At 37.3% G+C, this 143439-nt stretch overlaps 10 protein-coding genes, 4 long non-coding RNA genes, 1 other non-coding gene and 4 pseudogenes across 27 annotated transcripts; 13 read left to right on the top strand and 6 right to left on the bottom strand.

Moving 5' to 3' along the window:
• Nucleotides 1-27637: 27637 nt before the first annotated feature.
• On the top strand, nucleotides 27638-34277 carry LOC113329436. Of its 10 annotated transcripts, none has more exons than XR_003349884.1 (10): nucleotides 27638-27770; nucleotides 27943-28013; nucleotides 29355-29477; nucleotides 29579-29647; nucleotides 31546-31623; nucleotides 32110-32373; nucleotides 32455-32658; nucleotides 32736-32800; nucleotides 32874-33423; nucleotides 33999-34277. It is a non-coding gene; the product is annotated as an uncharacterized LOC113329436 (long non-coding RNA). The 10 variants fall into 10 exon arrangements; XR_003349886.1 differs by having other exon boundaries at nucleotides 32736-33277; nucleotides 33369-33423; nucleotides 33999-34271; XR_003349885.1 differs by lacking the exon at nucleotides 32736-32800.
• Nucleotides 31044-31135, top strand: LOC113330295. Its single transcript, XR_003350161.1, has one exon. It is a non-coding gene; the product is annotated as a small nucleolar RNA SNORD96 family (small nucleolar RNA).
• Nucleotides 31271-31350, top strand: LOC113330290 (annotated as a pseudogene).
• LOC113330275 lies at nucleotides 31422-31532 on the top strand (annotated as a pseudogene).
• A 9354-nt stretch (nucleotides 34278-43631) lies between the features above and the next one.
• On the top strand, nucleotides 43632-45264 carry LOC113329461 (annotated as a pseudogene).
• Nucleotides 45265-45865: 601 nt separating this feature from the next.
• Nucleotides 45866-47812, bottom strand: LOC113329423. 3 transcript variants are annotated; one of them, XR_003349873.1, is made up of 5 exons: nucleotides 47676-47812; nucleotides 46697-46813; nucleotides 46513-46616; nucleotides 46275-46312; nucleotides 45866-46160 (listed from the first exon to the last, which is right to left on the bottom strand). It is a non-coding gene; the product is annotated as an uncharacterized LOC113329423 (long non-coding RNA). The 3 variants fall into 3 exon arrangements; XR_003349874.1 differs by lacking the exon at nucleotides 46275-46312; XR_003349872.1 differs by having other exon boundaries at nucleotides 45866-46616.
• Nucleotides 47813-58035: 10223 nt separating this feature from the next.
• Nucleotides 58036-58674, bottom strand: LOC113329854. Its single transcript, XM_026576677.1, has one exon. The coding sequence runs from the start codon at nucleotides 58672-58674 to the stop codon at nucleotides 58036-58038; it is 639 nt and encodes a 212-aa protein (XP_026432462.1).
• Nucleotides 58675-65196: 6522 nt separating this feature from the next.
• On the top strand, nucleotides 65197-69173 carry LOC113329989 (annotated as a pseudogene).
• Nucleotides 69174-69920: 747 nt separating this feature from the next.
• On the top strand, nucleotides 69921-71248 carry LOC113329853. The gene is made up of 3 exons (XM_026576676.1): nucleotides 69921-70657; nucleotides 70740-70802; nucleotides 70874-71248. Exons 1-3 carry the CDS (start codon nucleotides 70388-70390, stop codon nucleotides 71246-71248), a joined length of 708 nt encoding a protein of 235 aa, XP_026432461.1. The 5' UTR covers nucleotides 69921-70387.
• Nucleotides 71249-71308: 60 nt separating this feature from the next.
• LOC113329947 lies at nucleotides 71309-72798 on the top strand. The gene is made up of 3 exons (XR_003350033.1): nucleotides 71309-71440; nucleotides 72159-72533; nucleotides 72667-72798. It is a non-coding gene; the product is annotated as an uncharacterized LOC113329947 (long non-coding RNA).
• Nucleotides 72799-80666: 7868 nt separating this feature from the next.
• LOC113329851 lies at nucleotides 80667-82299 on the top strand. The gene is made up of 5 exons (XM_026576675.1): nucleotides 80667-80993; nucleotides 81080-81196; nucleotides 81287-81687; nucleotides 81888-81972; nucleotides 82132-82299. Exons 1-5 carry the CDS (start codon nucleotides 80667-80669, stop codon nucleotides 82297-82299), a joined length of 1098 nt encoding a protein of 365 aa, XP_026432460.1.
• Nucleotides 82300-86623: 4324 nt separating this feature from the next.
• Nucleotides 86624-87517, bottom strand: LOC113330227 (S-norcoclaurine synthase 2-like). The gene is made up of 2 exons (XM_026577090.1): nucleotides 87217-87517; nucleotides 86624-87131 (listed from the first exon to the last, which is right to left on the bottom strand). Exons 1-2 carry the CDS (start codon nucleotides 87401-87403, stop codon nucleotides 86827-86829), a joined length of 492 nt encoding a protein of 163 aa, XP_026432875.1. The 5' UTR covers nucleotides 87404-87517; the 3' UTR covers nucleotides 86624-86826.
• Nucleotides 87518-88121: 604 nt separating this feature from the next.
• LOC113330170 (3-hydroxyisobutyryl-CoA hydrolase 1-like) lies at nucleotides 88122-100031 on the top strand. Its single transcript, XM_026577016.1, has 14 exons — nucleotides 88122-88474; nucleotides 88633-88713; nucleotides 88812-88880; nucleotides 97450-97513; nucleotides 97680-97762; nucleotides 97840-97923; nucleotides 98058-98142; nucleotides 98266-98351; nucleotides 98449-98570; nucleotides 98731-98791; nucleotides 98907-99005; nucleotides 99131-99226; nucleotides 99307-99348; nucleotides 99464-100031. Exons 1-14 carry the CDS (start codon nucleotides 88445-88447, stop codon nucleotides 99599-99601), a joined length of 1140 nt encoding a protein of 379 aa, XP_026432801.1. The 5' UTR covers nucleotides 88122-88444; the 3' UTR covers nucleotides 99602-100031.
• On the bottom strand, nucleotides 92799-97390 carry LOC113330171. Of its 2 annotated transcripts, none has more exons than XR_003350098.1 (4): nucleotides 96934-97390; nucleotides 96681-96842; nucleotides 95466-95513; nucleotides 92799-95364 (listed from the first exon to the last, which is right to left on the bottom strand). XR_003350098.1 is itself a non-coding variant. In XM_026577017.1 (4 exons), the coding sequence occupies exons 2-4, from the start codon at nucleotides 95459-95461 to the stop codon at nucleotides 93163-93165; spliced, it is 309 nt and encodes a 102-aa protein (XP_026432802.1). In that variant the 5' UTR covers nucleotides 95462-95513; nucleotides 96681-97390; the 3' UTR covers nucleotides 92799-93162. The 2 variants fall into 2 exon arrangements, 1 of the variants encoding a protein (XP_026432802.1); XM_026577017.1 differs by having other exon boundaries at nucleotides 92799-93345; nucleotides 95263-95364; nucleotides 95438-95513; nucleotides 96681-97390.
• A 234-nt stretch (nucleotides 100032-100265) lies between the features above and the next one.
• LOC113329850 (serpin-Z1B-like) lies at nucleotides 100266-102823 on the bottom strand. Its single transcript, XM_026576674.1, has 3 exons — nucleotides 102707-102823; nucleotides 102388-102618; nucleotides 100266-101087 (listed from the first exon to the last, which is right to left on the bottom strand). The coding sequence occupies exons 1-3, from the start codon at nucleotides 102821-102823 to the stop codon at nucleotides 100266-100268; spliced, it is 1170 nt and encodes a 389-aa protein (XP_026432459.1).
• Nucleotides 102824-103393: 570 nt separating this feature from the next.
• On the top strand, nucleotides 103394-108956 carry LOC113329541 (vacuolar protein-sorting-associated protein 11 homolog). Its single transcript, XM_026576400.1, has 5 exons — nucleotides 103394-103762; nucleotides 104719-104892; nucleotides 105044-105361; nucleotides 105485-107260; nucleotides 108146-108956. The coding sequence occupies exons 1-5, from the start codon at nucleotides 103541-103543 to the stop codon at nucleotides 108527-108529; spliced, it is 2874 nt and encodes a 957-aa protein (XP_026432185.1). The 5' UTR covers nucleotides 103394-103540; the 3' UTR covers nucleotides 108530-108956.
• A 4835-nt stretch (nucleotides 108957-113791) lies between these two features.
• On the top strand, nucleotides 113792-114718 carry LOC113329540 (S-norcoclaurine synthase 2-like). The gene is made up of 2 exons (XM_026576399.1): nucleotides 113792-114053; nucleotides 114167-114718. The coding sequence occupies exons 1-2, from the start codon at nucleotides 113864-113866 to the stop codon at nucleotides 114469-114471; spliced, it is 495 nt and encodes a 164-aa protein (XP_026432184.1). The 5' UTR covers nucleotides 113792-113863; the 3' UTR covers nucleotides 114472-114718.
• Nucleotides 114719-129490: 14772 nt separating this feature from the next.
• LOC113330160 lies at nucleotides 129491-131116 on the bottom strand. The gene is made up of 2 exons (XR_003350096.1): nucleotides 130636-131116; nucleotides 129491-130441 (listed from the first exon to the last, which is right to left on the bottom strand). It is a non-coding gene; the product is annotated as an uncharacterized LOC113330160 (long non-coding RNA).
• Nucleotides 131117-139519: 8403 nt separating this feature from the next.
• Nucleotides 139520-141217, top strand: LOC113329527 (UDP-glycosyltransferase 74E1-like). Its single transcript, XM_026576385.1, has 2 exons — nucleotides 139520-140260; nucleotides 140443-141217. The coding sequence occupies exons 1-2, from the start codon at nucleotides 139610-139612 to the stop codon at nucleotides 141178-141180; spliced, it is 1389 nt and encodes a 462-aa protein (XP_026432170.1). The 5' UTR covers nucleotides 139520-139609; the 3' UTR covers nucleotides 141181-141217.
• The last annotated feature ends 2222 nt before the right edge of the window (nucleotides 141218-143439 follow it).

The raw sequence follows: 143439 nt of genomic DNA, 5'->3' as shown, positions 1-143439 counted from the left end.
CTGTGCCCGGATTTGGCAGATGGAGGCTATATGTGAATGAAGAGATGATTGTGTTGGGTCAGGCTTAGGAGCAGCAAAACAAGGTGATGATTGGCGTTGGTCGATGGCTGGCTCAGTTTGGTTGGTTCGAGAAGATGCTGTTTCGGAACAGGAAGTGGTGTTTCATTTGCAGCAGGCAGTGAACGTACAAAGAAGGTATATATACGTACGCTGAGAAGATGGGTTTGCATGGGATTCATTGGTTGAGTCTCTTCTGGTGACGACCAGATGCCTGCGAAGTAGAGAAGCAGTGGTGTATACGGCAACAGATGAAGGGATCGTGTTTGCATGAATGGAGCAGTCGATCTGGTGTTGCTGTCATTGATTCATGACTGTAAACGACAGATTGGAAGTTCTGTAGAAGATTAAAAACGAAGAACAGTGGATGAATAGGCAGTGTTTCGGGCATGAATGACAGTAGTGGATTTGCAGAGGAGTATGGGGATGGAATCGAGCTTCAAATCTTATTGGTGGTGGATCGAATCTGCTGGGAAAATAATGGCAGTGCTGGTATTAAATGATGGTGAAGATTGATTGCAGCGCCAGCGTGTGGAATTTGGGGTCTCTGACTTTCGACTCTTAACGTGGAGATGTTGGACCTGAGGCTATATGGACCATGATGGATTGGGCTTAGGTAATTATACTAGGTCTTAGTCGGACTTGTTTGCAGCACTAATTATAAAGGAATGAGAAGAAACAAAATTAGAGAGGGGGAAGAGGCTGCGGTGAAAAGGCCGATACAGGAAGAAGAAAAACGGCCAGAGGGCGCGGAGGAGAGTACTTCTCTGTTAGTGACAGACGAGAGGGAGAAGTGCGGCCGCCTTGGAAGTTTTTAGAGTACAAGAACCAGAGGCGACAAAGTCGATATCGGTTTAATCCTTCCTCTTTTGTTAATATTTTTATGGCTTTTGAGAAAGCCATGGCTAGCTAGAACCATGTTAGGGTTTAGGTAGAACCCAATTTTATTATGAAAACTCTACATTTATATGCTTAAATAATGATTTGAATGACTAGTAATTTATCTTCACAAAAGCTTGGTATCTAATTGTTTATGTGATTTTGTTGATTATTTATGCTTTTCAATTGATATTTCGTACTTTGGTTAAATCCCTTGACGTGATATGCTTTAGGATTGATAGGTAATGCTTTAGAATCACTACCCATGAAGTGAAGAAGATTACAGCGGAGAAACAGTATTTGAAAAAGCATGAAATATATTTTTAACGATTAGTAGAGCTTGCATAATTAATTGGTGGAAACCGAAAATCCTAACAACCCATTTCCATTTTATTCATTGTTAGACTTGTTATTATTTCATTTTGTTCCTAATTTCCGAAAACTCTTTAAAACATCATCTTGTTAATTAGTTATTCTTGGTATTAGTTGGTAGAATATTTCACACTCCTCGTGGGAACGACCTGTACTTGTCATTGTCTACTAGTTAGACGTTGTGCACTTGCAGTATTTTATTGTAGGTTTCCCAACCTATCAAGTTTTTGGCGCCGTTGCCGGGGAGTGGTTGCATAATACACTCTGATTGATATCAATTTTTGTATATAGTTTATTTTCATTTTTTGTACATTTTTTTTTTCTCTTTTAGATTTTTTTTTTTTTTTTAGTTCCTTTTTACGCAGTTTATTTGATTTTTTTTAGGTACCTTAGAAAGTGCTGCGGGTGAAAAGAAAGTATGGATTCACAAAGCTTTTACAAGAGCAACTTGGAAGATCCATTAGAGGTTTGCTTAGCTCATTTTGGGTATGATTTTGATGATGATAGTGTTATTTGTGAAGTCAATGCCTTATTAGACTCCACACCGCTGCTAGACACTAATAAATGGAAGCCCAAACTAGAACCTCTAGTTTTGCCCGAGCTTCGACTAGTTCCATCAGTCGAGGAAGCTCCGACTTTGACCCTTAATCTATTAAGTTATGATTGTTTTCATCTTGGAGATATTAATACTGAAACTGTTGTTTCTGAGAATGGGTCAATTAGTCATGATATTATTGCGCCATTGAGCCTTTGTTCCACGGATGAATTTGAGCCAATATCTGTTTGTGTGTCTGATTTTGTTGAATTTGAACCAATATCCGTCGAAGTTATTACCGCTGATTTAGAGCCTGATTTAGGGCATGCACCTCAGCGAGAAGCTATTAAACAATTTATATCTCATTGTGTGAATGATTTACATTTCCCGACAATACATGACTTGATTACCAAAGATTATTTTATAAGGGGAGTGGATTCACATGTATTTTTGGATGAATATAGTGTTTGCAGGTGCATATTTTCAGCCGACCGGACTAGTTGGGATGATCCTCAACTTTTCAGACTCTATATATATGATTGGATGTCTACTTTGGGTACCAGCCCCACCTTGTTTGAGGATATTTTACTGACAGCAAGGAAACAAATACATTTCACTTCTTGGGAGGTATCCATATTCATGCGACACGGTAATATCTTTCCTTATCTCTTTTGCTTCATTGGTAGCAGTTTCTCCTTGTTCATGCTTTTAATTTCATCTTTAGAACATTGAGGACAATGTTAGATTTAAGTTTGGGGGTATGGGAGAAACTTTTTAGTTGCAATATGAATAAATAAACTCCCGAGCTTAGAAATTTATGCCTATTGAGGATTGCACTAACTAATCTAAGTGGATGGAAGCATTTTGGTTATAGGAGTTTGAGGAACCAATCTGATTAGATGGAAACATCTAAAGAGTCTATTCATAAAAGCACAGAGCTCAGGTGTTAGAAATAACATGATAGTTTCACCATATCTCGTTGAGTCCTTTTCACTTCTATTTTTATTTTATTTTGTTTTTAAACTATGTTTCTCTAAGTGATAGGTGGGGCCCACGATTCAAGTTGTTACCAATGCTAGGGTGAATTAGAGTGATTGAGATACCATGAAAAAAAAAGAGTTGAAAAAAAAAGTTGAAAAAAGAAAAGAGTTGAAAAAAAAAAGAAAAAGAAAAAGAAGAAGAGATGAAAAAAAAGAGAAAAGAAATGGTAGTTACCAAAAAGTAGAAAAAAAAAAAAAAAAGAAGAAAGGAAGAAAAAGAAAATATTGAGACCAGACCATTTGACCAAAAGGAATAAATTCAATAAAGTCGACCACTGGTACCCTTGTATATGCCAGTTGTGTTGACCTAGAGTTAGGTTATCGACCACTGGTACCCTTGTATATGCCAGTGTGTTGATATTAGTCAGACTGATATCTCAATCCATTAGGATAGGTTCATTTTGGCGGAGGCCTTCAGACAGATATGGGAAACGTCGTTCACTTAGTAAACTTCAAAACCATCTATGTTTTCTATATCCATCTTCTTGATCTATCCATGTGATTAGTTTTGACTCCGAATATGATGTCCATAGTGCAACTATCTGAGTAGAGCTCTGTCACTTTATATGAATTTTAGTATGCTTGAGTGCAAACTCGTGTACAGCAATTGGAATTTCGCATCAGGGTACTTCTTCCTGTAGTCAATAAGTATGCCAACCAAGGAGATTCTTTAGTGCCTTCCAAGGTTCTGCGTAGATAGCTAAGGTCTGGAGTACAGGTTTTGTGGGTGTATCTCTGGTAAGCCCTCCCGAAACTATAACCCGGCCACTAGGGCCACCTAGGGGTTTAAAAGGCTTATTGCATACGCTAAATGCAATCGACGATGCCTGCGACAGTGAGTTAGGATCTTATTTTCTAAATTTGATTTGCTCGGGACTAGCAAATAATAAGTTTGGGGGTGTTGATAAGTACGTAAGTGATACATTTTATACCCATATTTATATTAGATATGACTCGATATTTGGCTAATAACACTATTTTAGTGCTTTTGTAGAAAGTACAGGAAAATTAGAACATCCGAAGAATAAACGCATAAAGTTGGAGCTAAAATGGAGTTTGTGACTACACTGGCATTGGCATCCCTGCGAACTATCAAGTTGCTGCACTCACTTAGTTCACGTACAGTCCAGAGTAGTGGGGACGAGAGCAGCCTTCACTTGTTTAACCCAAGCACGGCCCACTAATGGCTAAGATGAAAAGGGGGACGTGGCTTATTCTGTAGTATTTTCTACCACATCTCTTTTTGGTCGAAACAGAAGAAGAAATTTGCATTTCTCAAGCTAGCAGCTGCCGAACATATTGGTTTTCTGTGCATACAACAACATCAATGAGATCTTGGATCTGAATGGAGATGGCAGTGGAAGGAGGATGCAGTTGGCGATGCTTGGTGGTGGCTTGCCGGTCATGAAAAGAAGATTGTCCTCATGGTGGTTAGAAGTTCACAAAAGAGATGCCTGAAAGGGGATTCAGCAAGATGTATTTGCAGGCTCGGATAATTGCAGGCAGTGGTGCGCTGTTGATAGCTTGCTGGTGATTTGGAGGAGTTCTCAGTCGAGAAAACCAAGCATGAGAAAAGAAATGGACGTTGCTGCCTTTGGTGCTCTGAACGGATTTAGATTGTGTAGCTTGACTCGGGCATAGAATGGGGATGATTTGAACTGACTGGAAATGGAGTGGAGTTTCGTTTCAGCTGAGTAATGATGGTTTTGGCGGAACAGTTGCTGGTGGATTTGGTATAAACGGAGATCAAATTATTATTCTCATACTGGTGTTGACTTGGTGGCGATGACGCTGGGTGATCTGGGGTTTATTGGCAGCATCGGGTCTGGAAGGTTATACTGTGCCCGGATTTGGCAGATGGAGGCTATATGTGAATGAAGAGATGATTGTGTTGGGTCAGGCTTAGGAGCAGCAAAACAAGGTGATGATTGGCGTTGGTCGATGGCTGGCTCAGTTTGGTTGGTTCGAGAAGATGCTGTTTCGGAACAGGAAGTGGTGTTTCATTTGCAGCAGGCAGTGAACGTACAGAGAAGGTATATATACGTACGCTGAGAAGATGGGTTTGCATGGGATTCATTGGTTGAGTCTCTGCTGGTGACGACCAGATGCCTGCGAAGTAGAGAAGCAGTGGTGTATACGGCAACAGATGAAGGGATCGTGTTTGCATGAATGGAGCAGTCGATCTGGTGTTGCTGTCATTGACTCATGACTGTAAACGACAGATTGGAAGTTCTGTAGAAGATTAAAAACGAAGAACAGTGGCTGAATAGGCAGTGTTTCGGGCATGAATGACAGTAGTGGATTTGCAGAGGAGTATGGGGATGGAATCGAGCTTCAAATCTTATTGGTGGTGGATCGAATCTGCTGGGAAAATAATGGCAGTGCTGGTATTAAATGATGGTGAAGATTGATTGCAGCGCCAGCGTGTGGAATTTGGGGTCTCTGACTTTCGACTCTTAACGTGGAGATGTTGGACCTGAGGCTATATGGACCATGATGGATTGGGCTTAGGTAATTATACTAGGTCTTAGTCGGACTTGTTTGCAGCACTAATTATAAAGGAATGAGAAGAAACAAAATTAAAGAGGGGGAAGAGGCTGCGGTGAAAAGGCCGATACAGGAAGAAGAAAAACGGCCAGAGGGCGCGGAGGAGAGTACTTCTCTGTTAGTGACAGACGAGAGGGAGAAGTGCGGCCGCCTTGGAAGTTTTTAGAGTACAAGAACCAGAGGCGACAAAGTCGATATCGGTTTAATCCTTCCTCTTTTGTTAATCTTTTTATGGCTTTTGAGAAAGCCATGGCTAGCTAGAACCATGTTAGGGTTTAGGTAGAACCCAATTTTATTATGAAAACTCTACATTTATATGCTTAAATAATGATTTGAATGACTAGTAATTTATCTTCACAAAATCTTGGTATCTAATTGTTTATGTGATTTTGTTGATTATTTATGTTTTTCAATTGATATTTCGTACTTTGGTTAAATTCCTTGACGTGATATGCTTTAGGATTGATAGGTAATGCTTTAGAATCACTACCCATGAAGTGAAGAAGATTACAGCGGAGAAACAGTATTTGAAAAAGCATGAAATATATTTTTAACGATTAGTAGAGCTTGCATAATTAATTGGTGGAAACCGAAAATCCTAACAACCCATTTCCATTTTATTCATTGTTAGACTTGTTATTATTTCATTTTGTTCCTAATTTCCGAAAACTCTTTAAAACATCATCTTGTTAATTAGTTATTCTTGGTATTAGTTGGTAGAATATTTCACACTCCTCGTGGGAACGACCTGTACTGGATGAGATTTGCATCTCAGGAGGAAGGACAACCGTTGATTGTTGCAACCTTCCGTTTGGCAACCTGCGACATGGAGGCATGGCCGGCATGGCTTTGGCATGGTTAAAGCGCGACCAAGCTAGGATTTTGGTATAGTTTTAGGCGCGAACAAAATTAGGGTTTTGACATAGTTTAGGCGCGGCCAAAATTAGGGCTTGGCATTGGGCCAAAAGTTTCCACGCGTTTGGTGGTGAACGTGGATGGATGAGATGTGCATCTCAGAGGGAAGGGTGGCCCTTGATTGTTGCAATCCATCATTTGGCATCCAGCGGCATGAAGGCATGGTCGGCATGGCTTTGGTGCGGAGGTGTGACTGGCATGGCATGCCATTGTCACGATGGTGCGGCCGACATGGTTGGCATCCCTTTGGCACGGAGATGTGGTTGGCATGGCATGCCATTGGCACGGTGGTACAACTGGCATGCCTTTGGCGCGGAGATGTGGCTGGCATGGAATACCATTGGCACGGTTGGCATGCCTTTGGCGCGGTGGTGCGGCTGACATGGTTGGAATGCCTTTGGCGCGGAGATGTGGCTGGCATGGCATGCCATTGGCACGGTGGTGCGGATGGCATTGTTGGCATGCCTTTGGTACGGAGACGTGGATGGCATGGCATGCCGTCGGCACGGTGGTACGGCTGGCATGGTTGGAATGCCTTTGGCACGGAGTTGTGGCCGGCATGGCATGCCATTGGAACGGTGGTGCGGCTGGCATGGCATGCCATTGGCACGGTGGTGCGGCTGGCATGGTTGGCATGCCTTTGGCGCGAAGACGTGGCTGGCATGGCGTGCCATTGGCACGGTGGTGCGGCTGGCATGGTTGGCATTCCTTTGGCGCGGAGTTGTGGCTGGCATGGCATGCCATTGGAATGGTGGTACGTCTTTCATGGTTGGCATGCCTTTGGCGCGGAGTTGTGGCTGGCATGGCATGCCATTGGCACGGAGTTGTGGCTGGCATGGCATGCCATTGGCACGGTGGTGCAGCTGGCATGGTTGGCATGCCTTTGGCGTAGGGATATGGTTATTATGGTTTAACGTGTCGAAAACCTAATTTAAAATATGTGGCACGCGTGATTGACATATTTGGCTAACATGCGCTGCTGGTATGTGCAGAGATGATACCAGTCAGTACCTAAGGCTCTGCCGTGGAGCATGGCATATACGTAAAAAAAGGTACCCCGGTAATTTTACGCAGACATGTTGAATGGTTCAATAAATGTGCTAGTAATGAAATTATTACTCAAGTGTGACGTCACTGTTTGACTAAGGTTTTACGATTTTAACCCTAAGCTAAAAACCACCATCAACACCTCCACAAGCCCAATATACTTTCCTTTTGGAAACGTTAGCTAACGCGGCCCACATGTCTAGAGTTGCCCAGTATCTTCAATTCCAAAATCATACAACTGTTCCCAAGATTGATAGAAGAGGTGGACTCTGTCTTATGTGGAAGAATAATTTAAATGTTCGAGTTATACTTCAATCCCAAAGCTACATTCACGTCATCGTCACACTGTCAAATCAAGGTAAAGCATGGCTATGCACCGGAATCTACGACCCACCTCACCCGGACGTAAGAAAAGACTTTTGGCAGGATTTCCCCATAATATTCCTTGAAATAAACAACACAACGTCATGAGTATTAATAGGAGATTTCAACGAAGTGATGAACCAATAATAAAAGAAAGGAGGAAGGCAAGTAACTTATGCCCAGACACCTTTTCTCACAATAATAGATCAAATGGGATTTGTGGATTTAGGACTCCATGGAGATCCATACACATGGACGAACAACCAACAGGGAGACGATAACATCATGGAAAGACTAGATTGAGCTAACGATACGCAACAATGGTGTACGTCCAATCCACATGTGGGCATTACTCATCTTCCAAGAATAACGTCTGATCATACTAAAATTTTGCTTCACACATAGGAAATTGACTGGCAAGGGAAAAAAAATTACCAGTTCGAACATCTTTGGCTAATGCATCCACAAATCAAGCAGATAGTGGAGACAACTTGGAATCATCAGAACGACTTGGAACCTGCCTTAAACTTTCAATTAAAGTTAATTTCAACTGGTGAAGTCCTTATGGAATGGAACAAGGAAACTTTTGGAAACCTTCCAAATCTAATCAAGAAATCTACGACTCAAATTAAAATGGAAGAACATCAATGTGCTACAAGAACGGGTGTTGATCTTGACTATTGAATAAACCAGGAAAAGCATCTTCGAACGTATCACCTAAATTTGCTACAATGTCATGCAACATATTGGAAACAAAGATCCAGAATCCAATAACTTCAATCAGGGGACGCCAATACAACCTTCTTCCACACAAAAGCCACCATACACCGAAGTTGCAATAACATCCAGCAATTGCAAATTAATAAAACAATTGGGTCAGAGATAAAGATCAGTTATTCGAATAATTCTTGACCATTTTACTGACCAATATACAGGCACAAGTACTACAATATAAGAGGAGATTTTTGCAAAGACCACACCTAGATTATCTTCAAGATGATTCTCTCAACTCACATAAAAAGTTTCTATAGAGGAAATCAAACAGGCTCTCTTCTACATTAATTCAGAAAGTGCTCTAGGATCTAATAGACATGGTATGCATGTTCTTTAACAACCTAAACATTCATCCTCTCATGAACCATACCAATATGACATTCATCCCAAAAATAGAGCACCCATCAAAACCTTCCCAATTCAGACCAATCATTTTATGTAATGTGGTCTATGAAGTTATTTAAAAAATATTAGTAAATCGCATTCGCCTGCTCCTCCCATTTTTAATAAGTCCATATCAGAGTGCTTTTGCCCCGCAACGATCAGTTCATGACAACATAGCAATTGCCGGAGAACTTTTCCATCACATTAAATCTTTTTCTCTCACCAAAGATCAAAAAATTTCTCTCAAGCTAGATATGAAGAAAGCTTCTGATAGCTTAGATTGGGGATTCATCAAAACAAATTTTACAAAGATGGGATTTCCAACCATTTTTGTAGATTATATCATATTATGTATCACTTCGATCACTTATTCAATCAATGTAAATGGTACCCCACACGGATACATCACCCCTACCATAGGCATCAGACATGGAGATCTTTTATCCTCTTATGTTTTCATAATTTGTGTAGAAACCCTTTCAACAAATCTGGGAAATCTGGAAGCACAAAATCTGGTGAGAGGGTTAAGCATTTCTCAGAAAGCTCCACGTATCCTGCATTTGATGTATGCGGACGACCTGCTAATTACTTATAAGGCATCGCGAGAAAGCAATAACCATCTTCAGAGACTACTTCAAGCCTACATCTCTTCAGCAGGTCAAGAAATCAACACAAAAAAATCCACAATAATTCATTAACCAAGATTGCAATAACATCAGCTGACGAGATCAAACAATTCTTCGACATGCCAATATCGACAACACCTCAAATATATCTGGGAGTCCAATTCATTTCAAACACGAAGAACCTCCATTCACATCTCCTTCAACGGTTAGCACGAAAATCTCAGGGATGGATGAATAAATGCCTTAATCAAATGGGGAGGTCACTACTCATCAAAACCTCCTTATTACCTACTTCTAGCCACCTAATGCAAACAAAATTACTCCATATCCACAAACAGAAACAAATATATAGAATATCTAGAAATATTTTCTAGGGACATGACTCTTCAGTTAGAAAACTACACCCATTATGATGGTCCAAACTAAACAAACCAATTTCCATATGAGGTCTCGGCATCAGGAAAAGTAGTCATCACAATAAAGCCTTATTTATGAAGAGAATTTGGAATATCCACAATCATCCCAACTCCATTTTCTCTAGATTATACAATGAGAAATATCTGCATAATAAACTGATTTCCGTAGTGGAAACAAATGGCCTTAATAATTCCATCAATTTCCACAATTCATATTCCATCAAATCGGAAACGGTTTGGACACTCCTATCCAAGCAAATTGGGTCCCTCATGTACAAACCCTTGATCCCGTCCAATGTTACCCAATCCAAACAGTGGCTGATCTCATCGACCCTATCACCCGTACATGGAATCACGATCAACTAAGCCAGCTATACCACCAGATGCACTCCAACACATTATCAATATCCATATTATCATTTGGACACATTCAAAAAATGGAAAATACACAACCGCCAGTGGTTACAATTTTCTAACTCAACAAGACATCCATCACAACCTAAATCCCCTCCCACCAACCAAATTTATATGGAAATTACCTTGTCCACCAAAAATTTAGCTTTTCTTGTGAAAAGCAATAAATGAAGGTCTGCCGACCTATTCTATTTTACACCGCGGTTTGGTATGCTTCATATTGTTCATCGAATTTGGCGCGCATAGAGTTCCTGTTCGCTGCCCTCTGATCCCGAAGTGCCTCAATCTTAGATTTCACTAGAAATAATCGTGCCAGTTCATGACGCTTAAACACTGCTGAAACTAGCGTAGGGACGAGTACCAAGATTAACATATACCCATGAAGAGAGCGAACCATTCAGACGAGATATCAACAGGAGGGGATGAGAGCTAAAAGACAAAGCTAAAGTTGAAACTGGTGACCAAATCAGGAAACAGAAACCACATATATATATAGAAAGGGCAGTGCCATAAACGACATGGTAACCGCCCATATCCCCCGTTGCATGTTATGATACATACGGCTCATAGCAGGGAGTGATATGACTACCAGGAAATTTAACAATCGACGCAATAGTCAGGGGACTAATGATGATACATGAAAATTACTACCCCTTAGTGGAGCTAGGGAGCCCCCAAAGGAGAGGTAAATCCAACATGAAACATGGGAACTTAGGGACTAAAGCCCATATCCACCATGAAAGTATCCGTAAGATGTAAACGACAAGGAGCAATTAATGCGAAAGAATTGCTAATTCAGTGGATTTTTGGATAACATTGAAACTTGTTTTAATTTTAATTTTAGGGGTTTGTTATAACAATTGTTAATTCAGTGGCTTACTCAAGTATGAGAGCTATTGCAATGATTCAAACTTCTCTAGGTAGTGAAGCGTGATTAATGGGAGTCTTGGAACTGCTACGGTAGTGCTTTGCAGGCAGTTCTCGTTTTTAGATTTGTTGTACTCACAGTTTAACTTTTGACACCAGTATCACAGTTTTTTTTCCTGCAGTGTATTGCAGTTTACTTGCAATGGTGATTTTCTATTTTTTCCTATCTCTGTAACGTGTTTAGACTGTTGCAGGCTTTGTACATCCAGTGCAAACTGTCGTCGTCGCTATTTTTAGGTCTGCGGTCAAAGAAGGATATGAGTTGCGAATTTTTGCTTTGATTATGCACCTGCAGTGTATTACACTCTTTTTCTGCATTGGTTGACAGTGCAGTTTATACCTCTACAGACTTTGTTTTTGTTATGTGTTTATACATGAAAATTACTACCCTTTAGCGGAGCTGGGGATCCCCTAAAAGGGAGACAAATCCAACATGAAACATGGGAATTAAAGCCCAAGTCCACCAGGTAAATATCCATAAGGTGGAAGGGACAAGGGAGGAATTAATGGCAAAGAAGGAGGTTGTATTAGAGAAGAAATGTCATTAGTTGTAATTAAGGAGGTTTAGGACATGTGGCAAGATGTCATGAAAAGAGGGGCGTTTGGAAAATCTATATAATAAGGACAAGGTACAATGGAAAACAAGTTTTCTCTCTTACCCGTTAATTCCTAGAAAGTGTTGTCATTAGGTGTGACTAGGACGAGTAGAACAAAAATCATATTCCACACTCAACATTACGCAGTTACAACCCTTGTCTGTTGAGACCTGGATTTTCTCTTACGATAACTTCGTATATGGCTTGTCTTTCTTTTTACTACTCCCTCCGTCCCACTATTAATTGACCTAGTTTAAGTTTGCACAATTTTTAAGGCAAGCAAGGAAAAGAGTACTTTTAAGCAATTTTTACAATTGTACCTTTATGGATAATAACTCGTGAAATTTAGAAATGATTTATATCTCAAACTATTCCACGGATGTTCGCAAACTTCATACCATTGAAAATATTTAAAACACCTACGCAACGAATATAAACATGCTTATCAAATTATGCATATTTTTTATATTTTTTATAATTAACTAAAAGGATAAGTTTAGAAATATCTCCTTGTTTAGTGATATAGGTCACTTATTAGTGAGACAAAATCTAAAATCAAACATGTCATTTTATAGTGGGACGGAGGGAGGATAACATTTCAAAAACTGAAATTAGTGGTAGTGATCACACAGGTATGAATATCAGATTTATTTGGTTTATTCTTTGATTTGTTTGGCACAAGATCTTTGTAACCCCCCATTTAGAAATCCAGGTTCCGCCAACGGATACAAAACGGGTCCAATGATTTTCAAATCTTACTATAATAAAGAAAAGGTCGACTTTCGACCTTTTTCTTTTTCTTTTTTTAGAAAAAAAAAACTTAGGCAATGCCTAAGGAAGGTGATACATAGTTGTGCAAGTTGTGTCATTGTTTGGACAAACATCAGACCCACTGCTAAGATTCTTATAGACGATAGCTATATTTAAAGCTTGCAAATTTTGGGTTCTATGAAGAAGTTTAAGACCCGTTAAGACAAAAATTACAAGTTTAATGTATAAGGTGATTTCTTCATTCAAAAGCTTCCTTTCCCTGTGGAAGTTCCTGTTGAATCTTCCTTTGATGGCTTTGATGTAAAGAGCATTGAAGTGTTCCAGGATTTCATTTGTTTCAGCATGTATCTCGATATTCATGTGCTGCTTTTCCTCCACCCAACCAAAGGCTAGTTCTGCTCCTCTTGTGGCTCCTTGTCCTCCCCACTGGCTTGTGTGTCCTCTGCTATCAATATAGTTTCCTGCAAAATCATTAACAGTTAGGGCTGAAAAAAACTGATAACTGTTAGGATCCTGTATAGTGCATATTTTGATTATGTAACCATAATACTGCTTTTGTTGAGGGATCCCAACATGACTACCAGTTTCTGCTCTTTGGGAACCGATATCGGAGAGAAACCCCTGAGTATTCAGGGCATGGTTAGGCAAATTTTGAATTCTGTTAAAGTCACATAGATGTTGTTGAATTCTAAGGGAGGTTTTTTTTAGCATTGGGTATGATGTTTTGAAAAACTAGATCACATCTAGCCTTCCAAATAAACCAGCAAGTAGTTGCATAGATGCTGATGTTTTCACAAGTACTGATATATTGAAACCAAGTATTGAACCAGTCCATGAAAGGTGTTTGATGGTTAAACTGACCATGACTTTCACCTAGCATGTGCTTCCAAACATCAGTAGCAGTTGGGCAGTTAAGAAACAAATGTGTTATTGTCTCCTTCCCACTTTTGCATATTTTGCATATGGGATCAATATAGTGAAGAATACTTGCATCTTTTGCATTAGTAGGGAGGATTTCATGAGTACATTTCCAGAGAAAGATTTTGATAGCAGGTGCAACTTCCAAATTCCATATAGCTCCCCAGTCTCTTGTAGTTTGGTCATTTCTGTAAAGATTCTCTATTTTGGCTTTGTACAAAGCTTTAACAGAGAATTTTCCTGTGTTGTTGAGGCTCCATTGAATACTATCCTCTTCCATGGGGTGTATAGCAAGGTCAAAGATAATTTGAGCAATATCAGGAGTAAATATTTGTTGAATAAGTTGAATGTTCCATTCCTTTTGATCTGTCACCAAGTGACCTAAAATTTGAATATCATTGGAGCAGTTGGAAGGTTTTGTGAGCTTGACAGTTGAATTTGGTATCCATATATATTCCCAGATTCTTATTTTGTTTCCATTTCCTATTCTCCAGGAACAGTGTTGCTGAATGTTCTGAATCCCTTCAATAACCCCTTTCCATATCCAAGATTCTCCATCTTTAGCTTCGGTATTCATGTCAAGCACATTTATTCCTATTAAGTATTTAGCATCCATCAATTGGAACCATAGAGAATCTTTATCCTGTTCCAATCTCCACCCTATTTTTGTTAACATGGAGCTATTGAATAGTTACATATTCATGAATCCCAGACCACCAAGCTCCTTAGGTTTGCGAACAACTGTCCAAGCTTTAGGGTAGTAACCTGTGGGATTTTCCAGGTTCCCCCCCCCCCCAGAAGAAATCTCTTTGTAACTTGTTCATATCTTGACAAGTTTTCTTTGCTATTCTGAAACAGTTCATTTGGTAAATACTGGCTGTTGAAGTAACAGGTTTTATTAACACTTCTCTTCCAGCTGGGTTTAGAGGAGAGTTCTTCCAACTTGAGGGCCTTATCTTCATCTTATCCACTCCTGGTCTGAAATATTGAATCTTGCTTCTATTAGTGAAGATAGGAGAGCTTAAATATTTTTCATTTAAGGGTAGAACTTGAACTCTTAACAGATTGCATATAGAGGGTATTAGAGCTGGATCTGTGTCTTTGCTGAAGAAGGCACCAGATTTGTTGAAGTTGATAAGTTGACCAGAGGTTTCTCCAAAAATATTAAGGATATCCTTAAGATTTTGGGCTTCGGTAGTGTTGGCTTTGCAGAAGACCATACAATCATCAGCAAAAAGAAGATGATTTATTGATGGGGCATTTTTGCATATTTTTATTCCAGAGATAAAGCTCATGTCTTCAGCATGAGATAAAGTTCTAGAAAGAGCTTCCATACAGAAAATGAATAGGTATGGGGATAGAGGATCCTCTTTTCTGAGCCCTCTTGAGGGTTTGAAGAAATTATCTGGAGAGTCATTTATAAGAACAGCTGCAAAAGTGGTGGAGATGCATTGCATAATCTTGTTGCACCAACCAGAGTTGAAGCCTATTTTTGTCATAATGGAATTGAGAAATTTCCGGTCAACTCTATCAAAGGCTTTTTCCATATCAATCTTGATCCCCATACTTCCTTTATTACCTTTGATACCTCTTCTGGTTCTCATGGAGTGAATAATTTCATGGTAAATGGTTATGTTTTCAGCAATTTGTCTTCTAGGTATAAAAGCATACTGGTAAGGTGAAATGATTTTATTTAGATATAGTGTCATTCTTTGGGCTAAGAGTTTGGATATGATTTTGTAGGTGGTGTTGCAGAGGCTAATGGGTCTGAAGTGACTAGGACAAGATGGGTTGTCAATTTCGGGTATTCATTTCTTTGAGAAGATGCCCAGACATGAAGAAATGTTGTATCATTTTAACCAAGTCTTCTCCCACAATATCCCAGTTGGCTTGAAAGAAGTTTGGTGGGAAACCATCTGGACCTGGAGCTTTATCTTTAGCATACTTAAAATAATTGCCTTGACCTCCTGTATGTCTGGAATTCTGTTGAGATTGTTGTTGTCAGAGTTGGTTATGGAGGTTAGGATGAGATTGATAATTTCATGGTTCAAAGCAGGAGATTCAACAGTGGCCATCTTGGTGAAATGGTTGGTGCTTTATTTCTTGGTAGTCCTCAGTCCAGTTTCCAGCACTATCTTGTATAAAGTCAATTCTATTTCTTCTTATTCTGCATTTTGTAGCTTTGTGGAAATAATTAGTATTCTTGTCCCCCAACTTGATGAATTGATCTCTGCTTTTGGTTTTCCAGAATTTTTCTTTTATGTCTTTCCAATCTCTGAGAACTTGCATTGCAGCTTTTATAGCTTCACTTCTGTCGTGTTTGAAGTAGTTTCCTTGTAGCCAGTGAAGATGTTGTTCACTTTATTCAATATTAGGCTTGATGTTGCCATAAAATTCTTTATTCCATACTTTTAGTCTCATCTTAATGTCTATAAGCTTTCTGGATATAAGAAAAGCACTAGAACCAGATAAATTTCTCTGCCAGCATTCAACAATGAGGTCCTTACAATCCTTATGATCCAGCCAAGGACCAAAGAATTTGAAATGTATTTTACCAGTGGACCAAGTAGGATTAGTGTTAATAAGAATAGGGTGATGGTCAGAGCCAATAGCTAGAAGATTAGTGATAGTGGAATTTGGATACATGAGCAGCCAGGATTCAGTGGCAAGTCCTCTATCCAGTCTCTGCTCAGTAAGAGCATGACCACTTCTCTTATTATACCAAGTGAAAGGGAAGCCTGTACTGCCTAAATCATTCAGATCCAAATCAATGATTTTGTTACTAAAGAGATTTGCTTCAAAACTGTCAAGAGGTTGGGTACTGTACTTTTCATTATCATGCAAAATGAAGTTGAAATCTCCAATGACCAACCAAGGTAAAGAATGTTTAGCAGATGTGTACTCCATAGTATTCCAAGATTGAATTTTATCCTTAGTCTCATAAGGATTTCCATAGTAACCAGTAAATAACCAAGAAGGGCCACTAGTAGGATTGATTATAACATTGATATGGTTGATGGAGTAATCCAGAATTTCAACATCTAGATTGTTGTTCCATATCATTACTAGGCCTCCAGCTGTACCACTAGCCCCTCCAGGGTTAACATGCCAATAGTTCTAAATATTAAGTTGTTGCATAGTTTTTATAAGTTTTCCATGTTCTTTTTAGTTTGAGAGATGAAACAGATGTCGGGATTGAATTTGTTCAGCATGTCATTAAGGTATTTCTTGGTATGTTTTTTTCCTAACCCTTGGCAGTTCTAAGCTATTGAAATGAAGAACTGCCATAAATAGGAAACTGAGGGATATTTAGAGAGAATCCTTCTAGCTAGGGGGTCAAAGTAAGCTATCATGCAACAATATGAAGAATTATGGTAGCAGTGCTTATAATACTGTTTACTATGAGAGATGGTAATGATATATACCTCAGGATTAAATGTGTAGGTGCCAGAGTCCCCATTAGCTTTTTGGGGAGTGCTTGAGTCCAGAGGTTCAGTATAGTTGTCAGGGGAATCCTTGAATATTTTGGTGTTATCAGCTACATTAGTTTCCATAGTGCCTTCAGCAGGATTTGATTTTTTTCCTCTTAGGCATAGAATTAATCTTGCCAGTTCCATAAGAAGAATCAGGGTCAGTGGTTGTGGTTTTTTCAGCAAAGACATGAATTTTCTTCCTAGCTTTCCAAGCCTTATTTTTGAGCTTGGATGTTTCAACCTCCACCTTTTCTTTGATTTGAGGCAAAGTTGGTAAAGCTTGAGGTGGAACAGCTGGGAAGAAGCTAGTTGGATCTAGATCTTGGGGGGGGGGGGTGATAGTGTTAGGTGGATGAGAGTGTTTGGTTATGGATGCTTCCTTGAGCTTTATCTTGGATTGATGATTCTTGTAATTGATGGATATTTTCTTCGAGTGTTCAAGTTTCCTGTTCCTTATTTGACAAGCAATGACATCAGGGTGGGGTGAGTCAGGGTCAACTCTAGAAGAAGCTCCAAAAGTGAGATGTTTGGAGGATGAGGGAGCAAACTTTGCAATAGCCTTCTCTAGATCTTTCTTCTTAGCATTTCTCATTTTGGTTTCAAAGATTGTTGCAGCATCAGCACCAGTGTAGCCTCTATGGATGACATTTCTCCATTCTTGAACAACTTTTTGATAGGCAGTTCGGGGTGGTGGTAGTGGTTGTGGAGTTGGTAGGTTTTTGTAGTGAGATTTTGAGGGTATAGGTGGGATGGGACAAGGAGGAGAAGGGTGATCTAGTATTCTACAGACTTTGCAGAATCTAATACCATTGAGAGGATAAGCAAATTCAATCCAATGAGTGATAGTTGGTATTTCAAAGGCTTCAATGCCAAACTTTAAAGGTCTAGTAACATCAATTGTGATCTCGACTTCTAGGTTTTTCTCAAATCCGTCTCTCCCATATGGTCTCTTAGCAGTTTGATATACTCCAACAGGTGAAGGATATTTTGGATATCTGGTATAATATGGTTTGGGATTCTTTTGATGAGGAGCCATATCATAACCTTGGTGAATTGTTCTTCATGAATTAAATCTGGACCTACATCTTGAACTCCAACCAACACCATAAGCTTATCAAACACTCCTCTAGTTCCTCCATTTCTAAGTGTTGAATAGTCTTCTTCATGGGTGAGTCTGAGAATGTAATAATTCCTTCTCCTAATCCAAATATCCAGCTCAAATCTGCCATTGAATTCCCAGTTGTTGTTGATGAATTTGCTAACTCTGGATGTTTCAAAACAAATATTGCCGCAAAGCTTCCCAATGAAGCACCATTTCCAGTCTAGAGATTGTTTTGTTCTGACATTTTCAGGATTTAAGAAAACCTTGGGGTAAAGATCTTCTTCAGGCATATTGAGGGTTTTGTCATCTGAGCAACAAGGTTTTCAATGGATGGAGTTGAAGAGTTTGAAGAGGAATCCATTAGTGTAGATATTATGAGAGAGTTAAGAAGTATCCTCTAGTAGATATACTGACCACTGTGTAATTTGGTGAGACAAAGCTAGCAATAATGATGGGAGGAATCAGACCAGGCTTTAATTTGAAAAAGATTCTTCATCATGTCAGCAAGACAAAAGTTTGGTAGGTATCTGGTTAATTTGTGGGTTGTCCTCATGCCAATTCTAAATGGTTTAGATGAGTAGTGGTCAATGGGTGGGGTTAGACCATTGCAGTGATTTGATTTTTCCTGGTTGGCTTGATGTTTCTCCTCTGTGTACTGGTGACTGTGACTTAACTTGTGGAAACTGTTGTTGGTGTTGATGTCTAATTGAGTCTGGCTCAGATTCATTAAAAAAAAATTGAGTTATAATGCAAATTAGTTTGTTGAGATTATTACCTTGTCTTTCCCATTGGGGGTAGCAGATAGTAATTCCATAGCCTTCATAGTGTCTGGTATCCGTATCAGTGCTCCAACAAGAGTTATTGTAATCCAAGCATGTGATGGTGATATGACTATCTTTATTTTGAAAGTTTTTCACGGGAATGATATAGTTTTTTGTCGTAATGGTATAAGCTGATTTTAACAGAGTCCTTGTACTTGCGGATGGGGCTGACTGAGATAGAAATGTTTACTTTGGCCAGCAGGACTAGCAGAAGAATTTGCCAAAACCTGGTCAAATCAAGCCAAAACAGAAGGGCCTTACTCAGCCTAAAGAAGTTAGTATGGCTTGAGCGAGGAAAGCTTGAGTTTTCTAGGCTTACTTTGTTTTTTGGCTTGAGCTTGAAAACAGAATTCAAGATGAGTGTAATAGTTTTTACCTTTACCTTGTGCTGCACAATTACCTTGTTACTGAATGTGATTTGAGTCGTGCCTAGGGTATAAAATTTTGACATCCACCATACCTCAAGCCGAGTTGGCCCCTTAGCTGTCCCCTTCGAATGTGATCTTTACTAACTGGCCCAACCCTGGCTGATAGTGATCTTTACTCGGGTCGGACATCATGGGTTTGCTCCATGGACTTTTACTCATGATCAGACCCGCTGGAGTAGTCAAGGTTTTCTTGCCAAGTGTTAGTTGTCGTTTCGCATGGGACAATGGGGAATCTTTGCTTGTAATAGGCCAAATTATGATGCTAGATGCTTGATTATGCGCATCAAGTTTCAAGGACAATCTTTAGAGATGGGAATCAGGGTGCCACATTGGGAATCTGGCGGTTGATATTGAATAATTGTTGCTCTTCCCAACCCAAATAAAACCGCAGAGAGGGTAGTTCCTTTCAGTTTCTCATTCAGTTTTTCATGAAAACAACCAGTTAACACTACCATTTCCTCCTGTCCTAGAGATATCCCAGCAGAATACTCTCTTTGAATCTTCAAGCTATGTAATGTGATCAGATACCCCAAGATGTTAACCAGGGAGAACAAAAACGAGCCCGAGTAAGTCAGCCTTTGCATCAGGTTTGTTTTTCTGAGATTCAATCTAGTTTTGAGTATGATTTGTGTTCTAATGTTTAGGAGGCTAGAATGAGTGTTCAATTTGATAAAATTTTGAGAATTGGTATGAAATTTTTGTAGGATGGTACTGCAAGGGTTTGTGAAGGTTTTACTGGTATAAATGAGAATCAGTTGTACTATAATTCTGTTGCAAGTCTTGTCAGTGCAAGAACTAGAGATGAGAGAGATGTGCATGCATTTGCTGAGACTGGTAACCAACAGCAGAGGATCGAGCGAGGGCGTATCTAGAGTGGGCAGATTGTGGGCGTTAAGGATGGCTGGGTTCTATTTTCACTTCATCCCACTCAAGGCCGACGAGTGGTGAAGGAAGGTATTGTGTTGGTGGGTGATGAGAGGATTATATGTGGGGGTTCTCGACAGGGGTTCTTTGGTGCCCCAATTCCTGATGACGTCAAATATCAAATTCACATTAATGATATTCGTCCTCCCACTCCTGACAAGGTACTCTTCCCTAACCTGTTCATGCTTGCTCCAGCATTTAGGCATATGACTAAGGATGTGGCCGAAGTATCCCAGGCAGGAATTGGTGAAGTAACTCATCCGCATGAAATACCAAAAGAGGAACTTTTGACACCAGGGGTTGATTCTAGAATTGTGGGTCAGGTATATAGGTCTGCTAGAGCCAGTGCAATGCGTGGAGAGATACCTCAGCCTCCTGAAGTGCCAACTGACGAAACCTTGCCACCTGGAGCTGATGCAAGGGTTGTAGTGAAGGTGTATCAAGCTGTTGTGGCTAGATCTGTCAAGGATGCAGCCAGTGGATCTGGAGATGCAAGAAAAATCTAGCCAGGTAGGCTTCAAAGAGATGCACAGAGTGATGTGAGCAGTAATATACAAACAAATGGATTTATTTTTTTGGGTTGTACCATGCTACACAAATGCAGAACAAAGTGATGTAGGGTTTTAGAATTGTTTTTTTTTTTGTTAAGTCAGTGAGCATGTTAACATTTACGGTGTTTGAAACAATTATGCAATGCATCTCAACCATAGCTAGATTGGAGATATGGGAGGGACAGTAAGAATACAAGGGTAGGGGCTCCTGAGGATTAACTTGTTTCAGATTACATAAAGTACTAGATATAGGTGCAGATTTATAATGATTTGAGTTGAATAAGCTTTGGGTAGAATAGTACATTAAAAAAGGGAGAGAGAGTCAGATACTTACCCCTAGACTGTGAGACTAAGATTGTAGACTAATATATACCAGGATGATGGTTTGCAAGAATCCAGAAGATGACCCAAGAATCATAGCAGCCTAGATATCTCAGAGCTAGAGATTGAAATTGTTGTAGCAAAAGGCGAGGAGAAACCTTGTAGTCCAATTTTGAATCTGTATCTATACCATAGAAGTACCCAATGTAGCAGCCACTGTGAGAGAAATAAGAAGGTCTGAGATTGAATAGAGTTGTAATAGATTTGATGTTTTTCTTCACATCCTCGAGAATGAGAGTAGTGAGTGTCGTGAAAACATCAGAGATCTGGGTATTTTTGATGATAGAGTGATTTTGGTGCTTTTGGTAAATTTTGTGATGAGAAAAAATCTTTTGAAGGAAAATCCCAAAAGGTTGGGTTTGTGTTTGAGTTTGTAGGATTTTGTAGTGCAGATGAGCGAAGTACTTTTGTTCCTTGAAATTGAACGATTTGTTGCTTCTAATGCTAATTGAGGACTCTTCTGTGTAATGTAACTTGGTAACAAAATTGGGTTCAGAGTTTTCCATGGAAGGGGGAAACCCAGCTTCCTGGTTAGGGTGACTAGTGATTCGGTAATGTTCTGAGTGGTTTGCGCCGATTGTGATGCTAGTGATGTTAGTAATTCTTGTGATTTTGGTAATTGCTTTGATTTTGGTGACCTTCTTCATCTGTTATGTTGTTGGGAGGGGTGTTTGTGTGTGATTTGAGTGGTTTGAGAAGTTTATGCAGTTGCAGTAACAATGAATCGAGAGATTAGAGGTAGCCATAGGACACAGGTGAAGAGAAAATCAGGATTGGTTGAGAAATTACACCATCAGAGAGCAGAAAGAGATTGGAGAAAGAGTGAAATTTGAAAAACCGGTAACAGTTCCGGTAGTAACTAGCCGTTGTAGAAGACCGTTGGAGGAAAAGGACACAGAAAAAACGATTAAATCTAGCCTTTGGAACTGCCGGCGGGGTCGACTTTCGACCGTCGCACATTTTGGTGAAGCCTTCCGTAATATTACCTATATACCCTTAAATATTACCTATCTTACCTATATACCCTTAAATATGATCTATATACCCTTTAATATTACATATATACCCTTAAATATTACCTATATACCCTTTATGTGTTTGTAGGTATTTTTGGAAAATTCGGCTCGAAAAGTTGGTATAGGCACCCGGAGGACACATGTTATTCGGACTCTCAATTTTGGATAAGGGGCACCCCAGGGATCCAGCTGCTAATCGCACCCCATCACTGGTTAAGGGGACTCCATCTTCTTCCTTGATTTGAAAAGAAAAATTGGCGGGAATTTGGTGTCAACGGTAAAGGATTTATTATCTTTAAGATAAGAATATCTTCTTGCCTTATAAACATGAAGTTTTGAAGAAAAAGGAAGTTATCTTGTATTAAACAAGAAAGATATCCTTAGAAGATTTTATCTTGGATTTTATTCTGCGAATTAAAGAAGATATGGGTTTAGTAAAGAAATATATAGAATAAAGAGAAGGAAAAATTCTGAAGATATTTTTAATAAAAAAGAAGAAGATTTTGGAGTTATTCAAGAATATATTTGAGTAATGTGTATTTGTGTGCATAAATAGAGAGCTAGAGAGCACATTTGGGGAGGCGGTTAATCCGGAGCCAAGAGCGTTATTTCATTTGGAGTTTAATATTTTCAATTCTATTTTCTACTGTTTCTGATTATTATTATTTTAGAAAAAGGAATGTAGGTTTATTGTGAGAACTCCAATGGTGATTAATAAAATAAATTTATTTAATCATATTATTTTTTCTGGTATTATCATGAGGAGCTAGACCCCATTTCTGGGACGACGGAGGAAACCAAATCTCATGAATGTGGCAATTATATTAATTTTATTATGACTATTTGCACTGTTATTTAATTGATTTATGATTTTCATTGAATGGTTGTCATCTCAATTGATGGGTTATGCTTTCTTAAATGTTTTGATATCCCATGCTTTAGATTTAGATCCATTATTTTCGAAATCTACTTTAGGCAATGAATTAGAGTTAATGAATTTTTATGAGCTATTACTGTTTAGAATTGATATTTGAACCGCATAAAATTGTCGTTTGGTGAAATCCTGAGTCCTAGTGTCCCTCCATCTTGTTACTCATATTTTTTATATTTTTGCTAGTTTTATTATTTTATTTAATTCAACCTTAAAAATCAATCTCATCAAGTTCGAGTGAACGACAACTCTATTTACCACTACATAAAAATACGATCAGTATGCATGTTCTTTAACAACCTAAACATTCATCCTCTCATGAACCATACCAATATGACACTCATCCCAAAAATAGAGCACCCATCAAAACCTTCCCAATTCAGACCAATCATTTTATGTAATGTGGTCTATAAAGTTATTTAAAAAATATTAGTAAATCGCATTCGCCCGCTCCTCCCATTTTTAATAAGTCCATATCAGAGTGCTTTTGCCCCGCAACGATCAATTCATGATTACATAGCAATTGCCGGAGAACTTTTCCATCACATTAAATCTTTTGCTCTCACCAAAGATCCAAAAATTTCTCTCAAGCTAGATATCAAGAAAGCTTATGATAGCTTAGATTGGGGATTCATCAAAACAAATTTTACAAAGATAAGATTTCCAAGCATTTTTGTATATTATATCATGTTATGTATCACTTTGATCACTTATTAAATCAATATAAATGGTAGCCCACACGGATACATCACCCCTACCATAGGCATCAGACATGGAGACCTTTTATCCTCTTATGTTTTCATAATTTGTGTAGAAATCCTTTCAACAAACCTGGGAAATATGGAAGCACAAAATCTGGTGAGAAGGTTAAGCATTTCTCAGAAAGCTCCATGTATCCTGCATTTGATGTATGTGGACGACCTGTTAATTACTTATAAGGCATCCGAGAAAGCAATAACCATCTTCAGAGACTATTTCAAGCTTACATCTCTTCAGCAGGTCAAGAAATCAACACAACAAAATTCACAATAATTTATTACCTAAGATTGCAACAACATCAGCTAGACGAGATCAAACAATTCTTCGACATGCCAACATCGACAACACCTCAAATATATCTGGGAGTCCAATTCATTTCAAACACGAACAACCTCCATTCACATTTTAGAACCTCTCCTTCAACGGTTAGCACGAAAATCTCAGGGATGGATGAATAAATGCCTTAATCAAATGGGGAGGTTAGTACTCATCAAAACCTCCTTATTACCTACTTCTCGCCACCTAATGCAAACACAATTACTCCCTATCCACAAACACAAACAAATATATCGAATAGCTAGAAATGTTTTCTAGGGACATGACTCTTCAGTTAGAAAACTACACCCATTAGGATGGTCCAAACTAAACAAACCAATTTCGATATGAGGTCTCGGCATCAGGAAAAGTAGTCATCACAATAAAGCCTTATTTATGAAGAGAATTTGGAATATACACAACCATCCCAACTCCATTTGCTCTAGATTATACAATGAGAAATATCTGCATAATAAACTGATTTTTCAAGGAAATACTCCAATTCCTTCAACATCTAGTCTGCAGTGGAAACAAATGGCCTTAATAATTCCAACAATTTCCACAATTCATATTCCATCAAAAGGAAACGGTTTGGACACTCCTATCCAAGAAAATTGGATCCCTCATGTACAAAACCTTGATCCCGTCCAATGTAACCCGATCCAAACAGTGGCTGATCTCATCGAACCTATCACCTGTACATGGAATCACGATCAACTAACCCATCTATACCACCAGATGCAGTCCAACACATTATCAATATCCATATTATCATTTGGCAACATTCAAAATCTGAAAAGTACACAACCGCCAGTGGTTACAATTTTCTAACTCCATAAGACATCCATCACAACCTAAATCCCGTCCCACCAACCAAATTTATATGGAAATTACCTTGTCCACCAAAAATTTAGATTTTCTTGTGGGAAGCAATAAATGAAGGTTTGCCGACCTATTCTATTTTACACGCGGTTTGGTATGCTTCATATTGTTCATCGAATTTTGCGCGCATAGAGTTCCTGTTCGCTGCCCTCTGATCCCGAAGTGCCTCAATCTTAGCTTTTATTAGTAATAATCGCGCCAGTTCATGACGCTTAAACACTGCTGAAACTAGCGCAGGGACGAGTACCAAGATTAACACATACCCATGAAGAAAGCGAACCATTCAGACGAGATATCAACAGGAGGGGATGAGAGATAAAAGACAAAGCTAAAGTTGAAACTGGTGACTAAATCAGGAAACACAAACCACATATATATAGGAAGGGCAGTACCATAAATGACACAGTAACCGCCCATATCCCCCGGTGCATGTTATGATACGTGACGGCTCGTAACAGGGAGTGATATGATTACGGGGAAATTTAATAATCGACGCAATAGTCAGGGGACTAATGTTGATACATGAAAATTACCACTACAAAATTAAAGACTTTTAGTCACGGCCCAATTGCCACGGATTTGAATATCCGTGGCTATTTGTTTCATTTTGCCACGCTGAATAGGTTACCGTGGCAAATAGGTCCCTCATTTTCCACGACATGATATCAACTTGCCACGGGCCAAGCTTTACACATTATAAAGAACGATTTTTTGGGGACCATGGTTTTTTTGCGGGGACCCTGGTTTTATTTTTGGTAAAGGCATTAGAAGTAATTCTGGGTCACCCCATATCTAGTTATTTATTTAATACCTAATCTACCCTCTTAATTAATTTTAGGTTATGATTAGTGAATGATTAGTTAAAAACAATTAGTGAGATTAAATTAAAAGATGGATTTATTATTAGTTGAGTAGAATTATTGAGAGAGTAGAGTTAGACAAGATGAAGGAGAAAAACATGGAAAATAATTTTTTTTCCAATTCACTAAGTTTGAGTATTCAAATGATGAAAACTCATCTGATTCTTCATCTCCATCCTTTCCTAGAATATTTGTTAATCTTCAAAATGATCCGGATTTGAACTGGAGTTTGAATAGTTCGGTTACTTTATATGAAGAACAAGTAACGAACTCATCTGAAGCTGTAGTTCGGTTGCCCCGTGAGATGAACAAGTAACCGAACTCATCTGAAAGTATAGTTCGGTTACTTGTTCCAAACACGCAGGTTACCGAACTATCTAATAATTTCTAGGAATTTCAGCATTATGTTCGGTTGGTTCTCAACTAACCGAACTTTGGTGTACAAAGTTCGGTTGGTTCGCAAACTGCATGCACTTTTGATCTAACCGAACTTTACGTAATATAAGAGTATATAATTCTACAAAGTTCGGTTCTTTCGCAAACTTGAACCTAACAGCTAACCAAACGAACTCTGAGTTCGGTTTTTGCGATAAAATTGTGAAGTTACCGAACTTAACAAACAAAAAAAATGTGAAGTTCCAGCATCTATTGGATAAGTTCGGTTACTTTGTAGTTTTAAGATTTTTTGCGAACAAACCGAACTCTATTGGCTAAGTTCGGTTATTTTGGAACTCAACATAGTGGCCACAACAACACAGTTCGGTTAGACTGAATTTGTTTTTTTTTTTTTCGGTTCTAAGGTGGAGTTCGGTTACTTGGTAATTTTAATTTTTTTTTGAGAAACAACCGAACAGAGAGTTCGGTGAATTAGTTTTAAATCCAATAGAACCGAACTGTTCTTCGTGTTCTTCATTTTCAAGAAGTTCGGTTAGTAAACTAGGGTTTTTTGGAAAATCGACCTAACCGAACATGGCTCTGTAACTCCTATTAAAACCCTATTTTGATGATTTCTATTCGATTGAAGCAATCAAAATCAAATTAAAGCGAAGGGTTTGTTGGAAAATACCTCCGGAGTGGTCCCATGGCAGAATCAGGTTGCAGCTGGCGTCTTTTATACTCGATAAAATTATTATGTAACTGAACTTAATTGTGATTGCATTGATGTTGTTAGATTTCTTAAATAGGCGGCGGTGGTGGTGGTGGGAGGAGGTGGTGGTAATCGGTGGTTGGTGGTGGTGATAATCGGAGGTGGTGGTGGTGGTGGTGGTAATCGGCGGTGGTGGTGGGAGGAGGTGGTGGTTATATATATATAGGTGGTTATTAGGTTGGTTTTAAATTAAATTAGGTTAAAGATAGGTTAGTCATTTCAACGTTTTAGGACACCTCTTATCACTATAAGGAAAGTGTCCTAATAATATCATGATTCCCTCAAAAAAAACCATGGTCCCTAAAAAATCATTCATTATAAACCTGCCGGATGAGTTCTACTCACGGCAGAGTGGGCCGTGGGTATAGCGGGCCTTTTGCTTCGGGTCAGCAAATAGTGCCGTAGCAATTGTTTCCCGTGGAATTCTCTTAAAACCCAAAGTCGTGGCTAGTAAACCAGTAGAAGACCACGATCCCCATCTAATGAGACAACTCCCCAGTTCCTCCCACCTTCCTCAACTCTCCTCTTTCTTCGATTATGGATGCTATAAAAAAAATCGATTTTTTGAAACCGTATACACAGAGAAGATTATACTTCAGGTAAGTTGGGATTTGTAAAATTAGGTCTTCTTGTTTTGATTTTCTGAAACTAGGGCTTTAAGTAGTAATTATTTATGTAGGAATCAACCTAATTGCATGTCGATTTCAATTATTTCGCACTGATTTAGAATTTATCTTCTTTAATTTGGATTGTTTTATGATATTGGGTCAGATTTGGAAAAAGGAAATTCATCAATTTCATTATTCTCTGCAGGACATCATCGATTTTATCTGCACAAGCTGGTAAGAGATTTAATTTCTTGTTCCTTGATTTCCTGCTGCGATTGTCATACGTTTTGAGTTTCTTTTAGATGAAACTTCAATTTTTGTCTTGAAATTCCAGCTAATGTTCTTCCTTTATAACATCAAGTATACTAGGTTTACACTAGGTTTTTGTTTAGCACTCTATTTCTAATTCAAGTGTAATTGCAAAACCCGGTATGCATGTATTTCTAGGTTAGTCAAATACTATTTTTTGTTATTTTCTCAGAGAATGTTGTTTTTTCAGTAAGAGATGTGCATCTGGATTTGTACTAAGTTTCCATTCTTATGAACCCAGTTGTTTGAGGGTAGGTTGTTGGCTTAAGTATCAGGAGTTTATGAAAATTGCTTTACTGTTTGGTATTCTCACTCTAGAAAGAAAGAAAAACCATGGACAAGTGCACTATTTGCTGGGCTTCAAGGTGGAAGATAGTGAGACCTAATACTCCTTCTAAGATACTGCACCACTTCCCGTTAAAGCCTAGGCTTCAACGTTTGTTTATGTCTTCCAAAAATGCCGAAGACATGAGATGGCATGATGAACGACGAATTGATACTTATGATCCAAGTAGTCCAGTGAACCATATTGATGTGTACTTGAGACCTTTGATTGAAGAACTTAAAGATGTATGGGAAGGAGGGGTTGATACTTAAAGAGATTCTTTTAGATCCAAATTTAGATTTTTGTTTTAAAATTCCAGTCATTGTTTCCTTGTTCATGTGATAAGTCATCGTTGCATTCTATGAATCACAGAATAGTTTTCATGGTGAATGTATATTTGGTGAAAAAATGTCAGATTTGGTCACTAAGTATATCTATTGTTGTTTGGTTCTCGAGGGTGTGAGATATCACAACTTTATTCTTATAGCACAAAGTTAATTTTCTTCACTTCTATTTCTTCTTGGCCGTTAAGTTTTGATATACTGGTGCAAGTTTCAGCATACTAAGATGTGATCACCTGGTATGGAAATTTCGCACGTTTAAAATGAAAATGCCACTCTTCGTAGGTGAGATGATTACACATAACAGTGGTATTATGCACAATGTTAAACCTGAAATTATAAGTCTGTAACTATGCCCTGTTGTGTTGTTGACCACAATTTCTCAAGCTAATGTGAAATTAACTCTGTGTTATTGACTTGTTGCCTTGTTGATGTGATAAGTCATTGTGTTGTCTTGTTATGTGATAAGTCATTTTTATTGACCTGTTGCCTTGTTACTTATTCACTATATTGAAGGGGAGGAGACCATGTTAGTCCAAATACAAGATCGCTTAGAATTTTTTTTCAAATTTGACCCATTCTGCTCATCTTCCCTAGCAGGAAAAAAAACTTTATGTTTTCTGTCTCTACTGGTGGTAAATCTCTGTCTCTCTGCAAGTGAAGTTTGGCCAAGTAGAAGAGGCACTCGTTGATAATTAGGGTGCTCAAGTTGGTTCGTACTTGGTAAGTTCTCTTTCACGATCTCAGTAGTATTACTTTTTATTTGTGCATTTGTTATAAAAATTACTCCATATATGTTTTTGAGTTTCAGCTGCAAATTTCAGATCTTCTTGGATTCTCATTCTTCCAAGTGGTTTTGGTTGTTGCTGCTACTTTGCTGTTGCACATTCAAGGTAAATGTTACATGACAATAGAATCTGTTTTGCGTTGTATGAGCTCGAAAACTAGTACTCCGCCGCTTCCCGATAAAGTCTAGGCTTCAGCGTCTGTTTATGTCTTCCAAAACTGCGGAGGATATGAGATGGCATAAAGAAGGGCGAACTGATGCTTATGATCCAAGTAGTCCAGGGAACCGCATTAATGTGTTCTTGAGACCTATAAATTTCTCCAGTAGTTATAATGATATTCTCAAGAATAAAATTGTTCAAGAAAACTCTTTTGACCAATAAATAGTTCTTCTCGGCCCATGTGCTGGCCTTGTCGTATGATGCTTTGAGAAGGTAAAGTATTAAGATTGATAGATTTTTTTATGCACCATAGTGTTTCTCTTTGGAGAAGGATATTTGTCTCACAAATAGGACCACTCAACCAAAACGTGGAGCAGGGTGGCACTACAAACTCATGTACAATTTAGTAACTTACATTTATAACTTATATTTCGGATAGCTTGTTGCTGTTAAAATGCTGTTGGAGTATTATATTAAACTCACTTACAGGGATGATTCCTGAAATTGGGAATTTGATGAGAAATGAAATGGCTTAGAAATGTCACTAAGGATTTTAGTGTTTCAATGGGAATAATATCGTCATTGTTGGCTTTGCTTTCTGTCAATGTTCTAATATCATGATAAATTGATTATGTCAGCATCTGACTCCGAAACAAGCTAACTTTACCTTAGCGTATCTGGATTACTTTAATACCATACCAATTATCTCAATAACCTGATCCCACTTCTAGTATGCATTCTAGTCTTGGGTTTCTTTGTGTTTTGGATTGGTTTGTGCTTGGTTGACTCAAATTTTTCAGTTTTCATGTTGTGCTATATTGGTTGTTATTCTTTTGTTTTTGTGTATTTGATAAGCTATGGGAAGGAGTTGATACTTATGATACTTAAAAGAGTTTATTTTAGATCCAAAGTTTGATTTAAAAAAAAAAAATATTTTCCAGTTTGTTTTTGTTTCCTTGTTGATGTGATAAGTCATTATTGCCTTGTGTACGTTACTGACCTGTTGCCGATGTTCCTCCCATCTTAATGTGTATTTTTCTGGTGTATCTGATATTTATTGATCTGTTTAGGGACTTGTATGATATCGGCAGGGGAGATTTTGGCGAAAAATTCTCTCTTTCATAGATTGGAGCAAACCTGTTATGTTTGTAAAACCCATTTGTAAACGTCGTACAAAAAACTTGAGATGTTGATGGTCGAAAGATCTCCATTTCAAGTGGTCTCATATTCCATTGCCTTGGGGAGCTGCGTTGTGGCCATTACCTCTTGGGACGGGCCATGAGACATACATTTATTCAATAATTTATTCTCATAATTACATGGTTACTTGGTTTGGTATATATAGCCTATGAGGATATCGAATTATAAAGAACACCATCTTTCGGGACTGTATGGCTTAACGCCTTGGTGACATATTCTGCAATTCTGAGGCTTGTAGGTTTGAATTTTATGGGCAACCAGTTGCAAATTGCTTGGTATTCTACCATCCTTCTGGCTTGTTCAACTATTGAATCTGAATTTGTGTTAGATTATGAGTACATGTTTTATGTTTTAGTCTTTGATCATAAATGGCTATGGTTACCTGCGCTTCTGAGAGTTATCTATGAAGCTAAAAAGTTAAAAATGGTTGAATTTCTTGATACGAGCCATATTTTATAGACTAAATAAATGATTTAGGATATCCCGTTCGATTATGTTATTGAATTGAATTAATGGTGAAATTGGGCTGTGATGATCATTACACAGCTTTATGCCAGTTCTGCTTCAGAAAATTCTTGATAGAGAGAGCTGAAATGCGAATTCCTTAGAAAATTTTCAAATTTGACCCATTCTGCAAATTTTAGGTCTTCTTGGAGTTCCCTCAATCTTCTAAGTGGTTGTTGCTGCTGCTGCTGCTGTTACTTTGCTGCTGTACGTTCAAGGTAAACGTTACATGAAAGTGGAATTTGTTTTCCGATTGTAATTTTTTGTATGAGCTGGAAAACTAGTGCAGGACAGCTTCATTGGTAGTTTGATACTTTTGAACAAGTTGAATTTTGGTTTTACAGAATTCGTCAGTATTTTCTGGTAGAATGAAGGTTTTAGGGTAATTTGATTAACCACTTTATATGCGATGTGGTCTTGATGCTCTATTATAATACATGTGATGTGGTCTTGATGCTCTATTATAAACTTGCAATACACAGAACTGATAAGGTTTTCAGAGTTTATTTCTCATATAGATTAGCTTTCATTTTACTTAGAGATGGAAGGTTCACCATTTAGCTTCATCATCAGTAACTAGTAAGCATGTTACGAATCAACTCTTTTTCGATTGTGTAAGCGTATTATGTGTTTTTTTATCCACACGTTGTGTCATCTTTTTGTTTTGTCATGATGTGCTTACTTGTTGTTTGTGGTTCTTGCAGGAAATATGGATGAAAACCCACAACCTCCGGCAGCAAAGAAAGTAAGAGGAGGGGCTAAGTTGAACTTCCTTAATAAGCTGAAAAAGGGTGAGAAAGTATCACTGGAATTTCGCCGGGGTGCACCAGTTGGACCGAACGCAAATAAGATCTTGGCTTATTGTGGAAAGCTGGCTAAATGGAGAAAACTTCCCGTTTGACATTCCAGACTGGTCTGATATGCCCCATAAGGAAGAAAAGCTTGAAGAAGCCATTGAAGAGCTGAAGGTTAAGAAAATTACTTTAACCAATATATTAAATTATTTTATTGATTGAAGATTGCTAAATTTTAACTGATGAATATTGTAGAATATTTTTCATTATTCTGGTGAGATCAACTTTTGGGTGGAGGAGAGAATCCATGAAAAATGGAAGGCAAACAAACGTAACATGAGGTTGGAACATTTTGATGAGAAGAAGACTGATGAACAAAACCGAGCTAGTTGTCCAAACGAAGTTATTGACACTCAGTGGGCAAATATGTTGATATATTGGCGTTCACCTGAATTCAAGGTGAGAATGTTTACAGATTTATCGTTTATGAGTTTATATGTTAAATTATGACTTCTAACTTCTGAACCTTGAAAAAGAGTGAGAATGGTTGGTTGTGCCTCATCATGGTGGTACTAAGTCATTCGTGAACCACGCGATAGAGGTAACGACTAATATGAATCGGTATTGATAGTTAATGTTATGTAGATCTTGACATACTATATATGAACATATAGAAGAGACAACGCAAAAGAAAGCAAGTCGAGCGGCTGTGTATCAGAAAACCTATAGAGCCAAAGAAGGGAAAGGAGACCAGTATTCTAAAATCATGGGAGCTGAGAAACCAGGTCGGATTCGTGGTGTTGGTTCAACAATTAAAGTAACCAAGCTTACGGGAGAATCTTCTTCAAATGTTGTCCAAAACAACGAGGAAAATGCTGCATTAAGAGATGAAATAAAAAAACTGAAGGAGGATCAGGTTCATATGCAGAACGACATGGAAGAAGAACGTCTTGAGATGAAGAAAACTGTAGATGATATGAAAAAGGCTAACGAGGAATCACAGAAAAAAGTAGATGCCCTTTTGCTGCTGTTTGCTGATCGGTTGTGTATTAGCATATCCACAAATATTTTTGGCAGTGTATTCTCTAGATTCTTAAAGCTTTCTCGGGCATGTATGAGTATATCCGCAAATATTTTACAAGCTTTCCTAATTGCATTTTGTTTTGTAGAGGGACCTCCCACATCCAGAGCCATAGAGTTGTGATCTTATTACACGAATCTGAGGTAATGTTTTCTGCTTTATTAGTCTATTCATATGATTACAGTTGCTTATAAACCTCTAAACATGTTCCCCTTGCTGCAACATATTAGAAAGACGATGGCATAATTGTTAAGTTAGACTCTGGATTAACGTCATGGACTATAGTGATTTTTGCAGAACATTCTTTATTTTAGCTGTCACGACACACATTAGCATTATCGTTAGCCAACAGCTTGCCAACCATCTAATTAGTATTTGCGTACACCAGTGGATGATATACATTCATATTGAATTATTAGGAAATTTGGAAATGGGTGTACTGGTTCGGTACTACTCTGAATTTTTTGTTCTTTTTTCTTCCATGGATTGATTTATGGGTAACTAGGTATATCGGCTTAAATGTTTGATGGATATTTGTACTTGTTTGAATCCATAGGTGTATATGAGAGATCATATGTTCTTCTCTATCTTCTTAATGGTTTAGACCACATGTTATATTTGAAGGGATAAGAAATTAAGCCTCTGTAAATGTTGTATACATGGATATTTTCTACTGTTATTTGTCGTTGATATCAGATTTGATGTCTACATTTTGCAGGTTAATTTCATTGAAAGAACATGTTCAAGGTGTTGGAAGATATATGACAATTAACTTTGGAAGTAAGAAATCCATCTGTGATAGTTTAAGTATTTTATTTTCGTTCACTTTAAGTATTTTGTGTATCAAACTTAAAATGGTTTAGTATTAAGTATTTATTTGCTTCCTGTATCAGACTCAGAATGGTTTAGTATTGAGTTTTTATTTGCTTCTGAATGTAATCAATCGGACAAACATGTAGTACTTGTGTTTTTTAATGAATAAATTGTTTTTCTGAAATTGTTGTAAAGTAAATATTGTCTTGTTATTTTAGTGGCTAGCAGTGTAATCCAACTACGTAAAATGACCTTGGAGCACCCACGCGTGAAAAAGGTGGCTAATAGTCCCACACATGTGCCATCCAACTAATTATTACCCACTATAATATCCGTGGTAAAATGATCATAAATTATTAGCCACGTATAAAACACCGTGGCAACTTCGGTGGCAAATAGTTTTAGCCACCGGGGTATTTGTCACGAGGAGGCTGCCGTGGCAAGTTATTTTTTGCCACGGAATTTTGGTCAACTGCCACGGTTCTTTGATGTGGCTGAAACTTAGTATTTTTGTAGTGTACTATCCCTTAGCGGAGCTAGGGAGCCTCTAAAGAAGAGGCAAATCCAACATAAAACATGGGGACTTGGGGACTAAAGCCCAATTCCACCAAGAAAGTATCTGTAAGATATAAACGACAAGGAGGAATTAATGCGAAAGAACTTCTAGTTCAGTGGATTTCTGGATGACATTGAAACTTGTTTTAATTTTAATTTTAGGGGTTTGTTATAACAATTGTTAATTCAGTGGCTTACTCTATGGGAGCTATTGCAATGATTCAGACTTCTCTAGGTAGTGAAGCGTGATTAATGGGAGTCTTGGAACTAAGGGTGCACACGGTACGGTTCGGCTCGGTTCTTGCCGAGACCGAGTACCTGTACCTTCCTAGCCTCGATTCCTATTTTTTGGACCGGTACCTGTACCCTGTACCTCGGTTCCGGTATTATTCGGGACCGGTACTGTACCAGATACGGTTCCGGTACTGTACCAGATACGGTTCCGGTACCAGTCTCGGTTCCAGACAAATTTTTTCAAGCAGTGAGTTATACTGCCAGACTTCCTTTCTTGTCCTGGCCTATATGACCAGTGGAGCTCATGAAGGATGATGTACTCAGGACAAAAGCAATACCACCCGTACGGTAGCACAGGAAGGTTGTTCATGAATAGGGTGAACTACCCTGCAACAATTACATGGACAAACATACAGCTTAGCCAATTAAGTTGTTTGGATTGTAAATAAAAAATAGTAAAAAAAGTTTTAACATTACTAAGGTCACCTTACAACTGAAGAATAATAGGCGATTGGTGGAACGGGCAACTTCAGAGCAACATTAAAGCATGTTTGATGCTTTTCCTGATGTCGTCTCGTGATGAAGTGTACCACCGCACCATACTTTCAGTATTCTTCAGCTACATCAAGAAAATATGATTTGATATCAATGACAAGCGCAAGCAAAACGACCATTATACTAAGGTCTACATTAAAACTGACATATAAAACAAATGTAGTTACTTGATTTTGAGAGAAAGAGTGGTTATGACAAAATGGAATCACCTGTAACCAGTAATAGTAAGTAATTAGTACCATTTGGTGATATTTGTGGCGCATAACAGCAGGATGGATCAACTCACCAGCAAAGTGATCTTTGAGTTTAAAATGTCCTAATATCCAAAGTTGCTCTGCTAGACACCAATTAATCGAATCTTGAATCAAAGCCTTCATATTCACAACACCCAGAGTCAGAAACACTGAAAAAAGAAAGGTATATGACTGCTAAACTGTTTAAATCTAATGGCTATTACTACTCGGTACATTCGGTCCGGGACGGTACGGGACTTGGATAGGACTGTGTACCTGTATCTCCGTAGCCTCGGTTCCTATTTTTTGGACCGGTATATGTACCCCCTTCCTCGGTTCGGTACAAAAACAGGTACGGTTCCACCGGTTCCGGGACGGTCCATCGATCCGGCTCGGTTCCTGTGCACCCTAACTGCTACGGCGGTGCTTTGCAGGCAGTTATCGTTTTTAGATTTGTTGTAGTCACAGTTTAACTGTTGACACCAGTATCACAGTTTTTGTTCCTGGAGTGTATTGCAGTTTACTTGCAGTGGTGATTTTCTATTTTTTCCTGTCTCTGTAACGTGTTTAGACTGTTGCAAGCTTGGTACATCCATTGCAAACTGCCGCCGTCCCTGTTTTTGGGTCTGCGGTCAAAGAAGGATATGAGTTGTGAATTTTTGCTTTGATTATGCACCTGCAGTGTATTACACTCTTTCTTCATTGGTTGACAGTGCAGTTTATACCTCTACAGACTTTGTTTTTGTTATGTGTTTATACATGAAAATTACTACCCTTTAGCGGGACTAGGGAGCCCCTAAAGAGGAGGCAAATCCAACATGAAACATGGGGACTAAAGCCCAAGTCCACCAAGTAAGTATCCATAAGGTGGAAATGACAAGGGAGGAATTAATGGAAAAGAAGGAGGTTGCATTAGAGAAGAAATGTCATTAATTGCAATTAAGGAGGTTTAGGACATGTGACATGATGTCATATAAAGAGGGGCTTTTGAAAAATCTATATAAATAAGGACAAGGTACAGTGGAAAGCTCTCTTACCATTAATTCCTAGAAAGTTTTGTCATTAGGTGTGACTAGGACGGGTAGAACAAAAATCATATTCCATACTCAACATTACGCAGTTACAACCCTTGTCTGTTGAGACCTGGATTTGCTCTTACGGTAACTTCGTATATGGCTTGTCTTTCTTTTTACTACTCCCTCCGTCCCACTATTAAGTGACCTAGTTTAAGTTTGCACAATTTTTAAGGCAAGCAAGGAAAAGAGTCTTTTTAAGCATTTTTTACAATTATACCCTTATGGATAATAATTAGTGAAATTTAGAAATGATTTATCTCTCAAACTACTCCACGGATGTTCGCAAACTTCATACCATTGAAAAGCTTTAAAACACCTGCGTAACGAATATAAATATGCCCATCAAATTATGCATATTTTTTATAATTAACAAAACGGATAACTTTAGAAATATCTCATTGTTTAGTGATATATGTCACTTATTAGTGGGACAAAATCTAAAATCAAATAGGTCATTTATTAGTGGGACGGAGGGAGTATAACATTTCAAAAATAGAAATTAGTGGTAGTGATCACACAGGTATGAATATCAGATTTATTTGGTTTATTCTTTGATTTGTTTGGCAGAAGATCTTTCTAACCCCCATTTAGAAATCCAGGCTCCAACAACAGATACATAATGGGTCCAATGATTTTCAAATCTTACTATAATAAAGAAAAGGAGGACTTTCGTCCGTCCCACATTTTGGTGAAGCCTTCCGTAATATTACTTATATACTCTTAAATATTACCTATATATCCTTAAATGTTACTAATGTACCTTACGTAACAGTTCTAAGAAAAATGGATATTTCTGTAAAATGCGCACACAAAGGTTTCGACATGGAATTTCCATAAACATATTCTGCACATGTTTACTTGCTCTTCTTCGTTTTTTTCTTCGGAACAAAAACTAAACCGCAGAAACGATTTCATCTTCTTCGTTTCCTCACGAATCCCTAAATCATATTCCATACTCAACATTACGCAGTTACAACCCTTGTCTGTTGAGACCTGGATTTTCTCTTACGGTAACTTCGTATATGGCTTGTCTTTCTTTTTACTACTCCCTCCGTCCCACTATTAAGTGACCTAGTTTAAGTTTGTACAATTTTTAAGGCAAGCAAGGAAAAGAGTACTTTTAAGCATTTTTTACAATTATACCCTTATGGATAATAACTAGTGAAATTTAGAAATAATTTATCTCTCAAACTACTCCATGGATGTTCGCAAACTTCATACCATTGAAAAACTTTAAAACACCTGCGCAACGAATATAAACATGCCTATCAAATTATGCATATTTTTTATAATTAACTAAAAGGATAACTTTAGAAATATCTCCTTGTTTAGTGATAAAGGTCACTTATTAGTGGGACAAAATCTAAAATCAAATAGGTCATTTATTAGTGGGACGGAGGGAGTATAACATTTCAAAAACAGAAATTAGTGGTAGTGATCACACAGGTATGAATATCATATTTATTTGGTTTATTCTTTGATTTGTTTGGCACAAGATCTTTCCAACCCCATTTATAAATCCAGGCTCCACCAACCGATACATAATGGATCCAATGATTTTCAAATCTTACTATAATAAAGAAAAGGTGGACTTTCGACCGTCCCACATTTTGGTGAAGCCTTCCGTAATATTACTTATATACTCTTAAATATTACCTATATACCCTTAAATGTTACTAATGTACCTTAGGTAACAGTTCTAAGAAAACTGGATATTTCTGTAAAATGCACACACAAAGGTTTCGACATGGAATTGCCATAAACGTAATTCTGCACATTTTTACTTGCTCTTCTTCGTTTTTTTCTTCGGAACAAAAACTAAACCGCAGAAACGGTTTCATCTTCTTCGTTTCCTCTCGAATCCCTAAATCATATTCCATACTCAACGTTACGCAGTTACAACCCTTGTCTGTTGAGACCTGGATTTGCTCTTACGGTAACTTCGTATATGGCTTGTCTTTCTATTTAATACTCCCTCCGTCCCACTATTAAGTGACCTAGTTTAAGTTTGCAAAATTTTTAAGGCAAGCAAGGAAAAGAGTACTTTTAAGCATTTTTTTTTACAATTATACCCTTATGGATAATAACTAGTGAAATTTAGAAATGATTTATCTCTCAAACTACTCCACGGATGTTCGCAAACTTCATACCATTGAAAAGCTTTAAAACACCTGCGCAACGAATATAAACATGTCTATCAAATTATGCATATTTTTTATAATTAACTAAAAGGATAACTTTAAAAATATCTCCTTGTTTAGTGATATAGGTCACTTATTAGTGGGACAAAGTCTAAAATCAAATAGGTCATTTATTAGTGGGACGGAGGGAGTATAACATTTCAAAAATAGAAATTAGTGGTAGTGATCACACGGGTATGAATATCAGATTTATTTGGTTTATTCTTTGATTTGTTTGGCACAAGATCTTTCTAACCCCCATTTAGAAATCCAGGCTACACCAACAGATACATAATGGGTCCAATGATTTTCAAATCTTACTATAATAAAGAAAAGACGGATTTTTGACCGTCCCACATTTTGGTGAAGCCTTTCGTAATATTACTTATATACTCTTAAATATTACCTATATACCCTTAAATGTTACTAATGTACCTTACGTAACAGTTCTAAGAAAAATGGATATTTCTGTAAAATGCGCACACAAAGGTTTCGACATGGAATTGCCATAAACGTAATTCTGCACATTTTTAATTACTTGCTCTTTTTTTTTTTTTTTCTTCGGAACAAAAACTAAACCGCAGAAACGATTTCATCTTCTTCGTTTCCTCTCGAATCCCTAAATCATATTCCATACTCAACATTACGCAGTTACAACCCTTGTCTGTTGAGACCTGGATTTGCTCTTACGGTAACTTCGTATATGGCTTGTCTTTCTTTTTACTACTCCCTCCGTCCCATTATTAAGTGACTTAGTTTAAGTTTGCACAATTTTTAAGGCAAGCAAGGAATAGAGTACTTTTAAGCATTTTTTTACAATTATACCCTTATGGATAATAACTAGTGAAATTTAGAAATGATTTATCTCTCAAACAACTCCACGGATGTTCGCAAACTTCATACCATTGAAAAGCTTTAAAACACCTGCGCAACGAATATAAACTATCCTATCAAATTATGCATATTTTTTATGATTAACTAAAAGGATAACTTTAGAAATATCTCCTTATTTAGTGATATAGGTCACTTATTAGTGGGACAAAAATCTAAAATCAAATAGGTCATTTGTTAGTGGGACGGAGGGAGTATAACATTTCAAAAAAAGAAATTAGTGGTAGTGATCACACAGGTATGAATATCAGATTTATTTGGTTTATTCTTTGATTTGTTTGGCACAAGATCTTTCTAACCCCCATTTAGAAATCCAGGCTCCACCAACAGATACATAATGGGTCCAATCATTTTCAAATCTTACTATAATAAAGAAAAGGTGGACTTTCGACCGTCCCATATTTTGGTGAAGCCTTCCGTAATATTACTTATATACTCTTAAATATTATTTATATACCCTTAACTGTTACTAATGTACCTTACGTAACAGTTCTAAGAAAAATGGATATTTCTGTAAAATGCGCACACAAAGGTTTCGACATGGAATTGCCATAAACGTAATTCTGCACATTTTTACTTGCTCTTGTTCGGAACAAAAACTAAACCGCAGAAACGATTTCATTTTCTTCGTTTCCTCTCGAATCCCTAAATCTCTGTTTTCATTTTCAGTTTTCTATGTATTTCATCCCCTCCTCAAACAAAAACGAAGCGAAACAAAGAACTAGGGATTCTGATTTTTGATTTTCAATTTTTCTTTTTCTCCAATTGGGGATTTTTGAGTCATCCATGAAAACGGTGGGATCAGATGAACTAGATAACTCCAACAAACTTGGGCGAAACCTCTCTAGTAAGTATAAGAATCAGAATTCATTAGGGCTCTGCTGTAAGTGTTGTCAACTCCTGAGTTATGATGTTTGATTTCCTTTGCTTTTTTTTGGGACAATTGCAAACCAAAATTAGTTGTGAAAATGTTTTCTATTTTGATGCATGTCTCCATAGCAAATTTCATCTAAAACTTCACCAACATTGATCATACACAACGTCTAAAAACTATGCATAGACTGATTAGAATCTTTATTTAGTGGCCAGCAATAAAAAAAATCTCTTGATTAGTCCATTTTTCTGTTGATAAACACTGTTTAGTCTGATGGGATTTTTCAATAGACTGATTCTTCGTTTAGATTGGAATCAGTATTGACAACAAAACGAATTCAGATGACCCGTGACCTTACTGAACATACGGCACTGTATATGCATACAGCTACATGTCATGAGTCGGCATTGTGTTGAAACCCGCGTTCAGGGGAAAAAATTCAGAGTAGAAAATGCATTTGTATCGTTATAGCCAAAAAAATTCACTTGGTTTTCAATGCTTGATCTGTCTGTGAACGATGGTTCAATGAAAGGGAAACGATCAAATAAGCTATATGGCAACTCAATGGATAAGGAAGTTCAGGTTCATCAGAATTTTAAATCCCCAGAAGAATGTTTCTAAATGTCCTCCAAAAATTCGTTCTACAACTCATTCTCTAATGGTTGTTCAGTGTCATCTGAGTACATAAACCATTAAATTCAGAAGTTTGCTATATATGTCTACCTCATATTTTATTATAAGTGCCATAGTTGTTCACTATCTTAATGGTTTATAATAGGTCAGCTAGATTGTTGACATTTAGATATGCTACTTACATATCTTAAGATGGTGTTTGAAATGATCATCTTTGCAATAGTATCCAAATCTGAAGTGGGCTCATTTGTATAGTTATAGCAGATTTAATATTTTGTACGAAGAATAGTTTCCAGGAATTGTAACATGAAGCAGAGAAATAGAACCAGAGAAAAAATATGTCATGTTTTCACGTTAACGTATTGTTTGATACTAATTCTGTTATGTGCATCTTCGGTGTTAAATGTTTGCCTAACCCTAATGAGCAAAAAATGTTTGCTTGCTATAGGGGTTTACTGTCTCGGTGCATCTAATTATTACTTTGCTTGGTGATTTTTTCTCTTATGCAGCAAACGGACAATCTACTGGCATTAATCCTCAATGTAACACAGTAGTTAGCCTTTTCAGTTGTTTATCGATGTAATCACGTTGATCAGAGTTTGACATTATTGATGCAATCAAATATCCTCATATTTATTAGCTTTCTAGCATTGTGTTTCTTTTCTGACATTAATCAGAGGTTATTTTGACAGAGCATTCGCGAAGAAATACTTGAGAATCCTATGAGGCCGTCGTTCAAGGATAGGATCTAAAGCTTTGCAGAACCTTGGTTTTTTTTTTTTTTTAAAGTGCGAAACTTTCCCCTGCTGTTGAGCTCGAGAAGCCGCTACAGGTAGCGCAAGTAGCAATTGCAATTGTCTTTTTCTGTAATTTTTCAAATATTTAGTTTGAGCTCCCTCAAATAGAATTCGGTTTTGCTAGAAATGGAAAGGTTAGTGAATCTCAGTTAGCAAGTTCAAATTTCTGTATTATACAGTATTCCGATTATCAACCTGGACTTGGAAGTTAGGAATAAAAAGTAAAGTTTCAAATTTCATCCTAGACTTTGAAGTTATGAATAAAAAGTAAAGTTACCTTGACGAATTTATGGGTCCTAAACATAGTTGTTTGAGGTATTCTACATAAAAGGGATAAAAATTCAAGGATTTGGCAATGATGGTTGTACTTGATATTGCTGCTGCTGCAATACTCGATGGTGGCTATGTAAAGGCTAGCTGAACTGAAACGATCATCTTCAGGAAGCGTCAGTTTATATTCTTGCAGACTTTTGGAAGATATTGAATGCTAGCTCATGTAAAGCATGTTTCGAGGAAGCATTAACATTAACAGTTGGGTGTTTGCCGTGGTTAGAGGGATTATCCCGCAAGACAGGATGCTTCATGAAGTACTCAGACACATTTCCTTAATAAGGAAAAAACATCTAAAAGCTTTAAAGGTACCACGTAAGCGATCTATTAGTTAAGGAGATATGATGTCATAAAACCAAATTGAACTCTTGACATGGTTTTGGATATTTATTGATGACTTTGCAGTAAGCCCAGGACTGTTGATGATCTCAATTTCCGGTCAGTTGTTTCTGGAGTCGGCGTAGTTGCCGGAATCCTCTAGCTTAAAAAGAAGACTCGGAATGGCACTCAGTGTCGGTACTTGGAACGGAAAGGAATGGCATCGCGCGTGCGTCTTTGCTAGTACCAATAAATTAAACATTACATTTTTGTGCATATCTTGTAACCCCTTTAGCGGTCGATGCATTTGTCACCGACTCACAAAAGTTTAAGAAATTTTAAAATGAAAATGCCATGAGGCTCCAAGGAATGCACTCACAGTCAAGGAGTTGCAATCCAATTCCAATCCTTTGCAAGAGCCAAAAATGTTGATTAAGATATGTGGAGTGGACCCTTTTTTTTTCACTGCTGTTGAATTCACCGATACTCACAGTCCCGGCAATCCCACCAGAAGAAGAGTGGGTGATTTTTTTTTTTCAGTGGGCCCCACCATTTTTTTTTGTATGGATCCGTGTGCCCTATGTTAGAACACCAGAAAAGCATACTTTGAGTGCACGTGTTTTAATATTCCATTCGATTCCTACTATAGTCAGAAGTAAAACAAACCAGAAACTTCTTGTGTAATGACATCAAAACTTGCACTGCTAATAATGCCAAACACTTTACCATTGATTTTTTTTAAGATTGTTTAATGGTGAAAAACGTCTCCTAACCATCATCATTTTTGGCTTCTAATATTATGAAGTATCTTATCTTCAAGAATGCTTGAATAAAATCAAGATAAAAAAGATTGGTAAAGATTTTCAGATCAAGAGAAAATGATGAGCGATCAGCTAGATCAGGAGGCAGGTAGTAAAAATGGAGGTCACATACTAGTTGTACCTTACCCAAGTCAAGGCCACATCAATCCCATGCTCCAATTCTCAAAGAGATTAATCTCGAAAGGTCTCAAAATCACCTTAGCAATCACAGTCCAAGTTTCAAAAACGATGGAAACTAAGATCAACGGCCCCATAGCAATCGAGACGATATCAGATGGTTTCGATGAAGGTGGTTCCAAGGAAGCTGGTGGTCCGAGTGTGTTTGTCCAACGATTCAAAACGGTCGGTACAGAAACGTTAACCCAACTCATCGAGAAATTGCAAACTTCCGGTAATCCAGTAAGTTGTGTTGTGTATGATCCGTTTATACTATGGGTTTTAGATGTAACCAAAAAGCTAGGCATCATTGGGGCTGCGTTCTTCACTCAGTCTTGTATTGTTGGTGCAATTTACTATAGTGTGCAAAAGGGTTTAGTGAAAGCACCAGTCCCGGCTGACCAAGCTTTTTCAGTTCCTGGGTTGCCACCGTTGAGTGCTTCTGATCTGCCGTCTTTTGTTGCTGGCATCGGACCGTATCCCTTTTTGTTAGATTATCTTGCGAGCCAATTTGCTAACATACACAAGGCAGACTGGGTTCTATTCAGCACATTTGACAAGTTAGAGTCCGAGGTGAGTAATGACACGCCAATATATGGTGCTCGTTTTTTTTTTTTTTGGTTTTGGGTCCGGGAACATTGTCCTTAGCCGGAGACCGGCCACGCAAAACTAACATTTCCATGGTTTTTAATTTTAATTTTCATTGTTTGTTGGTTATGAACTGTAGGTTCTAAGTTGGATGGCAAAATTTTGGCGAGTAAGGGGTATTGGTCCAACTCTTCCATCAATGCACTTGGAGAAAGGGATTGAAGATGATAAAGATTACGGGTTGCATATATTTGAGCCCAAACGAGCTGAATGCATAAATTGGCTAAACACGAAGAAGAACAGTTCAGTAATTTATGTTTCATTTGGGAGCATTTCAATTGTAAAACAACAGCAAATCGAAGAAATTGCAATGGCGTTATCGGAATGCAAACACAACTTCCTATGGGTAGTTAGAGAAGCAGAGGAGTGCAAAATACCATCCAAATTTCTCGAGGAGATAACGCCGGAGAAAGGACTGATAATTAGATGGTGCCCTCAGTTGGAAGTTCTGTCTCACCCCGCAGTAGGTTGTTTTGTAACTCATTGTGGGTTCAACTCTACATTGGAGGGATTGAGCTTGGGTGTGCCGATGATTGCTTTGCCACAGTGGACGGATCAACCGAATGAACGCAAAATGCATTGAGGATTTGTGGGGAGTAGGAATGAGACCAAAAGTTGACAAAGAGGGGATATTTAGAAAGAAGGAGATTGAGTTGTGTATGAGTGAAATTATGGAAGGAGAGAAAGGGAAGGAGATTAAAGAAAATGCAAGTAAATGGAAGGAATTGGCTAAAGAAGCAGTGGATGAAGGTGGAAGTTCTGATAGAAATATTGAGGAATTTGTAGATCAAGTGATGTCTTTTGCAACTCACTAGCTTATTTTTAAGACACTTGCAGTTTAGTTTGAATCATCTTTTTTTTTTTTTTTTTTTTTTTACGGTGCATGTAAACTAGCTCTACCAATTATATCTAATGGCTTTACCACTCAAGGTAGTCAATTTCGGATTGTCTCGGTCGACACCGAGATACTGGTACAACTTTGTTTCGGGAAAATTCCGTTTTAAAATCTCGGTTTCATATTTTATATCCTCGTATCGATAACCACTTAAAAGAAATATAGTATTAGTAAATCTGGTTGTTCACCTTCCTCATCATCAACACCAAATAATAATTTTAGCTCAAGAAATTCAAACACAGCAACAAGCAATAATACTAGTGAGTGAATTAATCTTTTTAATTTTTGTATGTGAGATTAGTACCCTCAATTTAAAAAGAAAAAAAAATCCGGCCAAGAAAAATCAATTCCGACCGAAAAACACGTTTCCGGCCGAAATTTTCGCAAAGATTTCGTCCGACCGAAATTAACAAAATCGTGTCTTCTTAGACCGAAATCCGAAATTTCGCCGAAATTTCGGCCGAAATCGACAATGTAGTTACCACTACAAGTAAAGTCCACGTGCTTTGCACGTCACGAACCATACTTCTTTTCACAATTATCTTTCATTTTGCAGAAAATATGACACTGCATTCCTGTTAGGAAATAATGTTTCTCTTCCTTCTGTTAATTTAGGATTCTCTGATTGATGTAGATAAATAAATCACAATATTTTCACGTTACAAAGATATAGATGAGGATTCCCCACTAAATAACTGAACTAGAAACCAAGTAAATACATTTTTTCACTTTAATAAACTTAAAGTTGAATATCTTCTCAAGCATACAGAAAGGTTATAAAGAACATGAATGAACATAGATTGTTCAAAGAGCATTTGAAACACGTGTTTACGACTAAATAGGTTAAGCTCTGACCATCTACACTTTAAACCTGCAAAATATTTGGAAAGACGGCTCCATAATATCATCCAAGAATAAGTGTAATAACAAATAAAGATTTGTAAGCAAACCAAGATGCAAGTAATAAATGGGAAAAATCACCTACCCTGTGTCTTCTTTTATAATTACCATTAGAAGATCATTCTGAGTTCAAATAGAGTAAAGGACTATATGAGTTGGGTGTTCAACAAAATATTGAGCGCATTAAACTCACAATAAACTCTGGTCAGTATAGACATAACCCTAGAATGCGTCATGTGCAAGTCCCAAAATATTCCAACTAATATCACACATACGTGAAAAAAGACTTTGAGAATTAATTTTTATTCAAAAGAGTAACATACCTTGTCTCAACTATCGTAGTAGTTGGAGCTAGAAGAAGTCTCGAATGATGAGTATTGTTACAGCTTTGACAAAAATTCGTTGTAGCCTCCTATACGTCAGCTTCCTACATTCCAAACCTAGTAAGTGACAAACTTTTGTTTCGGTTTGATAGTTAAACTAAGATTATGTACCGCAGAACATTACCTTGGTTTTCAACCTAAGGGTATAACACTTGCCGCAATATTACTGCAGAATCTTTCTTCGTGTAATGTTCATCATCGCCTTATATAAAGTTAAGAGCGCAAGTGTTTCAACGTGATTCTGAAGTATCATTGAGAATGAATAATCTCTTCTTATCAATAATCTTTCTAGTTAGAACCAAATTTTTGCACTCACATAATCAGATAGTACAGCAAAACAAAAATAAACAACATTGTCTTATAGTCCCATTTCTACATGAGCATTAATCACAGCATCGCCTTATAGTCCCAACCTCCACAATGTACCAATCACTGCACTCGTAACCTTAGGAAATATCTTCAACTAACTTCTCACAATTCGCAATGAAATTCTTATCTACATGCATATTACTCCAGCAAAAAAAAAGAACAATTAAGAAACGCTAAAAGCTTACTATTAAGTGACCATCTATGGCAATTCAATATGAGAGAAGACTAATTGCGAAATAATCTGAGTTGAAGAGACTCTAAGTATAACAATTTACACCCTATTTCGCTAAATTCCAAAACACCCAAATTGAAGCAAAACTATCTGAAATTACTTTCAAAATTACCTCCTTAGAATTGAATCATTTGTAAGCCAAAAATTGAACATGATGGATTGATGGTTTTTCTTGTTTTGTTTTTGTTAGAGAACAGTTTGTATTGATGTTTATATAAATTTCAAATTCGACATTCATAGATAGGATTATGTTTGAACTCAAGATTCTGCCAAAACTTTCAAAATATACTGCATATAGTGGATTTGAAGCAAATTTTAATCAGATCCAAAATCAAGTCTTATGAATTTTTAAATGCATATACGCGACACTAAATGTTGAAATTGTTGTCATTGAATAAAAAACCATTTCAAAAACACTAATCAAACAAAATCCCTAAATTTTATAGAACCCTAGAATTCCATATTAACACAAAACGATTCCAACATTAGGAAGTGTACATACCGAATCAAAGAAGAGAAAAACAATCAGTTGAATTCTTGATCTCCGTAATTTGGAAACCTAGTCGAAGATTCAGTTATTGGGTTTTAGTTGTTTAGAGAAAAGAGAGAAGGAGAAAGAAGAACGATCGAAGAAGAGACTTTGTTTATGTGTGAGGAGTACTTCTGTAGTTTCGTAGATAAGTTGGATCCGACGACGGTAGTTGGAGACGGACACAATCCAACGGGCTAAATTAAAAATACGTTTGGTGTACGAAAAGTACGGTGGTACACCAAAAATGCATAATGTTTTCCGTTTGGCTTGCTCTCGTTAAAAGGGGAGATGTTAAATACATATCTAAAATGTCGTTCATTATGGACTCGAAATTGCTATTTGACCAGCTTTATGACACCGGAATAACAGCTAAAGACGATGTGGAAGAGAGATGATTTTGATTTTTTATCCACCTCATCGATAACCCACGTCGTCTTAATTCCTCATTTTCCTTAAAAAGAGAATGTTTCTATCTTTACCACATCACTTAAAAGAAAAAACCAAAATATTTCTATTTTTGTTCCTTTTTATTTTGGTCCTCTTATTTCGTTGAAACTAGGATACAAAAAGAACCAAATTCCCACATAATTGATTGATTTTATCGAACCTAGGTTATTGAATAGAAAATGAAAAAAAAATTACGGTGAGATATTGATCAAAGTTTAACATCATGAACAAGCAACTCTTCATCTAACTGAAATATAATCCCCGATCCGAATGACTAATTGGTAACAAGATTTGATCGATGAATAAAAGTGTTTCTCAACCTGATTGACTGGTCATCTAATTTTGATCGTTAATAACAATTCTCAAAAATTACAAATTTATGATATGAAATGAGGATTACCCATAAACGATCTTCTGATGCTACTGAAACTAGGGAACTAGAAATTAAGTCAAGGATAGTTCGTTGTGAAAAAGATGATAAAAATAAAAGAAATATATAGAAAATTTAGTTTCTGGTTCGTCTAGATCCTGACCGTTTGTTATGTGAACACAGAAATAACGATGGTATCTAGTTGTTCACAAATAAGGTTCGCAACCATGATGTAACATATGAAATAAAGGTAACATGATTGAAGTTGCTTAAAAAAGTAGAAAGAGAAAAGCTCTGAGCCTTAGGGCTCGTCCTTGCTCCTTATCATAGGTGTTCCTATAATCATTCAAAAGATGCATGAAGTAAAAAGTACGAAGACTATAAGTGCAGAATGTAAATGAGGCACAAATTTACGTGGTTCAGCATTAAGGCCTACGTCCACGGGGGGTTGGTATTTCACTATGTATTTGAAGATTACAAAGATAGTCTGATGACTTTGAGTGGGGAACAAAGCTATGGAAGACAAAGAACTCATACTTACTCTTACAGTTTCTCTCTCCTAAGCTCTCCCTAACTTTCTCTAACAAAATGGCCGACCCTTCTCTCCTAGTGGAGAGGGGTATTTATAGGCTACATTGATGGGGCCCTCTTCTGTAGACATCTATGTCCTTATCGTCTCGATTTCGGTGCCGACCCCGATGATGTCTTCGTTCTCGTACGATGCTCCAAAGGTAACGTGAAATAACGATAGGTCGCCTCCTTTTCCTCCATTGGGTAACTGACACGTACCTTATTTAATGCGGGTGGTTGGGTGTTCTGCATGTGCCAGACTTGTGTTTTCCTCCCCCATCATATCCTTGTCAGCGAGGCCCATCCTCGCCGTTGATCTTGGGTCATCCTCGGGATGGAGTAAAGTAGACCTTTTTTCTGCTACTGTTTCTGGGTTTTGTGATGAAGAACACTATACACGACAGTATATATACTTTCCCCTATTCTTGATCACAAAACCTATGGCTTCTCTGTTGATTGTTGGGGTCTCTTTTTAATGGTCAAGACTGAACTAGGGTTTTGTAATTTCGTGAAATTTATCAAAATTCTTTTTTTTTTTATGTAATTTGATGATATTTTTGATGAGTTGTGATGTTTGTAGAGTCTGTTTTTTGACCTTCGTTCTTTTCGTTGCGCCTTGCAGATATGGGTGATCGTCCTCGTGTTCCTTACAATACTCCGCTGTAGATCCCTTACATATCTCCCCCATCTAGAAATCCTGATGTATCGCCACCGAAGGGGGTCCACCTAGGTCTTCTCAACCGGATCCTCATATTAATAAGACTTTGTCTTCGTCAGGTCCCAGGATTACATCTACGAAAAAGTTGGATCCACCGAGGGGTTGTCGTTATGCAGTTAATCGTACCTCCTCTAATCCATCTTCTCATCACGTTGAACCGTCGAATGCGCATCACCCTTCTTCCCAACATGCCGAATCGCTGGATATGCAACCTCTTCGGTATGTTTCCCTAGTTACCATGCCTTCTTAGAAGTCTAAGGTTCCACAATCTATTGTTCTTGTAAAAGAATCTTCTTCCAAAGAGGCTACGCCGAAGGTGGACTTGTCGAGGAATCCTCCAACCAAGAGAAAATCTTCGGATATGAGCCTTCCGAAGAAGCCGTCATCGGTCAAGGCTGCTAGTTCTGGTGTTACCTCGGTCATGCGAAGCGTTTCAGTTTCCAAGAAGAAGGTTACTTTTAAGCATATTGATCTTGGCGCATTCAAGATAAAGTATGGCCTCGAGGCTTTTGAAATTAAGTTTTATGCTCCAGACGATGATCTTACTTATGTCATGATTGTGAACTATAAATAAGTACGATGACTTCCATCTGCTGACAACCGTGGGGGCCTTCGAAGCTAGCTTGATGTTGCCTTTGTATAATTCGGGGGATTCTTTTTATTACGATGATCTGGACCATCGTGAGAATTCCACTCCTCATACTTACTGTCGTTCAGTGGTACAGCTGAGTGGAAATTATCTTCATACGCTGAAAGAGTGTTATCTTCGGAGTAAAGGGGAGACGATGATGAGGAGCTACGTTCCCAACCCTGCTGAGAAATATTGGTATACTTTTGAGAATTTCAACGCTTCTTTCGGGGATTACGTCAATGGTAGAAATCGTAATCCATGGAATGTAGGTCATCGTAAGATTGCGGCTTCCCAAGGTGAGGTTCGTCTTTTAAGAGAAGTAAGTGATCCAAAGCTTCGTTATGGTACCGAAGTGACTTATTCTTAAAGGTTGTTACCCAAGAATGAGAGGCTCAAGCGTGATCATGAATACGAGTGGCATGCCACCGTTATTGAGATTATTGGTCCTTGGGCCTATGGTTGGGTACCCGGTCTGCACAGGTGGCGTCCTGTTGCTGGTAGTCAGCCTCGTGCTAGTGCCCCATCCTGCTATGGTGACTTCTTCCCTTGGAGACTAAATTTTTCTGGCATGAATTTTAAATACGTCGTTGATACTGCCGATGAAGAGGAAAGTTCCGATGCAGTTCTTCCTTCGAAGAGTACTACCACTGTCAAGGTATGATTTTATTACTTATAAAAGTATATTGTTTTATGTATGCTCTCCTTGGAATCAAGGATTGACTGTGTTTGTTTCAGGCTTCGAAGAAGAAAAGGATTGGTTCCGTTCAGTCTTCTACAGCTGTTGTGGAGGAGACAGAAGTTCCCGATGAGGTTACCAGCCCTGTGAACGATGAGTACGTCGAGGAAGAGGAGAACGTTATCGATGATGAGGAACTATATATACTTCTCCGAAAAATCATGAGGGTGGTGAGAATGTTGGTGGTGGAGTTACGAAGAGGAGATTTCCCCTGGTGTTCAAGAAGATATTCCCGTTGATGATCCTAAACCTTCTCCCTCCCTGAGTCAGAGGAACGAAGATGTTGATCTCCAGTCAACAATCCCTGCTGGGTCGGCTCAGGAGTTCTCTTTTGGCAAGATCTATTCCTATAGTTGGCAAGTTGATATCGGAGTTGCCATGGGGATAGCTTCGTACTTCTCTTTGATCTATCCGAACAATGAGTAGGACGTCCTTGCTGGGACTGGTGGTGAAAAAGCAGCTGAAGTGGAAGAGAGCTCTGATGGTGAGGACGCCGAAGCCGCTGCTAACAAGGAGGCCGAGGCCGAGAGACATTCTGATAATCGAAGGAACGTTGCTGACTGTGGGGCTTCCGCTGATGCATCTTCAGAGGGTTTTTAGGGGACCCATATTAACGATGGTGATGATGCCACTCTTGATAGGTTGATGAAGAAAAATTTGATGTTCGTGCCTAACCCTGCTCCGGTAGTCCCCGGTGAGAACAGTTCTGACGCTTTCACTCGTCAGAAAATGCAATTGACGTCCCATGATGAGGTTGCAGAAATCTGGGAGAAGGATTTGGGAGATAAGTCGACGGGTCTTTTAGTCGATCCCCCATCTTCTATTGATGATACGATGGCGATAGCCGACGGGTATCAGTACGGTTTCCCTCAGCAGCGTGTTCTTGAGGTGAGTCATCGGGAGTCCCTTTAAGCTGAATGGTAAGTCGTCGGGGGTCCCTTTACAATTATTACATGTTTGTTTACCGATGCAGATGATGAGGAGCGAACACTGCATGCAACCATACTATGTACCAGTTCTTCAGGGAGAAAGCTCTTAAGCTAGAGGCTAAGCTTCGTCATAGAGAAAATGAGCTTAATTCCGCTGAGGCACTCATCGCCGCTAAGGATAATGATATATTGGAGTTGAAGAATCGTCTGAAGGGGAAAGAGCATCTTGGTTCTTCCGAAGAGAAACTTCGTCTGGAACTCGCTCTTGCTCGTAGTGAGTTGTAGAAGGCTTGTAAAGATGCTTCCTCCTCTAAAGGTGCATCCTCGTCTTTACACTTCTCTTCGTATCTCCCTTTAGTCTTCTTAGTGTGGTGTCTGAGTCTGTCGGCCCTATCTTCAGCGGTCGATATCTGAGAGTTAACATGGCTTCAGAATGAGAGGACTCGTCAAGCTTCTCGGATTAGGGAACTAGTGGAGAAAATTAAAGATGAGGCTGATAAGTGAAATGTCCGGGAAGATGAGCATAATGACTTCATGGATCAGTACCGACAAAGGCGGGAGCTGATGGTTGACATGTAGAATTGTTATAATGCCGATCGTCGCCAGTTCGATGGTGTTATATTGTGGACTCGTGAGAATCTTCGTGAGGCTCGAGAGGGTATTTCTCTTTTAGAAACTAACATTGCTGACTTGGAAGAGGAACTTCATCAAGCACGGTCATCCCACGATCCTTGAGTTCGGGATTATATACAACGACTCGTTTAGGAGAGGGACGACGCCAGAGCTGAGGCCCATGCCCTTAGCAAAGCTTTAGCTGCTTCTCGGGACGATGTGGTTCGTTTGGTGGACTCCGAGAAAGACCTTGAAATTAATATGTACAGGCTTACCAAAGGGATATAAGAGATGAGTAACGAAATGAATCACCTTCGATATCTAGACTCCATGAAGAAGGTAGAGTTGGATGAGTGTCAGTTTGCTCTCACAAATCCTCGATTGGATTATAAGAAAATTTCAGACGAGTATGATTTTCTCGACGATGCCCGGGACGCTGTAGTAAATGAATATGAAATAGCTTCGGCTAATGTCGAAGGTATAAATTTGTTTGGTCGTGAGCAATTTCATAAATCTAATCTTCTAACCCATTTGTACTTTCTTTTTCAAAGCTCGAGGGACAGCTTAGCCTTGCAAATGAAAGGCTTAAAAAGCCTCAATCTGACTTAGTGCACCAACAGGGCCAAGTTAAGTACTACGAAGGGATGGCTGGATCTCGAGATGAAGCGGTGGAGTAGGCGTCCAAGGAAGTGTCCCAATTGATATCATTGTTGTCGCAGTCTGAACTCAAAGCCACCGTTATCGCATATAAGGCTTGTTTCCAGCTCTCCGAAGAAGTTAACAAGACACTAACCAAGATTGAGCAAAGCCTTCTGAAGTACCATGGTATTGTTAAGAAGTATCCCCGTAGTCCTATGCCTGAGACCGTGACCTACATCTCTGATCCTTCTTCGATAGGAAGTGTTCCTTCGTCTCAAAAGAAGGACCCAGCTGATCGCGTCGAGTCTTCCAAGGGGAAATAGTTTTCTATGTTTGTTGTAGAGAGTTGATCTTTGTTAATTACTTGGCTTCGGGCCATTTTTTTGATGTATCTGTTGTGTTTCTTGCTTAGTTCCCCGAACTTGTAATCAACTTTTATGGAATGGATCATCGTTTGTTTGGATATGTACAATTCTGTTTTATCTGCGTTGTTAGTTCGATTATTTAGATAGCGAGTAAATTCAGTTATTGAAAAGTGAATTAAGCAGGGTAATAAAAAGTGTTTGATGGCAATAACGAAAATATGCACCTTCGTTATTGACTTTAGACCTGTCACCTCACTGGCTAACCCTTGGCCAGAGGATCGCCAAACGGTGCGGGTTGGTGCAATGTTCCCGGATATGTAACGAGTTATTGAAATATTTACATGCATTCATTCCGCTGAACCGCTGTCTTGTTGACTTGTTGGGTATCTCTTTCTGCTGGAAGCCTTCCCCATGGTCCTACACTTATAGACGCTGATAGGGGAGTCCCAAGAGATTGTATATGGTTACTTTCCCTAGTATTCATTTTTCAAAAATCTTGTTTGATTGATAAGGTGAGGTCTTCTACTCCTCGACCAGAGATAGAAACATGTCAAGCAGGTATGCCAGCTTCTTTTTCTTCTGGTACTCTTCATGCAGGCGCAGAACTGCATTGCTTCATGGGTAGTATGGCGTGAGGTATTTTGCATTCCAAGGGTGCCTGAGGACTTTTCCTTTCAGATTACGCACGTAATAGGATCCGTTCCCCGCGATGTCATGTATGACAAATGGCCCACCCCATGTTGGTGCCAACTTTCCCCACTTTTTCTCTCGTTGATATTGCGGCATAGTTCTTAGCACATACTTCCCTTCTACGAAATTCCTAAGATTAACTTTCTTGTTGTACTCCCTAGCCAACCTTCGCTGGTAATTCTCCATTCGTTGCAACGCCGTCCCCCTTCGTTCTTCCAGATCGTCGAGCCTTTCCAACATCATATCCGCTGTTAGGTTCTTCTCCCAAGCTTCGGTCTTCGTGGTTGGCATGATGATTTCCGTTGGAATAACAGCTTCAGCTCCATAAGTAAGGAGGAACGGAGATTCACCGGTGGCGTATCTGCGTGTGGTTCGGCATGCCCATAGCGCTTTATGCAGCTGTTCACACCATCGACCCTTGTGTCCATCTAACGATTTCTTGAGGATGAGAGACAGAGTCTTGTTCGTCACTTCATCCTGTCCGTTACTTTGGGGGTAGATATGGGTTGATTTTTCTTCCTGATCTTGAAAGTATCAAAGAGCATATCTATATTCTTTCCTTGTAGCTTCTTACCATTGTCTGAGACAATTTCTGCGGGAATCCCGAACCTGCAAATGATGTTCTGAAAAATGAATGTGAATACGTCTACATCTCTGATCCTGGCCAGAGCCTTTGCCTCTATCCACTTGCTAAAGTAATTTGTGGCTACAATCAAGAATCGTCTTTTCCCCGACCCTTCGATCAGGGGTCCAGCAATATTTGTCCTCCATTTTGAAAATGGCCATGGGCTGTCTACGGAATTTAGCTTTGTTGTTGGTGCGTGGATTCTTTTAGTAAAACGCTGACATTATTCACATCTTCTAGACATACTGACTGCATCTCGTATCATCATTGGCCAGTAATATCCTTGCATCTTAGCTTTGTCGGCAAGCGACCTCATTTCGCTGTGGTTGCCTGCGTCACCGTAATGGATGTCGTTCAGGATACGATGGACCTCTTTCCTGGATAAGCATCGTAATAATGCTCCGAGGAAAGACTTCTTGTAAAGGATTCCGTCCCGAAGATCGTATCTACCTTCCTTCGACTGTATCTTTCGACCTTGTTTCAGGTCTGCAGGTAGCATTCCTTCTTCTAGGAACAGGTAGATTTCGATTCTCCAGTCTTCTTCGTTGGTGAAATATTCGTCTTGATTTGCTCTTGATAAAGTATCTTCTTCGTCAAAATCGTTGTTGATATCTTCCCCAACGTCATCATCAACAATATCCTCCCCCACATCGTCTTCACGATTGGTAGCAAAGGATTGTTGTGGAGTAATCGAAGGCTCGTATACTCTTGTTATCTTGATGGCCTTGACGCTTTCATCCCCTAGCATCGATGATATGTATGCTAGGGCATCGGCATTCCTAAGGTCTTTTCTACGTAGATATCGGAACTTGATGTTGGGTATCTGTGATGCTAGGGTCTGGACCAGAGCCATATACGCCGAAAGAGTCTCATCGTAAACATTATATTCCATCTACACTTGTCGAATGACTAGTTGTGAATCACTAGTCAGGCGTACGTCTGTTATTCCCATTTATATTATCAATTGAAGAGCGTGCACCACAGCTTCTTACTCCACGATTTGTTGGTATGCCCCCTGAATTCCAGTCTTAGCTCATGTACGATCCTATCTCCGGTTGGGGTGATAATCAAGATGCCTATGCCTTCTTCTTCTCTGTTCTTTGATCCATCAACGAAGACCTCCCATCGTCTCTGACTGGATGGCTCTAGTACATCGATCGGATCTTTATTGTCCTCTACTGCTTCTGGGATGTCCTTCACTTCTTCGTCATTGTCCAAGGGTAAGTCTGCTAAAAAATCCTCTAGTACCTGTGACTTTTGAGAAATTTGGATCTCGTGGATAATGTTGAATTGATCAAGATGAGTGTTCTATTTTGCTATCCTTCCTACCTTCCCAGCACTTTTGAGGACATCTTCCAACGGTGCTTTACATGTGACCCGAACATGATGAGTCAAGAAGTAGGTTTTCATCTTTTGAGTTGCCATCCTAATGCTAGTATGAGGTTCTCAATCTTCGTGTAGTTTCTTTCTGCCGGGTTGAGAGTCTTGCTGACGTAGTAGATTGGTTGATCAACCTTCGTATTGGTTTTGACCAGGACTGCGCTCACAGCATCTTCGGTTATTGCTATGTACAGGGATAACACCTCATAGGGGTTGGGCTTCCAGAGGATTGGGATCATGGCCAAGTACTCTTTTATCTTCTGGAAGGCTTCTTCGCACTCTGCGGTCCATGCGAACTTGCTTCCTTTCTTGAGGATGTTGAAGAAGTGTTTTCATTTGTCCGACGATCTGGCAATGAATCTCCCCAGCGCTGCAAGGATCCGTTGAGTCTTTGTACTTCTTTCAGGTTCTTTGGGAATGGCATTTCCACAATGGCCTGGATTTTAGCAGGTTCGACTTCGATGCCCCTCTTCGTCACTAGATATCCAAGGAACTTTCCCGATGTGACACCGAATGTACATTTTTCTGGATTCACTTTCATGTTGTGCTTCCTCATGGCGTCGAAGATGTCTCTCAAGATTTGATGGTGGTCTTTGCGCATCTTACTCTTGACAAGCATATCATCAACATAAACCATTAGAGTGTTCCCAATCCATGGTTTGAAGATAGCATCAACCATTCTCTAGTATGTTTCCCCTGCGTTTCTCAGTACGAAGGGAATCCGTGTATAACAATAGAGGCCATGCAGAGTGTGGAACGTTGTATGTTGTTGATCTTATTCCGCCAGAGCTACCTGGTTATAACCAGAGTATCCATCCATAAATGACAGTTCTTCGTATCCTTCGACAACTTCTACCAATTGGTCGATGCTCGGGAGTAGATAATTGTCCTTTGGACACACTTTGTTGAGGTTGGTGAATTCGATGCATATCCTTACTCCTCCGTTCTTCTTTGGTACGATGACCATGTTCGAAATCTAGGTCGGGTATTTCACTTCCTTAATGAAACCTGCCTCCAGTAGCTTACAAAGTTGTTTCTCGATCGCCTGATGGTACTCTGGTGCAACTTTTCGTACCTTCTGTATGAATGGGTTCGTTCCTGGCTTTAGGCAAAGCTCGTGTTGGATTATCTTCGGATCAATTCCTGGAATGTCTCCTAGCTTCCATGCAAAGATGTATGTATACTTCATTAGCAGCTCAGTTAAGGCCATTTCTCGTTTCTTGTCCAAGAGTACCTACCCTGATCATATTCGGGTTTTCTTGGGTCCCTATATTGATCTCCTTCGTGGGTTCTACGAGTGTGAATGTAGGATTTGGTTCCCAAGGAGAGGGACGTTTTTTAATTGTTATATGGTAGGCTCTTCATCCCCCTTAGCTGCGGAGGTACTTGCCTCGGTATTTAGAACGATGCTTTCCTTTGTCAAACTTTTTCCTGAGATTTCTTCGAGATAGAGGTCAATCGCTTTGTCCTTATCAGCCGCTTTGTTTTTGCTTCTTCGGGACTTCCTCTGCTCATCTTGTTCATTGTTGAGTTGGTTCTGCAAAGATTGGAATTCTTGAGCGATGACATGATCTCCCTTAATTTCCATTACCCCTTCGGGTGTCGGGAATCTAAGGTATTAGTGATACGTTGCTGCTACTCCTTTGAGTTTGTTAACCCACCTTCTTCCGGTGATGGCATTGTAAGGAGAAGGAGCATCCACCATGCTGAACCGAGTCTCAACCTTCATTGGTCCTGCCTTGACTTCTAACATTATGTCCCCTAGAGGCTTCGTAGGTGCACCTTTGAATCCATAGATGGTATAATAAGAGGACATTAGTTGTTCATCATTCAATTCCATCTGTTTGAATGTATCGTAAAAAATAACTTTGACGGAGCTTCCACCGTCGATCAGGATCTTCTTGACGTTACATCCCGCTATTGGAAAAGTGAGAACTAGTGGATCGTTGTGGTCCTCCATGTCTTCTTCGATATCCTCAGCGTTAAATGTCATTGGTGCGTTCATCCATTCTTCGTGCTCAGCAAATTCGAACCCGTCGATCTTGTACAGTTCGTAGTAGTCCACGAATTGCTTTCTTAATCTCTTTCCTACCTGGGCAGTTAGAGAGGGTCCGTTGGATTCGGAGCAGGAAATGGTATTGAGTGTTCGGTTTCCCTCAGGTAGTTGGACTTGCTTACTTCGTTTTTCCCTGTCATTGACTTCTGCCTTCTGAACGTACTGCTTGAGGTCACCGGCGTCAATCAGTTTCTGGATCATTATCTTGAGGTTCTTGCATTTTTCGGTCTGGTGCCCGTTAAAGCAGTGATACTCACAATAGTCTCTAGACTTCTCGGATCATGGTTGTTGCTTTCCTTTGGACCAAGGCCACTCTAAGTTCTCTCGATCCTTAATCTCCCTTAGGATGCGAGTGTAGTTGGTGTTAAGCTTCGTGAAGACTTGGTCTTCGAATTTTCGATCATCACGCCGTCGATCGTCCCTTCGTCCTCTTCTATCCTCGTTGGGACGTTCCACTGAATTACCCCTTTTGGATCCGCTGGCTTGTTCCGCTGAGTTGGTCCGATGAGATCTCTGTGTTTGGGCCCTTGGATTTTCTCGCTGAATTTCTTCCAACCGAGCGTGTTTGTCGATGATGACTCGAAGATCTCCTTTAGTTGTGGGTACACTTCCATGGATCTCGATAAACAGCGGGCTCATCCTATCTAATCCCCATTTGTAACAGTTGATGGTGACCACCGGATCCACATTCCCTATTGCTTGGCAGATTTTGTGTCATCTATCTGTATACTCTCTGATAGTTTCCTTGTACGCGACTGCCAGCGAGAAAAGCTTGTCCATTCCTGTGTTGATGTCCTTGTTGTACATGTAAGTTCTCAGGAATTTCTCGGTGAGTAAGAGTCGATGGAGTTTGGTGGTAGGTTATGGAACCAGGATAATGCTGACCCTTTCAAACTTGAAGGGAAGTATCTGCAGAGGACCACGTCGTCTTGATCCCATCGAGCCAACATACGATTATAGTACCGAAGGTGGGCTGGGGGGTCGCTGGATCCATCGTAACATTCAAACATTGGTATGGGGTACTTTTGGGGGATGAGAGGTTTGGCTAGGTGTGGAGTTGGTGGTGTGGTGTGGGCTTCCCTCATGACTTCTTCTAGTCTTCCCCCTCCTTGTATCGCTTTTAGTTGCTTGATCTCAACCATCATCTCAGCACGAAGGTCCTCCATTTCCCGTTGGTGATACTCTCTGTCTGTGGATCATCCAGCTATTCGGTTTTCGCTGTCAAAGTAATCTGAGTCTTCGGGGATAAAATCTGGATCGGACAATCTACTCTCTCTGGCAGGGCTTTTATCCAATGGTTCCAGATTGTTGGCATGAGCTACGATGATTGTTCGGACACGGTTAGGCTCCGGCGCCTTTGAATTTTCTTCTTCATGTTGGAGCGCCGCTCCTATGATTTGCGCGATCCTATCTTTGAGCTCCTGGTTTTCTCAATCCAGCAACGCCACTGCATCCACGTATACCCTCTGGTTATTCTTTAACTCTTCGAGCTCGACCATCAGTTGGGGGTATGGTTCGATCCTTGGTTTTGGGTTCCAGTCCGCACCTGCCCTCTAATGCCCATTGTGTGACCTTCGTCCACCGAATGGATTAGAGGGGGAGCAGGTCGGTCGTAACTATTTAAAGATCTGCGCGTGGGGGCGCTGGTTGGTTCACTATCATCAAAGGTTGAGTGACTGGAAGAGCTTGGTTTTGGTCATTTGTTGGCGGCATTCCGAAGGCCGATTGGTGCATTGTTGATTCTGCAAACCCTTCCCGTTGTTCGTGAATTCGGGTAGTTGCCATCGTCTTTGCTGCATCGTCTTTGGATGCTGCATCGGTTTTGGATGCTGCAGATTTGAGGGCCGCTGCGGCTACAACGTTGGCATCCAATGGTGAGTGATCTCCGTGGCATCTTGCTTATGCTTGGATACCTTCGATTTCTCGCCTTTTTGCTTGTTGCGGGTCACAATTGAGATAGTCCTTGGTGTTTCTTTTGACGATTCTTTGGTTTTGCCCATCTCCTTCGTTTTCTCCATCTTTAACTTTCTGCAAAAATAAGACGTAGTCGAAGAAACAGAATCCACGTTGATTTTGTTAGCAGGTTTCAACGTTTTCAGGGGAAAATGTAGATCCGACCATTGTAAACATAGATCTGCTGATAGGTTTAAAAATACTTTGTGAAAAATAACAAGTCCACGGGTTTTATATATGAACGCACAGTCTCCGCGTATGTTTTGTTAGAAAATACATAAGGAAGATGAAAACTTAAATGAAAGGTTTTGTCATGGAAATCATATTGCCTGCGAGGAAAAATATGGATCTGAAAAGGAAAACACATATCTAGAGTGCCTTTTGCAAAAGTATACGCTGATCTAATAAGAAACATAGATCCAGGAGGTTTTTTCACAGAAAACGAGGATGAGCAATTTGAAACTTAAATTTGAGCTGCCCAAAACACTATTATAGGGGAAATAACGCTGAGAGCCAAAAAGTAAATCATAGGGAAAGATAAATCTTTTACCGGGACTAAAGTCCATGTTTCTAGCGCCAGATTGTGAACACAGAAATAACGATGGTATCTAGGTGTTCACAAACAAGGTTCGCAATCATGATGTAACAGATGAAATAAAGGTAACATGATTGAAGTTGCTTAAAATAGTATAAAGAGGGAAGCTCTGAGCCTTAGGGCTCGTCCTTGCTCCTTATCATAGGTATTCCTGTGAGTGCATGAAGTAAAAAGTATGAAGACTGTAAGTGCAGAATGTAAATGAGGCACAGATTTACGTGGTTCAACACTAAGGCCTACGTCCACGGGGGTTGCTGTTTCACTATGTATTCGAAGATTACAAAGATAGTCTGATGACTTTGAGTGGAGAACGAAGCTATGGAAGACAAATAACTCATACTTACTCTTACAGTTTCTCTCTCCTAATCTCTCCCCAACTTTCTCTACAAAATAATCGACCCTTCTCTCCTTGTGGGAGGGGTATTTATAAGCTACCTTGATGGGGTCCTCTTCTATAGACAGCTATGTCCTTATCGTCTCGATTTCGGTGTCGACCCTGATGGTGTCTTCTTTCTCGTAGGATGCTCCAACAGTAACGTGAAATAACGATGGGTCGCCTCATTCTCCTCCACTGGGTAACTGACACGTACCATATGCTCATAGTATTTAATGCGGGTGGTTGAGTGTTCTGCATGCGCCAGACAGGTGTTAGCCGCCCCCATCACATCCTTGTCAGTGAGGCCCATCTTCGCCGTTGATCTTGGGTCTTCCTCGGGATGGAGTAAAGTAGACCTTTGGGTGTTCCTCAGTACTTCGCGGTGTTCCGTCCCTTTGGTACTCCTTGACTCTCCATCGTGGGATCAGCATGTTGATGAGCAGATGGGATGAGGCATGTCTTTGGCATGTCAAAGCGTGGCATCTATCTTGATTCCCAAGTGTTGTATGACTTCCACGTGTTATCCCTCCTACAAGTGGCGAATGATAAATTATGTGTATGCACGTTAAATACGAGATCTCGCTATTTATTTCATATCTTCAATTACTGTGACATGTTAGTGGCAATAGGTTTCTCCCTCCGCCAGATCATTGTCACCTCACAAAACGCGGTCAAGCAGCTGTCAATCAGCTGTTCAAGTAGCAGGATTGTTATAGACTACGGAGCAATTGCAATAAGGACACATTAGTACACATTCCGTGTATTCAATCCCGTGACCTTTGAGATGTAGCACATTTACACACCAAAACAAACGCTGCCCAAATTGTGCCCAACAATCCAAAAACTACATTAACCGGGTCCATTAACTCATTAACATACCCAAATCCCCAACTCCACTGCTAAACACAACAGAAAAACTAGATGATTTTCCCTAACTAATTAGCTGATGAACAGAAAAACTAGCAGCTAAGTCGATATTGGGTTTCGTACTTAGTAAGTAGCATGTCTCGATGACAAATGAATTTCGTTCCTTTACTAGTATTTCGTCACTTAATATGGAAAATGTACATCCCATTTCAAAATTCCGATAAGATATACATACGAAAGATGCTAATGTGCATTCAGATATGGGTCATATGAAAGGCGTGTAGGTGTAAATCGGGATATCCATTCAAATATAAGTCATGACAGGTGCACATATATATATATAACGTGTCGGCCCAAAAAAGCACATCACGTGTTTAGCGTATGTGCCGTTCTAAAAAGTTTGTTGCCTCTATGTCAGTGAAATAAATATGATATATGTTGTGTTGGGTTGTGCCCAACGCATTTTTTTTTTATGTTCTCTAAAGAAAATATATTCCAAATATTAAGTTATCATATTCATATGTAAGAAATAAAACATATATAAAAAAAATTCCAAAAACACGCTAGAATAAAAAAAATTTTGTGAAATATCCACAAAATATGATATATAGCAAAGCAGCTAACACCACATTGTAGAAGTATGTGGGCCATCTTTTTTTTTTTTTCCGACATGTCTTCAAAATGTTTCTTTTTATCTTTTTCGAAGGATTTAGAGTGGACTACTTTTTAGGAAAACAAACCCCTCATGTTTTCATTTGAGAAAAAGTAATAGAAAACTTTTAGTTTATAACTAATCTATAATTCAAAACATAAGGGATTTTGAGCACCGACGGCCAAATAACATTTCTAGAGATAAACAGATGATCTAGCCATCTCAGTTTTATTCTAGCAAGAAACATCCAACGACCATGATGTTAATTTGTAACTTCTTTCATTAATGGATCACATAACTGAAAATATTAACTAATGGATAACATAGCTCAAGATATTAATAAAAATATTAAATGTCAAAGCAAACAAAAAATGTATATACCATATACATTATGCTTACAAGTACGATAATAATAAGATAATTTTGGATCGGATCAAACGTAAACTGGCGATTACGATACCTAAACTCATTTTATATAGATATGTCAGTCAAATAGGATACCTAAACTCATTCTGTATAGATATTTCAGTGAAAACATATATGCACTAACTAGATTTAGCTGTTGCAAGGTGAATCTAATGGAAAGCGATATATATATATGTAGACCATTACTTAAATAATTTGGTTGTTATATTCTTGATGGTATATATGGATGATTTTATTAGGGATGTACAAACATTATTTTGGCTTGAAGGAAAACATAGAGTTGTCTCGTAACTATAATTAAAAGGCTGAAAAAAATAAATACATCAATCAGATTATAGCAGTGCCATTGCTGCACGGGTTATCTCCAGTTATCATACATCAAGTCTGTGGCCAGACCACATTGATCATAGCCGTGGGTGATATATTGTACATTGTTTTGTAGTCTTTTATGCATTTTGTGACGTGTTTATAAAGTATTGTATGTGTGGTGCATGTTTATCCACGTTGCATGCTGTGTTGTGCCGATGTGCGATCAGTCATGCCCAATCCAGCACACAAGGTTATTAGACGGTGTTGTGCTGGAACAAATCATATCCTGAAATGGGTTTAGCTCAAATTTGAACGTGTTGGGTTTGGCTATGCTCATCCTAGCACGACCCAATTTACTCAGTGGGTTTCGTAAACAAATACAACTGTGCTTATATTCTCAATAACTTTTGGATAAGATGTACATGATTAATGATGACTGATCCTTTAATCACCGGGAAGAAAAAAAATAGATGCTGAAGGGATGGTTGCAATGTTAAAATCTGATCATTTAATCCTTTTATTACCAGTTTTTGATGGTAAGAAATAAAGTCAAAAACTAGTCAGAATAATGATTTTTCTTTTGAAATATACACGTAAATGTGATATATTATGCTAAGTTGTGTAGTGTTCTATGCTTTCTTAACGTGTTGTGATGTAATGTGCCAACACGCTTATCTGTGCCGCGGGATGCGTGGTGCCACTGTATCGACTATCAGGCTCAACTAAAAACACAAAACTATCATATTGTGTCGTGCTAGCTTAATTCACAAGCTAGACTGGGTTGAGCTAGTCTGTGCTCGTGCTGGCATGTCCCAATTTACACAGTGGGTGCCATAAATAACTTAAATACACCTGTGCTTATATTCTGAATAACTATGGGAAAATACGTAGGTGATTACAATAAAAACTGATCCTTTAACCACTGGGAAGAAAAAAAAAGGTAATGCTGGATTCAGGTGTATATATATTAAAGAGATGGTGATGAACTTGGTTTTATCGAGTTTGTGGTGAGTTGTTGCCTGATTTTGATGAAACCTTTCCCAAAATTTGAAATTGAAGTTATTGTTGTTGATCGAGTTTAAGGATTAGAAAGGACCTAACTATCTGATTGAAAAGAATAATTGGGTGTCGTTCATTTTCATTTGTTCACTATTTTTCGTGCCTTCACTACCATATATTTCATCTCAATTAACTGCAAGGATGAAATTCCCCCACGCCGTGTTGAGAAAAAGGTTTGTTCAAAGATGGGCAGGTGCGTAGCACTAGGTACTAGTCATAATGAAAAGACAAGGATTGGATGGTTACTGGAACGAGATGGTAAATGTTTTTGTTTCAAAACAATTGAATTTTTTTTCATATTTTTTGTTACAGATTACAAAGGAAGAGAAAAGGATACAGAGTAGTACTAGTTATCATTTACATGACAAGAGAGTTAATGGTACTGGAAATTCTGGTCCATATATTTTGAATTAGTACTGCTTGCCTAACTTGATGTTTCGGGTAGAATTATTAGCCTTTACTTTGATGAGTAGACAAAGCAATGTTCCTCCACACCACATGTTTGACAAAAGAATCAGATATGGATGGATGCGTATCATCTTTTGAAGTTCGTACGCAAGATGAAGGTAAATCAGAAAACACAAGATTGCCAAACTCGCCCTAAGACTCAATTATTGCATTTCCAAAATAAGAGGTGAAGATGAAGATCAGAAGACAAATGCTGCAGGTGCACAACTGAGAAAAGCTGCAGAGCAAAGGATATATGGAAACTCACGGTGCTATTCATTCCTTCTTCCTTAGGTATAGGTCATTGAAGCTAACATGGAGAAATATGTTTGTTGGTTCATGGATTTTTTCTTGCACAGATTCAAGGTCGAAGAGAATTTGCATGCGAGAACAGTAATCATAAATCGGGCTCACAAGTTAAATGCCTTGTCATCTCAAATGGTAATTAATATGTTCGGATGAAGTATATATTCCGAAGTAAAGGAAGAAGTTCTTAATTTATAGACTCTCTTGCTGGATTGATTTGTTGTTAGGTATCTCGACTTCATGAAGTTTTCATAGCGTTCGAGAAGGATCCTGAAGTCAAATTTTTGACCCTGATGGTATGTATCACTCCGTACCAAATTGAACACTGTATTGTTCTCTTCCATGGAAAAATCGGTTGTTTTGGGAAGTTATAAACTAAAACTCTAAAATACTCAGAAATTTCAGTCGAAATGATTAAGATTGTATAGCCAATGTTGTATAAAACGTGGTTTCAGGGAAAAGGAAAAGCCTTTTGTGTTGGTGGGGATGTTGGGGAAATAATCAAGACTAGCATGGAAGGTAATTAAAAAAAGAAAACATGGAAGGCTCTTTCTTTTTTTTTTCCATCAAAAAAGAAAAGCATGGAAGGTAATAATTTTGTGAGTTGTTTGGTGTGCAAGTCGCATAAAAGTGGTAATTAACACCACGCTCACATTGTCAAAGTCCATACCGAGGTCTTTCATATAACCTGTTTACCTATATTTACCAGAATATCCGTTATGAGCTTCTCAATTCTTTTTTTTGTTTGATCGGTAAGAATTTGATGCTGGAGAGTTTGGATCTCAGATCATTAGTATCATCAACCAATGATTTTATCACTATAATATCGGCTGAGCTTTTTAATTCTCATTTGCTTATCGACGTGGTGACCATATATAAACCGTCTACAATTGACCATGGAGGTAACACGAGTATTGAGTTATTATCATATTTCGTCCATTTGATGTTAGAGCAAGAGCCATGGATAGCCAAGATTCGGCCAAGCATGGTAGTTGTGGCCAAGGCTTGGCTATGTAAAAAGCCAATCAAATATGGGTCACATTAGTTTTGGCTGTATTCTGTCCGGACACCGAGTGGATCCAAAAGGTGTATTTTAAGCACCATAGTGGTTGGCATTTGTTGCTCTTCTCTACACCAAAACAATTTAACCAACTGTTTGATTGGACTTAAGTATGGGCTAATTGGCATACAAACTTCCAGAACTTTCTGGTGCTACTGCTAGTGCCTAGTGGTCATTTTGGCGAGACCCAAACATATTTTCTGTGGTGGTTGCAGTTATTTATTCATTTTCAATTTATCTACGGAATTTTGGCCGCTATCATGATAATATATGATTTACTTGCTGTTAGGTTGTTCAAATAAAAAAACAAATAAATTGTTTCTTTATGTCGCGCTCAACGACACATTTTTCTTTTTGATATAATTCATTTTTCCATGTTCATCTACTAGGTGATTGGAGATTAGGTGCTAAATGTTTTATGGGCCTATACACCTTACTATACCAAGTTGCGACATTCAGTAAACCCCAGGTGACTTGTTTGCCTGCAGCAATTGCAAATTGTCCATTATGTATTCCGTTAGTTTTATTATTTCTTTTGATGCATCCATAACATATATAGAAATGATGCTAATCTTGTTATATTAACAAAGAAAAGGTTTCGATCCTTGATGGAATGGTGATGGGAGCAGGATGCGCAATTTCAGTCCATGGTAGATTTTGCGTTGTGACCGATAAAACGGTAATCGTCTACAACGTGAAGACATTGTTGAATTGTAAATTAGAAGGTTTACTCTGGGTATAATCCCACATACATTTGATCTTACGCACAGTTTTTTCTCTCCAGGTTTTTGCTATGCCAGAAATTGGGATGGGAATATTAGGGGATTCTTTTTTTCTTTCTAGACTCTCTGGCTTCTTTGGTATAGAGAATTGAACTTCGATTTTATTCTATGAAACAAATTTTCACTTTTCTTAATTGTCAAATCTCTTTATATCCATTACCAGGAGAATACCTCGGTCTTACTGGTGCAAGATTGGATGGCACTGAAATGCTTGCATGTGGCCTTGCAACACCTTTGTCCCTTCGATAGTATGATCCTCATCTATTTATTTTCAATGACCAGCTCACGGTGACTCTAATGTTTGAGCATCAAAATACTTAATTAATTCCGACACTTAATGTTGAAATTTGAACGTGATTCAACTACCTTGATATGCACGCGAAAAGAAATTGAGTTTGCTAGATGAAGCACTAAATAAGACGAAGACAAGTGATCCAGCTATTCTCTCGGCAGTTATTGACAAGTTTTCAGAGCAACCTCCTTTAAAAGAGAGGAGTGCTTATAATAGGTAAGTTCTGATCCCTGAACTTTGATAATTTAATGATTTAATTTTTCTTTTTAAAACAGCAAATTCATCTATTCAGTCTTAAAAAAACCCTACAATATTTTACTGCAGACTAGACATCATTGACGAATGCTTTTCACAAAGAACAGTTGAAAACATAATCTCAGCCCTTGTAAGTCAGAGACTGTGTCATTGGGACAACCCATTTTCTTGCATACTGTAAATTTATAAGATTTATTTGCGAATTTGTCTGGCCTTCGTGCGTATTTCTTCTACTACTTTATGGTTCTACTTCTACACGTAAGGTGATATTTATCTATTTCAATTCTGTACAAGGAGACTGAGTCTGTGAAAGGAGGGGATGCTTGGATTGCCGAAGCTGTTCACTTAATGAAAAACGCATCACCAATTACTTTGAAAGATTTTCTCAAATCTGTAAAGAATGGCGTCTCTCTTTTTTTGTTTTCTTCTTTTTCACACGGATAACATGTGAGATTGTGAGCTAATGCTATAAGATGGTAGTTGTAACATACATATATATGCATACAGATCAGGGACGGAAGACTGCAAGGTCTTGGCCAGTGCATCGTCCAAGAATATAGAATTTCATGCCATGGTTTGCAAGTTGGCCAAGATATGTTTGAGGTCTCTTACACAATTTTTTCATTAGTTAGCATCACATTCTTGCCCAAAGTGTTATTCTAAGTACAAAACTTTAAATGCAGGGTTACCGAGCTAACTATTTGCGTAAAGACCGAACTCCAAGGGTTGATGTTCTCGCATTTTCGATGTCAATAAACTCTTGTCAAAGTTATAACATATTTACCTTTCCCGTGTGCTTATGTATGTTAGTATCTTTCAGTGGGAGCCTTCTAGGTTGGAGCTTGTTACTGATGAAATGGTGGACCGGTACTTCTCGAAAGTGGATGATGATGAGTAGGAAGATCTAGTTCTACCATCAAGGTCGAACTCGTCAACCTCTACGACTGCAAAGCTCTAAATTATACTGGGATTGTATGATAGTATTGCCTTCTCTGCAATAATTAATTTAGTTGGTAAATGAATTACTCTACCGGTTAAACAATAATCAAGCCGTTTTTTCCTCCTACCCAATGATTCCCAAGTTGATCCCTGCATAAAGTTGAACTTGTCGGCCATCTTAAGTTTAAACTAAATGGGTCGAACAAAGCATAAAATGAAACATTATACGAGGGTGAGTGAAATTGTTCGCCAAGCACCCTCTACGCATGTAGTTGTAGGAAATCCTTAAACCATACAAGTATGAGAATCTAATAATGATTAACGGATCTCAATGTAAATCATTTTTTTATTAATCAAAATCACAAGAGCAATTACAGGATAATGGAAACTCTAAGTTTACTCTCTCTTTCTAAAATCTTTCTCTTTCCTGATTTCTTGACCAAGGATTTTAAGAAAAACTTCCTCTTTTCGTGGACCATCTACTCTTTATATAGGGTATTACATAGTGGATGACAGGTAAGAGATCCTTTATTTTCGGAATCCCTGTGCGTTATTATCGCACATGCACATTAGTTATATTCGCAGACTCTACAAGCTTCGCACATATCTTCACACTTTACTTGTGACTGGGCTGACATCATTCAATACGTCACCATATCTCAGCTGAGCGACGACCTTCACACACATCTAATTGTCCTTTGATCGCATATAACACATGTGCGATATTCTATTCCTACATTTTTCCTCTTCTCATTTCGTTCCTTTCGCAGAATGAGAGAAATGAGAATCTTCAACTTGCCTCGTCGCACATGCCTATTTTTTCAAATTCCATCTTGCCGACAAATGTTTTAATAAAATTTAAAGTGTCTTCTTGATCACATATCATTCGACACGTCTCTTTAACCGCTCATCCTACCCAATTATTCATCGTATTAATGAGGTAACTTCCTCGAAAACCGAGAGTAATTTCTCTTTATATTTACTTCATCTTATTCTTCTTTTTACTTCTTCATTCTTTATTATTCATTATTAATTTTTGCGTTTTCTCATCTTTTTTCTCTGTTAATTGATGTCACCTTGATCATAATCTTTCGGATTTGATCTTGATCTTAATCAAATTAAATTGTTCTTCAAACTTTTACCGTTCACCTTCTTCTGATGGCACCAGTTGCTAGGAAAAACGAAAGAGACTTCTAAACTTTGAAGGACCAATTCAGCGTGAGAAGCTATTCACTTTCTCTTCCTCCCGGATATAACTATTCATCCAAACTCACACTTGATTTGATTAATTCGGAAAAATAGACAAATCAGAGAATTATTGCTTCCTTGGAACAACTTTTGAATGGTCTTCATGTCCCATTATATAACCCTAATATTCCTTTATTCTATGAGATTTTAGCTGATAAACGATTCGCACGGGGTATTTTTCAGCTAAGCGGTGATGCTATTAGGATAATTCTAGAATATGCTCGTCGCGCAGCTGGTTTAGGAACCTCTTATGCGTATGAAGTACGAAAAAAACTGCACCGTGATAAAACGATTGATCCCATTGAGTATACTCTTGATAATTTATTTAATAATTATTATGTGGGACTCATGAAGAAGGAGTCTACTAGATGGGCCATTCACATAAGAAGAAAAGATACTTTTACTGAGAACGAGAAAATCATGCAAGACGTTGATTGGAATGACAATTCCAACCATACTGCTCGTAGATCTAATGATGCTGGTTGGATAAACTGTCCCGTCATTTTAATGGGTTCTTATGTATCTGGTAGAGCTGCTGATCATTCTGACGTTCCCCTTCCCGAAGGACTTTCCGACTATCATCCTTGGGAACTTGTCTTATCCGAAGAAGAGAAAAAGGTATACTATTTTCGCATGAATATCTTTTCCTTCGCATATATTAAATTTCTCACTTTTTGCTTTTTAAAATCAAACTATAAAGGGAAAAAGCGAAGCTAAACGGGTTAAGAAATCAGCTGATGCGACATCTTCGCAGAATGATAGAGTGAGGAACATTTTTTTTTCTTATTTTAACAATATTGTTGCCTCTGTTGCTCATCTGTATTATTCGCGCAGATGGAGCCTTCAGGTGCTAAGACCAAAGTTAGAACCAAAACTAAAGCTACAAGAACACATAGTTCATCTCCCCCCTCAAATCTTGCTAAGAGGCGTAGAGAATTTTATAATTCTTCCTCAAGTTCGGAATCTGACGATGATGATTCTTCTCCTTCCGAAGATTCAATTAAATCGTCTATGAGTCAGCTCTCTACCCTTTTTTTTGATTCGATGACAGCTATGGGTAATGACGAGTTTCAGCACAGCTTTGATATGGTTTCAAAAATCTGTGATAATCCTTGCTTAGATGATCCATCTCTTCGCAGAGCTTCAATTTTATTAAATCCAAGCTTTAAATTTGCCTTTGGTTCTCAGGTAATTTCTATTCTTCTGTAATTTCTTTAATAAAATTTTAATTTTCGTGTTCTAACATTAATCATTCAACTTCACAGGTGTCTTTCATGTCTTATGTAGTATCTTCAGATTACGAAAGAAGACTTCAGTCTCTTGAAGCTAAACTTAAAAATGAAGTTTCTACTTCTGCGAATAAAATTTCAGAACTTCTCAAAAGGAATGATCAACTGGATGGTATACAAATTCTCTTTTTATATATTAATCCCTTGCCTTACTCATTGTTTCTTTATTTTTCTTTAATTATATATTCTTGAAAAATCTACTGTCTTTCTGATGAAGCGGCTTCTCTGTTTCGCTTTGTTCATTATCCCATTGATGATGATACCCTCCTTAACTATGCCAATTCTTTTTTAAAGAACCGTACCGAAGATAAAATAAACTCTCTAACCTTGGAAAAACTCAAATCAGAATACCAACTTCTTAGTATCGATCATAGAAGTGCTTTGACCGCTAGTAATAGTTTCAAACATCATTTCCGAGAATCCAAAGAAAAAAATTAAAGTTTTAGAAGCAAAAGTTAATTCCCTTATTACTGAGAAATATCAAATCATTCTTAGCAGTGTGAAAGATTTGAAGGAGTTCCAAGAAACTATTCTCCAAGTTCAAATAGATCGAGACCTTGCCATAAAAGAGAAGAATGCACTTATTGAGCGAGAAAAATTGATTCGGTCTCGACTTCTTATAAAAAGCGACGCTGAATTTGATTGGGCTGCTAGAGTCTTAAGCAATGCTAGAGAAGGCTTAGCTGTGACTATGAGCCTTGATTCCGAACATTCTGCCTTGATTAGAGATATTATGTCTAATAATGAATGTCGTTTATTGCTCCTTTATGTTTGTCATTTTTGAATAGAATTATCCTCTTTTAACTCTAACTTGATTTTATATTTCACAGAGAAGGAGAAGAAACAACTTGGGGATATTGAAGAACTGAAGAAACAACTTGAGGAGTCCAAAAGACTATCAGACGAATTGAGTGCGAAGTTCACTGCTCGTGATTCCAAATATCGAAAGCTTAAGAAGAATTATATTACAACTGTCTCAAACAATAGCAAGGATGCTCTTCACGCTCGTGATGCAGCAATTAAGATAGTCTGCGAAGACAATAATATTCCTCTTGTGAAGTATGAATATTATTTTTACAAGAACATCATCATTTAGAGGAACATCACCAAATTCATACTTCACAAGAAATGTTGTATTGCAGAAGCTTTATGGTAGTTATGAGGAGAAATACAACAAAATTCCCGCATTCTGTGAAATGGTGAAGGTAACAATGTTTTCTTTCTTTCTTTTTGTTTGTTAAGTTTGTCTTTAGTTAGTCTAATGAGAACACAAAGGGATTTTTACAAATTATATGGTACGAACATTATTCTGATTTGGGTTTTTTGTTGTAATTGCAGGAAAATATGCCTGGCAGTGTAGCTACTTTCTCATATGGAAGCACAAATGGTGTGGTTGGAAAACACACAAAAACTCTTGCAAGTATACAAGGCCAAGTTTTAGTATAGAAAGTAAGCAAGGGATCATTCCACAGGGACTTGGGGTGTATTGAAGTTTCCTAGATAGTCTGAGCTAGTGACAGGCAGTGAAGTTAAGAGACAAAGAAACAAAGAAAATTCAGTGGCAGTGAGCCAAAGGCAGTGGCAAAGAATAAGAAAAACTAAGAACAACTTAACCAAAACAAAACATGGAAAAGAAATTGTGGATGGGAAGTGTAAGGAGATGGATGAGAATTCCCTTCACCCAGCTAGTTTGCCTAGGTCAGGTTTTTGTCATATGGCTAGTTAACTAACCTTACAGCCTTAGCTAACCCCTAGTATTGGCTGTCTGTTTAAGGCACAACCAATCACAGACTAACTAGGCAGTGGCTTACTAACTAATGTAGCTGTTTAACCCCTTAGAGCCACCACTAACCCCTAGCATTAGTGGTCTTCTTACAGCACCACTAATCACAAGTCAGTTGGGATTTTAGGAATCTAACTAGCCTAAGCTATTTTGAGTTCAACAAAAACCATCCTAATAGCTAACCATCATGGTTCAGTTGTCTTCTCTGAGGTTTAAACAGGGAAAATACATGATCATGTGTAGAAACAATACAAACATGCTAATTAACACAAACATAACATGAACAATACATTCACAGGATGAAACTGAATTAAAGGTATTAAAATTTAAACACAACCTAAGAACTAAACAGTGAAGCAAGAATTCAAATTGGAAAACAAAGAAAGACTAAACCTAAACCTAATGACACACTGGCTAGTCCAAGTATACTCTCTCACACACACCCACAGTCCCAATTTATACCCAATTACATAATTAGGGTTTATACCAAAAAAAATCCCCAATTTGAAAACAGTGAAATTAGGTTTTTCAAATTACCTAATTTGATGGGGTAATCAAGTGGACCCACTCCTTCTCTGCTTCTTCTGCTCCCTATTCTGCTCCATTTGACGCCCTAAATCGAAGTTTTGTATCAAACCCACACCTAGGTCAGTGAGATGAGTGTGGGTTAGGTATAACAGCTAGATTTAGGGAGATGGGATGTTGGGGGAAGTGTGGAGGTGATGTTTAGGGTGGTAGGGTGATGATGGTGTTCGTTGTGGTGATTGAGGCAGTGGAGTTGGCGGAGTTGGTGGTGAAGGTGATGGTGGTTCTCTGTGACGGGGTGGAGGAGAAGATGGGTTCGATGGAGAAAGGGGAAGGGTGCGTTTGGTTTGATGGGATATAGGGTTAGGTGTTATAGTGTGTGTCGGGATCAGCAAGGTTTGATGTATCGCAAAGCAAAACCGTGGGATGATAACTTCTGAAACGGATCTAACGGAGAAATTGAGACAGATCATGAGCGACCGTTGGATGCAAAAATACAACGAAACTGACGGCTCAAGATGGAGTTAGGTGCTGTAGTGTAAGGCGGAGATATCAAACTTCGATGCACAGCAAGGGAGCGACCGTCGGATGCTTCTGAGAACTGATCTGATGGCTGAGAACGGAGGCGTTTTTGTGTGTAGAAAATGAGGTTGTGCGCACCATTCTGCGCGGCTTCCTTGCGTGATTTCTCCCGGCTTTCACTACTTTTCTGCTCTTTTTGCTCCGCAAGTCATCCAGACTTTATTTATTACCTAAAAATGCAAAATTAATTAATAAAAATATTTATTCTTGAAAACAATGAAAATACAGAATATGGGATAAAATGTAGAATTAATGCACAAAAGATGAGTTAAATGCCAAGAAAAATATATAGAAATATGCACTTTTTAGCACTCATCAAATACCCCCAAACCTGAATTTTACTTGTCCTCAAGTAAAACAAAACTAAGGAAATCCTACCTATACCACTGTCGCTGGTCTCTCGAATGCATTTAGCGTATGCACTAAGCCTTTTAAACCACTAAGTGTCCCTAGTGGACGAGTTAAGTCTCGTGAAGGTTTGCTTAGAACGTACCTACAAAGTTCTAGGTCAAAATATAAGCTCAGATTCCATCAAACGTGACATGTGCAAGTCAGTTTATCTCACAGCAAAATGGAGATGTCAATCTAGCTATCAAAGGCACAATCCTAGCACTGATAACAAAAAAAAGACATATGATAAGAGTGTAAAGTGTATCTACACATGTGTAAAGAAAGATTTGAAGTTATGACTACTAATCACCAAGAGATAGTTTCTCAGGCTAAGAACTGAGGTCGAAATCTAGCTAGCTGTCCGGACTTTACGAGAATTGTGAATGAGTTGGAGGTATTTCACAATTACTCGCGTTGTACATCAATGGCATACACCCTCCTTGCTTATTACAATGAAACAACAAAATGACTATTTACATGACTCTTATTTACATTGACTTTTCTCTTTTTATTTTTGGAACAAGAGATGATGGAATTGATAAATACTTGATTTTTTTTTTGTATTTTTCTGATATATATATATTTTTTTTTTTTTTTTTAGAACAAGGAAACACTTTTGATACATATACAAAAGGAAACAAAAGATTACATGACACTTTGCAAGAGGTAGCCCTTTTTGATGCACCCAGTTAAATTCGATGGTTGTTTTTCTTAATGTAACCTCCACCTTCTATCCCAACCAACCAAAGAACAAGCTAGTCAAGTTTCGTTCAGTATTCTAAAGTGATTGGCAATCGTAACTTCCTATCAAACACCTTGAAGATCGAGGCCATACATGTATTGGTAGATCGTGCGCGTGCAAATTTCTTATCACTATGTGAATTGTGCTAGAATCAGGGTGCCTAAATATCTAGACTAAGACTCCTAATAAAAATACATATTTGCACAAGAGTCAACATTTCAAGGTAAATGAGCTCCATTTTTATGATTTTTTTTTTTTCAATTTTTTAATTTTTTTTTTGAATTTTGATTTTTCAATTTTTTTGGAATTTTTCAATTTTTTCAAAAAGAAGAAGGAGTTCGTTTTCAATTATGGCAAATTATCATGGTATCTACTCTATACCCCCAAACCTAAACTAAACATTGTCCTCAATGTTTCAAAATATGGAAAGAATTAAAATGCAACATATGGAAAGGGACATGCTGAGTAGAGTAAAAGGAGAGAGAATACCCGATTTCGGCGAAAGCAGAATTAAAACTCCGTTTATTCAAGGCAAAAATCCAACATATTTCAGCCGAGATCATATTGGATTAGCAAAATATATACAAAAGGAACAAAAGGGTTTTTTTTTTAAAATTTTATCTACTGGATTATATACAAAAATTTCACCATACACTAACAATCTAAAGAGTTGAGGATCAACCCAAAAGACGAAGTGTAGACATTTCAACAGCTTCACACAATAATAATATGATAGAAACGCAAGTGAAACTGTGAAACAAAATGAGCTACCCCCAAACCTGGATTTTTCAACGGATAAAATTTTGGAAACAAAATCTCGCAGTTTTGGGGGTTCATCATGTACAAGGTCTAGCTCAAAGTGAACTGTGCTAGGGACGGGCAAACATGCTAATTCCAACTGTGGTTCCTCAAATGTATTATACTTAGAAGCAAAATAGTCCAAGAGGACTTGGGAAGCACACAGTTCCAAACCTAGGTTGGGCATTCTCAGAAAAATTGGTTTTACAATATTGGTACAAACCAAATCTAGGTTGGGTGGAAGGCCATCAGATTGTGACTCATGTAGGAGGATAGGCACATCATTACTAATCACATCAACATCTCCTAAGTCTTCTACAAGTGTCACAACATGCTCACAATCATCAAACAAATTGGCAAGATCACAATCAGAGTCATCATCATCAACAGATTCATTCTCATGCATTGGCAAATCAGGAGAACTATCACAATGTGACCTAGGTAGAGAATCAGACACATCAAATATATTTTCATGCATATTAGTGTCTACAGAAGATTCAACTATTCCTATGTCATGTTCATCTTCACAGAATAATTGTACGAATCCCATGTCAATATCAAAATCATATGAATTACAATGAGTATTAGAAAAAACAACATTCATGAAGGTCGAGGGCGAGAAGCCATATGTTATTGAACCAACAGGTTCCACAATATTTTCATGTTCTTCTAACATATCATCATAATCATCATAATCATCATCATGGTAGCATGCATATTGGTCCTCATTAAAAGTAGTGGTGTCATTAGTCGATTCATGTTCCTCTAAATTAGGTTCATATTCAACATCATTTACATGAATGGGACTAGACACTTCATTAGGGACAACATACATTTCCTCATGAATTTCCTCCTTTTGTAGGTGAAGCAAAATCTGATCTAAATATGCCTGAATTCGTGATGTAGATCTATCGAAGTTTTGCTCACTGAGTTTGAAAGCTTTTGTGGTGGAGTCTAAATTCATGGGAGTACAAAATTCTTCATGTTCAAATTGTGGTGATTGGTACATGTGTGCATGGTCATTAGGGTTTATAAAAGATTGATCGCAACCCTCAAAGGATTGATTACGGTCCCAATGACTACCATTCTCACAATTTATGGGCATTTCATACCTTGGATTTTCTCTAGATTGCCTAAAATTATGCAAAATATGACAATTCTCAACAGGGTGGTCTAAACTACCACATGCGGGACATGCATAGATTTCAGGTTGCCTAAGAAAATTAGATGTGACAGATTCCTCATGTGATTGCATTTCTAAAGCTGCGATTCGAGCTTCTAATTGATCCACAAGAGATGATTGTGTGAGTGAGGCATTAGCAAAATGTTCATTTTCACGTTGTGGTGAATGATGCATGTGTGAATAGTCATTCGGGTTCATGTATTGAGGCTCGGGACTTTGAAAATGTCCATAATAATTCCTATGACTATTGACATCATGGTCTATGGGAGGTTCATAACGTGAAGTTTGTCCACACGCAAGTTCTCTAAGGGATTCGTTGTATTCCCCAACTGTAGAAAAAGATCTATACATGATTGGGCTCAAAGGCTAAGTAAAGAGTTTACAAAGCTCAAAATTTGGTTTTTAAGGGATTGGACTTTTTGGAAAAATTTGGTTTTGTTGGGAAAAATTTGGCGGGAGACATTTGGTTTTGATGGGAAAAAGAAAAATTTTGGTTTTTAGGGAAAGATTTGGAAAACTTTTTGGTTTTTATGGGCGAATTTTGGTTTTGTCGGGATAAGGAGGAAGAAGAAAAATTTGGTTGTTAATGTGGGAGCAAAATAAAATTTGGTTTTAAAATCTGGGAGCAAGAATTTTTTTTTTTTTTTTTTGAAATTTTTAAACTTAGCCTAGCATATATTATCACAACCCATAAAGAAAATAAAAACAACAATAATAATTACAAACCCATAAAAGAAAGAAAAAGAAGAAAAAGAAAAATTATTACAAGCCCAAATAAAAAATAAAGAAAAACAAAAATTATTACAAGCCCACAAATTAAAAATGGAAGCCCACAGGTTGGGTTCTCTTAATGGGTTTAGGCTTACTTGCTTAAGCACATCCCAGCTGCTCAGTTAGGTTGCAAAAGCCCAGTTGGGCTTTGGATCATCCTAAGCTTTGGCTTCAACACTCAAGGCCCAGTTGGGCTTGGTTCAATTTCTTCTCCTTCTGCAGCTTACAGCCCAGTTGGGCTTTATCTTGCACCAGCTTCAGCAGGCAGCAGCAGCAGCAGCAGCTTAGGGGAGGCTGGCAGGTTGCAGGGAAAGCACAAGAGAGGAGCTGCAGGCAAGCAGCACAAAGCAACAGCAGCAGGAGAAGCAGGGCAGTTGAGGTAGCTGGAAAGAAAGCTGCAGCAGCACAGCAGCTTGGCAGCCAAGGCAGCAGTCAGTAGCAACATCAGCTCCACAGGAGCACTACAGCAGCACAAGAGCACCAGCAGTTCAGCAATAGCAGCTCAGCAGCAAGGCAGTGAACAAGAATTGTAATGCAAGATTGATTGCAAGAATGTAAAGATGACTAATATGCAAATATGATATGCAATCAGGACAGCAAGATGCAATGAGTATGCAATGCAAGGATGAATATGCAGGTGAGGCTAGATGAACTAAGAACAGCAAATAAGAATGCTTCGAAAACACAACGCCAAGTCCCCGGCAGCGGCGCCAAAAACTTGGTGTGGTTGGAAAACACACAAAAACTCTTGCAAGTATACAAGGCCAAGTTTTAGTATAGAAAGTAAGCAAGGGATCATTCCACAGGGACTTGGGGTGTATTGAAGTTTCCTAGATAGTCTGAGCTAGTGACAGGCAGTGAAGTTAAGAGACAAAGAAACAAAGAAAATTCAGTGGCAGTGAGCCAAAGGCAGTGGCAAAGAATAAGAAAAACTAAGAACAACTTAACCAAAACAAAACATGGAAAAGAAATTGTGGATGGGAAGTGTAAGGAGATGGATGAGAATTCCCTTCACCCAGCTAGTTTGCCTAGGTCAGGTTTTTGTCATATGGCTAGTTAACTAACCTTACAGCCTTAGCTAACCCCTAGTATTGGCTGTCTGTTTAAGGCACAACCAATCACAGACTAACTAGGCAGTGGCTTACTAACTAATGTAGCTGTTTAACCCCTTAGAGCCACCACTAACCCCTAGCATTAGTGGTCTTCTTACAGCACCACTAATCACAAGTCAGTTGGGCTTTTAGGAATCTAACTAGCCTAAGCTATTTTGAGTTCAACAAAAACCATCCTAATAGCTAACCATCATGGTTCAGTTGTCTTCTCTGAGGTTTAAACAGGGAAAATACATGATCATGTGTAGAAACAATACAAACATGCTAATTAACACAAACATAACATGAACAATACATTCACAGGATGAAACTGAATTAAAGGTATTAAAATTTAAACACAACCTAAGAACTAAACAGTGAAGCAAGAATTCAAATTGGAAAACAAAGAAAGACTAAACCTAAACCTAATGACACACTGGCTAGTCCAAGTATACTCTCTCACACACACCCACAGTCCCAATTTATACCCAATTACATAATTAGGGTTTATACCAAAAAAAATCCCCAATTTGAAAACAGTGAAATTAGGTTTTTAAAATTACCTAATTTGATGGGGTAATCAAGTGGACCCACTCCTTCTCTGCTTCTTCTGCTCCCTATTCTGCTCCATTTGACGCCCTAAATCGAAGTGTTGTATCAAACCCACACCTAGGTCAGTGAGATGAGTGTGGGTTAGGTATAACAGCTAGATTTAGGGAGATGGGATGTTGGGGGAAGTGTGGAGGTGATGTTTAGGGTGGTAGGGTGATGATGGTGTTCGTTGTGGTGATTGAGGCAGTGGAGTTGGCGGAGTTGGTGGTGAAGGTGATGGTGGTTCTCTGTGACGGGGTGGAGGAGAAGATGGGTTCGATGGAGAAAGGGGAAGGGTGCGTTTGGTTTGATGGGATATAGGGTTAGGTGTTATAGTGTGTGTCGGGATCAGCAAGGTTTGATGTATCGCAAAGCAAAACCGTGGGATGATAACTTCTGAAACGGATCTAACGGAGAAATTGAGACAGATCATGAGCGACCGTTGGATGCAAAAATACAACGAAACTGACGGCTCAAGATGGAGTTAGGTGCTGTAGTGTAAGGCGGAGATATCAAACTTCGATGCACAGCAAGGGAGCGACCGTCGGATGCTTCTGAGAACTGATCTGATGGCTGAGAACGGAGGCGTTTTTGTGTGTAGAAAATGAGGTTGTGCGCACCATTCTGCGCGGCTTCCTTGCGTGATTTCTCCCGGCTTTTCACTACTTTTCTGCTCTTTTTGCTCCGCAAGTCATCCAGACTTTATTTATTACCTAAAAATGCAAAATTAATTAATAAAAATATTTATTCTTGAAAACAATGAAAATATAGAATATGGGATAAAATGTAGAATTAATGCACAAAAGATGAGTTAAATGCCAAGAAAAATATATAGAAATATGCACTTTTTAGCACTCATCAACAAACAACACATTCTTGTCAATGACACTCTGCTTTAAGCCTGCTATACAAGGTTTCTTGGATGGATGTAGAAAAATTATTGGATTGGATGCTTGTCATTTATATGGGAAGTATGGTGGGGTGTTATTAGTGGCAACTGGTCTAGATGGTCAGAATGGTTTAGTTCATCTTGGTATAATGGTGTACATGAATGAAACCATTGAGAACTGGAAAATATTTCTCAAATACTTTAAAGCTATATTGGATGAAGACTTGCATTTCACATTTATATCAGACAAACAGAAGGGGATTAGTGAAGCTTGTGAATATAATTCTGCTTGGATGAGCAAAGATTATGTTTCAGGTAATGTTATACTATTCTTAATGATCTAATTCCTTTGTGTTTTCTTTTGTTTAAGGTTTTAATAATTGCTTATGACTAACATTACTTGCAGACATTTGATGAAGAACTTCAAAAAGTATTTCAAGTCATTCGGCTTACATACTCATTTCTGGAATGCTGCCAAGTGTTACAAGAAGAGACACTTTCAAGTATGTGTTTCTCACAAACTGTAAAAAATATAGAATTCAATTGCAAATAAGAGCATTGCAGATAGGCAAACACCACATGAGTTTGATGGCAATTTTGTATTTGTTTTTAGCAACACATGGATAAAATGGCAGCCAAGGATGAACAAGCTGCAAGTTATCTCATTGATGAAAGACCTGAAACCTGGTCTAGGTCTCATTTTTCAAATGATATCAAGTGTGAGCACATCAACAATAATTTTTCAGAATCTTTCAATAACATGATTAAGAAGATAAGGGATAAGCCCATCATTACACTGGGACAAATGTATGCTAAAATGGTGATGGGTCTTTTCTTCAAGAGAAGGAATGAATGTGAAAAATGGCAAGATGGTCAGTTAGTTCCAAAGGAAATGAAGCTGATTTCAAAGATGGTGGACTTAACTCATATATTTGAGTTAGCTGGTGTTGTAAGAGGAATGGTGTATGAAGTTGTTAGTGTCCATGAGGTTGTTTTCACTGTGGATCTTCCCAAGTAGACATGTAACTGTTTGTATTGGCAGCTGAGGGGACTTCCCTGTCAACATGCAATATGTGTTTTGACACCCTTGAGACCAAACTGCGCTGAGTAAGTCACTCTCTGTTTTGATTCCTTTGTTTTCATTTGTTATTTTTTTCCTTACTCAATCTTGTAAACTGAAATTTTTTATGGAATTGTTTGTTTTCATGTTGTAGCTATTGTGACCCTGTGTACAGTGTGGATTATTACAGAACGACATACGCTCTAGAGTTTGAACCATTTTCAGCGGAAATTGACTGGGTAATAACAAACATTTTATTGTATTATTATTCTATAAATATAGAATAATAACAAAGATTCTTTTAGGGTTTCATAAATGCTATAATACACAACCTTTTAGGGTTTCATACATGATATCAGAACACTTAACTCATATCTTCTCCTTCTTTCTTTGTGCAGAACATATTGGTAGAACTCATTAATCCTCCTGTTATCATAAGGAAAACTGGAAGACCATGGAAGAAAAGAATTCCTTATTATGATGAAGCTCACCATGTGAAGAAAATGAGGAAATGTAAGAAGTGTGGAGTTTCAGGTCACTATCAAAAAACCTGTGCTGGTGGATAGGTTGGTCAGAACCCAAAGGGAAACAAGCCTAGAACCTGTGTTGATGGCTCAACTTCAACCAATTATGTCCCTGAACCATCAAAAAGAAAGTACAATAGGAAGAAATTGGTTATTAGATCTTATTCAGGTGCATCTAGTACTGCTAAGGCTAGAATGAAAATCAATAAAACAGTTCAACATGTGTTGGTGAATCTTCTAAACAAGGTGCTACAAAATCAGGCCGAGGGACCAAGAGAAAGGCTTTTTCTCAACCAGTTTTCAATCAGACTAATAACCATATTGGATCTTCCACCAACAAAGTCACCTTCACACTTCCAGATCCAAAGGGAAAGAAGAAACCAAAGTAGTACATTAAAGTATGATCTTGTGTTTGTTTAAGTTGTTAGTTTTAGTCTTTTGAGATACTGGATCTCCTCTCTTTTCTATTTTTTAAAGTTGTTTAACTTAGCTACTGGATCTCTCTCTTTTTTGTTTGTTCCGATGAATGGATGAATTATGGCATGATATATTTTGGGTTTTGTAAGACACCGAAATTCAAGATCTGAAACAAAAATGTTTTATTATAAAATTGTTGCAGGCTACATTTTCATATTTTTCTTAAATTCCTTGCGTATTTCATACACTTTTACCTTCAATATGTTTCTCTGGTTTCAATAACAAGAACATCTGAAGCCCATCTGAATGCATCACACAAGCTTTCTTCTTGCACACCAGGTATGTTACGTTGAAATTATATATTTTTAGAGCACTGCACGGTAAAACTCGCAAGCGTTGCTATCTCAAGCTTGATTGTCAAGTTTAGTGATCAAAACTATAAGTCTTGATTTCTAGTCTACTTATAGCTATGTCTCGGCTAGGATAGAATGTGTAGTTGAGCTTTAGACTTCACATCGTTCATCAATTGAAGACGAAGAACTACTAAGGAGAGCTTGCGGAACTTCATCAACAAAAGGTATGTGGAGACTGAAACTTATCTATCACTCAGAAGTATATTTTTACTCTATCTCCTATTTGAGACAAAAGTATTATAGCTATACAGTATTCAATTTATACACATTTGACATTTCGAGCTGAATTTAACTCGCTTACATTTTTATCAAAATATGTGTCGGTAAGCTTTCGCTTTAACCAAGTTCATATTATATTCTTGAAGAAAGTCAAAAGATGATCATGTGAAAATCTCCTGGTAACATCTTATATGATTTGTGTGAGAGAATCATTTGATGTAGACTCAGAATGTTTCGTATTGATCATTCGATCACTTGAAAATTTCTTTGAAGCTAATAGCTTGTGTGAGACAGCTGTTGTCGTCTTCTAAGAATGTTTCAGTGATTGAAATGGAGTTTATAACACTTAACCATAATTGGATTATAAGCGTAACATGCGTATTTGCATATGTGTTGATCCAAGACCGGTGTAGTATGCATACCAGTATGCGTACTGGCGAGGTCAGGTTCAGTCCAAGAGATAGAGTATGCGTACCGGAAAAGTCAGTTGAAGTCCGGGAACTATAGTATGCGTACCCGTACGCATACTGGTTTCAACTGAAGTTTGGATGTCTGACAGTATGCGTACCCGTTTGTGTACTGTCGAAAACAGTCTAAGTCCGGCTACTTAAGTATGCGTACCCGTTTGCATACTTGAGTGGGTTATGTTCTGAATCGGTTGTGACATGAACTAATACATTTATATAATAAGGAATGCAATCTTTTGCAAACCGTGGCTATAATGTTCATGAATTTATTCGAGTGATCCAACCGATTTTGCCTCATGTGTCTTGCATACTTCTATGAGAATATAAACAATTAAACAACTCTATCACTAGTTTAATTTGAGTCATTTGAACTAGTTGTGGTTAAGATGAATAAGGTTGATATGAAAGTGTTCATATGGTTAACTTCGGTTAACTATTGTTGAGCCAACTTGGTGTACACGTTTAGGTACGGTTACCCATATCTAAATGAAGGTCCATTTCATTTGAGTGTAACAAGCTAAGTTCGATCTAACGGTTGAAAGATATTAGCCTGAATCTAATCAGGTATTCATCTAATGGTGAATAAATCATGATTTCTTTATTCCAAAGCTATCAAACCCTGATTTGGGTCTATATAAGGGAGAACTCTAGCAACTAGGAAACCTAATCCCCACACCTCCTGTGTGATACTAGTTGCGACTAGAGTCGATTCTCCTTTAACCTAGATTTTTCCTAAAATGCTCATAGGTTAACGACTTAAAGACTTCATTGGGATTGTGAAGCCATGCCCAACTATTTCTATGTAGTTACGTGGTTTGATCTTACTTTATACTATCGTGATTGAGTACTATCTTCTCTAATATTTGCTCGAGATTTATCTCCGGAAGGTAAAATAAAACGAAGTCACAAACATCTTCGTCTCATCGTTTGTGATTCCACAATATTGTTTCGCTTCCATACAATTAATATTATTGTGAGGTGATTGATAATACTTGGATGTTCTTCGAGAATATAAGTCTGGTTTATCAATTGGTTCCTGGGCACCTTGATTTATCAAAAGACAGAACAAAACTCATAGGTATTTCTGTGGAAGACAGATTTAATTATCTATTTTAATATACTTTTCTGTGTGAGACAGATTTGTTTATCAAGTTTTCGACTTTGGGTCGTAACAACTTTTAGATGTGGGTGAGATCAGCTAAGGAATCAAGTGTGTATAATCCTGCTAGGGCTCATCTACATTCCAGTCCGAAGTTCATTGGTAATAGGGTAGTGTCTATAGAGGCTTAATACAGTCTGGTGTTCAAAGCTGGACTAGGTCTCGAGGTTTTTCTGCATTTGCGGTTTCCTCGTTAACAAAATTTCTGGTGTCTGTGTTATTTCTTTTCCGCATTATATTTTATATAATTGAAATATCACCGATTGTGCATAAGTTCAATCAGTTCTTGAATCCGGCCTTTGAGTTGTTGATTGAATTGATTGACACTTGGATATTGGTTTGTGATACCGTCCAAGTTATTTCTCTTATTCAATCGGGCTCGCAAATTCCTATTTGTTTGATTGCGGATTGGATTGAGAAATTGAGATATAACTCTTTGATATACTTTTTTAAATATTGAGTCTGACTGTCTAGTTGATTCTCTTGAATGTATATTGGAGTTAGTCCATACAAATTGCCGAAAGGAAATATTGGGTGTGGTTGTTAGACCCTCGTTTTTTCAATTATGTTGATTTTTGCATACCTTAAGTTCTAATTGAGAATTGCAATTGTCTTTAAAGCATTTTTGATTGTCTAATGGATAGTTTGTAACACTGTGATTGTCTTCTCCATAGGTAATACAACCCTGAGCCGATGGAAGCTTGATTGGAAGTGCTGAAGTAAGAGAAGAAGCTTGATCAAACTACTCAAAGTAGTTGCATGTGGATTCAAGCATTTCAAGAACAACTTTCCCTTAGTTTCATCTGTTTTATACCTCAACAAAACTCTTTGTTCGTTACAAGGTACATGTTTGCACCTTGAATAAACCCAAGGACATGCCTTTGTTTCATGATCTTCTTTTATTTCACACATTAAACACACTATCATACTACTTGAAGAACTAGCTTTATCATTCATACAACCACCCATTTTTTCAGATCTGAAAATGAAGAGAAGTTGATTTTGATTTATGTGGTGACGAAGCTGTTTATTTATGGAGAAGAAGATAAGAGTGCCACATAAGCAGTGCCGAGTACACAGTGCCACATATGCAGTGTGTGGTGACATAAACAGAGTCAACACGTCTTGTTGGGTCACAATCATCGATTCAAAGGACTATTAGTTCTTTTTAGGTACAGTTTACCGGGCTAACTTTCCATCCATCATTTGGTCAAAACTTGCCTAGTTTTGTAAGAAATAAAGAAAAAAAGACTTAGTTTTGTAAACCATAATAAAAAAAGAGACCTAGATTTGTAAAAATCCCTTAAATTAAACATCAGTCTACATACTACTCTACAGTTGTAGAGTCAACTCCTGTTTAAAGCAATCTTAAACTTCACGACCGTCATTTATAACCACCCGCCTAACTATAGAGAAGCTTCTACGCTTCCCCACTACCTTCCCCCATTAGGTGACAGTGATTTTAGCCCTTGATACCTTGGATTGGGATTAGCATGGGGGTCTTTTGTGTGGCATCACACCACTATTTGCATATCATCTCATGGTGGAAATTTTTGGTGGACATGGTTGGAGGAAGACTAGTATTTTCGTAACTATAGTTAGCTTGCAGATAATTGGCATGTATTTGTTGAGAATTAAAAGTAGGGGACGAGATAAATGTGGGAATTACGCACCCAGCTGTTTTTTTGTTCTTTTTTTTGAGGTGCACAATTCAGATTCAAAATGTATTTCTGAATTAATATTTTTGCATGTTTTTTTATTCATGTCGTATATTTGATACATCAGTAATGGTCACTTTGTCCTGGAAGATTTCTAATAATAGGTCCAAGGTGTAAGTATAAAGTATCCGACAGGGAAAATCATACTTATTCAAAGTTGCAGGCTTGCAGCCAATTTAATTAGCTGCTCTTGCGTTTTTCTCTGTGACATGTTTTGAAACCCCTCGAGCTAGGGTAACACATCCATCAAAGTAGGTATGAAGATGACCATAAACACTAGTTGCTAAGTCGTCATTGATTTCGTACTTAGTGACTACCTTGATGACGCATGAACTTCTATCCTTTACTAGTATCTCGAAGCTTGTCTTAGAGAATGTGCATCCCATTTCCAAGTATCCACCTTCAATTGTTTGTAACTCCTTCAGACGCTTTTTGTGATCGACAGTCAGAATCTTCTCTTTAAACGGAGGTAAGCCATATCCTGCTCCAATACGAACATATCTTTACAATATGTAATTAAAAAAAGTGATGATTCTATAATTTTTTTGAAATGCACATATACATACCTGGAAGAAGCTCAAGACGCATAATAGTACCAACCGTATAGCCATCACCTTCTACGATATCCTTGCTTTTAAGGATATTTTGAAGAAATTGAAGGGCTAAAGTAGGAAAGTTAGGGGAGCTATAGATTGCCCAAACATCATCTGCACAAGCATCTACCTCTAACTCGCTTATAAACTCGTATCTCATTTTATCTAATTAATCTATCAATAGCTAGATACTAGCTAACCTTATCTCTTAATTAACGAGTAATTGTTCATCAAACCTAATTTGTTGGTATTTATAAGGAAAACATGCACAAGTCTTTCCCTTTCGCCAAAAATTGGATTTTCATCTGGGATGCCCTCTTCGGATCCACATAAAAGCATTTTCGTTTGTCACACAAGTAGGTAATCTATGTGTGTCGCCAAAACTTTCACTTTCACTTTTTTTTTTTTTTTTTGTCAAAAGCAACAACTGACAGTCATACCTTCACTTTCTTAAAAATAATTAACATCTACTAATCAACGTTGGTTTCAATTCTTCATCAGAAATGTTTAATGCATCAAAGATTCACACCTAGAGATGTATCGCGTGAGAAGAACTGATGGGACCACTTCTACCCGTTCATATTCCGATCCTAAACACGTGCATCGGGACCGTTCATTGCCCTCACGGTGCAGACCACGGTGAACTACTTCGGTGCATGTATCATACCTGATTGTTCACTTTCTAGAAAACAATTAACATCTACTAATCGACAGTCATATCGATTGTTCACTTTCTTATAAACAATTAACTTCTATTAGTCGATAGTCATATCGATCAATCACATCTTTAAAAACAACACCTACTAACCGCAAGTCTTATATATACTTGCACTTCTTTAAAAACATCATCTATTAACAAATAGTCGTATCTTTGTCGTGCATAAACCTATAGAGTGTAACGAACTAATCAAACATCATCTATTAACTAATAGTCTTATCTTTCTCATGCATAAACCTATAGATTGTAACGAACTAATCAGGTCAAACGAAGTGTCGTACGGAGATAAACATCAAAAGACACAAGATTGCCAAGCTCAAGCTAAGCCTCAGGTATTGCAGTTCTTGGCCCAAGGATATTATATAAGGAATATGAAGATCATGAAGATCAGACAAACACTGGAGCACCAACTATTCGTATAGAGAAGTAATCCCAAAGGTTCGATATAAAGAAAGCAGACGAAATACACGGTGCAAAGGCTATATGGCAACTAACGGTGCCGTAGTTGACCATGTAATTTAAATACTTAAAATTCCTTCTTGATTAGATATATTGGTCGTCGAAGTTAACACATATCACAAATCAGTGAATTTAAAATTAGTCATATGATTATTAAAACAATAACAGAAATATGTTCGTAGATTCACAGTTTATTCTTTGATGTTGCACAGGTTCTGGTGGAAGAGAATTTGCATGCTAGAACAGTAATCCTAAATAGGGCTCACAGGTTGAATGCCCTGTCATATCAAATGGTAAATATTGTGTTTAGATGAAGTATATAATCCGAAGAGAAGAACGAAAATCTTACATTTATCGACTTCTGATGGATTGATCATTGATGGATTGTTAGGTATCTCGGCTACACGAAGTTTACACAGCGTGTGAGAAGGATCCTGAAGTCAAGCTGGTGATTTTGAGGGTAGGTACCTTCATTGATGGATTGTTAGGTATCTCTGACTCATTTTCCACCAGATGTGCTTAAGTTACTATCTAAGTTTTTTTTTGATAACCACTGTTTTAAGACAAGGATCGGACCGGCCTGTAAAAAACGGTCTGGTTCATTACTGACCCACTAACATGTTAAGAAACAGTAAACCAGGTGAATCAGCCAGTTTAACCGGTGAACCAGCTGACCCAGCTGGGTTTTTGACGGTTCAATCGTTTACATTTTTCATCAAAAAAAAAGTTCCATCGGAAGCAAAAAAAAAAAAAAAAAGTTTAAACAGATATTCTTGACCGTGTTTTAAGACCCGGACCGGACCGACCAATTGGACCGGTGAACCGGTAAGAAAAATGGTCTGGTTCATTACTGACCCACTAACATGTTAAAAAACTAGTAAACCGGATGAATCGGCCGGTTTAACCGATGAACCAGCTGACCCATCTGGGTATTTGATAGTTCAACAGTTTACTTTTTCATCAGAAAAAATTTCCATATGAAGCAAAAAAAAAAATTTGAAACAGATGTTCCTGAATTATATACGGTGATTTGTGCTGCTCGAGAGATAAAGATGGATTTTTCATTAAAGAAACAGATCTAAAATCCTCCATTATCATCAGATCTATAATTTATAGATCCAGCATGGAAATAAAAAAGAAATCTTCTCATGAAAAAAAGATGAATCCATGAAATTAAACTTCGTTGGAAAAATTTAGAAAAGAAATAATTTTGTAGATGAACCTTCTCATGTGCTGCTAACAGAGAGAGTGAATCGAGCCAATAGATTGAAAAAACCGAGAAAACAAATAGCTTAACAGTAGGTAGGAGAAGGAAAAGTATTTGAAGGGGTGATTTGGATTTTGGGTATATACTAATAATATTTCACGTCCTTTCTTTGTTCATATTTCAAAAGCGTGCTAACCAGTAACCACTGGTCCACTATCCCCACGTTTTAAGGGTACTACATTAGATAAGATTAATGCTATGTGTGAAGTTATTATACACTTGATGACCCATTAAACCATATTTGAAGTTATTATACACTTGATGATCCATTAAACCAGTGGTTGAACCACTGGTTAATCCAGTGAACCTGACCCGGTAGCATTACTGGTTGGCAAAAAAATGGTTTAGTTTAAAACCGCATCAATAAGTATGGGTTAGTCCATCCCGAGTTAACTAGGTACAATTTAGTCCAAAATTTATTTAAAATATGGAAAATACACATATAAAAATAATTAAAAAATAATTTATCTTTTGAACCTTTTGTTCAAAATTCACAAACTTTATATATTCGAAAAGCTATTTTCGAGATCTACAAAAAGAGTACCCATATGTCTATATAATTTTCATTTTTTAAAAATCTTAGTTTACATTGATGCATAAACATGTAAACATATACAAAGATCCAGAAAATCCAAAAACAAGACAAAGTTCACCTTTTTGTACACCACGTACAAAAGTATAGGGCTGGTTTCATGATGATAGCTTATTAAAAAGCATTCAACTTTTCTAGGATATTGAATGAGTTAAGTTAACTAGTACGGTTGCAGTCATATCTTCCAAGTAAAAATGACCATCTTCCAATTGAGAGATTACACCCATAATCCATCTCCTTCCCATCTGTCCAATCAGAGATTGATTTGGAGAAATCTGCAACTCATATATATTAATATCATTATCATTGCAATAACCACTTATTTATGATTCTAACACATGTCCTTTCAGCTCTATCACGAGATACATCTTCCCATATACATCTAACAATGCATCATGCTTGGGTTGTATTAAGAACCAGATTTGTTAAGTTCTCCAAAACATATATGTGAGAAATCAGTAAGGAAAAAAAACGGCCTCCCATTTAACTTTCAAAGAAGAATGAATCCATCCTTCAACACCATAACGCTCAGACCCCTCATTTCTAAATCTAGCAGTCAGTTTATACCCTTCCTTTTGGTAACAAATCCAGTTATTTCGCTATCATCTACATATTCAACCCAATCAATCTCTTTAACATTATGATCTAGTGAGTCTAAACAGCTAAACCTAGCTTATGTCAACATGTGTTTCCTCTAGATTATGTGAATTGGCCTACTTTTTCCATTAGGGTATCTCAGTGATACGAATAACATACCAATATGTACACTTATACTGCAGGTGCACCAATATGTACACTTGCAATACAGGTGCACCAACATGTACACTTATAGAAGCATGGTAACCTAACTTCCAAGAGACAGTCTCAAGCTAAATCGGCAACTCTACAAACCATGCACTGCTATAAAAAGGCATCCTTTATTGCATTTTGAAGAACACTAGGCTTACACAGTATCATTCTTCTGAGCATTATGTAAGACTGAACTAAGATCAGACCAACGAGACCACCATATTAGAATTATAAAACATACCTCTCTTTGTCAGTGTGGTAAAAAATTCATGTCAGGTTAGACGTGGAAGCTCACCAATCCTTTGGCACGTTCACCGTGAACAAAAGTGGAAACATATTATAATAGTATTATCTGATCAAAAGCATAAGAAGTTTATATAATGATAGCAAGCATAAGCTTGTGGAGCCATTATTTTCACGTGTACTACTTTGTACACACCTATAAAACACGCATGAAACCGCTCATTCATACCCATAATATGGATGAAATCAAGCATTCTTACACATGAACAAGCTACTTTTCATAGGAAATAGACTGGTTCACCAGTTTGTACGCCAATTTAGACTCTCCACATAAAGGATAAAGATTCCTCATCATAGAATCCTTATCATCATTGCTACTTGGGTGATGTAGTTCCAACTAGTTAACTTTATTGGTCATGTGATATAAAACGATCCTAAAAAAGGTAGCCAAACCTTGACCGAATAGGCATACCAAAATCACAAGGTAAAAGATACGTCAAAGAAAAGTAAAAGACACAATATATTTTGCGGGAAAGAGAAATTACCCTGCATGACAAGCATCAAACAATTGCTTTGAAAATCCATACATTTCTCAACAGCGGCAGGTCCCTGAATGGATCAGTCCGAAAACCATTAGATTAATCAATTCGAAGCCTATTTCATTTCTTACTATCTACAATTTATTGGGATACTAAATTTATAAATACCATCATCTCTGTAAAGCTTGAGAAAGATTCTTGTTTAGCGCATGTGGAACTGATCTCTCTAAGAGCCTTTCTCCATCTTTCAAGAGATTGCAAGCATTAGTACTAGACAGAACAGTTGAAGTGCTTATTCTTCCGGATCATATTTTTTTAGTACATGTCCCCGGGCTTATAAAACGATGAGAAATCGCTTGCAACGGAACCAACTTTGAGCCATTGGTTTCGACAAATTAATTCTCATAGCAAAAACAACATTAAAATCATTTAAAAGTCAGTCACATCTTAGTGGTGAAAAAGCACAACAAGAATACCATTTTAAAAATATTATAGCAAGCCCAACAAAACACATACATCATTTATCCTTTCTACAATTATACTAAATTGTGCTACAATCTAACAATCCAAAATTTAAAATTTTGTAATACCAAAACAGTTCAATTAAAAGTATCTAAAAGAAAAAATTCCATAACAAACCCCTTGAATGTCATAATTAAGTCCGAATGCAAATACTAGTTTCATAGTTTCTGGTACATAATCAATGCAGAAACAAAGTGCACGACTTACAACTAGTATGATAAAACTGGTGCACTAAAAAGTACACTGCGTAAAAATGGTGTACAAATAAGTACACCTCATATAGTGAAGTAAAACTGGTTTACCTTGTCGCTTGAAATTTCGAGAGAGCAAAAGAGAGAAAGAAAGAGATAACCGACTGAAATAGGAATGAAATTCCGAGATTTTTTTTAATATTGGGCCCGTAAAAGCTAAGTTGGGCACAAAAATATCAGTTTGAAGTAACTACTGAAAATGTACAATTAAATTTTTCGAGTGATAAATGTGCTAAAATAGTCAATTTAGAGATAATCATAATACCTGTATTTCCTTTGGCGCTTTTCCTTAATAGAGGATCTACCATTTACTTTTGCTCACTCTCAACTTGCCAAATCTCATCTTCCTCACAAACCGAATGATCTCCTCTTACCTCTTCAAAGTAAGAACCTCTTGATATGCTACTTCAATTTTATTAATGTAAAATGAAATAAAAGAGTGATAGTGTTCTTATTAAAGAAAGGTACATAACGATCAAGAGGTGTACACCTGTGTAAATACTAAATATCAACATGTGTACAATTGTGTACACAATTATTTACATACAGTGAAAGAAAAAAAAATAACTTTTATTGACAGAAGTGCCTTGAATCTGAGCTTTGATGACTTTAACTCCAACTTTCAAACTACTAGTATCCAACTCAACAACAATGGTAGACTTGGTTTCGTGACTGAACTTATTCCTAGTCAAATCGAAAGAGTATATTTGACTCACCAACACCTGAAATTCAAATAACCATTCAAACAAACTTAAGATTATCTTCCTCACTTTACATCTAGCTCCCTCAAAAACAAAGCATACAAAATTTAAGAACCTGAAACAGTAACTCTTTAACAAACAATAGGTTTATAATTATGTGCACGTTAACTATCAATAGGTGTACAACTATGTGCACATTAACAATCAACATGTGTAAAATTATGTACACATTAAGAAGAAACATGTGTATAATGATATACTCATTAACAATCGACATTAACTCCTTATATTCCATGTGTTCTGAATCTTCTTATCAGAATTGATGAGTACACAGTTATTCCCTTCATTATGTCCACACTGCAAAGAAACAGGCTTACCAACCAATCATTCCGATCCGGCCTTCCACCACTCACACCAATTCAGGAAGTAAGTCGATGCAAACTTATGCACAACACAACAATAGGAGAGATCTCAAATAAGTCATTGCAAAACTATTTAAAGAGTGCAGATGACACAAACAAACTACTACGGAATGATTTGTCGTCTTTTAGGTGTACTCATTCTCATAAAAAAAAATCAAATACATTCCTTAACATGTAACCTTACCATATCTGGGTACTGCTAGCAAGCTAATCATTAACAAATATGATTTCTCAAATATGGGTGAAAAATCCAATTTCCATGCATATATGTTGGTTACACAGTTTTGATAAACAACTCTTTGAAAGTGACATCTACGGACTTGAAAAACATCACTATAAGATTCTACATAAAGTCCTGAATTTTTATATGGATGATCCCATCATCATCTCACACTACAGTTAATTCTTATGTGTGCGTACTCTATATATTAAAAAGCGCAGTCTGTTTAAATCATTGGGTATTCTACGGTTAATTTCTTGCTTCTTTCATACAGTGTAGAGGTAAGTGTTAGAGCTACCTCGAGTATAATAATGTAGAAACTCAACAGCCAGAAAAATGGACGACAACGAAACATGAGGTAAGTAAAAATGCCTGTAGGTTTTGATATTAAGAGGCATAAATGGAATGGGTTTACATTATAATGTTAATTCATACAACATTTAAGTTCCAAATCAGCTACCTACGCAACTTCGTGACTACATATGAGAGGATAGTAATTGGTTCAGAAAGAATGAACATACCTGAGCATCTTTTTGTTAATATTTCCACGCAGAAACAAGCTAAACAAATTTTATTAATAGCATGGGTGTATAAGTATGTTAAACAAATAATCAGCACAATAAGTGAATTACTACTCTTAAAAGGAAGCCGCAAGGTATAAATTTTGTAGTGGGACTAGGATTTGCAACTACACAACTACATTTAATTAACTGGTGTTTTCAAAGAGTATCTAAGAGCAACCACAGTGACGACCAAATTTGGGTACTAAACCCAAATTTGGTCCCAGAAAGTATCGCAGTGGTGAGGAGTAAACCCAAATTTGGTCGCCAAATTTAGGGTTTGAGACCAAATGTGGTCGTCGGCCCAGACTAAAAAAGATATAGTGGGACGGAAGTATTAGGAGCGTATGATACCAGGCGTAAGTTTAATCACCGTATACAATCAGGCGAGCATATAATCACCGTATGAGTCAGGCGCATGTATAAACTCCGCCCCCTTCAAACGCGTCAGACGATGTTAATACTTACGCCTGAAATGGGACGGATGTATAAAGGGCGTATGAATGAGGCGCAGTTATAAAAAACGTCTGGGTTGGGCGCATGTATTGTGAGCGTCTGTGTCTAGGCGTATCTTTAATGTACGTCTGGTATGGGCGTAACTTTAATGTACGTCTGGGCGAGGCGTATCTAAAATGTACGTTTGTTAGCAGGCGTAACTTTTGTTAACGCCTGGTTTGGGCGCATTAACATTTAGAATCCGTCTAATAAGCTAGGTGACAAAGGGACAAAGAAGAACCTGAGAGATCACCACAAGCTGTTCATCTTCTGTCTCCGCCATTGCATACAAGTGCTTGTCCAGCAGTTTGACAGGTGTGTTATATTCATAATCTTTTCCATACTGGTAAATCATAAAAAACAAATATTAATAGGTATCGCGAGAAGTACACACACATCCTAGCAAGAAAAGGTACCTTGAACAGGTTCTCAAATCCCATGTACCTTCTGATAAAATCTTGACGAAAATGTTAGCTATACGGTACCACAGGCCTGTTTATTAAGATGCAAAATGAATTTTATTGCTTTTACATTCCTTTTTATAAGCTGAAACAACGGGAATATTCAGCACCAGCAAATAGAAGTAAAAAAAAGATTGAAAGTTATAAAAATAATAGAATTTAACCTAGGAAGATTGCACACTCAAAAAGACTGTTAATGCTAAAACTACTGTCAGACGGATTCTAAATATACGTCCGGCCCAGACGCACCTTCCTTCTCCGCCCAAACCATACGCAACTTCCATCTCCGCCCAGTCCATACGCAACTTCCATCTCCACCCGACACAGACGCAGTTTCTATCTGCGTTTGAATGAGACGCAATTTGTAACTCCGTCCCAGCAAACGCAATTACCATCTACGTCCCGTGCACGGCGTGAATAATACCTACGTCCCATTCAAGCGCGCATTATACCTCCGTTTCATTCAGACGCATATTATAAACACGCTCCATCAAGAAACGTGGATATAAGTTGCGTCCCGCATCAAACGTGGGTATAAGTTACGCTTCACCAAATTTTGGTATTCTCCCACTGCGCTTGAACACACGGAAAATCAAATTTTTTTGGTTTTTAGTCTGGCTTTTGGTATTTGGTCCGTCTCATGACTGTGGTTGCTCTAAGCATACATTGATTAATGGTTTATAGACTTTATCTATACTGTATTTCTTTTTCAAGTCATTTTCTCTCTGCTGCCTTGCGTGGATGTATAAGGTGCATGGTGGGGTCTTAAATTCTCTCTAATACACTCTGAATCATTGCCTTCTATATGGCGTAAGCTTGATTCCTGATAGTGCAAGCAAAGTAAAGCAGACCAAAATAAAAACCCAACTTTTACCCCTTCTCTCTCTTTCTCCTCTTTGTTTGTAAAAATATGCTTTCCAGACAATACATAAAACTTTTATGATAAAAGTAGATACAGTGGAAACCCACTAAAGGAAACTAGTGGTATGAACTATGCACCACAAACAGATCCAAGTTAAATCAGACTAACCAATCAAACTGCCAACCAAAGATAATGTTACGATCGTAAACTATCTAAATAACATGGAGAGACACAAATATAAAATATACTGATCCTAAGATCCGGTCTAAAAAACAATAAAGAAAAATCCAAGTTTCCAAATGAAAAAAGGAAATATTATATACGGTTGATATTTACCTAGTAATTCTATTAATGGTCTTATCCGTTGTACAAATCTCCATCGACATGACAATGCTATGCAAATGTCGTTGAATCAACATCACTGCATCAAAAAACAAAACCTTCGATCGAAGAGAAATCGTTTACAAAAATTGTCTGGTTGCTCTTCAATCAATTTATCTAAACACAAAAATAAAAGTTGAACTTGAATCAGGGATTACAGTTTAGTCAAGAAATATTAAAATTTAAGGAAAATAAGATTTACTCGTACCAGAGAGGAAGGAATTGTTTTCGAGTTCGTCAATGAAATTGAAAAATGAATCCCATCATAGAGACTAAGAGACTCATCGAGAGACTAAGGGTTTGCAGCTGAGAAGAAACTATTTAATCCAACAAATCTCTTCCAAAATCTATCTTGATCTCTCTATATCGCTCTCGATCTCTCTCCGAATCTCTCCTGAGATCTATAATCAATTCAAAACATTTATATCTCTGAAGGGTAATTTTGGTAGTGATAAAATTCGGGAAATTAAGAATGGGTGACAGTTTGGATTAACTCGTTTAAAATTTAGACTAAACTGTCCGGGACGGGTGAATTTAGGACTAAAGAGTACGGGACTTGAAGGGACAGGACACGTTCAAAGCCAAGAAAAAAAGGGATTAACCGTCAATCTCTATTTACGGGTTCGACATGCGGTCGGGTTATTAAAACATTGTTCGTAACTAACATTAGGACCATCTTGTTCGTAGGGTCACCATGTTTCACCATATTTTACATTGGTTTCAGGGAAAAGAAAAAGCTTTTTGTGTTGGTGGGGATATTTCAGAATATTTCTACGGAATCACAGAGGGTAATGGTTCTTTTTGGTTTGCAAAATATTTTTGTAGCTATTGACTCATTTTCCGTCAATATATGAGAGTTATTGGCCGCTATCATTTATATTTTCTGTCGACTTGTTACATCATGGGAATTCATTTTCCATTAAAGCCACTGAAATAATTCATTTCATCTACCAGGAGGCAATTGGAGAATAGGTGTAAAGATTTTGGAGAACGTGATCACCTTAGTGTACAAAGTTGCGACATTGGGGAAACCCCAGGTGACTTGTTTGCACGCAGCATTTGGGAAATTAATATATCTATATAAATGTACTAATGTTAAATTAACAAAGAAAAGGTTTCGATCCTTAATGGGATGGTGATGGGAGCTGGATGCGGGATTTCCATTCACGGAAGATTTCGCGTTGTGACCGAGAAAACGGTACTGGTCCTATGTCAGGACGCCATTACCCTGAAAGTTGAAACCTCTCTTAAGTTAAACATAGTATGATTTTCTCTCGCACTATATATAATATATATGCATTTTATATCTTATGCACGGTTATTATTTCCCAGGTTTTTGCTATGCCAGAGGCTTCCATCGGAGTAATCCCAGATGTAGGGGCTTCTTTTTTTCTGTCTAGACTACCTGGCTTCTTTGGTACAGAGAATTAAACTTCAATACTATTCCATTCCCAATATCATTGAAATCTGTAGGAATTGCATGCTGTTTCAACAAACCGCATGTACGAGTTAATTAACAAGTATCTTTCTCTTTCACCAGGAGAATACATTGGTCTTACTGGTGCAAGGTTGGATGGCCCTGAAATGCTTGCATGTGGCCTTGCAACTCATTTTGTCCCTTCAATAGTATGATCCACCTCTAACTTTTAAGCATCAAAATACTATATTAATTCCCGCACTCACTTTTGAAATTTGAACTTGCCTAATTACCATGTGCGAGAAGAAATTGAGTTTGCTAGATGAAGCACTAAATAAGGTGAACACAAGTGATCCACTTGTTATCTCGGCAGTTATTGACGAGTTTTCAGAGCAACCTCCTTTGAAGGAGAGGAGTGCTTATCATAGGTAAATATGATCAAAGAAAAATAAAAAATAAAAAAAGATGTTCTCAATTCGACATCTTCGTGTGTGTATATATATATATATATATATAACCTACTCAATCTAAAAGTTCCTCTGCTGTAGTATTTATGTGGAGACTTAAGTTTATGATTTTATACTGCAGACTAGACATCATTGACAAATGCTTTTCACGGAAGACAATCGAAAATGTTATCTCAGCACTCGTAAGTTAGAGACATACTGCGTCACTGAAACAATCCGTTCTCTTACATATTTTACATTTTTTAAAGTTCTAGAATCACCCACTCCGTACTTCTACTACTTGTTGAAATTAAGCAGGAGACCGAGTCTGTGAAAGAAGGGGATGCTTGGATTTCTGAGGCTGTTCACTTAATGAAAAAAGCATCACCAATTACTCTTAAAATTTTTCTGAAATCGGTAAAGAAGGGTGTCTTCTTTTTCTTTTTCCCTTTTTTTTTTCTAAAAAATTCTTTCAATGATTTTTCGCCTAACTTGTGAGTTCATGCGCTGAGATAGTATTTGTGGTACCCACATATATGTAGATTCGAAGAGGAAGACTACAGGGTCTGGATCAGTGCCTCGCCCAAGAATATAGAATTTCATGCCATGGTTTCCATGTTGCCCAAGATATCCTTGAGGTCTCTAAAAAAATTCATTAGTTTGTTAGTATCACATTCTTGCCCAAAGTTATCTTCTAAGTACGATACTTTCAATGCAGGGTTACCGAGCTAACTTTTTGCGTAAAGACCGAACTCCAAAGGTTGATGTTCTAGGATTTTCTCTTTAATCGTTAGATGTCAATAAGTTCTTGTTAAAACATCATAATTAGCTTTCTCGCACGCTTATATATATTTCATGTGTTGTATATGTTTCAGTGGGAGCCTTCTAGGTTAGAGCTTGTTACTGATGAGATGGTGGACCTGTACTTCTCGAAGGTGGATAATGATGTGTGGGAAGACCTAGTCCTACCAGTAAGGTGGAACTCGTCCATCTTTACTGTGGCGAAGCTCTAAGATGTCCTGGTATTAAATGATAGCATTGGCTGCAGTTCTGTGCAGAGCTTTGAAGACCTTTAAGTTGTGTTTGTTGTGATTAAAAGATCTTTTAAAATAAGTTCTTGTTATAATTGTAACATAATTAGCTTTTTCGCATGCCTATATATATATATATTATGTTGTATATGTTTCAGTGGGAGCCTTCTAGGTTACAGCTTGTTACTGATGAAATGGTGGACCTTTACTTCTCGAAGGTGGATGATGATGAGTGGGAAGATCTAGTCCTACCAGTAAGGTCGAATTCGTCGAACTTTACTGTCGCAAAGCTCTAAGGATGTCCGGTATTAAACGATAGTAATGGCTGGAGCTCTGTGCAGAGCTTTGAAGATCTTAAGGCTTTAAGTTATGTTTGTTGTCAATAAATGTATTAATAGACCGTTGTAATGAATCTCGTGCTATGATGGGATCTCTAGTTCTAAAGATGAAACGTACATCTAACTTGGAGGGAATTAAACGATGAATGCCAAATGCGTTGAGGATTTGCAAGATAATGTAATGGTAATAAAGTGGAATTGCATGAAAATTCTATTCAAATCATTCATTAAAATACAAAACCAGTGAAATAATTCTCTTACATTCAAAGAAGAACAAGAAATTATAAATTACATACAGTAACACTAGGCTAATTTAATGAAGGATTAAGGACATGCCCCATGAACAACATTGCACCACTTTGCTCTTCTCTTATAATGAACATGAAAGGACAATCTGCCACAAAATCGACCAGACGAGGAGGTGTACGAGGACCCAGAGATTGCATTACTATTTTCCCAATAACAGCAGTAGAAGCAGCAGCTTCAGTTCCTTTTTCATCAACTTCAACAAAACACTTGTGAAATTTTTTAGAAACATAAAGATTGCAAGGTCCATAACTATGATGAATGTTTACCATCTCAGTCAGCTCTGCTTTCCATTCATCAAAAGGCAAAACTACTCCTGCTTTCTCTAGAACCCTTTTTGCTTCAATATCAAAACAGATTTTGAACTTCGGAATCTTGCATTCTCTCGTTGGTACCCTACAAACTGGGAGATATTGATCTATAAAGGCGGGATCAGAAATCACTTTTTCTATAAGTTCACCGAGCCCATCGGGTTGCTCAGGTAAAAAGATGTACATAGAAAAATATGGACCGCTTTTTCCGTCAGTTTGGTATGGAAGTCGCAGTACTTTAAAGCTATCATAACAACTTACATATTGATTTCCCAGTGATGACATGAACGGAACATGTACTGGTTGTTTTACGTCAAGGAGATAAAACTTTGACATCTTGGTCAGCGATGGATCAAATTGTTTTATTCGTCCCCAAGATCCTTTGAAATAGAGTGCATTCGCCAATATAAATATGGTAAGTCTATTGACCGCATCATCAGGTAGGAGATTTTGAATTATTCCATTGGTTTCCTTTTCGGCCCATGTGTTCACCTTCTTCGGCACTTCTTGACTCTAACCGCGAGAAACAAAGAAAATAGAACATAAGATAAACATCAAACATGTTAGAATATATATACCGAGATGAATATCGAGGTTGTCAAGTTCAAAATGAAATGTGACAAGAGATTTAACGTGGTTCGGTCAACTCGATCTACGTCCACGGACAAAACCCCGAAGGGTGAAATATTATTGATCACCAATTTTGATGTCACTGAGATGATTACAATTACATTGAGAGTCTCTATTTATAGAGTGAATAAATAATTATTAAGATATTATCTTATTCTAGAGAATATATCTTAATAAATTAGAATATATCCTAATTAACTAAATATAGAAAATGTAGGAAATTAACGAGATATTTTCCTTATCTAGAAAACTACGTAATTACACAAGATATTTTATTCTTGGAAACTTGATCTGATCGTCGTCGATATTCTCCAATACTTGACATCCGTCGATCTTCTGGTAGCTATGTTGAGTCTTGATTCTTGACCATTTCATCTTGAACTTGACAACCTCGATATTCATCTCGGTATATATATTCTAACATCCCCCCGCAAGTTGAACACGGAGAGCATCGAAGTGTTTAACTTGAACACTGATTTATCGACCACAAATCGATTTGAGAACCATATGGTGAAGAAAAAAAAGAACCAATTATCTCATCAAAAACAGATATGATGAATGAACTTGTTGACACGAACTCACAATGTGTGATGAATAACGGTGCCAAAAATGGAATCAAGAAAAAAAAATCCAGCGTATAGCTAATAATCTTAAAACCCGTAATAAATATTGTTCGTTTTTTTTTTTTTAATAATCACCAATCTATAAACAAAAAGAGACCACTATTGAAGATTAGCCAGAACAAAATCGATGAAAATAATATGCAGAAGCAGTTTGAGCGGATCTCCCAGCTCTGATACCATAATAAATTATGAGTATCGAGGGATCATCGATTCAAGAGAAATGAAATGTGACAAGAGATTTAACGTGATTCGGTCAACTCGACCTACGTCCACGGACAAAACCTCGAAGGGTGAAATATTATTGATCACCAGTTTTGATGTCACTGGGATGATTACAATTCCATTGAGAGTCTCTATTTATAGAGTGAATAAATAATTATTAAGATATTATCTTATTCTAGAGAATATATCTTAATAAACTTGAATATATCCTAATTAACTAGAATATAGAAAATGTAGGAAATTAACTAGATATTTTTCTTATCTAGAAAACTACGTAAGTACACAAGATATTTTATTCTTGGAAACTTGATCTGATCGCCGTTGATATTCTCCAATACTTGACATCCGTCGATCTTCTGGTAGCTATGTTGAGTCTTGACCATTTCATTTTGAACTTGACAACCTCGATATTCATCTGATCGCCGTCGATAAAATCCTTTGAAATAGAGTGCATTCGCCAATATAAATCTGGTAAGTCTATTGACTGCATCATCAGGTAGGAGATTTTGAATTATTCCATTGGTTTCCTTTTCGGCCCATGTGTTCACCTTCTTCAACACTTCTTGGCTCTAACCGCGAGAAACAAAGAAAATAGAACATAAGACAAAATCACATATTACAAAACAAAGAACTAGTAGAGTCTAAAGATTTGCATACCTTGTTTACGAAATCCACAGTTACATCTTCCGCTTTGTAAACTGCACGAGCAACTTGTTGGAATGAAGGTTTTATAGGACACGATTTCTCAGCCCAAACACCGCCAACGAAAGACATTTTAGGTCCGGTTAGTGTTTGTGTTTGTTTATTACGTAACATGTCAATGAGTTCAACATGGATAGAACTTAGACTGTTTGGGTGTTCACAATTGAGGAAGTCTAATAACTGATCTAATGTTTCACCAGTTGCGGCAGAAGCTAGTAAACCTAGAGCACTGTACGAAGTGCTTGTTCTTCGACTCGTTTAACCATACATCTTTGACGATTTTCAGGGAAGGATGCACGTTCTTTGAAAGAGTATTCTGATACATGCCTCTATGATTAAAACAAACAAATTCTGACGCTGATAGGAAGAAGAGCAAGTAACCCGAGATTACCAGAAATTGCAAAACTAAACGTACTTGTGGAGAGAAACCTAATGCTTATTATAACAAGCGCGTGGAACTAATAAAGGGAGGAGGAAGGAAGAATAGGAAACAATTTGGACAGACCGGGCTTGGTACTGGTCCAAAGTAGTACTCTGTAGATAGGCCGGCCTGTCGAACCAATTAAAATTGCGGGGTATTTTAGTCATGTCGTCGGGATCGCAATTAGGGGCTTATCAATAAATTTGCACAGAGATAGAAAACATTGCCAGCACTTTTCGTCTTTTCCCATCTCTTCTTCTTCTTCTTCAACTGTGAGGGAGAATTATTAGGGTTTTTGAAATTGTTTTGATCAATTTCAAGCTAATTGATACGTAATTTCGATCAATTGGATCTTGTTACTTGATTAAATGTATCAATGGAGGAAATTTGAGTTCTTCGAAGAGAAAAACCCAGGAAAATGCTCAGTTCCTGAAGAAGTTAAGGGAAAGATTAATTGTTGTTCAAGTGGTAGAGGGAAGATCGTTGTTGGATGTGATGATGGTATGGTCAATTTAATTGATCGTGGATTTAAGTTTAATCATGGATTTCAAGCTCATGCTACTTCTGTTCTCTTCCTTCAACAACTCAAGGTAGGATCACACGGGATTTAATTTGTTTCTTCCTTTAGTTTTTTTTCTTAAGTTTTCCTGTTTAATTTGATGAGGATTTAGTTGATTTCACTGTATGTGTTTCTGATTATTGGCAAAAAAAAAATTGACCTAATAATTGCAGATTTGATCTCAATTTGATAGTTGGTCTACCTTAATATAATTATGGTCCAATGTATATCAGGATTCAGAAACAGTGCCTCCATGGATAATGATATTTCGAAAACCATGTATGTTGTCAATGGATTCTGAGCCTAGCAAGTAGACTTTCTACTCACAAGATACTCCTCCACGCTATAAACTTAGATTCTTTACACATTAGGTGGAGATATTGAAACGATGTGTGTTGCCAATTACTTAGTCTAATCAGCATGGATGATGAATTAAATCTGGAATTCTTAGAATTAGTGGTGTTTAACACAATTGGGTCATTCATGTTTTTTATCTTTTTTATTTGTTCGGCAACCTATATAGATTGAACATAAATTTAGAGGCGGTTCTTACTTTTGTTTATGGAGGTTTATAAGGTTTTAGACAACTGTTATGAAGGACAAGTTTTTGTAACTGACATGCTACTATGTCAAAGCTATATTTGCAGACCATGTTGTCTTTGGTGGAAATTTTGTGTACTGTTATTAGATGTCGCTGATCAACTGTATCAGTACACTTGATATGGATTGGACCAATCTGGTTACTGTCATCTCTTATCAGTTGTCATTCAGCATCACTATTTTGTAACTAATCTCTCAAAATTAGTCTGGAAATTTTGTTCTCTAAGTCGTAGTTGAAGGGACTCCCATTGTTAGATTACTTTTTCAACATTTGAATACTTTGCCTCACTTGCCGCATAACATGGAACTAAGCGAGACTGCTACTGTTTTCCTATATCCTATTCTGAACATCTCCTTAATGAAAGTTCTTTTCTCTTGAACAATCAGCAACGAAATTTCCTGATTACAATTGGAGAAGATGAGCAAACATCCCCACAACTATCACCGATCTGCTTGAAAGTGTTTGACCTCGATAAGACACAGCCAGAGGGTTCAAGCACCACTGCTCCTGATTGCGTCCAAATATTGCGGATATTTACCAATCAATTTCCCGAAGCAAAGGTACTGCAACTGTATACAATATTTGCAACTTTTTTTCCTTTTCTTGTCTTTCCTTTGCTTATAACATCCTTGTACTTGGTGCACTTTGCATGTCAATAGATTATTTTGCCTACTCTATCCGTAATATTGTTAACATCTTGATGCACTGCAGATTACATCATTTTTAGTTCTCGAGGAAGCCCCGCCAATATTACTCATCTCTATAGGTTTAGACAATGGTTGCATTTACTGCATTAAGGGGGACATTGCACGTGAGCGTATCTCCCGTTTCCAGCTAGAGACTGTTACAGACAAGACCGATGCTTCTATTACAGGGTTAGGGTTCCGAGTTGATGGCCAAGCTCTTCAACTATTTGCTGTGACTCCAACTTCAGTAAGCCTGTTCAATTTGCAAGATAAACCTCCGAGACGACATACCCTTGATCAGATTGGATGTAATGCTAATTGTGTTGCTATGAGTGATCGTTTGGTATGTAATTCCTGTTGCACTCCATACCTAAACTCTCTTTTTTAACTAAAATTCTGGAGAATTGCGTATTTGATTTCTCCATGTTTTTTAAGTTCTACTGTGTTTCTTTTTTAAACTGATCAGGAGCTGATAGTTGGGCGTCCAGAGGCTGTGTACTTCTATGAAGTTGATGGGCGTGGTCCTTGTTCGGCCTTTGAGGGAGAAAAGAAATTTGTTGGGTGGTTTCGTGGGTATTTATTGTGTGTTATTGCGGATCAGAGAAACGGAAAGAATACATTCAACATTTATGATCTGAAGAACAGGTTGATTGCCCACAGTACTGTGATCAGTGAGGTTTCACACTTAATTTGTGAATGGGGTAACATTATTCTCATAATGAGTGATAGAACAGTTATTTCTGTTGGAGAAAAGGACATGGAAAGCAAATTGGATATGCTTTTCAAAAAGAATCTGTATACTGTTGCTATAAATCTTGTTCAAAGTCAGCAAGCTGATGCAGCAGCAACCGCAGAAGTACTAAGGAAATACGGGGATCATTTATACGGAAAACAAGATTATGATGAAGCTATGTCTCAGTATATATACACCATAGGTTACCTTGAACCTTCTTATGTCATACAGAAGTTTTTAGATGCTCAACGCATCTATAACCTTACGAATTACTTGGAGAAACTTCATGAGAAAGGTTTGGGCTCTAAAGACCACACTACTCTTCTTCTCAATTGTTATACTAAGTTGAAGGATGTTGAAAAGCTAAATGTATTCATAAAAGGCGAGGATGGCATTGGAGAGCATAAATTTGATGTAGAAACTGCAATAAGAGTCTGTCGTGCAGCAGGATACCATGAGCATGCAATGTATGTTGCTAAGAAGGCTGGGAAACATGAGTGGTACTTAAAAATATTGCTTGAAGACCTCGATGAATATCAAGAAGCATTGCAGTATATTTCAAGCCTTGAACCAAGTCAAGCTGGGATCACCATGAAAGAGTATGGTAAGGTTCTCGTAGAGCACAAGCCGGTTGAAACAGTTGAGATACTTATGAAACTTTGTACTGAAGAAGAAGAATCTACTGGTGGAGGCACCTTAGATGGCACATTCTTATCCATGTTGCCTTCTCCAGTTGATTTTCTGAACATGTTTGTTCATCACCCTAAGTCCCTTATGGATTTTCTTGAGAGATACATCAGCAAGGTGAGGGAATCACCTGCACAAGTTGAAATTCATAATACACTTTTGGAATTATATCTTTCTAGTGACTTGAACTTCCCGTCAATGGCACAAGAAATCATTGGGGAAGGACTCAATCTTGGTAGAAGCTCAACTGTAGGAGGGAGTCTTACCGAGTCAGAGTCAAAGGAGAAACTTGCTGCAGACAACAAAGATAAAGATAAAGAAAAGGATCGCTTGGAACGACTGAAAAGGGGACTTTCCCTGCTTAAAAATGGCTGGCCTTCCGATTTAGTGCATCCGTTGTACGATGTGGACCTGGCAATTATTCTTTGTGAGATGAATGCATTCAAGGAAGGCTTGTTGTTTCTGTATGAGAAGATGAAGCTCTATAAAGAAGTTATTACTTGCTATATGCAGGCCCATGATCACGAGGGGTTGATAGCATGTTGTAAGAAGCTGGGAGATTCAAACTGTGGAGGAGACCCTTCTCTTTGGGGAGATTTGCTAAAGTACTTTGGCGAGCTTGGGGAAGATTGCTCCAAAGAAGTAAAGGAAGTACTGACTTATATTGAGAGGGATGATATTTTACCTCCAATTATTGTTCTTCAGACACTTGCTAAGAATCCATGCCTCACTCTTTCAGTGGTAAAGGATTATATTTCTCGAAAACTTGAAAAAGAATCAAAGTTGATTGAAGAGGATCATCGAGCTGTTGAGAAATACCAGGTCAGTCTTTGAAATTATGTGCAAATTTCCTATTTTTATTCTTATCGTGCAAGTGGATACTAAGAAAATGACAAGTTTAACCCAATACATAGGCTTACGTAGTAGCGAATTACTCTTCAAGTGTTCTGGATTACGTAGTAGGAAAAACTAGAGTTTTTTTTAATAAAAAATTAAAAATTGGAGCGTTGGTGGAGTGAGTAACATTCTGATATTTAATGTACGGAGCGTTGGTCGAGTGACTAAACTCCCTCACTTCTAGGACAGATGAGTTCTTTGTTCTTTCAGATCTATAGAATGGTATCGCTGACTAAAAAAGGGGGACTTGTTCGCTCAAGTGGAAAGGAGGCCCAACTTATTCTAGGGCAATTAGTGAGAGTGATACATATGCACGTTAACTCTTTCGTTATTGGAATAAAATTTATGCTCCTGTTTAGCAAATTTGAATTCTATTATTTTTCTTGTTGCACAACTGGCTGTCTATCTTATTTGGGTCTAGATTGCTATTTAAGCAAGTCCCTCATAATTATGGAGTGGCCTTCAGAAGTGCATAATTGAACATCTTTTTGGATATAAATATGAGGGCTGACTAAGTCACCGAAACGTGCGATTATAATGTTCTCTCTGATTACGGAAGTTAGTAGATTTTGACTATTTCCAGTCTAATAAAACATATATTCTCCTTCCTAAGAAGAACAATTTGATTACCCCGATAAGTGAAAAGAACATCGTAATGCATTGCAGCCTTTTGCAGTTTAGACGTTATAGATATCTGTAATACACGTAGAAGACCAGACTGAAACCTGTTTTCGTTTTCTCTTCTCTTGCATATGTGAAAGTGGTACTTGTGATACTAACCATAACCATATCTTGATACCCATTGTGCAGGAAACCACCTTAAACATGAGGGAAGAAATTCATGATCTTCGGACCAATGCAAGAATTTTCCAGCTTAGTAAGTGTACTGAATGCACTTTCACTCTTGATCTCCCTGCCGTCCATTTTATGTGCATGCACTCATTTCACCAGCTGTGCCTTGGTGACAATGAGAAAGAATGTCCTCAGTGTGCTCCCGAGTACAGATCTGTCATGGAGATGAAGAAAAGTTTAGAGCACAATTCCAAAGACCATGACCGCTTCTTCCAGCAAGTAAAGAATTCGAAAGACGGCTTTTCTGTGATTGCAGAGTATTTTGGGAAGGGTATGGTTAGCAAAACAAGCCTAACAGAAGCTCAGAAGACAGCAAATCTTCCCTCCAGAAATGGTTTCTAAAAAGTGTTTTTGAAAAATTAGCTCCATATGTCAATCACTGCCAAATAGTGTTGTTGTCTTCGTTGAATCTTGTACAGAAGCTGCATAGATTAAGTGCCATGTTGAGAAGGTTAGACTTAACCCATAAAGATAAAAGAGACTCGGAAACAAACAAAAGTTTTGCTTGCTGAGAATATCCTCTCTAGAAAGAGGCAGGCTCCTACAATATAGTGTTTGTGAAATCCATCATCTTGGCCGCGCACAGTTCATATCTTCTTTTGTATGTGATATGTAATGATCTGTTTTTACATCTTAGATTCAATCTTTTTTACCTGACATGATTTTTTATTTTATTTTTTATGATGTGAGGTTTGTAATGATTTGTATCAATGAGTTTGGTTGTTCTCTTGTTCTCTTTTAATCTACAAATGAAATTGGTTGCGAAACACATGCTAGGGTCTGACTTGAGTACTGTTGATTTTGCACCCCCATTTGAAAGCTCTTATTCAGCCATATGCTAAGGTGTTGCAGGAAGGAATAGAATCGACTTTGAATAGATGTTCACTACAAAAATCTAGCATCTCAAACACCAGTTTATAAGAAATAACCAAACAAATTCATTAGAAAAACAAAACAAAACAGTTTTTGCTGTAGAGTAATTCATTTCAGTCTCCACCACCACAACCACCCCCACCCCAACCCCCACCGCCATCAATACCATAACTACCTGCTGCAGTATCTGCTTTTTCTTTCTTTTTTTGATGCAAAGCAATTGCTGTATCCAGATAAGTGGCCCTAGCAGGATTAGCAACGTTTTGGCCGGCTGTGCCACCAGATTTTGTAGCTTTCTCAGCAGTGCTTAAGAATGCTCTATATATAATAGCTAACAACAATATCCCCACAAATGAGCAAGAAAGAACAATCACAATGATCACTCCTGTGTCCATATATTTGGATACAAGTTCTCTCTTAGTTTGCTGAGGATCTTCTTGAAGTCGCGATTAAGAAGATGAGATGAGACTAAGCTATTTAGGAACGTACATGGATACGAAAAGATGAGAGTCATGGCACATATATATCCATAAATGAAGCGAATGAAGCATATTCTGATCTCTTTCGAATCAAACCAAACAAGCAGATACAAAAACAAACTAACGAATTTGAGGACATAATCAAAACATGACCAAGTAGATCGAGACGAGGTCTTTGAAGAAAGGGACCTGCTATAGAAATAAGAAACAACCTGACTATATTGATGTCAATGACAAGAAAAAAAATAGGAAACGTTAAAGAAGATTATAGAACAATGTTTTAACGAGTGTTTTTATTTTATGCCATTGTCTGGTTGTATTTAGATTCATCAGCACTCGTGGTTATTGACTTATTGTAGATAAAGGTTTGGGCAAGGGCAATACAAAGAGTTCATGGCTCAATGGTTTGGTAGTAAGTAACGACTAACGAGTATGAATTTCCTAGTGGGTTAAATGACATTGACAATTATAGGCCCAGTTAATTTAGACGGTAAACGGGTTTTTGGGCACCACCCCCTTTTCGTGGGGACCACTATTTTAATTTTGGGTGGTTATTAAGAAGTAAATCTAAGTCACCCCTTATTTAAGTATTTACGTTAATAGCAAACTCACACTTCTTAATTAAACTAGTTGATATAATGATTAAGTAGTGATTAATGATTTATTAATAAGAGAGTTTTGTTATAAGAAGTATTGTTGAGAGGGAGAAGAAGAACATGGTTGAAACCAAAAAAAATTATTTTGAGATGGGTACACATGAGAGGAGTGATTCTAGTGATGATAGCTCCTCCTCCGAATCCGAACCAACTTCATCTCCTACAGAGTATTTGTTAACCTTCATAACGATCCACATGTGAGTCATTTGTTAAATGATGAATGCATTCTTCCCAAACTCAATCTCACGATCCAAATGATGGATTTTACAAGCCATAACCATAGGATGAAGTTATGGGTACTCAGGTATCGAACCAAATCAGTTAATGTACCTTGAATTGGCCAAAATAATTGGCTAAGATGAAAATTTAAAGACAACTTTCGGCTAGGTCAAAGTAGTTCGGTTACCAGCTCTGAAGAACAAATAGTCGAACTCTTCTGTAAGTGTAATTCGGTTTTTGATTCAGCAAATGCATGTAGCCGAACTACTTTCTAATTGAGGTTTTTAGCAGTTCAGAAATATGTTTCCAGAACACGCGGCCGAACTATTATGGTAGAGTATATAGATAGAAGTTTATTTAGTCGAGTGTATCACTCTGGTTGCCAAACTTTGAGGTAGAAAATCATAATAAGTCCAAAGTTAGGCTACCTTTTCATTGCCGATGTTTCAGAAATATAAGTTCTGCCATGTTCGCAAATCTTTTTATCATGAGACTGCCGAATTTTCTTCGACTTTGTTGATAAATTTCTTTACATTGCCGAACTTTTGTGTATTATTTGTTTGTGGTTGGTATTGGTGTTGTGTTGTTTCTCGTAGATTCAATATGACCTAATGGATGATCAACCTTCACCAGTTATCAATTTGTACGAAGATACATCACATCGCTACTTGAATGACTTGGAATTCAAAGATCCTCTTGAGGCAAAGAGTTGGGATAGAAAACATACACGTACAACAAGACATGTACGTATTGGTTTTGAATGGTAAAGAAAGCCAAACTCGTTTTGAAATGGTTTATGAGAGAAGCGGTGATCCCGTAGCTAGTCACAAGAAGAAGGGTTATGTTTATAAAGGAAAGACCGGGAGGAAGAACAAAACTTTCTCAAAGAAAACTAATATTGCCCGTTCAAGCTGGTATTTGATAACAACAAAAAATTGAAAGGATGGGTTCTTTACGAGGTTGCGGAAGGTCGTCATAACCACCCTCCTCCGGAACATGTTGAAGGACATTTCATGGCCGCAAAGCTAATTAACTCCTCAAGAAATGGACATGATATAGATAACATGATAAAAATGGGTATTTCACCGCTTCAAATGCTCCTCGTACTAAAGGAGGATAACAAGGATAATCAACCATCTTTGTCCACCATTTACAATGTAACTGAGACAATTAGAAAGAAGGAATAGAGAGATAGACAATTGATGTAATAATTGTTTCTTTTGGCGGAAGAGAAAGAATACGTGGTTCAAAAAGATATAGTCCTGCATGGAGAGATAACACAATTTTTCATTTCACATCCGACGAGTGTTCAAGTGGCTCAATGCTTTCATGAAGTTCTTATAATGGATTTCACTTACAAGACTAACAAGTATGAGATGTCATTGTTGAATATGTCGGGCGTACTACGACGAAGTCACCGTTTACCGTGGCGTTTTATTTTTTAAGGGACGAGCAAGAACCTAGTTACGTTAGGGCACTACAACAAGTTAAGGTAATCTTCCGAGGTGATGATATTCCCGAGGTCATATATAGTGACCGAAAATGAAGTCACATTGATGAATGCAATAAAGGAAGTGTTCCCATTAGCACATAATATGCTTTGCACGTTCCATATATGGTGTAATTTGATAAATAGGTGCAAGCCTCAAATTTTTCCACCCAAGAGAAAACCATATAATGAGATTAATTAAGAGAGTTCGGTTGCAAAAAAAAAATTCCTTTTAAATGAAGTGTTCTTAAATTCAGAGAGTTCGGTTACAAAATCTAGGGTTTTCAAAAAAATTCTTAACCGAACTCTCTTCCGTAACTACTGTTGATACATGAAAAATAATTCCCCTTAACCGGGCTAGGGCATCTCAAAGAAGGGAAAGGCCATGCATGGAACATGGGGACTAAGGCCCAAGTCCACCAACGAAGTATCCATGAGATAGAAAGGACAATGAAGGAATTAACAAGGAAGAAGGAGGTCATATTAGAAAAGGGATGGCATTAGTGGTAATTAAGGAGGTTTATGACACATGGAAAAATGTCATAAAAAGAAGGGGATTTTGGAAAGTCTATATAAGAAAGGACAAGGTACAATGGAAATGGGACTCTCTCTCATACTATTCTAAGCAAAGTGAGCTCATCTTGGTATACTAGGACGGGTAGAACCCAACGAGAATTCCGGTATTAACAACTACCGTTTTCAACGTATTTTGATGGTTTATAATCAATTTTTTCAACAAAAAACGAATTAAAAGGAACGGGTATGACGGAAATTACCCGCGAATTTGCATATTACTTGAATCATACTTCTTTTTTCCTTTTGGATGCTCGATTTGGACTTGACCTTGTGGTTGAATTTTATCAACTTCAAATTGATTTCGTCGATTTCGCTAGATTTGCGAGCCCCAGATTCTCTCATGAAATTCTTGGAGTATTCTTACTACGCATTGTTTATAACTGGTTGATTAATTGACGATGGAAAATTTACGAATCGACGATTAATGGACGATGACGGCGAAGAGAAGAAAAAGAAAAGAAAATTTTTGAAATCCATTCCTTAGGCCAAGAATTATGGTGCATGTTTTTTTTCGTTATAGCTTAATTGAAGTGAAATCCAAAAATTATGGCCCTTCCTTTGGCTTTAATGTGGATTCGGCTTCGCTTCGCTAAAGAGTTACACAGATCTGGTCCACCCTAAATATTATTCTTGGGAAACTCAGTTTGGATGACTTTTTGGACGGATATTGAGTTTTGGTATTCAAATTTTTAGTATTAACTTATTTTTACTCCTAATTTTTCACTTTTAATCATTTTATTTTTCTTAAGTTCCTTTTCCCATAATAACTCTCCATTTTTTTCTCTTAAATTTTCTTTACTCGTAAATAATGCTTATATTAGTTCAATAAAATAAAATTTGAAAAATAGAAAAGAAAGAGAACTCAGTTTTCATTTGTACTATTTGCAGATGCTGTGTAGTTAACCTAAACGATGCCCCTCCTCCATAATGAGGTACATCTTCATTTTCATTTCGCTTAGCTACGTTAAGCTAAAGCCAAGGGAAATGACCTTTCCATAGTGCTTGGCTTTAGGTTAAGTCGAAAATCCAAAATTTGACTTATCCTAGGTTCACCATGCCACATTGTTTTCTCCTATAAATTCGATTTAGTCAACCTAAATTCATCAACTAACAAATGTGGGGCTCGAAAAAAAATTGCTCAAAAATTCTCAAGGGTCTAATCAACACTTTACCCTGTCGGTGAAGAATTGTTGTTAACTACTAGTCTCATACTTTCTTCGAAATTTAGTTAACAAACATAAAATTTGGCACACAGTAAAACTACTGTTGCCATCCAAGTTGCATATCTCCTTATAAAAACCAACATATGGATGGGGAACTTGCATCACAAATTAAACCAACGAGATCAGTGACTACACTATAATATACTGCAATTATTAGGAAAATGAGGTACGAGTTTATAAACGAGTTTGATGCACATGCATCAGCAGACGATGTTTGGGGAGGAATCTATGGCTCCATTGATTACCCTAAGCTAGTGGTTCAATTACTTCCAACTGTCCTCGAAAAGAAGGAAATCTTGGAAGGCGATGGTCATAATGTTGGTACTGTTCTGCATGTTGTGTACCTTCCAGGTAAGTACATGAGCTTAGAGAGTTTATTGTTCAAAATTTTAATGTCGCAAGTTTTAATATTTGCAAGGATTGAGTCACTAAGAAGTACTAAACCACTGTATATATCTGACCAGGATTTGTTCCGCGGACGTACAACGAGAAGATTGTAACGATGGATCACAAAAAACGTTACAAGGAAGTACAAATGGTTGAAGGAGGATACTTGGATATGGGATTTACATATGTCATGGTAATTCATGAAGTACTAGCAAAAGAATGTAATTCTTGTATCATTAGATCAATTGTTAAGTGTGAAGTCAAGGATGAATTCGCTGCAAATGTACCTAATATTCGCAACACCTTTGATGGATATGTCGCCTTAGCCCGAGCCGTTCCGAAATATATTGCGAAGCAGCACGCAACATCAGCAGCTAATTAACTTGCTGCCGCAGTTAATAAATGGATTTTCGATGGTCTTAATAATATGGAACTGGATAAAGTACCTAGGACTGAGATTACTGTTTCCTTCCTAGGTTATTCCTCTTGTGATCTTCTTTTCTCTCTTTCTATGTTTTTGTGCTTTATCTTTTCGTGGATATTTGCTCATTGATTTCTTTTCTTTAAAAGAAAATCATATTGAATATCATGAAAATAAATAAAATTCATGAAAAGTTAATATTTAATAATAAGATGGTTAAATCATGAAAATACTTTGCAATAAATGCAAAAAGAAAAGAAGGGCTAACATAGACAAGAACAGAACTCGGAAACATACAGGATTAATGGAAGTTGATGTTTTTGTTTTCCTTTTGGATCGCTAAAGTATTTAGTACGATGAGTTTAGAACTCATATCATTGTTATCATCACTAGAGTGGTACTCCTTTCCTCCTATTGTATATGTCTAAATAGGATTTTGCACAAAGATTAAAAATGCATAGAAAGTAAAAAAATTTCCGTAATTATCCTAGGCTAATATTTAAGGTACCTAGTTTCTAGATGTCTAGTTTTTTGTTCTTTACTTCAACAATTCATAAAAAAAAATTCATGCCAAAAGAAAACTCAAAATAACTATAAACTTGAATTCATGAGAATAATAGATATATACAAAAGAGTATTTAAGATTGTGTCTAGAAAATAGAATTACATGATTCTCTATATTAGTACGTGATTCCAACATAGGGATAAATTATGACAAAAAGTGAAAAAAATATGAAATCTAACAAGTAATTTAGGGCATTGATGATTGTTAGGGGAAAGCTACTTTTACTAGAGGGAAAGCTGACTTTAGTCTACGTTGTTTGACTTTGGTTGGATTTGAAAATAAGTTTACTCGTCTGGATGAAATAAATTGGATTTGAACTTTCTCTCAAGCTCTTGATTTCAGGGACGATGTCCTGATCATCTTACACTATTACGACAAGAACCACTGCCATCACGTGCAAAAGTTTCAAATTAAAGTTAGTCACATCATCATCACCTACTTGGATTATAGTAGCTCCACTTGGATTACAGATAATGCTACCAGGCACTTTCAAGTCTATGAAATTCAAATTACTATCAACTACCTCCAATGGAAAAGACAAGGTAAAATGTTTAACAACTTAGTCAGCAATATAAACCTTTGTTTGTGCAGGAATCCGAGTCAGATCCCATTATCCATCAACACCAAAAACATTCACCACAAGTCAAAATACAGACACAAGTGCATAAAGGAGAAACAACAAGCCAACCAGGAAAAATTTAATCACTGCAATTGTTATACCCCACCTATTGACCAATACCCATCTAAACCATATAGAATTAGCATGAGAACAACCCACAAAATAACCAGACACTTACAAAACATCTGGCTTGATGACAAGGTGAAGAATCTTTTTCAAATTAAAGCCTGGTTTGATTCTCTCCATCATTATTGCTGGCTATGTCTCACCAAAAAACACAGTGGTCAATATATTTACTGGAGTATCCTCTTATATTTTCTCATCTTCTCTCCACAAATGGCATCCTCTTCAAACTCCTCCACTCCATCCATAGAAAACCTTGTTGCTCAGATGAGCAAATCCCTCAATATGCCTGAAGAAGATTTCTATCCCAAAGTTTTCTTAAACCCAGAGAATGTCAGAACAAAACAATCACTAGACTGGAAATGGTGTTTCATTGGAAAGCTTTGCAGCAATATCTGTTTTGAAACACCCAGAGTTAGCAACTTCATCAACAACAACTGGGAATTCAATGGCAGAGTTGAACTAGATATTTGGAACAGGAGAAGGAACTACTATATTCTCAGACTCACTCATGAAGAAGACTACTCAACTCTTAGGAATGGAGGAACTAGAGGAGTGTTTGATAAGCTTATGGTGTTGGTGTTGGTTGGAGTTCTAGAGGGAGGTCCAGAATTAATTCATGAAGAACAATTCACAGAGGTTATGATATGGCTCCTCATCCAAAAAATTCAAACCCATATTATACCAGATATCCACAACATTCTGCAATCTGTTGGAGTCTACCAAACTGCTAAGAGACCCTATGGGAGAGACAGATTTGAGAAAAACTTAGAAGTTAAGATCACCATTGATGTTACTAGGCCTTTAAAGTTTGGAATTGAGTCATATGAAACACCAACTGTCTCTCATTGGCTAGAATTTGCTCATGCTCTAAATGGTATTAGATTCTGCAAAGTCTGTAGAACTCTAGATCACGCTTCCCCTCCTTGTCCCATACTACCTACACCCTCAAAATTTCACTACAATAACCTGCCAACACCACAACCACTACCACCACCCCAAACTGCACATCAAAAAGTTGTTCAAGAAGGGATAAATGTCATCCATAGAGGCTACAATGATGTTGATGTTGCAGCAACTTTTGAAATCAAAGTTAGAAATGCTAAGCAGAAAGAGCTAGAGAAGGCTATTGCAAAGTTTTCTCTCTCATCCTCCAAACATCTCACTTTTGGAGCTTCCTCTAGAGTTGATCCTGACTCACCCCACCCTGATGTCATTGCTTGCCAAATAAGGAATAAAAAACTTGAACTTTCCAAGAAAATCTCTATCAACTACAAGAATCATCAATCAAAGATAAAGCTCGAGGAAGCAGCTAAAGCCAAACACTCTCATCCACCTAACACCAATATCTCTCAAGCTCTCGATCCAACTAGTATTTTCCCAGCTGTTCCCTCTCAACATTACCAACATTGTCTCAAATCAAAGAAACGATGGATGCTGAAACTGCTAAGCTCAAGAATAAGGCTTGGAAGGCTATGAAGACAATTCATGTCTTTGCTGAAATAACCACTCCCACTGACCCTGATACTCCTTCTGAAGCTTGGAAGCTCAAAATTATACCTAATAGGAAACAATCAACACCTGCTGAAGTACCTATGGAAACTAATGAAGCTGACAACACCAAAAGATTCAAGGATTATCCTAACAACTATGCTGAACCACTGGACTCAAGCATTCTCCAAATGGCTAATGGTGATTCTGGCACCTCCATATCAAATTATGAGGTACATCTCACTACCATCTCTCCATTTAATCATAATTACAAGCACCACTGCCACAATTCTTTGTTTTGTTGCATCCTAACTTACTATGATCCCATAGTTAGAAGGCCTACCTCAAAATATCCCTTTGTATCCTATTTCTGGCAGTTCTTCACTTCAATAGCTTGGAACTGCCAAGGGCTAAGGAAAAAACACACCAAGAAATACCTTAATGACATGTTGACTAAATTCAACCCTGACATCTATTTCATCTCTGAAACCAAACAGAAGCATGAAAAACTTATAAAAACTATGCAACAGCTTAATATTTAGAATTATTGGCATGTTAATCCTGGAGGGGCTAGTGGTACTGCTGGAGGCGTAGTAATGATATGGAAGAACAATCCAGATGTTGAGATTCTTGATTACTTCATTAACCATATCAATACTATAATCAAGCCTACTAGTGGCCCTTCTTGGCTCTTTACTGGTTACTATGGCAATCCTTATGACACTAAGAGTAAAATTCAATCTTGGAAAAATTTGGAGTACACAGCTTCCAAACACTCCCTTCCTTGGTTGGTCATTGGAGATTTCAATTTCATTTTGCATGATAATGAAAAGTACAGTACTCAACCACTTGACGGTGTTGAAGCTAATCTCTTTAGTAACAAAATCATTGATTTGGATTTAAATGATCTAGACAGTATAGGTTGTCCTTTCAATTGGTCTAATAAGAGAATTGGTCTGCTCTTACTGAGCAGAGATTGGATAGAGGACTTGCCACTGAATCTTGGCTTCTCCTGTATCCAAACTCTACTATCACTAATCTTCTAGCTATTGGTTCTGATCATCACCCTATTCTTATTAACACTAATCCTTTTTGGTGCAGTGGTAAAATTCCTTTCAAATTCTTTGGTCCTTGGTTGGACCATAAGGAATGTAAGGATATTATTGTTGAATGATGGCAGAGAAACTTGTCTGGTTCTAGTGCTTTCCTCATTGACAGAAATCTCAAAACATTAAGGTGAAACTAAAAGTATGGAACAAAGAAGTGTATGGCAACATCAAAACTAATATTGAAGAAATTAAACGACACCTAAACTGGTTACAAGGAAACTACTTCAGACATGATAGAAGTGAAGTTATAAAAGATGCAATGCAAGTTCTCATAAATTGGCAAGACATTGAAGAAAAATTCTGGATCTATTCACTCCATGTTCAGATGATTCATTACACAACTTAATTTCACATCTAACACGATATTTTTCCACTAATCACCCGAATTAACACTAATTAATCAGGGGTAAATTAGTCATTAAAAAATAGTTGGTTAAGGGGCTTTTCATTTTACTTCAAAATGTCTCTTTTTTGTCACGTAATGATAGGCCCAAATTAATCTTTATAGGCCCCAATTTAGCCGGGAAAAAATAGATGTTGCGAATAATCCGAGCAATGCTAAAACCGTCACTTATATGGAGGAGCTTTTGTAGCATAATTTTATATCATAACTATTATTTTTTTCCGTCACAAATAATTTACGTCTTAAAAAAGTTTTTTTTCCAATTTAATAATAAATTATTCATTTATTTTTCGAATTATTAAGTAATTATATGATTCTGAATAAAAAAAATTTATTAATTTGCTGCTCTTGCGGAAATAATCAAAAAATTTGCAATACTGATTTTTATGAAAAAAAAAGTTACTTCAATAATTATAAAGGTCATGACACTATATGGTAATCAATAAAAGAGATCATTTAATTTCCAGTAAAAGAAATATAATTTAAACATTACAACAAAGCAATAGACTTTGTATAATCATCAGGAAAACAAAAATTGTACAACGAATACCCAATACATCAATATGTTCTTGAACTAAACATTCATACATTGGATCCAATGATTTCTTAATAATTAAAGAGTATTGTTAGCTTTGGCCAAGCAAATTTTTGAATTCAATCCTCATACTAGTTGTTATTGCTGCGAATCTGGAATTGGTTCTTCAGGTTTATATTGTGTCCAAATGAGACTCAAAATAAATTCTTGTTTCTCTTGAAAGAAGATTAGTACCCTTGCTCACCGGTAAAAGAAATTGTACCTACATACAGTAAACGAAAATAAAATTCCAAATAAGTAATGATTTTCATAATTTTAAAAAGAACACCTATTTGAAAATCAATTAGATCTTGAAATTCTTACCCACGAGGGTACTTTTATGTTTAATCTCCTTGTTTATTTCTTAGATAAAAAAAAAACAAAAAACAAAAAAAAAGACTAAAAAAATCCAAAATCTAAAGACTCAAGTAAGAGCAGGTCTTATGGTGGAATCCATCCTATTCCAAGTGTGGAAAAATCATGGAATGTCATGTTTAGTGGCTTCCAAATTGGTGTTTTCCATGAAAAATCCAAGCAGTGTTCCATGGTTTCGTGTAATGGTCCGTGGAATCCATGGTAGTGCTAATCAAATTAGCGTAAAACGCTATTCTGAATAGCGCACTAGAAGACGAAAAACGCTAATCAGAATAGCACAAAACGCTATTCTAAAATAGCACAAAGATCTATTCAGAATAGCTTTTATTTTATCCGTAGATTTAAAACGAGCTATTGGAAATCCAATGGCTGATAAAAAGGCGCTAATCTTAATAGCGCTTTGTGCTATTCTGAATAGTGTTTTTTTAGCGCTATTCTGATTAGCGGTCAACGCTATTAAGATTAGCGTTTTTGTTGGCCCACCACTACACTTGCGCTTCCATCCACAATTTCAAATGCTGAGGTGGCGTGGAAGATGGAATATGAAACTCTTCCACCAAAAGACTTTCTCTAACAGAGAAACTGATATCAAAAAAAAAAAACATAATATCTCTAACTTACCGTGTTAGATAAGTGATTTTTATAGTTTCTCCATCGGAATATTTTTCTTTTACAACAAGAATAAGAAAATCTATACAATCCGTGGTATTAAACACTGTTTGGTGGAGCTTATAGTGGCGACCTATGAGGTTTAAAAGAAGGAAAAACAGAAGGAAGGAAAAAAAAAAGAAGACGATGAGCCAGTTTTAGGGTTATTCTGCATATACGAAAATCTAAAATCTTTTCTTAAAATAAAATATATGAAAACAACTTTTGGGGGATGGATTTTCGTTGACCAAAAATTAAATACGGGACTCTGAAAAGAAAATTACGTGTAACTTATCAATTCACCAAGTTCCATCGGTTACACGTTGTTGTTTTTTTTTTGGTTAATCAACAAATTTCAGTTCATTCAAATCAAAACAGTGATTACATGTTCGCTTACAAGATTAACAAAAGCATCAAAATACATAAATAATATCAAGATAATCAAAAGCCCAATACAAATAAGGATATCAACTACAAGTAGATCGCGAAGAAAAAGAGCAATAAACCGCAGAGATACCCAATTTTTGATTATGTATAGGGGAGAGATGATGGGATATTCCGGAAATAATTCGGACCATTTGATTTGATTGTATTCTTCCATGAAAAGAGATGCTCCTGAAAGGAAGGAGTATTTTGCCCATAAACTTATAGATCGAATAGTTGATGTTTTTGAATCAAGAGTAGAAATCCACGAACCAGCCATCAAAGATCGAAGAACTCGTCCCACAACGACGAAGAAAAATCGCCCCAAAACGGCGAAGATGTCAAAAGACACAAAAAAATGATGTAGAAACATCTTATTCAACAAACTATTACCTAAAACTAGAAAAGAAAAATAAATCCTTGCTCAGATCTGGTCCAAAAGGACCAAATCAGAGCAAGAAAGATAAAAAGACTTAAGAGTTTTTTAGAAGGGAAGAGGAAAAAAAAAGTCTTCATCGGTTACACGTTGGTGAGTAGTTAGCGGATTTTAAGAAAAGATATCTTACTCGGGGAATTAAAAGGTTACACGTTAACCTTGTGGTTAGATGAGACGGTTATAATAAACAATAATAATTCAGTTATAGCTTAATATTGTTTAACATTATTTTTTCGAAAGATAAAACCGTTGCAAAAAAAAAAACTATTGATTTTTAAAAATCCTCAATTTTTAATTATGACGCTAACACAAGTATCGCAAATTGATATGTTAACATTGTTGTTGTACCCAACTGACACTACATATGTGTGACGCAGAAAATGTCACAAATGCATAGTATTAACAACAGATTTTTAAGTGTTAAAAATATAATGTCACGAATGCTGCTCTTTGTTTTAGTGAGTATGAGTTCACGTACAATGTTTATATCCATTGAAGGTTATATATTCTAAACTCTCATTTCAATCATTGAAACATTCTTAGAGGATGTTCAATAGAGGTTACTCACACATTGTTCTTCATCAAAGAGATTTTCAAGATATTGAAATAACCAACATGACTTTTGTCACTTGTAAAGATGAACTTGGCCAAAGCGAAAGCTTACCAACACATATTTCGAGAAATAGATAAGCGAGATAAACTCGGCTCGAAATAGCAAGTGTGTATAATCGAAGTCTATATAGCAATACGAATTTTTTCTCAAGATAGGAGATAGACTTTTGAGTGATAGATAAGTTCAAGTCTCCACATACCTTTTAGTCGATGAAGTTCCACCAGTTCCTTGAGTAGTTCTTCGTCTTTGCATGATGAACGTCGTGGAGTCTAAATCTCAATTACACTTTCTATCCTAGTCCGAGACTTAGCTATAAGTATATTAGAAATCGACTTATAGTTTTGGCAACTAAACTTGACAAACAAGCTTGAGATAGCTACGCTTGCGAGTTCAACTAAACTTGAAGCAGCTAAAGCCAAACACTCTCATCCACCTAACACCAATATCTCTCAAGCTCTCGATCCAACTAGTATTTTCCCAGCTGTTCCCTCTCAACATTACCAACATTGTCTCAAATCAAAGAAAGGATGGATGCTGAAACTGCTAAGCTCAAGAATAAGGCTTGGAAGGCTATGAAGACAATTCATGTCTTTGCTGAAATAACCACTCCCACTGACCCTGATACTCCTTCTGAAGCTTGGAAGCTCAAAATTATACCTAATAGGAAACAATCAACACCTGTTGAAGTACCTATGGAAACTAATGAAGCTGACAACACCAAAAGATTCAAGGATTATCCTAACAACTATGCTGAACCACTGGACTCAAGCATTCTCCAAATGGCTAATGGTGATTCTGGCACCTCCATATCAAATTATGAGGTACATCTCACTACCATCTCTCCATTTAATCATAATTACAAGCACCACTGCCACAATTCTTTGTTTCGTTGCATCCTAACTTACTATGATCCCATAGTTAGAAGGCCTACCTCAAAATATCCCTTTGTATCCTATTTCTGGCAGTTCTTCACTTCAATAGCTTGGAACTGCCAAGGGCTAAGGAAAAAACACACCAAGAAATACCTTAATGACATGTTGACTAAATTCAACCCTGACATCTATTTCATCTCTGAAACCAAACAGAAGCATGAAAAACTTATAAAAACTATGCAACAGCTTAATATTCAGAATTATTGGCATGTTAATCCTGGAGGGGCTAGTGGTACTGCTGGAGGCGTAGTAATGATATGGAAGAACAATCTAGATGTTGAGATTCTTGATTACTTCATTAACCATATCAATGCTATAATCAAGCCTACTAGTGGCCCTTCTTGGCTCTTTACTGGTTACTATGGCAATCCTTATGACACTAAGAGTAAAATTCAATCTTGGAAAAATTTGGAGTACACAGCTTCCAAACACTCCCTTCCTTGGTTGGTCATTGGAGATTTCAATTTCATTTTGCATGATAATGAAAAGTACAGTACTCAACCACTTGACGGTGTTGAAGCTAATCTCTTTAGTAACAAAATCATTGATTTGGATTTAAATGATCTAGACAGTATAGGTTGTCCTTTCACTTGGTCTAATAAGAGAATTGGTCTGCTCTTACTGAGCAGAGATTGGATAGAGGACTTGCCACTGAATCTTGGCTTCTCCTGTATCCAAACTCTACTATCACTAATCTTCTAGCTATTGGTTCTGATCATCACCCTATTCTTATTAACACTAATCCTTCTTGGTGCAGTGGTAAAATTCCTTTCAAATTCTTTGGTCCTTGGTTGGACCATAAGGAATGTAAGGATATTATTGTTGAATGCTGGCAGAGAAACTTGTCTGGTTCTAGTGCTTTCCTCATTGACAGAAATCTCAAAACATTAAGGTGAAACTAAAAGTATGGAACAAAGAAGTGTATGGCAACATCAAAACTAATATTGAAGAAATTAAACGACACCTAAACTGGTTACAAGGAAACTACTTCAGACATGATAGAAGTGAAGTTATAAAAGATGCAATGCAAGTTCTCATAAATTGGCAAGACATTGAAGAAAAATTCTGGAAAACCAAAAGCAGAGATCAATTCATCAAATTGGGGGACAAGAATACTAGTTACTTCCACAGAGCCACCAAATGCAGAATAAGAAGAAATATGATAGACTCCATACAGGATTGTGCTGGAAACTGGACTGAGGACTATCAAGAAATAAAACAATGCTTCACCAACCACTTCACCAAGATGGCCACTACTGAAACACCTTCTATGAATCATGATATTATCAACCTCATACCTACTTCTATAACCAACTAGGACAACAACAATCTCAACAGAATCTCTGACAAACATGAAGTCAAGGCAATCCTTTTCAGTATAGCCAAAGATAAAGCTCCAGGACCAAATGGATTCCCACCCAACTTCTTTCAAGACAATTGGGATATTGTGGGAGAAGAATTGGTAAAAATTGTCCAGCATTTCTTCATGTCTGGGCATCTTCTCAGAGAAATGAATTCAACTTTCATATCCCTGATACCCAAAATAGATAACCCATCTTGTCCTAGTCACTTCAGACCCATTAGTTTCTGCAACACCACCTACAAAATCATATCCAAACTTTTATCTCAAATAATGAAACCATACATAAACAAAATCATTTCTCCTTACCAATCTGCATTCATACCTGGAAGACAAATTTCTGACAACATAGCCATTGCTCATGAAATTATTCACTCCATGAGAACCAGAAGAGGTGTAAAGGGTAATAAAGGAAGTATGGGGATCAAGATTGATATGGAAAAAGCCTTTGATAGAGTTGACTGGAAATTTCTTCATACCATTATGACTAGAATTGGCTTCAACTCTGATTGGTGCAAGAATATCATGCAATGCATCTCTACTACATCTGCAGCTGCCCTTATAAATGGTTCTCCAGATATCTTCTTCAACCCCTTAAGAGGGCTCAGACAAGGGGATCCCCTATCCCCATATCTATTCCTTTTATGTATGGAAGCCCTATCTAGAACTCTATCTCATGCTGAAGACTTGGGCATTATTTCTGGAGTAAAAATCTGCAAGAATGCTCCATCAATAAACCTTCTTTTTGCTGATGATTGTATGGTCTTCAGCAAAGAAAATACAACTGAATCCCAAAACCTCAAGGAAATCCTCACTATTTTTGGGGACACTTCTGGTCAACTTATCAACTTCAATAAATCTGGTGTTTTTTTCAGCAAGGACACTGATCCAGCTTTTAATTCCTATAATATGCAATTTGTTAGGAGTTCGGGTTCTACCATTAAATGACAAGTACTTAGGCTCTTCACTATTTACTTATAGAAGCAAGATACAATCTTTCAGACCAGGAGTGGATAAGATGAAGATGACGCTCTCAAGTTGGAAGAATACTTCTTTAAACCCTGTTGGAAGAGAAGTTTTAATAAAATCTGTCACTTCAACAGCCAGTATCTACCAAATGAACTGTTTTAGAATACCAAAGCAAATCTGTCAAGACATGAACAAGTTACAAAGGGATTTCTTCTGGGGGAAGAACCTGGAAAATCCCATTGGATACTATCCTAAGGCTTTGACAGCTATATGAAACCTAAGGAACTTGGTGGATTAGGATTCATGAATATGGAACTTTTCAATAGCTCCATGATAACAAAAATAGGGTGGAGATTGGAACAGGATAAAGATTCTCTATGGTTCCAATTGATGGATGCCAAATACATAATAGGAAGAAATGTGCTAAATATGAACATCAAAGCTAAAGATGGAGATTCTTGGATATGGAAAGGGGTTCTTGAAGGTATTCAGAACATCCAGCAACACTGCTTCTGGATAATAGGCAATGGCAACAAAATAAGAGTCTGGGAGGACATATGGATACCTAATTCAACTGAAAAACTCACAAAACCTGCAAACTTCCCCAATGGTATTCAGCTTCTAGCTCACTTAATGACAGATCAAAGGGAATGGAACATTCATCTTATTCAGTGGATCTTCAGTCCTGATATTTCTCAAGCTATCACTGATCTTGTTATCCACTCCAGGGAAGAGGACAGCATACAATGAAACCTCAACAATACAGGAAAATTCTCTGTTAAAGCTTTCTACAAAGCCAAAATATAGAATCTTTACAGAAATGACCATGCAACAAGAGACTGCGGAGCTCTATGGAGTTTGGAAGTTTCACCTGCTATCAAAATCTTTCTCTGGAAATGTGCTCACGAAATCCTCCCAACTAATGCTAAAACCGCAAGCATTCTTCACTATATTAATCATATATGCAAAATATGCAAAAGTGGGGAGGAGACAATGACACACATGTTCCTCAATTTCCCATCTGCTATTGATGTTTGGCATCATATGTTTGGTGAAAGTCATGGTCTGTTTAACCATCAAACACCTTTCATGGACTGGTTCATTGCTTGGTTTCAACATACAAGCAATAGTGAAAATATCAGCACTTATGCTACTACTTACTGGATTATTTGGAAGGCTAGAGTGTATCAAGGGGATGAAAAAAAGTCTTTCATACCTGGTACCATCCAAGTTACAAAAGTATGGCACAAATAGCAATGGCTGGTGCATTATTCTAGAAAGTGTAATATGATATAAGTAAGAACAAAGAAATTTCCTGCAATAACAAAACACTTATTAGTCAGTGATGAACCAAGATCAAAAAATGACGAAATCCCTAACCATACTTCCGAAGTCTTAAGTTATTGGCATTTAGTAGGAGCTCATGTATTGAAATAAAGTAGTATAAGGAACTTAAAACGCCGATGACACTGCAAAGTAGTGAAGGGATTACTTATGGGTACCTTTCATAACCCATTGGCATCATAACTGAATAAATAAAGGCAAAGTAGTTGGAACTCTAACTTCCATTCTGCAGAATTTAACAACAGTTATAACACAGATGTGCAAACATCGGTTGGAGATCAGAGCATTTAGGTGTGTATGCCAGTGGGTCGATCTTCATGTTCAGATAAAATACAATCAGCGCATGATCCTACATAACAATCTATTCAGCTAAATGTTTACCTTCATATGGTGTTCCTCTAAAGAAAGAAAACTGGGATCAGTAAAATAACCTTAATATCAGCTCCAGAGAATTCATCCTTAATATTCACAAACTATTTTAGGTTCACATCTTAGGCCAATGTCATGCATGAGGTGTGGATCTGTGTTCTAGAAACACGAAAACAATTAAAACACAATCACAAAGAATGCAGACTGCACAGGAATTCATATTGCATTAAGACAACACAATTAACAAAATATTATGCTATTTGGGCCAAAAATACAATGTGGAAGTTTATGGATGAGAACAAGTACCTGGTAAATGTGTCTCCTTGTTTTGGTGACAAGAAGAGGGAACTCAATTTCCCAACCTATTCGTCCAGTCTTTAGCAAAGCAGGATCAATTTTGTTTGTTGCAAGAATGACTTTTGACATATCCTCATGAATCAAAACCATCAAACTGGTTCAACAGTTGTAATATGGTCCTCCGAATCTCGGGTTCACCTCCTGACACATTGTACCTAGTGGAAGACATACAATTAAGAAACAAATAATAAAAATATTTCTGCAGACAAAAGAGTATGATAGAATTGGAACTGAAATCTACCACTCTGAGCACCTCGCCTTCATGATCACTAAGCAGCTGAAGCTAAAAAACATTGTACAAAGCTAAGTAACTATCACGATTTAATAAATCAGTTAACTTAGTGTAAGAAAACATTGGAATCTCAAGTCATTGGTACATGAATTCTATAACTTTAAGCACCTGATCATACCTTGAGGACTTGCACAACTAGAAAACCTAAAAAAAACTCCACACAGTTGAGTAGCATTTTCCCTGTAAGAATTCACCACCTAATAAACATAAATAACTCATAATGTCTGCTAATATATCTACACAACCCAAAAAAATCATAACATAATACGAATAAGAAGGCAACATAACACAAACGACTAAAAATAATCAATTAAAACCATAAATACACACAATTATACCAGAAACTGAATAAGAAGGAAACACGACTCGAATGACTAAAACTCGATCAATGCATGACATGAATACAAAAATTATTCCACTTTCAAGATTCATCAATAATGCTAATCTAACTATTTTTCTAGTATTAAATTGCGTACATGTTCATACCTTTTAGACTGATTATTCCCTAACCTTTATTCGCTAAAATTATTGGTGTACCTACAATTTTTATTTCATTACCTATACAACCAACCAATCAATCAAATAATTATTTTAATTATTGATGGTTTTTAGTGAATTAAGATTTATCTCACAAATCCAACCCAGTTCTAAACTAATCTATTTCTCTAACTGGCACTGGCTATTTCTATCTTTTCCCATAAGATCTAATAGTGAGCTCTGATACCAACACTGTAGTGCCTCCAACGCTAGCAGCTGACTAATCCAAGAGATTAACTAAATAAAGAGGCACTACAAATCTAATTTTCATTTTCTTAAACATTCAATTAAGAAATCTGCTACAAAAAAACTTAACCCAAAACTAGCCCCGCTCAGAAATATATATATACAATAAATTCTCTCAAATGATACATATACATATGGTTTACAAATATAATTTGCAACATAATAAACATATCAGAAGTTAAACAACTAGAAAACTCGACCCTTGAAGCTTTCGCTGCGCAACTCTGATCTGTCTCTGAAACTGAAAGTGGGAAAGGGTACATCATCCCTAAAAGGGGTACCCAGCAAGAATAACATCTAACTTTCAAGTAATCATAAGCAAGAGTTGAAAAACAATACATGTTTTTCCGAAGCATTGAACAATGACTAAGTTACTGGAATAAACATACATGTATATGGAACAAACTCCTTCTTTCAAACAATGTATAATATTCGTGCTATCCACACTCGATAGCTATTGATATCACCAAGACCTTGATGACCCACTCTAAGCATAAAGGCTGAATTCATGTAGATATAATTGTGAAGGAGCGTATCCTATATACTACAAGTGGAAATTCTCATTTCCCATAACAATTCATAATGACAAACAAAACATTACAAGTCCTTTCCAAATTGTGGAAAAATTCACAGAATCAACAGAATTATCATAATGCAATTTAAACAAAGCATGGAATGCAAGGACAGACAATGCATGAGTTTGTTAAGCATAAAATTTTGTAAAAGCAACACTAATGGTTACAAAAGAGTCAAATGTATTTCCACCTCTTTTGATGACAAGCCACGCCTACCTCGAGATCCACGATCCACTGGTTCATCCTTTGAATCGATCGTTGTTAATGGACTAATTGTTAATCACACAAGCACTCTAAAAATTTATCCAAAACGATCATACAAGGCTCATACAAGTCCATCTAATGGTTCTAAGCCCATTAACATAAGGTCTAGCCCAACTGGTCAACTAACAGTTTCTAATGGTCTGACGGTCACATGTCAATTAACCCAGTCAATAGTCAAAGTCTAGTCAAAGGTTAAATGTTAACTCGGTCAATGGTCCACTGAGTCAACTCAGGTTCAACAAGGTTCACTCAACTCAGTCAGACACTGAGTCAGATAGACTAAATGAGTCAGCTAAGCTGAAAGAACTCAGTCTAATGTTCTTACACAAATCATAACTCAATATAACTTCAGTTCCACTACCAACCTGATTCTATCTATTTGATTACTACACAAATAATTCACTCTAATAGAATTATATAAACACAATACAACTGAAAAACATAATTTAACTACAAATACAAGCTTAGCCTACCTGCAAAAGCAGTATCTGCTACTCATTCTTTCTACATTCTGCTATAACAATAATCTACATGATGGCAGCAACTCCAGGTTTACAATCTTTGGTTAAGCATACAATCCTTTCAAACCTAAAACATTTCTTCTCTTCCAACAGACTCCAATACCAGCACAATCTATTAACATCTTACATCAACTACAACAACCTAAACACCAACCACAATAGTACCATCGCACATTCATTCAATCACTAGTCCCTGCAACTTCACCATCATCTCCAAATATGCAATATTACAGTCTCAGTCCAAAAGTAAGATTCATTCCCATCCATTGACATACATACAACCAATACCCATCATCAGCCGCAGCCACCTGCAATCCACATATCAGAACTAACACAATCATCACCACCATTCCAGGTCTCATCTTTCCCTCCACCAGATTGTATCACACCATTTACTGTTCTACAAGGTCACTACTTCACACCAACACACTAAAACCAGAGGTTCAAACCCTAACTTCATAAATTCTCACATCAACATCACCATGTCCATCTTAACCATTTCAGCACCACCAGTTCAACAAGAAACAACTGTAACTCAATTTCATATCCACCATCTTCAGCTCTTCACTGTCTTAATCACCAGTTCAGTGTAATAATTCCTCCACTAACAGTTCTCTAGCATTCTGATCAGCAATAACTCCACCACCACAAACTGAATCTGCAGTTCCACCTGAATCACAACTTTCACCACCATCCATACGCATTCATTCCTGTAACCCAACTCTCAACACAACCTTAACTTCAACAACAACTTCATTCTGTTCCCATAGCAATCACATACACAACCTACAACATAACCAATTCTTCCTCATAAACCTCAAATTAACAGAACTCTAAGTATAATTCCTAATTTCATAACTAAACCAAAAGTGAACTCCATATAATCAAAACAACTTCAATTTAACAAAACCAAATCAGATTCAACCGCTCTTAACCAATTTCATATGAAACAGGTCTAAATTAAAGAAACCCTAAATTACCTGATTTGGTGAAAAACATCATTCTCAGCTTCAAATTCAACCTTAACTCTTGATTTGTGACAAACCCATCTTCAATCAATCCTCTTGAGCATCAATTTCATCATCTAATTCTTCTTCTGATTTCTTCCAGAAACCCTAACTCATGATTCTTCATCTAACTTCATCAAAACAACCTTACACCATCAATTAAACAACAACCCCTTTAATCTTCATCTAACAGAATCACGAATCACATATCAATTCCACATAAACCCTAACTTCAGAAATCACATCTTCAATTTACGGCAACAACTCTAACCTCTTCATCTCGTGCTCAAACAAACTTCAACACCATCACCAACAACCAATACTCGATCTGTATCTTCTTCCTCGATCTCAAAACCACTGTTTTATTTCCCAAAATCGTTGCAGAATCGCTGCAGGAGAGGAACAGAAGGAGAAAAGAAGAACAGAAGAAAGAGAAGAAGAAAGAAAAGAAAGAATGAGCTCATCTGCTCGATTCGGTGAAGATAAGGCTAAAGAAATTACTAGGACACCCACTTGATTTGATAAGGGAAGCCACGTGTCTTTGTTGCATCAATAGTTTTTTTTCGAGAAATGATGATTTTATCCTTCATACATATATGAAAATATCTTTTTTATCCGGTATCCGAATGACACACTCGAGGAGTTCATTCCACGTAACTTTTCGAGATCTATCTAACGATACTAGTTTCACATCTAAATCGTTGTTAGATTAATTTCTATTAATTATTGTTCGTGTTAAACTAATCGTATTATTATCGGCTAACACGTCTTTTGACTGGTCCAATAGCGTTGAAGAGCTTGAGGGTCCTTAAAAATATAACCACAAGTATCAATATGATATGGTACACCCTATTAGTCTATGCTTTACTCTTTCGTTAGATATAATGTTTAAGCATCATTGTCCTTTCCTTAGTGATACTAAATCACTTGTTTACTTCATATATTTCTCCCCATTTTTGTCACAAAATGACAAAGGTAAACAAATAAAGGACAAACCGCAAGGATCTTACCAATCTTAAAAGACTTGCAACCTATAAGAGTTAAGCATGAGGGTTCCACAACACCATTTTAGATAACCAATATCAAAACCGAAATTACAAAGTAATTTTATTTTGATATGTTACCAAAGAAACAATTGCCTGAAGAAATTTTCCCTAATAGTTTAGCAAACCAAAAATCAATTAAGCACCTAAGTTCCTTTGCTAAACCGATTGTATAAATACAATCGCTTGTTTGATAAGACCAAAATAAAGATCAGAATTAACTTTATTTTTCTCATCAGGTTCTAATTATTCGAAAAATAACTTAGACCTTTCACTTTAAACAAGACAAGTACTAGGTTAATTAAGGAGTATTTCTTGTTAAGGCATTTGATTAGACTTGAATAACCGAATCCTCCACACTTTCATAAGTCTAACAAACATCAGAATTAACTTAGTTTCTCTTATCCGGAATCGAATTGGACTAAACAATTGATCCCGAAAACCCTTTTTGTTAAGCCATAAACAATTCATACAAACCAAATAAATCAACTTGCATAATTATTTATCTCAAACGGAAGCAATTGTAACAAACATAGACATTATAACACCGCAATTGCACCGAAATTTCGTTAAGCTTAAACAATTGATACCAACAATAAAGCAAGATAACAATAGTTTTTCTCAACCGGAAACAATTGAATCACCCACACACCTTCATACACACATAATGGAATAAACATCAATTGTACCGAAATTTCGTTAAGCAAAAGCAAAATATATGAAATAAAATCAGGCTTTTCTTAAACAGGAAAACGATTAACTAACAAATTCGCTACCTCAAGCTCCGCATCCTCTTCTCCACCAAAAGATATGTCATTAAGCGCAAGTTTACATTAGAACTCTCCCCCATTAATGTTGTCATCCTCTCGCAAGACAGAAGAACAACAACAAACACCAACCGTTACCAGAGAAAGGTTGAAAATAGGTTTTAACTAATGCGATGCAAAAGTTGAAAATCCGAAATACATATGCTTTTATGCTAAACCAAAAACGAGTCAACATATTGTGACTTTTTGCCACATGAGTTTCAATCAGAACCCCTTATGATCATTTGATAAAGCCTACCAACATGGGCTAGAACTTAATCTTGCTAAATGAAAAAGTCACCCAAACCATAAGGGTTCACAGAATATGAGATTGAATATTAAGGTTATGAAAACTGAAATCAGACATCCCATAAACACATATCAATAATATAAAGCATTCAAGCACAGGTTATGTAATCGAAAAACTCTCACAAGAAAAATTATAAAATAATAATTTTATTCATAATAGAGCTTATACAATTATTGAAGGAAATCAGAAAGTGATGTCTATTTTTATGGATTAAGTCTTGCAGTATATGACTTAATCTCTAGTGGTGCTCTTATTGTTTACTGAAGATTCTTTAGAAGTCAGGTTCTTCTGACTTCTCTTTTCAGTATGAAGATTGAATCTTCTCTTCAAGAGGTTCACCTCAACGATCAACTTCAAAAGAGCTGATTCAAACCATTTTTCATTCTTTACAGAAGCTTTCAATTGTTCTTGAGCAATTTCAAAGTCCCTCATTAAATAGAACATGAGATCACGAGATATGTGATTCTTTTTGTGTTCCCTTGAGAAATAACACTTAATGTCAGCGGGAGGACAGGTTTCAAGCTTTTGTAATTGTGAACCAATATCAATAATATTTTTATCCACCTTGAACCTTGGCAAAAACTTGAGAAAGGAATCGGTTCTTAATATGGTTTTTATAAATATCAAATAGGACTTGGTTTCCAAGTTTTACTCACACCTAATAAAGGTAGTTTATATTTGATAAATATATACTTACGGAAATAACATTGAGGGTTTTTCCAAATTAATTCAATTAAGAGGGTTTGACAATATCTTGCCCCATTTTGTCATGAATTCTCCAACATCGAAAGTATGTTTCTAAAAGTAAAAGAAGTATTCCAAATCTAGAAAAATTCTTTAGATATTCATGATACAGGTAGATTGTATAGTATTTTACCACCTTCATATTCTTGTGCTCCTTTTTAAGAACTTCCCATTTATTTGAATCGAGGACATCTAGGGAAATTCCGATCACCAACATCAGTTGTTGGAGTGATCTTGTGATAGCTCAAACTTTGTGGAACATGATCCATCATGATATTTTCGAATATTTTAGACATACTTTGAACATGTGCAGTAACTCTTATACTTTATTATTCAAAGATATTCCTTAATAATTAAAGGAGAATCCCGGATCGAAATAAATTAAGAATCTTTTAATTAAGATTTTTAGTTTTATATGTTGTTAATTTCCAGCAATTAAAATGCATATCTTTAGAAAATAAAAATTGGTAATGTGCATTTACTAATTGGAGATTTTCTACTGAGATTTAGTTCAATATTTGGACAGAGCATTTCCAGGAATTATGAAAACCGAATTTGGAAATATATTGCATATATTGAGAATATTTTCGGTTTTGGAAATTCCTTGGTGTCCAAACTTGCTTGGTCTATAAATATTGAAGCTTGCATTTCAAGCAATCTAATCCTCAGATCCAGCAAAACTACCTTGTTGTGTTGTTACGGGTGGATCCGTCTATTCGGAGAGGAAAGTACCCTAATTAAGCGAAATCTCTTAGACCGCTCGTTTTAACGACTTCTTTGGGTTGGGAAGCTCTACGAGTACCGTTGGTGGGAAACTAGATAATTGCAGTTTATTATTACTTTTCGATTGATTTGATTGACTAACAGTTGTTGAACTTTGATTTCACCTAGTTTGTTTATGCTTGAAAATCTTCTCTTCTGATATAATATCCACTCAAACTAAATCGAAGTTTCGACGGGGATCTTTAGACTGTTTGTAGATCTAAAGACGTCTTGTGATAATCCATTGTTCAGACTCCGCTCTGTGTGTGATTAATCACAAGCGATTCAAGTTGATTGTGTGAAGGTGTTTATTTAAGAACTAAAAAGATTTGAAGACAAAGAAGATTGCTTGTTTGATTTCATAATCTTTGGTGTGCACAAAACTTGATCAGCTAGGGATCCAACTATAATCAGTTTATCATTGTGATAATATTGATTGATTAGTTGAGTAGATCGGCATCAATATATTGTCTTTGTGACTAAGAGTATTAATTGCAAAATCTAGATAATTACTTTGGTAGTTGTTAAAAAGATAGATCTAAGAACCTGACAAAGGAGTTTATTGGGATAAACGGAAGATCCTTTTGTCAAACTCATATCACTTGTTTGAAAAGAGTTGTTACCGAACATATTTGTTGTTCCTTTACTGTTTGGAATACGAACCAAAGAAATTGTTCCAAGTGTGTGACTTATTGCAAGTTGGAGGCGCAGGGATACAGATGGAACTAGTGAACTATAGGTTTAGTTGCTTGGTCTCAACTATACGAAGTTGGTTTAGATTTTGTATAGCGGCTTAATCCTGAGATAATTCAATTTTGGACAAGGTCCCGGGGGTTTTTTCTGCATTTGCGGTTTCCTCGTTAACAAAATATTGTTGTGTCTTTTACTTTTCAATTTCCGGAATTATAATTGTATTATAATTAGAAGTAAAATACACAAACTTTAATCCTAATTACTTGATAGAAATCCTATTGTGTTTGGTTAAGTCCGAACCTATTATCAAGTAATCATACTTCGTTGTTGTATTGTATGGATCTTGTATCCATAGTCAATCACACAAGTTATCTTTTTATAGTATTGTCTCGATCTCGTATCCATAGACGATCACACGAAGTGTGAACCGATCAGTTGTATTGTCTCGACTCAGTCCATAGACAATCACTTTCGGAGAAGGGACTTATAGGTGGAAAAGTTTTAGATTGAGGTATATTTAGGTACCCTCGTCTTTTCAACAGCACCAAGTACCATCAGGATCTAAGAGACCGTCAATTTTATTTCTTGACCTTCTCATGTTAGCCCTAGTGTGAAAGTACTTTGTATTCATATCCATTTCACCATGAAATTTATCTTTACCCTGTTGTCTCCAAAACCTAGACTCAATGCCATCCCATTTAGCTATTTATGCTTCCAACTGAAAAACTTTATGAGTGTTACTAACTTTTAAATCAGTTTGCTGAAGAGAAGACAACTGATCTTTCAACTGAGTGAAAGTTCTTTGAATATGCCCAAAAGTATTCTTATTCGATACTGATAGCTGCTTCATAGTATTGACAAGTTTATTCATGAAAACAAAAGCTGCAGAACCAGACACATTATTAGTCCAAGAATTCTCAATTTCAGTTTCACAAGTAGAATTATGAAGCCAGTTTTCAAAGAATTCCCAGTTTTTACCTCTAACAGAGTAACAGTTAAGTTATTATATAACTGTAGTAAAATAGGAGTATGATATGAGCCATTTTGAGTAACATGAGTCAAACTAGAGTATGGGAATTTTAAAAATTATCCACTGTTTACCAAGGCTCTATCTAATCTAGTTTTGATTCTACCAGTTCCATGTTTATTACTTGTCCAGGTAAAAGGGTTGCCACTAAACCCTAAGTCCATGAGATCTGCTTCTCTTAATAACTAAGTAATACTACTATTACATGAAGAGGAAGCATGGTTTACTCTTTCATATGCATTAATTGTAATATTTAAATCTCCAATCACTACCCATGGGATCTTAACAGCTTTACTAAGGTCCCTAATGTATACCCATTGTTCATCTTGTTTTTCTTTATAAGGGGTACCATACAAGCAAGACAAGAACCATTCTCCCTTAGAGGGATCATTCAACACTATAGCATTAATCATGTTTGGGCTAGAATGCACTATATCAACTTGAAAACCATCCTTCCACAAAAGCAGCAAACTACCAGCTAGACCCACAAAAGGAATGTAGAAGGAGTTTGGGAACAACAAAGATTTAGAGAGTTTTAAAACTCTAGCATCATTTATTTTAGTTTCATAAATAAATATTAAATCAGCATTATGGAGCTTGTTTAAATGGAGAATATGGTCTCTAGTAGGTTTTTGGCAAAAGCCTTGACAATTCCAGGCTAGAATTTTCATCTTCCTTAAGGTCCAAGAGTAAGAAATACACAATATATTATGAAGTTTTAAATCAGAAAGATTTGAAAGAGAAAAAACAAATTTAAATACCTGAGTAGCAGGGATTCCCTGTTGTCCAAGAGTAGTGGATACAACTCCTTCACCATTTTTGCCCATCTCCATCTCATTTATGTTGTGAATATCAGTAATTGAATCAGAGGTGTTAAGGGATAAACTCGAAGGAGTAACATGAATATTATGAGGATTGTTTGAAGGTTCCTCATTCAGCTTGGAGTTTCTCATCCTTTTATTCTGCCTAGTATCTTCACCATTTTCTTCAATTTCAGAAATATTATGAGAATCATCAATGATAACATTCTCCTCCTCATTCATAAAGTCTTCTTCTGCATCTTCAGCATCAGAAGGATGTTCAAGTTGATGTTTTTCATGTTCTCCAATTGGTCCTATCCAAGAAAAGCTTATGTGCAAAGAAAGCACAGTTATCTTCATTATGGTCTATCACGTAATATTTAGGACATAAATTATGAGGTTGGAGATTCCTGTGATATTTAATCCATACTTGACCTTCTGCTCTTGTATTCCACCAAAATGCATAATAACCTTCCTTACTTCCTCTTCATAAAAAGGTCTCTCAAAATCGATTATGTCAGCTAAAGCGATTTTACGAATTCAAGCTCATCAAGTATAGGCCTAGTAGTGTGGTCTTCTTTAAACGGAGAGGTATAAAAATCTTTTGCTTCAATGATAATCTTTTGCTTATCATAGCATAAATCGTCATCAATTAAAAGACAGTTTATACTACTGCAATTATATTTAAAGCTAGCAAGTAGATGCAAATACCTAGTTAGCAAAAACATAACTAGGGCTACCAAAAAAAAAAAAACAAATTTTGCCACCAAATCTTCAAATTAGGAATGAAAGACGGATGAAGGAGTAAGTAGTTACCCAATCTGAAATGTGCTCTGAACTTCAACCCCGAATCACAACAAAGTGCTCTGAACTTCAACCCCGAATCACAACAAAGAAGTATAGGAGTGTGGTCCGAAACAAGTCTCTTCAGCCTCATTTGCAAAATAGAAGGACAATGTGAAAGCCAATCATCAGATACCAAGAATCTGTCCAGCCTATTTAGAATACACAAAATTGGTTAAAAAGACCAAAATCAACAATTCCTGGGTGAAATGGACAGTTAGATTTTGATACTGTTTAAATGGAAAAAAATGTAAATATAGGCAGGATGTAACCAGTTTCATCGTGCCCATTTTCAAATATTTTTTCTTATTTTTAATTTACACAGGATGTATCCAGTTTCATCCTTGCTATTTTTTAAATTTAAGCTTACTATTTTTTTTGACCATTTCACCCAAACTATTTTTTACTCGTCCATTTGAACCGTGATTTAAAAATATTTGGACAAATGACCCATTTTCCGTTTAGAATAGGAGGTTGTTGGGAGTTCGTCCAAGTAGATTTACTACCAGACATAGGCAGATCAATCAGTTCATGCTTATTAAGAAATTTTCTGAAATAATTCCTGCTAGTAGTACAACCACCAGCACAATTTCTTTCTGATTGTGTCAAGATAGCATTAAAGTTCCCTCCTAATAACCATGGTTCATGAAACGGTAACTAATTTGGATTTTGATCGATAAGAATTATGGGAACCAAGGGTACGATTCAAAACAGCAACTAATCATCCAGAGTAAATGTTCCTCTCTCTAATCGACCAAAAAATCAGAAGAAAAAAAAAACATAACCATTGTTTCTACGGGGGAGAGCCATGCATAGCTCCTGAAGCTAGAGTGGAATAAGAGAAAAGTAAAAGCCATAAACCATTATGGTTTTATCAAAATACATTGAATTTGAATGTGGTGTATCTGACGCAATGGTACAATGCACATGTATCATTATCTATTGGCGGTGGTGTTGCGCTAAAACCCTGCGGAAGCGATTTGCACAGTTACACAATGGTACTCCAAATATTGCAAAGAACACAAACTAAAGAAGATAAAAGAGACAAGAATTTAACGAGGTTGAATCCTCGGGAAAAACAAGAGATTTATATATTATCGTTGGGGAGAAAAAAAAAAATACTAAAAATATATTCACAAGGTTGTCACGAATATCGAGAGGTACTGAGACTTAGGATTTCACCACTAATCACATTCAATTGGTTCATATGATGACTCATAACAATTCTAACTCTTTTGTTGACTCTTTTCTTTGCCAAAAGTAGATTTTATAAAGCATTAGATGTAAATCACAAGCATGACGCATCAAAAGTTCCTAAAACCCAGCATGCGACATCAAACAAAATCACAACTAATCAATAAAAATCATAAATCGATTAAAACAAGTGCAAAAATCATAAAGAATCAATTATAATTACCAAGTGATTGTGAAATAGGACTTCCTCCATCATCCCAGTGTTGGGGTTTAGCTCCTCATATCAAAAACACGCTGAAAATATTTAATCATGGCTCAAATAGGTGTTTATTCCAATTTTTGGTCCACCGACGAAGTTTGGTGAGAGTTATCTAAAAAACAGCCTCCATCACCGACCTGACCGATATCCAACAAGTGATTCATTTCCAGTAGATCAGTACCACAAGGTCAACAGAAGCAAACAAAAATCTCTGCAAGTACTACAGTTAGATCTCCAAAAGATAACAAAAAGTGTTCCATTCAAATAATGCAAAATATAAAATATTCGAAAAAGACTAAGATCCACAATAATTTGAAAGAAAAAACAAAAAGAAAAAGCATCCACTTGACACCTGAAAATGGCCAATGAGGCTTTGTTTATGTGAGGATAAACTTTATCTGAATCAACTCAGTCTAATCTCATAGCGCATAAAATTTCAAGTCCGTTCCTTAGCATTTTCGGAGAGATGGATGCTAAGGTATCATGGAAAAGCCATGTTTTGGTTCTTCCGTTTCCTGTCCAAAGCCATATAAATCCAATGATTCAATTCTCCAAGTGTTTAGCATCAAGAGGACTCAGAGTTACACTAGCTACAACCTTCTTGCTCACCACATCCATGCATACCGAAGCCGGTCCTGTTAGAATTGAGTCATTATGCGAAGATATCGATGAAGGTGGTGGTGTTGCGAATGAAACCGAAAGCCATGGTGATCGGATGAAAAGATACAAAGAAGTTGGTGCAAAAGACTTGCAAAAGCTAATTGAGAAACAAAGTAGATTGGGGTATCCGGTAAAGTGTCTGTTATATGATTCTGTTATTCCATGGGCTTCAAATGTAGCGAAAGAACTCGGATTAGTTGGAGCTGCATTTTATACTCAATCATGTTCTGTTAATGCAGTCTATTATACTATATACAAAGGATTCGTTCCTACACCAATTGAAGAGCCAATAACGGCCGTACCCGGGCTACCACTAATTGAAGCTGAAGATTTGTCATCATTTGTCTACAAGATTGATTCGTATCCGCATATACTCAATATGGTTTTGAATCAATTTGCGAATATGGATGACGCTGATTGGCATTTTCTTAACACTTTCGACAAATTGGAGGATGAGGTATGATGGTCTTGATCTTGTTGTTATCTTCCTGTCTGTTGTGGGTATAAGTGTTGAATATCTGTCTATGATCTGAATTTTGTTCACTTGGGTTCGGTTCTTGCTAAATATGAATTTATGACTATCAGAACATCTAGAGGTTGCGCCGTAATGTCTGCACTCGGTCTGCATATTTTTTGCAGGTAGTGAATTGGATGGCAAAACAATCACCGAAGAGAATGATGGCTATCGGCCCAACTATACCATCCATGTACCTAGACAACAGTATCGAAAGTAACCACAGTTACGGACTTGATCTCTTTACACAGGACTCCAACACTTACATGAAGTGGCTAGACACGAAAGAAGTAGCGTCAGTTGTTTACCTTTCATTCGGAAGTTTGGCTGCACTAAGTGAAGATCAGATGGAAGAAATATGTTGGGCGCTAAAGAATTGCAACTACAATTTCTTATGGGTGGTCAGGGAACTGGAGGAAGAAAAGCTCCCTGCGAACTTCGTCGAGGAGACTTTGGGAATGGGTTTGGTGGTTAAATGGTGTCGACAATTGCAAGTGCTGGCACACAAATCTATCGGATGTTTTGTAACACATGCTGGATGGAATTCTACATTAGAGGGATTGAGTTCAGGTGTGCCAATGGTGGCAGTTGAACAATCTGCGGATCAACCGACAAATGCCAAGTTCATGGAGGATGTGTGGAGAGTAGGAGTCAGAGCTAAAGGGGGCGAGAATGGTATTGTTGTGAGATATAAACTGGAGAACTGTATTAGAGAAGTTATGGAAGGAGATCGAAAGGAAGTAATGAAGAGAAATGCTGTGAAATGGAAGGAGTTGGCTAAAGACGCGGTTGATGAAGATGGAAGCTCTTATAACAACATTGAAGAGTTTGTAACTAGTATGCTTTGTATCTCAGAAAAATGAAGTTTATATTATATAATTAATTCCTGTTTTTTGGGTATCAAGTTTCCAAAGTCGTTGCCGCAAAATTCTTTATGAAATGCGTCCAATGCATACAACTAAAATCATTATTGGGCTTGTATCTTGGACCAGGGTCTTGGATGCATAGGTCTTAACATAGGCCCAAGGGATGGCAACATATGCGAGAGAGCAAACTGCAAAAGTTACTTAATTGGCTAATCCTGAAAAATGGTGCTATGCATTTTAAAACAAAAAAATTCAGGTAGAGGCAAAGTTAAATGAATCAATTTACTGAGGTGAGCATGGGCCAGTATGGACCGGTTTTCACCTCATTCGTGTCCAATTCAATATAATTGAAATCACGCCCACCACAGAACAATGTAATGACAAATGCACCTACGATTGGAGTTGCGACTACAACTAGGGGTGAGCATTTGGGATCGAAAAAAAGTTATCTATTTCAAGTTTGAATCTTTATTGATCTAATGGTTCTGGATTTCCAATAGATTTTCATGATTCGACCTAGGTCTAATCAGTAATCCAGTAGATTTCAAAAACATTATCCGCATCCAGCCCACTAGTGAACACTCTGGACATTCGCCCGCAAAAATACAATTAGGTCGAGTAAAATTCTTGGATTGCGGACCAAAAGTTGACCTCTACTACATATTCAAATATGTTTCATGGCCTAAAATAGAACTCTTTGACAAAAATTGTTGCGTCATAACCTAGAGGTGTAAAACATGTTGGCCCATCTTTGACCATATTAAAGTCCATGGGCTTAACCAACCTCGAAAATCGACTTGCAAGGTTAGGGTTCCGAGGCTTATAAACCGCGGAATTGTAGATACCCCATACAATGTGGCATCAATCTCAGCGCATCCCCTTAAGAACATCCTCGTTGGGTCTAACACATGGATATTAAATTGGGTGACTTGTCACTAATTGCCTACTCTGATACTATATTAAATTCAATGGACTTAACTAACCTCGAAAACCGGTTCACAAGGTTAAGGTTTCCCAAGGTTTATAAACCGCAGAACCGAAGATAATTCATACAATGTGGGACTAGTAATCTCAACTGCCTAGCACATGAAGTCACATGCTTAGCATCAGAAGTTAGATCTGAATCAGGTAGCGCGCGAGTACGATCTGACTGAAATTTAAAAATAAATAAATAATAAAAAAAGGGTCAGACATCTGAGTTGCGGCAAGTGAAGGGTTAACTCAGATCCAGAGTTAAGATTCGAGCATCAACACGTCATCTTGACGTCCAAGTTTTATCGTGATTCAAGGTTGAATCATGAAAGAACCCAATGGTTTGACGTAGAAAGTTTGGGACCGCTATATTCTAAAATTAATTTATAGAAAACTGATGGCCAATAATAAAAGCGCCCGACGATTGGACGCAAATAACCTAACTGTTAGATTTTAATTTGGAAAATAAAATCTGATGGTTGAGATTTAAAGCGCCAAATGGTTCGGCACAAAAAAAAAATCAACGCCAAATCATTCGGCCTCCAAGAAATTGAACCGAGATTACGCTCAAACAAACCCTTGAACTCTATCTTGAATCAAGAGTTTTGGATACACTTTCAGTGTATGTTGATGCACCAGAATAGAAAGCCTAAGATTTCGACTTCTAAAAGTAAAAAAGCCAAAAGATAAATTGGTTACAAAATTTGAAATTGAAATCTGCTTCTCATATCTAAAAACCCTCTTCCTCATCGTATAATGACTTATGCTAGAATTTGAGGATCTTTTCATGAGTACAAATCTCTCTGTTCGTGAAAATCTGTCAAGTGCAGTACGTATTGGTGATGACATTACTCATTTCTCTAGAGTTTACGATGATAACCATTCTTCCTTGGCTAGTCTTATAGCAGAAAGAGAAGCAAAAAAATGAGGAGGTGGGTGTTGTGGCGCGGAAATCTGAGTTGGTGCCATATTTAAGAGACTCGTGAACCAAGAACCCTTCAATTTGGTATATTAAGTTGGTGGATGACAAATTTGAAAAAGCGGGGGTCTAACAACCACACCCAATATTTCGCTTAGCAATTTGTATGGACTAACTGAAATATACTTTTAAGAGAATCAACTAGACAGTCAGACTCAATCTTAATAAAAAGTATATCAATGATTTATATCTCAATTTCTCAATTCAATACTTTCTAAAGCACATAGAAATCTGCGAGTCTAATTGAATACAAGAGAAATTAACTTGAACGGTACCAAAGACCAATGTTCAAATATCAATCCATT

The sequence above is a fragment of the Papaver somniferum genome, unplaced genomic scaffold (assembly GCF_003573695.1).
Source record: "Papaver somniferum cultivar HN1 unplaced genomic scaffold, ASM357369v1 unplaced-scaffold_117, whole genome shotgun sequence".
Lineage (NCBI taxonomy): Eukaryota > Viridiplantae > Streptophyta > Magnoliopsida > Ranunculales > Papaveraceae > Papaver > Papaver somniferum.
Note: the sequence above shows the minus strand (reverse complement) of the source record. Positions and strands in the feature narration are given on the sequence as shown.

Excerpts from the sequence above, each read along its gene's own strand:
- LOC113329853 (XM_026576676.1), top strand. The coding sequence starts at position 70,388 with ATGAAGAAGGAGTCTACTAGATGGGCCATTCACATAAGAAGAAAAGAT. Across the intron at positions 70,658-70,739 it reads TATCCGAAGAAGAGAAAAAG|GGAAAAAGCGAAGCTAAACG; the intron begins GTATACTATTTT and ends CAAACTATAAAG. Across the intron at positions 70,803-70,873 it reads CATCTTCGCAGAATGATAGA|ATGGAGCCTTCAGGTGCTAA; the intron begins GTGAGGAACATT and ends TTATTCGCGCAG.
- LOC113330170 (XM_026577016.1), top strand. The coding sequence starts at position 88,445 with ATGGCAACTAACGGTGCCGTAGTTGACCAT. Across the intron at positions 97,514-97,679 it reads TTTCTACGGAATCACAGAGG|GAGGCAATTGGAGAATAGGT; the intron begins GTAATGGTTCTT and ends TTCATCTACCAG. Across the intron at positions 97,924-98,057 it reads GCGTTGTGACCGAGAAAACG|GTTTTTGCTATGCCAGAGGC; the intron begins GTACTGGTCCTA and ends ATTATTTCCCAG.
- LOC113329854 (XM_026576677.1), bottom strand. The coding sequence starts at position 58,674 with ATGATCCAGAAACTGATTGACGCCGGTGACCTCAAGCAGTACGTTCAG.
- LOC113329851 (XM_026576675.1), top strand. The coding sequence starts at position 80,667 with ATGACACTCTGCTTTAAGCCTGCTATACAAGGTTTCTTGGATGGATGT. Across the intron at positions 81,197-81,286 it reads GTATGTGTTTCTCACAAACT|CAACACATGGATAAAATGGC; the intron begins GTAAAAAATATA and ends ATTTGTTTTTAG. Across the intron at positions 81,688-81,887 it reads TTCACTGTGGATCTTCCCAA|CTATTGTGACCCTGTGTACA; the intron begins GTAGACATGTAA and ends TTCATGTTGTAG.
- LOC113329541 (XM_026576400.1), top strand. The coding sequence starts at position 103,541 with ATGTATCAATGGAGGAAATTTGAGTTCTTCGAAGAGAAAAACCCAGGA. Across the intron at positions 104,893-105,043 it reads ATCAATTTCCCGAAGCAAAG|ATTACATCATTTTTAGTTCT; the intron begins GTACTGCAACTG and ends GATGCACTGCAG. Across the intron at positions 105,362-105,484 it reads TTGCTATGAGTGATCGTTTG|GAGCTGATAGTTGGGCGTCC; the intron begins GTATGTAATTCC and ends TAAACTGATCAG.
- LOC113329540 (XM_026576399.1), top strand. The coding sequence starts at position 113,864 with ATGAGGTACGAGTTTATAAACGAGTTTGATGCACATGCATCAGCAGAC. Across the intron at positions 114,054-114,166 it reads GCATGTTGTGTACCTTCCAG|GATTTGTTCCGCGGACGTAC; the intron begins GTAAGTACATGA and ends ATATCTGACCAG.
- LOC113330171 (XM_026577017.1), bottom strand. The coding sequence starts at position 95,461 with ATGGGATTTGAGAACCTGTTCAAG. Across the intron at positions 95,365-95,437 it reads GATTTGAGAACCTGTTCAAG|TATGGAAAAGATTATGAATA; the intron begins GTACCTTTTCTT and ends ATGATTTACCAG. Across the intron at positions 93,346-95,262 it reads AGCTTGTGGTGATCTCTCAG|GTGTTGGTGAGTCAAATATA; the intron begins GTTCTTCTTTGT and ends TTTGAATTTCAG.
- LOC113329527 (XM_026576385.1), top strand. The coding sequence starts at position 139,610 with ATGGATGCTAAGGTATCATGGAAAAGCCATGTTTTGGTTCTTCCGTTT. Across the intron at positions 140,261-140,442 it reads TCGACAAATTGGAGGATGAG|GTAGTGAATTGGATGGCAAA; the intron begins GTATGATGGTCT and ends TATTTTTTGCAG.
- LOC113330227 (XM_026577090.1), bottom strand. The coding sequence starts at position 87,403 with ATGAGATACGAGTTTATAAGCGAGTTAGAGGTAGATGCTTGTGCAGAT. Across the intron at positions 87,132-87,216 it reads GCGTCTTGAGCTTCTTCCAG|GATATGGCTTACCTCCGTTT; the intron begins GTATGTATATGT and ends GTATTGGAGCAG.
- LOC113329850 (XM_026576674.1), bottom strand. The coding sequence starts at position 102,823 with ATGTCTTTCGTTGGCGGTGTTTGGGCTGAGAAATCGTGTCCTATAAAA. Across the intron at positions 102,619-102,706 it reads CTGTGGATTTCGTAAACAAG|AGCCAAGAAGTGTTGAAGAA; the intron begins GTATGCAAATCT and ends TCTCGCGGTTAG. Across the intron at positions 101,088-102,387 it reads AGAAGATCGACGGATGTCAA|AGTCAAGAAGTGCCGAAGAA; the intron begins GTATTGGAGAAT and ends TCTCGCGGTTAG.